This window comes from Cibotium barometz, chromosome 17 (assembly GCF_041138505.1).
Source record: "Cibotium barometz isolate CiBa-2024 chromosome 17, ASM4113850v1, whole genome shotgun sequence".
Taxonomy (NCBI): Eukaryota; Viridiplantae; Streptophyta; class Polypodiopsida; order Cyatheales; family Cibotiaceae; genus Cibotium; species Cibotium barometz.
Window position 1 is genome coordinate 13283423 of NC_141062.1, and position 144179 is coordinate 13427601.

General features: G+C 44.4%; 1 protein-coding gene and 1 pseudogene across 6 annotated transcripts; one reads left to right on the forward strand and one right to left on the reverse strand.

Annotated features, from left to right (window-relative positions):
- Positions 1–22714: 22714 nt before the first annotated feature.
- LOC147629701 (uncharacterized) lies at positions 22715–105763 on the reverse strand. Of its 6 annotated transcripts, none has more exons than XM_086811242.1 (8): positions 104803–105756; positions 64469–64657; positions 64282–64373; positions 63991–64050; positions 63732–63801; positions 43052–43255; positions 23834–24219; positions 22715–23490 (listed from the first exon to the last, which is right to left on the reverse strand). In XM_086811242.1, exons 1-8 carry the CDS (start codon positions 105514–105516, stop codon positions 23274–23276), a joined length of 1932 nt encoding a protein of 643 aa, XP_086667368.1. In that variant the 5' UTR covers positions 105517–105756; the 3' UTR covers positions 22715–23273. The 6 variants fall into 6 exon arrangements, with proteins under 6 accessions (XP_086667368.1, XP_086667369.1, XP_086667371.1 ...); XM_086811243.1 differs by having other exon boundaries at positions 22715–23389; positions 104803–105754; XM_086811246.1 differs by lacking the exon at positions 22715–23490 and adding an exon at positions 23533–23557 and having other exon boundaries at positions 104803–105753.
- Positions 69037–70097, forward strand: LOC147629702 (uncharacterized; annotated as a pseudogene).
- Positions 105764–144179: the final 38416 nt, after the last annotated feature.

Here is a 144179-nt window from a genome sequence, read left to right on the forward strand (position 1 = left end):
AAAATATTCAAAATCTATGCTTTGTAGTCATTTGGCAATGAGCTAGCTGCCAAGCCGTATACCCTATCCTTTGTCAAACAATCTGGTTTCTTATCCCAATTAACTTGCACCACTCATCTAGAACACAACACCAAAATTAAACCGCAACATTAAAACCATATTATGTTGTTGCCTATGTAATAGACAGAGGAAAGACTGTAAGATTTCTTACTCAAAAAAACCTTCCCTTGTGCAGGGTTTGCAATCATTGCCAACCATCTTGTAGCATGCCTCCACTTTCTTTCATCTTTATAAAATGTCATTCTCCATTTCTCTTCAAACTCATGTGCAGGCAAACTATCTAACTAGGCGGTCAATATCTTGGATGGCTACGAGGTACTCATCCTATCATATATTGCAAGTGTCTAAGGATTGAAGGTTTACCTGGAATACTATTTGGGAAAATCCGAAAGCTCATAGTTATACCAGCATGGGCAACCCTTTTTTCTGTATATCGAGGCATGCTTGTCCATCCATGCCTTGTTTATCTCTCTAGTGTACTTCATAATTGTTTATTTGTTTGCTAGCCCAAGCACCCTAATGAGACACACTTTGTCCACAAGGGAAGAAGAAACATAGCTCACTTCATTCATCCTATGGCAACAAAATTAAGATTATGATGAAAGATTGAAACAAAGTACGTCGAATTTTTCTAATTCAAATAGACTTAAGACATATATTCTCTTACCTATTTAAGCGAGCTATCACTGTGAGAACCTCCCCCTCGCTATCCGCAATGAATTCAATAGATAGTGTCAACACAAGGATGTCTTGATGCGACATCCTTGAATGCTACAATTAGATAGTAATATAATTAGTCCCAAAACTGTTTTACAAGACAAAAGACCGCATTCAAAAAAGTAGGCAATTTAAGTAGACTCACATTTATTAATCTCCTCCATCCACGCTACAACTCAATGATTTCCGTCCCACACATACAACATCTTGTTGCTCATCATGAATTTTCACTCCGTACCTTTGATCATATTCTCGAACTCCTCGTTTTTCAATCGCAGATGTCATTTCATGCAATAACATCATCTTGAGTCACTTCTCTAACAAGATTATGGGATGAGGAGATAGAGCAAATGAACCTGCATCTATCGGGGCAACATAACCATTCGTATAAAATTTCCTTGCCAACTTCTTGTACCTAAATTGCACTCTTTGTATAGGCACAAATCTGTTGAAAATACAAGTGAATAGGGTGTGTGCAGGAACAAGCCCTTGGTTAGAGGCTGTAAAAGAGAATGTATAAATGTGAAAGAACCTGTGAAAAGGTGAGAAGAATCTACTGGGAGAGAATAAAGGGTAGCATGAGAAGATTTAGGAAGTGTGGAGATATTCTGGGAAAAGTGAAGAGGTGGAGAGAATCAAGCAAAAGAGGTGGAGATATTCTGGGAGAGGTGGAGTGAATCAAGGAGAAATCAGTGGGATTAGATGCTTGGATGTAAACTCTATAAATTGAGGCATTGGCCTAATGAGAATTTGCTGGTTTTTGATTATCCATGCCTACATTAAGCTATTTGCTAATTACTCACTAATCACATCTTAATTATTTACTAATCACTTGTTATTAATGATGTTGATTCTAGTATTTGATCCACCATAGCTCATCACACATTGCTCTAATTTCAACATGGTATCAGAGCAATTTGATTGGATGAAGCAGGAATGAAAAAGCATTGGGGCTTACTACACTCAGTTTAAATGATGAAATCATTCATCACATCACAGGGATACAATGGGCAAAAGATGCATGGGATGAGCTCAATAAATTATTAGGCACACAAGCAAAAAATTCAAAGATAAATCTGTTAATGCAATTCTACAAATTGGACATGAAGGAAAGTGAACCTTTAATCACACACTTGAACATATATAAAAGCATTAAGCAACAACTGACAGCTATTGGCAAAAAGGTAGAAGATGATGAGGCACTAGCTGTACTTCTGAAGAGTGTGGACAAAGGAGAATATGAAAACATTTAGCAACACTAAAGAATGTACCTGAATTGAAGCTACACGAGATAGAAGCAGCTCTACTAGAGCAAGAGAGCAGAGGCAAAGAGAAGAAATGGCTCGATTCAACAGCAAGAGAAGAAAAAGCATTCTTCATCAGAGGAGGATTCTCTCGAGGACGAGGACAAGGAAGATGTAGAGTAGGAGGAAGGACCTTCACTTGCCACAATTGTGGAAAGCCAGGACACATGGCAAGAGAGACTGCTATAGCAAACCTAGTGGAGAAGGAACGACATCGGCAAACTTCATGGAGGCTCCAAAGGAAGTGGAGTCGGATCATCTTTTCTGAGAGAGAGAGAGAGAGAGACCCCACAACCCAATGTAACCAGCCCCAACAAAGTAAAACCACCTCTGAGCGACTGATGATGTAGGCCACGTGGTAGATAGATGTATGTGTGAGCACTTTAGTCAAGGTCACGGGCACTTGTAGTAGCACATAGAGAGAGAGAGAGTGTCAAGGACTATGAGTTTAGGGACTTGAGGCACTGGTTGCGGGCTATCAAGTAAGAGAGAAACTTGGTATAGGGTCTAGGTGTGCTAAGTTAACTTGAGGGGAGGTGTGCTAGGCACTGGTCGCGGACTATCAAGTAACAGAGAAACTTGGTATAGGGTCCAGGTATGCTAGGAGTATTCACTTGAGGGGAGGTGTTGAAAGTACAAGTGAATAGGGTGTGTGCGGGAACAAGCCCTTGGTTAGAGGCTGTAAAAGAGAATGTGTAAATGTGAAAGAACCTGTGAAAAGGTGAGAAGAATCTACTGGGAGAGAATAAAGGGTAGCATGAGAAGATTTAGGAAGTATGGAGATATTCTGGGAAAAGTGAAGAGGTGGAGAGAATCAAGCAAAAGTGAAGAGGTGGAGAGAATCAAGCAAAAGAGGTGAAGATATTCTGGGAGAGGTGGAGTGAATCAAGAAGAAACCAGTGGGATTAGATGCTTGGATGTAAACTCTATAAATTGAGGCATTGGCCTAATGAGTATTTGCTGGTTTTTGATTATCCATGCTTACATTAAGCTATTTACTAATTACTCACTAATCACATCTTAATTATTTACTAATCACTTATTAATGATGTTGATTCTAGTATTTGATCCACCATAGCTCATCACATTGCTCTAATTTCAACAAAATCTACATAAGGGAATGGGTGGCAAAGGAGTGGATTTCACCACCTAGAATGCACACACACACGTTATGCTTGGTAATCCAAAAGATAACTTAAGTAAGATTTGATAAAAAGTGGTTAACAATTACCTTCACTCTGTTAAGACTGTCTTGTAGGAGTTCTAATCGTAAGCGAGTTGCATAAGTCACCATGAAAACCTCTTCATTCTTGCCTTATTTTTTAATTCCCTCATCCACATCTCCTACTTCCTTAGCTTCTTTAATGGATTTTGAAGAAACACCTTTCTTCGAAGACTTAGCAACTCGACTTGGATTCCTTCGAGGAGGACTCCAATCATCATCATCTTCCTCTTGCACTTTCTTCCTCTTCTTGGTACTTGTCACTTCTTGGCTTGCTTGTTTGGTAGGTGTGCTCTTTACGCATTTTGCACGCTTTGGATGTGGGGTTTCCTTTAATGTGTTTGCAATAATCTAAACACATTGACATATATAAGATAAATTGCTCTCAAAAAAACCACTAAAAAATAGCATAATTGGAAAGGTGAAGAGAGATAAAATAGGACTTACGCAATCTCTCGTTGGCCACACAATGATGTATCCTTTGGTTTGATTTAACTTGCCGATATCACCATCTTCAAGGGGAAAAGGAAGACAAACTTCTCCCACTTCAACATCTTCTATCGATATGCCAACATGACCAAGCGGCAAACCAATTCCATGGATAGTATCCATTGTGGGGCCTACATGAAAAATGGACCCAATAGCTACCTTGGTATCATTGAACATCAAGGACACTTGTGTCCCTCTTTTGAATTGGGGAGACACCATGAGGACAAACAAGTAGCACGAGAAGAAGGAGATTGAACAAGGAAGAAAGAGTCCTAAAAGATATAAGAAAGCAAAAGATAAAAATAGAGCAAAAAAGCAATAAATATAAATAGAGGAGATAAAAATAGAGGGATAGATATAAAAAGAGAGAGAAAAGATTAAATTAAAAATTTTCAGGGTTCTGAAATTAGGGTTTTGAAAGAAGAGAAAGAAGGAACAAAGAAGAAGAGAGGAAAGGGAAGAAACAATGACGAAAAGAGAAAGAAGAGGAGAGGAAAAGGAATAGAGAGAGAGAGAGAGAGAGAGAGAGAGAGAGAGAGAGAGAGAGAGAGAGAGGAAAAAAGAGAGTGAAGGAAGGGTTGCTCAGAGAGAGAGAGAGAGAGAGAGAGAGAAGGGGAGTTCTGTGAGAGAAGGAGAGAGAGAGAGAGGGAGAGGGAGGGAGAGGGCTATCCTTTAAGGGTTAAGGGAGGGAGAGAGTTTGTGAGAGAGAGGGAGAGGGGGTTGTCATTTTATGGGGGAGAGGGGAGCGCTTTGCTTTTAGGGAGGGGGGAGACGTTTTGCTTTTAGGAAGGGGAGGGTTGCAGCATGCATTTTGCTTTTTGGGGGGGGGGGGCTACCGCGTTCACGTGTAGGGAGGGGGAGGAGAGCCACGTTCACTTGTAGGGGGGAGTGGCTACCGTGTAGGGGGGAGTGGCTACCACGTTCGTAGGGGGAGGGTCAGGCATTTGATGGATGGGGGGAAGGCACATGCATCCCCCACTAAGGTCGATGGTCTCCCTTAGTGGGGAGTGGGACACCTCCACTAACTAAGGCGATGGTTGCCCTTAGTTGGTGGGACACCAACTAAGGTGGGGGGTGGGACACCCCCACCATCATGTACCTATAGGGAGTCAGACTCTCAAAAGAGAAGGGCATCAACAAGATGCTCGATAGAGCCGATGGTGGGTGGGACCACCTCACGTGTGTGTTGTCAGACCCTCCCTTGCACATCATGTACCTATAGGGAGTGGGATCTGCAATAGTGACGAGGGAACTTAAGAAGCATGTGGTTATGGATCAAACTTGGGGTAGTTCAGAAACAATGGTGGCATACGATCCTCTAAGCCTCCACATGCCATTTGAGGCCCTGTCCACCTTGAAGAAGTACCCTGCGCCTATATCTCCAACTTGAGTCCAGAAGGATGCTCAAGCATGGAATCTATACTCCACTCTCCTCTCCACTACGGAGGTGATCTCAATTGGCTGATGGCCATCTGAGCCTCAATACACTGGATGTTTGGGTTGCACTCCTATAGAGGCTTTGCTCACTATTATGTCACCAAGGGTCCTCTAGAGACAGGACGACACAAGAATGGTAAAAAAGGTAGTGCCAGCAAAAATACCAACCAAACTACCCCATCCATAGGCCCACTCTCCTCAACATAGAAACGGTCTAATTGGGAGAGGTTGGGGCCTGCGCTTCGCCTATCAGGGATCTAAAGAATCGCACTCTCATGACTACTCCCAAACTCTGGAAGATGCTAGGGGTCATGTTCTTCATGGTAAAGACAAGCTCCTCCTAAGCTACCAGCTCTGCTTAAGAGACGGTATCCTGTCTACCACCAAGTGTGTCCTCCGTGGTCTCCATCGTATTGAAGTCTCCCCCCATACACCAGAAATCAACGTGAGGGAAGCCCTGCCTAATTATGCTCCAATAGTCAACTCGAACTACCATGGAGTTAAGGGCATAAATATTTAGAAGGCCCACTCGAAACTCCCCAAGTCTGATAATCACCTTGGGAAGCCTTGGCACCATAGAAAGAACTCAGGGAACAACCCAATGTCGCGGGGCTTTGCCCAACCACACTTGGAAGCACAAACACCTCAATAGTTTATTGTGGCCTAACACACAAATGCCCAGTTGGGGTGTGTCACTGACCTTGTGAAAAAAGCTACTTGCCTGGGATTTTTGTAGGAGATGATGTTGCCGTGCAGCCGCACCCAAAAGATCCCCTCCGTGCTCACCCGCCACCACACTCCAATAGAAGCTCGACCCTCCTCACCACTCAATCTTACACCCTCACTCTCTCACACACATGCAAGCAAGCACACATAAGAGCTCAAATAAGCAAAAGGCAAGCAAGTAATAGTATAGGAGAGTAGAGAAGAAGAGCATTCTATTAGGTTATGCATAAAAAAATGAGTGGTGAGAGTTATGTTTTAGCTTTTGTAGGTGACCTCTAGGGTTCACACTCTTAGGCGGCCAAAGTTAGAAGTCTGGTCCTCGGGCTCATTCGGCCACTCTAACTTGTGTAAACACCTATTCTAAAGCTAGCACTCTCAACCTAGGATCCCGTGGTGTGCCTTTAATAGAAAAGCGGCAATCACACATGTAAAATAATACACTATAAGTGAATTCCATTGAAATCCAACGTTTCCAGCGACTTCGACCAAAATTGTTACAGATGGTAAGGTGGCCATCATCAACAACATAGAGGTCTTCAGCAAGGGTTAACACACCCACTGCACCCTTCGTGGATCTACGGTGCCGAAATACACACTTGCCAAAAGAAGTTGCTTGCTAACAGAGATACATACACCACTTTGGATCCCAGATGGGCTGAAGGGGGATGACCAAAAGGTGTGACTCATGTCCTGCAAAATCTTCCCGCATTTGTGAGTACAACCAGCTAACAAATGATGCTCTTGTAGAAAGAGGATGTCGAAAGAGCCTCCCACTAAATCTCTCAGTAACTTCTCACAAAGGACTCCCTGCCTAGAGCGACGTTGCGGGCCACCCAATCCCTCAATGTTCCAAGTGACTATCGGCATCATAGTGGTCTAGTGGGGCGAGATCTATATGTGCTGCTCTCCACCTTGTGAAACTTGGGTGGGGGTTTGCATGGTGAGTAGTCATAGTTTGTCTTGGTGTGCAACCAACTAAGGTGTTCCCCGATCCTATGCTCCATGTGGGTCCATTCTGCTTTGGCTCGATTGTATGTATAAACTAACTGTGCCAGCTATCACCAATAAAGGTGTCTGTAGGAGGGAAGGAGGGGGATTGCCAGCGATAATGAAGGTAGCCTGTAGTGGCTACGTACGGGGGGCCCGATCGATTCCGAGACTGTCCCACTGAAGTGTGGATGGCGAGTGAGCCGGGGTTCAGGGGTGAGGACACCCAGGACGGAGTTCCATGGGGGTAGCCGGGCATGTGTAGGCAAGCAGGCTCCTATATATGCCTAGCGGTGGGGAGGATTTCCCATTACCTCTCAAGTTGGGTGGTGATCTAGGGCATCCCTCCTTTGCATGCACGGCTACATTGTTGTGACATTAATGTTATGTAGCCCCCATAGCAGCTACGTACGGGAGACCGGCTCTGAGATCGTCCATCGGAACGTGGACGGCGAGCGAGCTAAGGTTCACGGGTGAGAATGCCCAGGATAGAGTTCCGTGCAGCCGGGCATGTGTGGGCAGGCAGGCCTCTATATATGCCCGGTGGTGGGGAGGATTCCCACCACTACCTCTCAAGCTGGGTGGTGATCTAGGGCTTCCCTCCTCTACGTGCGCGGCTACATCGTTGTGACATTGGTATCAAAGCCTCACCTCGTCTCATTCGTCGGGATCTACGTGTGACCGGGGCGAGATAAAATTTATACATGAATCAATTCCATACAAGCCAAACCGGCTCTCTTATTCTTTTCCTTTATACTATCGCCATGGTTTTTGAACCATTCAATCATTATCTTTATCCTGCCACCAAGAATCGGTGTGGAGCAGGGAGTTGGAAGCCATAGCCATTGGTGTTGGGGGATAGCAAGCTACTCGATTTCAGCCGCCAAGGATCAAGGAGGGTAGCGCATCATTTCTCTCTCCCTCTTTTCTTCATTGCATAGAAGACAAGGGCTCTCTCTCTCTCAATTGCTCGGGCAATAGCAGCCAAGCAGCCATAGCCACCGACAGTAGCACACTGTCCTAGGCCAAGCACAACCAAGGCTTCTGTCTCAACAAGAGACACTCAGCACAACAGCGCGCTGAGATCCGACCGGCTGCAGCAATGGTAACAAGCCCAACGTGGCCACTGGCCTAGGCCAACAGCAGCTCACGGCATAGCAACGTGTAACACGACTGTGCACGGAAGCACGTAAAGGGTCGACTGTAGATCAACCCGTGAAAAGCAACCACCCGGTCTATCTTCCTCCAAGGAAGGACTCCATCTCTGTTTCCGAGTCGCCATGTCTCTCTCGCCTTAAAGGAAGTCGTCACCATCAACTTGTAAGCTCTACTCGCTCGCTCCATCCACACTGTCAAAGGACACACGCACACAAGTCGTGGTTACAATGTTATCGTCGGATTCGCTCTCGTAGCAACATTGGCCGGCACACCTAGGGATAGGGTAGCTAGTTCCAATGTTTTTCCAATGATTTATTTATTTATTGTATTTTGTTATTTATTTGAAATAAAAAAATAAAAAAATAATAAGACTTGAAAAATTCCAAAATGTCTAGTGGGGGTAGTCCACCCACAAGGGGGTCTACAAGGTTTTTCTCGTATGTTGGTCCTCCATTTTCGGCCTGTCAAACATAGGCTGAGCTTGGCCACATGCGTCAAGTAGCAGGACCCGTCGGGCCGACACTTTATTTGCTCCCTCAATCTCACGTGAGACTCGGGATGCATCCATTTATTTGGAGCCCATTGTCTTGTAATTAACCTCGCGGGTCCACCTTTAGAGCAGTGGACACCATGAACTTATTTGACGACCAGTCCATAGAGGCTGGCGGTGCTTACGACCACTTGGAGGATGATCTCTTGGATGAGGAGGAGAATGGAGATGATACTCTCCACATTGATACCATGGATCGAGATGAGTCAAATATAGATATCTCGAGAGAGTCTATCTCACAACTGTTTGTTGCTAGGACCAAAGAACTTGAAAGAGGCTAATCTGAGATTTTGACTATGTTGAGGAGTATCCACACGCGTTTAGATGCTATTCTGACCACTCCATCAGGGAGTACAGTTGCGCAACAACCAAAGCAGAGGAGGGTGAGATTCCCTTCTCCAGGGGATGTAGGGCCCAGTGCAGGTAGGCAGGTCGTAAGCGGCTGCTAATCTTCTGAAGGATCTTAAGCCGCTGAGCTTTGGGGGAGAGGAGAAAGAGCGCAACAAGGATTCGGTGAATAACTTTGTACAGAAATGGTCGGATATTCATAACCTTAGGTAGACACCTAAGGATACGAGGCCCGTAGTAGAGGCTAGCCTGTCTCATTGACAGGCAAAGCATATAAATGGTGGATGAGTTTGGCCGATAGTGTTAGGCGTCCTCGCACGTGGTAGATTTTTAAAAGGAGTTTTTACTCGTGAATGAGTTGCAGAGATCCTGGCATGAGTGGGATAAATGCTTGATGCGTGACATTTCTCTCACCCAGTATATCTCCAACTATCGTGAGAGATTCTGCATAAATTAAAAGGGATCGATGAATTCCAGACTTTGCATAGGTTCACAAGGAGATTACACTGAGAATATGAGGCTTTTGTGGAGCCCAAGGAACCAAAAGATCTTAATGAGACCATTAAATACACAGATTTATGATAATGTTTTATGTCATTCTAAATTGGGTCTTAGTAAAGTAGGAGAGGAAAGAGGTGATTCGAGCTTTAAAAGAAAGTTCTTTTAGGGTGATAAGGGGCGAAGGGCTTTGATGAGGAGAGAAGGGAGGGTGGACGCTAGTTGAAGAAACCACGCTATCTAAAAGAGCAAAACCAAGCAAGAACCCTTAAAAAAGAGCAAAACCAAGCAAGAACCCTTAAAAAAGAGCAGTATGAGAAAGCGAGAAAAGAAAATTATGCTTTCATTGCTTTGAGGTGGGACATAGCAAAGCAACATGTCCTAAGCTGGGTACTGGAAAGAGTTCTAGTGACACCAAGAAGGAAGGGAAATCCTCGTGACTTGTGCTAGAGATTGTCACTTAGTTTCGTAGAGTTCTAAGAGGTAATTGTCTTTCATACGGATAGTACCCATGCTTGCTGCGTTACACAGGCTATGTGGTAGCTACCATTGGTGGGACCACATGATTTGGTCTGTTTATATGGATAGGTGGCTGTAGAGTCACCATCATGGTAGATGATGAAGCCATGCACAACTTTCTTAACTATTGGTTAAGTTGTACTTACTCGAAACCAAAAGTGATCATAAGTACAATGTTTCATTCGTGAATGGTCATGATAAAACCGTTTAGGACACAGTGGTTTTAGGTGTACCTTTGGCTATGCAGGACTATGAGGCTAGATTGGATTTTCACGTCATGCACTTGGCTAGAGCCGATATATACCTAGGCATGGAGTGGTTGTATAACCTTGGCCCTACCCTGAGTCGTAGTTACCAGGATAATAGTCTAGAGTTTGTGCATGAGGGGAGAGTAGTGAGGCTACACAGGGTGAGCAAGAGGTTACAATTGCACCCATCATTTTGTCCCTAGAATTGTGTTGTGCCATCGATGACGTACAACAGGTATACGTTTGTACTCTCTTGCATTAGTTTGTTTTCGTAGATGAAATAAATGTGGTTGATAAAGTTTTCATAGTTGAAACTAATTTAAGTTATGATAACTTAAATAATTAAATGACCTTGGTTGAGACTATTGTTTTTCAAAACCTGTTTTGTTTTCTTTTAAACAAAACGTTAATACCAAGGCTAAAATCGAGACAATAAAAAGTACGTAGTTGCTTTGAGTGATTTATTGTGAGAGTTTAGGGATGTGTTTTTCGATGATCTCCCAAATGCTATTCCATTGTCTAGGAAGCTTGACCATGGCATTGATGTGCTACTAGGGTCAAAACCTATAAAAAAACCTGCTTATAGGTTATTACATGTTAAGCCACTCCGAGGTAAAGGAAGTGGAATGGTAGTTAGCCGAGTATGTGAAGAAAGAATCCATATGCCCAAGTTCTTCGCCATGGGCTTTGCCCATTCTTTTGGTAAAAAAGAAAGATGGATCTATGTAGATGTGTGTAGACTATCGTGCTCTTAATTAGATAACGATTAAGGATAAGTATCTGATGCCCCGCATTGACAAGTTGTTTGATCAACTCAATGGTGCGAAGTATTTTTCTAAGATTGATCTTAGATCGGGGTATCCCCAGGTCAAGATTAGGAAACAAGATGTTCCCAAGACTGCGTTTAGGACTTGTTTCGGACATTATGAGTTCCTAGTTATGGGGGAAGATCACAGTCCCCTTAACCGATGAGTTAAGGACAAAAGATAAAACTATTCACATTGGGGAGATCCTCAATGAAGAAGTTTTGAGAAGCTCAAGGTGGCCATCGTGTGACGACACTAATATTGAGCATTGTGGATCCCAATGAACCGTTTGTTTTGGAGACAAACGCTAGTGGGGAGACCATTGAAGCCATTGGGGCGATTTTATTGCAAAGGGGACGCGTAGCTACTTCGCTTACGAGCGAGAGCTACTTGCTATTATTCATGCTCTAAAAAAGTGGCAACATTATTGTATGGCGCTATGTTTGAGGTCCGGATGGATCATGAAATTCTCAAATGTCTTTCAAGTTAGAATGAGTCAAAAGGTAGAAAACGTCGGTGGGCGGAGATCCTACAGGAGTTTGATCTTACACTCTGTTACCAAAGAGGTAAATTTAACATAGTAGCAGATGCGCTGAGCCGCATGCCGATGGTGAAAGAGTTGAGTTTCACCACCTTCAAGAGTGAACTCTTGGACTCACTACGTGGGTTATGTGAGCATGATTCATCTTTTTCAGAGGTATGGCATGCTATACATGGTCGCATTTATACACAACAGCAGTCGCCTTCCTCATCAGAAAGGAGTACTAGTCCAAAGAGATTAGTCGAGGTTTCTGTGGGGGGAAGAGAAGCGAGTGCTAGTTCGGAGCGACTAGAGAGTCTCTTGGGTTATGTATCGAGCTGGAGAGTGTGGGGATGGGACCCTTCACAACCATTTGATACTAATACACTTGGGGTTGATAAACTTCGTTGGGGAATAAAGTATAGACACTATTCCATTGATGATGAGTATCTACTCTACAAAGGTAAAGTTTGCGTACCAACTATTCATGATTTTCAAGCCCAAATTCTTATTGAAAGTCACGATAATCCGAGTGCTAGTCATTCCGCGATACATAAGACCTATACACTAGTTAAAAGACAATTTTATTGGCCTAGTTTATTTAAGGACGTCCAAGACTTCGTACTAAAATGCAAGAAGTGTTAGGTCAATAAGCATGAGCACCTCAAGGTTAGAGGTTTGCTTCATCCACTGGATATTCCCAAAGGAAAATGGGAAAGTATTTCATCATTGGTCTACCTAGAAGAATCGAGGAAATGATTCCGTTTGGGTAGTGGTTGACAGATTGACCAAGATGATCAAGTTTATAGCTATTAAAAAGATGGTGAAAGCACCTGAGTTAGCTAGATTGTTCATCGAACATCTCTATAAACTAGATGGCATGCCCGTAGATATAATCTCTAATAGAGATAAGAAGTTTGATAGAGCCACTTTTGGAGGTAAGTCTTCAAAAAGTTGGAAACTACTCTGAGCATGAGTACAACACACCATATGGTCATACAAAAAGAGTCAACCATGTGTTAGAAGGCATGCTCCGTGCGTATGTCAGTAAAAAGCAATCTAATTGGGAGGAGTACCTGCCACATTTGGAGTTTCTTATAACAATTCAAAACATACCGCGATTGTTGGAATTAGGGTTGCAGGAAAGCACACAAAGCTTGGAGAAGAAGAAGCAAGAATGCACACAACACACAATGTATTAGATTGTGTCAATGTACAAAAGATAAGTTAGCCCTAGAATGATGGGCGTATATACAAGCCAGGGAAAAAACCTCCTAAAGAGGAAAAAAGTGCCCCGGCGGTTCTAAGTGTGTTCACACACATCACTGCCTATATATATGGCAACAAATCCCCCCTGGGAGTGATGGTGTGAACGAGAGCTGGCACTCATGTATAGGGGAGTGCCATGCCCGAAGTAGATCAATCCACAAAGGGGAGCAAGCCCAAAGCTTTGCGGAAAGCTTCGAACTTCTCACGAGGAAGCGCCTCTGTGAAAAGATCGGCGAGGTTGTCCTGTGTTGGCACATAGGCCAAGCTGATCTCTCCTGCTGAGAGTCTCTCCCTGACATAGTGATAATGCACCTCAATGTGCTTTGTGCGAGCATGAAAAACTGGGTTTCTCACAACTGCCAATGCGCTTTGACTGTCAGTGAAGATAGAGGTGGCACACTCCTGTCCAACACACCCAAGTCAGCCATAAGCCGTCTGAGCCACACACACTCAACCGTAGCTGTGAAAGCTGCCCTGTACTCAGCTTCACAACTAGAAGTGGCCACAGTAGGTTGCTTCTTGCTCAACCAAGATATGCATGAGCTATCGAGCATGAAACAAAAACCACTTGTGGACACTCTTGTGTCATAGCAACCAGCCCAATCTGAGTCCGAAAAAGCATGTAAATCTGGCGGCAACGATCCCCCCTTGGGATAAAACAACCCAAGATGTATGGTGCCACTCAAGTAGCGAAAGATGCATTTAACTGCCTTCCAATGCTTAGACCCTGGGCTATGCATAAACCTGCTCACCTGTGAGACTGCAAACTGAATGTCCGGCCTCGTAATGCATACATAAATGAGGCAACCAACAGCTGTCTGATAGAGTGTGACATCAAAGTGATCTCCAGCATCATGAAGACTCAACTTTAAACCTGTCTCCATTGGAGTAGCAATAGGCTTGCAGTCTTCAAGGCCAAATCTCCGCAACAATGTCTCAATATACTTTGTCTGACACAAAGCAATACCTCCATCACACTGCTTAAATTGTATCCCCAAATAATGATGCAAATGCCCCAAATCTGACATCTCAAAAGAGGCATTCAAATCAGCCTTAAAATCAGCAATATGACTTTCATTTGGTCCTGTGAGCAGCATGTCATCGACATAGAGAGCAATGATTAGATGTACACCATCCACACGTTTAACATACAAAGTGCTTTCTGTTGGACTATTCTGAAACCCATGTGCAGTCAAATATGCATGTATCTTTTCATACCAAGCTTGTGGAGCTTGCTTTAAACCATATAAAGCCTTTTTCAACCTGCACACTTTGTTTTCCTGCCCTCTTTGAACAAAACCACGAGGCTGCGATACATACACCTCCTCATGCAAATCTCCATTCAAGAACGCAGTCTTTATGTCCAGTGATGTACATTCTAACCATTATGAGCTGCCAATGCACAAATGCTACAAATGGTAGTCATACGACAAGTGGGAGCAAAGGTCTCATCAAAATCAATGCCCTTTTCTTGAGCATAACCCTTTGCAACAAGTCTAGCCTTATAGCGATCAACACTGCCATCTGGCTTTCGTTTCAACTTAAAACCCACTTACATCCAATGGCCTTTTTACCAATAGGCAAATCACACAAAGACCGTGTACCATTCTTCATTATAGCATCATATTCACTTTGCATTACAGCCAACCAATTTTTTGATTTTTGTGCCTCATCAAATGAAAGAGGTTCTTCCTCTTCACACATACTAGACACAGCCAAAGCATAACAATCTCATGCATAAGAGGCATGCTGAAAACCTGAACGAGTACGACTAGATATAGGTGCATCAATTTTACTCTCACGCAAGGTTTGCACTAGCCATTTAGGCATACCTCTAGCCTGCTCATTTTCAGCCCTATCCTCAGAAATTACATCCTGTAAATCTGCATCAGAAATAGGCTGATCTATGATGTTTGAAATCTGCATAGGCTGAATATTTGCCTCATTAGGACTTACATTTGAATTCCCACCTGTAAACAGAGGCAACAATGTATCAAATACATCCCGTGAGCTCACACCTGTCTCTTTGGTACATGATAACAAAGGCTGCACAGCATCTTCCACAAAAACAACATCTCGACTAATCAAGATACGCTTTGACTGCGGATGATACAATCTGTAACCCTTGCTCTCAGCACTGTAGCCAATAAAAATGCATTTGACAGCCTTATCATCCAATTTTCCGCGTTGTTGCACAGGCACTAAAGCATAGGACAAGCAACCAAAGACACGCAAGTGACCAATAGAAGGCTTCCTGCTATGCCAAGCTTCGTATGGAGTAATAGACTGCAAGGCCTTAGTGGGACACCTGTTGAGTACATATGCAGCACACATGACAGCCTCAAGCCAAAACGCATATGGCAAAGCTTGGCTCTTGACCATACATCGTGCCATCTCCATAAGTGACCTGTTTTTCCTCTCAGCAACACCATTTTGCTGAGGGGTATACGGCACTGTACATTGGTGTTTTATCCCACGACTAGCCAGAAATGCATCAAACTCTTTAGACATGTACTCCCCCCCTCGATCAGAACGGAGGGTGCCCACAGTACAATTGGATACATTTTCAACCATAAGAAAAAATTGTTTGAAGCACAAAAACACTTCGGACTTTGCTTTCAGAGGATATACCCATGCATGCCTTGAGTAATTATCAATGAAAGTCACGAAGTACAAGTGTTTACCAAATGACGGAGTTTGCATAGGCCCACATACATCACTATGTACAAGTTGTAATTTGCGAGTGGCTCGCACAGAACCATCCTTTGGAAACGCAGAACGCTGCATTTTGCCCAAAATACAGCCTTCACAAACATGTTTCAATGGTGCCTCAAGAGGGAGCAATGAAGCAACCATATCAAATTTCTGCAAACGCAGCAAACTAGCAAAGTTCAGATAACCAAAACGAGCATGCCATAGTTTTGCATCTGAAACTGTCTTTTCATTAGAAACTGCATTTGCTGAATCTTCTACACACTTGTCATAAGAATTGAGCCTATACAGCCCACGAAACAAGGTGCCAGATGCAATAATCGTATCACCAGAAGTCAAATCATGAACAGTACATCTGTCATCCACAAATTTGACTATAAGTCCAAGTCTAGCAAGCGCAGAGACAGACAATAGATTCTTCTTTATCCCTAGCACATACAAAGCATCTGAAAGTGTGAAAGCGCTGCCATTTGCAGCAGTAAGCATAATTTTACCAACGCCCATCACTGGGTAAGAAGCATTATTGGCACATGTGACAGTATTCCCATTAGAGACAGCCTCAAGACAAGTGAACATATCACGATGCGAGGTAATGTGCTTTGTAGCACCACTGTCAAAATACCATACATTAGAGTCAACAGAAACTGCCAAACATGCATCATGTACAGATGGGTCATACTGGCAATACACGCTAAACGCCCATTCTGTATCCTGCACAACATTTGCAGAATCTGCATTTGTAGAAGCATCCGCTATTGTGGCTGCATTTGACTCTTTCTTCTTTGCCTCTTTAGCCTTTAGCTTAGGGCAATTCTTAATGACATGATCATTTGCCTTACAATAGTTGCACCTGGTTCTTTTCTTGCCTTTATCAAGAGCCTTCTCAGACTTATTGTTGCTACCTGTGGAAGGAGAAGAAGTTACAGACCTACTAATAGGAGAAGAAACAGTGGAAGGGGCTGCCTTACCAGTTCTTCTCTGCTGCTGCTGGGGGCAGCAATAAATGCTTGATCAATTGCATGCTGCCTGGCCCTGTTTTGCCTGGACTGCGCTTCTTGCAAGAGCTTGTTGACTAAAGTATCATACTTGACAGCATCAGGTCTGTCCTCAGCAAGAAGTCTCCACGTAGAAGCAAAAGTGTGATATGTCTCAGGTAAAGCATCAAGAACAGTTTGCACAAGAGAATGATCAGGAATACTTTCACCTGCAGAAATCAACTGTTCTTTGAGATCTTTAATCTCAGCAAGAAAATCATTCATGTCATCATCTTCCTGCATAATCTTCAATTCTAGCTCTTTACGCAGGTAAGAGATTTTTGCCTCGTTACGACCTGCATACAAACCAGCTAGAATATCCCAAGCCTGTTTTGCTGTTTTAGCTGAACGAATATGTGGGGTGATGTTACATTTGACAGAAAGTGCAATCAAGGCATGAGCCTGCGCATCTTTACCATCCCAACAGCGAGCTTGTTCAGCAGTGGGTAAAACATCAGCAACAGTAGAGCTGCTAGAACCTGCAACATCCTCAATAGATCCTACATCCAAAGAACCTGGACGGACATCCATACCCTGCACAATGTTCCACACTCCTTTTGCAACCAAAACATGCTGCATCTTGTATGCCCAAAGTAGGTAGTTGCTGTCTCCATCCAGTTTGTCTTCAACAGACAACATGCGAAATACATCATTGTTGTTATCAACCATGGTGGCCACTGACTAAAACTGATGCAAAAGCTACCTGTAATGAAGCAAAGACCTAAATAGAGAACAACTTGTGCTATGTAGCACGGTCCACAATAGAATACGTATGCCTGTTTTGCAGAAAACTGCACTATCGAAATTTTTACACAAAATGACGAAAACACCTGTGCAGAACTTGAAATGCAAAAACAGAGCCCGAAACGACCTCAGATGCGATTTCTGAGAACGCAAAGCCCTACGGGTCATATTGTAGAGTATAGGGACCTGCAAGCGCTCGTGAAAGCTCACCTCAATCGGAGAACGTGAGTCGGAGGGTGCTGGCGGTGTAGCCCTGGGAGCCGATGCCTGCTCTGATACCAATTATTGGAATTAGGGTTGCAGGAAAGCACACAAAGCTTGGAGAAGAAGAAGCAAGAATGCACACAACACACAATGTATTAGATTGTGTCAATGTACAAAAGATAAGTTAGCCCTAGAATGATGGGCGTATATACAAGCCGGGGGAAAAAACCTCCTAAAGAGGAAAAAAGTGCCCCGGCGGTCCTAAGTGTGTTCACACATCACTGCCTATATATATGGCAACAGCGACTGGATTTAGTCCATTCATGTTGATGTATGGATTCCAGTAGGGCTAGAAGGAGAAGTTGTAGCTTACGAAGGAGTTTCTTGAAGACATGCAAGATATGCTGCAGGCAGCAAAAGATTGCATCTGTAGTGCACAAGATCGTGTGAAGACGTATGCAGATAAGGATCACAGAGAAGTGGCCTTTGAAAGTCCTCGCGAAGTCAGAGACTTTAAAGATGGGAAAGTGTGAAAAGCTTTCACCTACTAGATATTACGATCCCTTTAAAATCCTTAAGAAGGTTGGTGGACTAGCGTACAAACTTGAGTTGCTTGAGAGCTCTCGAGTTTATCCTGTTTTTCATGTCAGTAGACTGTGAAAAACTGTTGATCATCAAGAGAACGTAGTTTCTCCAAGCATTTTGGTGGAGTTGATAGAACCACCATCTATTCCACATGAACCCGAGAAGATTCTCGGATTTAGAGATCGAAACACAAGGCATACTATGTACTATGAGGCACTTGTTAAGTGGAAAGATCATGAGTGAAGATGAGGCTTCTGTGTGGGAGCGCTTGAGTACGTTAACCAAGAACTTTTCGGAGTTTGTTTTTGTGGACAAAAACTCTTCTTGAGAAGCAAATAATGTTATGTAGCCCGTAGAGGCTATGTATGGGAGGCCGAATCGAATCTGAGACCATCCACTGAAGCATGGACAGCGAGCGAGCCGAGGTTTAGGGGTAAGGACGCTCGAGACGGAGTTTCGTGGGCAGTCGGGCATGTGTGGGTAGGCAGGCCCCTATATATGCCCGGCGGTGGGGAGGATTCCCCATTACCTCTCAAGTTGGGTGGCTACATTGTTGTGACATTAATGTTATGTAGCTTGTAGCGGCTATGTACAGGAGGCCCAATCGGCTCCGAGACCGTCCAAGAGAGCGTGGACGGCGAGCGAGCCGAGGTTCAGGGGTGAGGATTCTCAAGACGGAGTTCTGGGGCGATCGAGCATGTGGGCACGCAGGCCCCTATATATGCCCGGTGGTGGGGAGGATAGATGCGGGGATAGGCAAAAAAAAGGAGGGAGACGAGAACATGGAGGAGAAGGGTGGTGGGCTTAGACGGTAGTAGGCAGGAAAGCAGGCGGTGACCCCAAAGAAGGCAATCTCTAGGCGAAGGCAGGGGGTGAAATTGCCAGGCGGAGGGCAAAGGGGCACATGGAGGAGATGGGGGGGCTAGCGCAAGAACGTGCAGGGATGAAGAGCAACCAACGTGGGGAGCTTCAACTCTAATGTGCCTTCTTGGTGATAAGTTTTAAATATCTCATCCTTCTATTTGTTTGATTCTCAACCATTGCCTTAAGTTCTTGAAAGTGCTACACACATCAATTTTTTTGCTTCAAAAAGAAAATCCATGTATACCTTGAGTAATCATGTGATAAATGTAATCATATATCTGCATCCTTGAAAGTCGGTCTAGGCAAAGTGTGGTCAGCTAAGCAAGGAAGCTAGAAAGGGCTATATCATCCCACAAAAACCAACTCAACTGGCTATGTGGCTTAAAGAGGTTGGGGTGAGGTAGTTGTGTGCAAGCTCGCTCCTTACATTAACCACTTCCCCACCTCCGACATTGTTGGATGAGGTTGTAGGAGTGTCGCTTGCAGGACATCATGACATGTCTAGCTGACTCATGGAACTCACTCATACATGTGAATTTGACTCAATCGTATGCCCATTGAAGTTGTACACCCTATTATAGTTTTACAGACCGACATTTGTGAATCCACATGGCCATCTTTAGATAACCATTCCTAGACCACCAACAAGTTCACATTTAACCAACCACCTTTAGGCGCTAGTCCAATTTCTTTGAAAATTGACCATTAAAATTCAAATATTGGGAGTGATTAGCTCGTTTGCTTGATTTAGGTTGCAAGTGTGTTGATCAAACTTGGGTTCACATACAAAACTTGCATTAATTTTGTAAGACGAGATTCACGCACTAAAAAGGACTAGGCTCTTGTACATGCCTTATATGACTAACAAAGACTCTAGAAACAAACAAGAAAGTAGCAAACAAACTAAAGAAAGAGTCCTACACACTCTTCTAAGAGATTGTACACGTTTCCCAGTATGCATAAACCAAATACATGATTAACGTAGGTGCCCATACACAAGCTTAGAGGTTGTTCCCATGGGAAATAGCACCATCGACATGTGGAAGTTAGGGGAAAAAGCAACCTTGAGCCTCTACACTTGGCCAATGCATGAGTGGGAAAAGGCCCAATATGAAGCAATGTACTACATGGTAGCCAACAAAGCCTCATTAGCCAAAAAAAATTGGAGGTTTCCATCCGAGCCGGATAGCGTTATCAGTTGCAAACTCCACGTCTAGGAGCTCCTCCAAAGAGTAGATGGGAAGGTTGAGACCCAAGAGGCCCGTGTCCTGCGCATGCACAAAACTACTCACGGCCTGTGCAATGAAGATGAGAAGGAAGACAGCCAAGAGACAACCCTGGAGCATCGAACGAGAGATGGAAACGCCCTTCCCGCAAGCACCTTGAAGCTATGAGCCAAAGTGTAGAGGACCACAGATGAGGTATGGGAGGTGCAGCTTGGTGAATTCTGTATGATCTATCAGATAGGGCGCCTCTGTCGCCGTCCCTCCTTGGGATAAAGGTCCTCTGCCTAACACTACGCAAGAGTACCTATCAGCATGACCTCATTGAAAGCCGCCCATAGGCTAGCCTCCAAGAGATTCCAATGCTACTGAAAGAAATAAATTGATAGCCAGTTCTCTCTCGGACAGGCCTTCTCAAGCTCGTTGGCTGAGAAGGGAAAATCCAACAATTAGTGAAGATTTTGAGAGACAAGGTGTGTGTGTGTGTGTGTGTGTTTTGGTTGGGAAGGGAGGGAGGTATTATTCGATAAATAATAGAAGAGCTATGGTGGTTTGAACAGAAGCATGGCTATAGCATTTGTGATGAGTAAGGGAAAGAGAGAGAGAACATGACGGATGCAAACGCTTACTTATTTCCATTGAGAAGAATACCTTTAAATAGGCTTCGTACACGTTGTTGATACAACTCTATTTTTACTTAGTGAGCTGGCCATGATTCCATCCACGTTTACCTAGATTCTCTAAATCAACTCCTTCATGCTTGTTGCAGAGGTAGATGCCCTTTTGTCTTTTGCCTTGTGGCTACTTTATGGATATTATCCTCTTTTACAAAACACTCTGCATATGTCTTATGCTTTTTGTGTCTTGGATGAGGCTTGTTCTCCAACACTCCCCCTCAAGCGTTATCATAATACACACTTCATTTGGATTAATCTATGCCTATAACATAGTTTCGCTAGAAGTTATGTCTGGTTATGTCCTTGGAGAAGAGTTGCTCGTAATCAAGCTACCTTTGTAGTAGACCTTTAAAAGACCCTTCAATCTTCATACTCTACAAAGTTAGTATCTTCTTTGCACGTTTCTTCTTCCTATGTGGCATTGGCCTATGCTTTCTTGTGAAGCAATCCTTAGCATTGCGTTTGTTTATCCCATAATGTTTACAAGCTTCTTGGCATAGCAATCTTTCTCTGGATGATTATTCCTTCCTACTTCTTGAAACACTTTCTAGCTTTGAAGATCTTGTTTGTTAAGGAATTGTCACTTCTTTGTTAAATCTTCTTTTCTTCTTCCTTTTAGGAGGCTATGACCCCTACGAAGGTGAGATTTGCCAAGTTCTTCAATGTGGTGATGAGGTTGCCATAAATCTCTTTAGGCATGGGCTTTATTAGTGTTGCTAGAGCTACATCAGCTTCAAAATTAAATTTTAGACCCTAATAGCTTGTCCATTGAGGACTTCGTCTTGTTCACATGAGCATCGAAGCTCTCATTTGGTAGCATTGTATGACCATAGAATCACATTTGCATAGATGCTATAGAGTTCCTTGCCTGAGTTCCAAAAAGCTTGTCCAACTTCTCATAGGCTTCTTTGGAGGTTGCGAGTCAACAACATGATGTATAAAATTATCAAAGAGGCCAAGGGCTATGAGGGCAAAGATGCTTTGATCTCTACGCTTCCTTTCTTTCTGAGCTACATCTTCAATCTTGAATATCTTCTCTTCCCCTTCAATGATGAAAGACCAAAGACCCTCCCTCATAAAACTAAACTTCAGCACGTGTCAAAATTTTCCCCTTTGAATTTATCAATGAATATGTGGGTAGCCAAAATATGCAACGAATATGTGAAGGTCTTAACAAAGAAAAAAAATCCAATGTCAGTATCTAATCCCTTAGATATAGTATCCAAAAAATTAGGATTTCCAAACAAGGGGATTTTAATCAATGATGCTTTAGAATATGCTATAGCAACACTTTGATACTAGATTTGCATACTTAATTTCGAAAAATGATAATTTAATTAGGTTTAATTACTTTGATTAAATTGGGTTTGCAAAAAAATGAAAGAAGCTCCAAATTAATTTTTTCTTAAACTTTCTTGATTGATTTTGTTGCGTAGCTAGCATTGATACTGCAGCTATAGTTGAGTTGGCTGGTGACGATGGAGTGTTCAGGGTGACGCAAAGGGCGACAATGGCACTAATGTGTGAGGGAGTCGTTAGTAGGTAGGTGATAGCCGAGCAACGAAGGTGGTGCTGTTGGTTAGCGCCACGAGCAGCTGGTACAGGCAACAGCTGAGCATACAGCCCGCAGTGCTAGACTATGTGGCAGAGCACAACAACAGAAAAGAAAACTTTGGGCGACTACAACTGAGTAGGCAAAAAAGTGCAAACAAAGGCGGGCAAAGAGAGGGTTGAACAAGAACATGGCTATAGCATTTGGTGAGTAAGGGGAGAGAGAGATAACATGACTCAAAAAAACAATGAGGCAAAATGATTAAAATGCTTGCTTATTTCCATTGCAAGAGTGCCTTTAAATAGGCTCCCTACATGTTGCTAACACAACTCAACTTGTGCTTAATGAGCTAGATTAGGTGTGACAAGTGCCCATGATTCTCTCCACCTAGATTCTAGGCCTCCCTAAATCAGCTCCTTGATTCCTGTAGAGGTAGATGCCCCTTTGACTTTTGTCTCATGGTTACTTTATGGATTTTATCCTCTCTCTTTTACAAGAGTGTGCACATGCCTTAATGCTTTTGTCTTGGATAAGGCTTGTTCTCCAACAAGGGGGGTCTGCCGAGAGCAGCTGGGAATAGAACACTGAGGAGATGGCTCGGACCTGCGGAGAAATCAGAGGGCACCTCACCATCGGGGCCATGCAAGTGTCAAACTCCATCCCTGTGGTAGTGAGGAGCAGTCGCTTGTGGCAAACAAGTCCCCTGTCACTATCTCCTGCCAGGGTCCAGAAGGAAGCCCTGGGGCTGTCATGGTACCCATCTCTCTGCTCCTCTATAAGAGCCAGCGCTGTCCGAGAGACCTCCATCTGTGCCCACCCATCAGCTATCTGGGGTCTTCTCCTGAAGACTCTGAATAGAGTCCACGCTGCAACAAAGGCTCCTCCCTTGCTCCCTGAAAACTGCCTGTCTCTCCTGTGTTGTCGACTGGAAAGCTTCTGTATATTGTTCCAAGGGTTGTTGTAAGCAACACTTCACTATTTCACATACACTGCTCACCACAAGAACTTGAAAAGGGCATGTGCACAGCACTACGTTGCTTCAATCACAATAATCAAAATCAGACACAATGAAGCACCCTATTCTTATTATTCCGTCACATACATCTGAAAAAAGAAGAAGGTAGTTGAAATAGTGATCCCACAAGACTCCTTTTTTCATATCAAAAAAAGAAAGTGGTGGTTGAAACTTAAGAATTGAAGAAAAACAACAAACAAACACATCTAATATCAATGCTTTCCCTAGGGATAAAAGGGTAAAAGCTCTGATTCTTGCATTGCTGGATCCCATTTAATGAAGTATCTATAATTTTATTGCATGCATTTCCGAGTGGTTATCACACTACAATAAAACAAAATTTAAGAGACTTCTTCATTACTCACATGATAAGCACATAATCATAGTTATCCAGGCTTGGGTTCTGGCTTTGCTGATCTTCAGCTGAGGAAAATGAGCCTGTGTTTCGAACCTTTGCATGGGTCTCAGCCGCATGCTGGAAAGACTGTACCAATTGTTGCAATTCCAGCTTTCTGACTGCCAGTTGGCTCTCAGAAATTGGCTTCTTTAACCCTAGGTATAGAAAACCAACCCCAACTAAGATCATCCCAAGGAAGAGAAGACAAGCAGAGAAGATACAGAAGGTATAAGGAGCATTAGAGCTTCCTGGAATTCCATCCACGTTGATACCAAAGAGTCCTGTTATGATAGATAATATGAGTCCGCAGCCTCCAAACACAGTTAAATTATGTGTGATCCGTACACTTTTATCCTGCAACACAGTTCAGAATCCAAGTATCAGTTCTTCACTATTTGTGCAATACAGGTATACAAGCCAAACATTCAGAGGAGCAATTTTTGTCTACACTGCACTTCTTAAAGAGAGGGAAAAGGGGTGTGTGTGCAACAGAAAAGGGCACAAGGTGTTGGAAGAGAGAGGGAAAGTGTGGATGTGTGGCACGAGAGAGAGAGAGAAAGAAAGAAAGAAAGAAAGATATATTAACGTCTACGAGAGGCCAAAGTCGGCCTATGAGACAAAAAATAATACAACTGTGTTCTTCCGGTCATCGGAAGAAAAGAAACAAAAGAAAAAGTGTGCATGTGTTGAAGATAGAGAGTGTGTCCAGAACACTATGGCTGTCCAGTTTTTTTTTTCCCATGGTTGTTGAAAGGAACCTGGAAAACACTGATGGGTGCAACAAGGGCAGCCAATATGATAGATGGTGCTTTTTGTGCTGTAAGTGACAAGACCAGAGCAAGAAAGAAAGATATATTAAGCGTCTAAAAAAGACCCAATGGGCCTATGAGATCAAAGTGATACAATAATGTACATGGCATATCTCATCATGGAATGGAAAACAAAACAAAACAAAAGAGAAAGAGAGAGAGAGATAGAGAGAAAGAAAGAAAGCTGTATTAACGTCTACTAGAGGCCGAACTTGACCTATGCGACAAATCAATGTACAACTGTCAATGTCCTTTGGATGTCCAGAAAAAAAGGACAAAATGAACATGAAATAAACTATGAAAGTACTGAGCTAGTGGGGGAGTGTGATGGATGAAGCACTACTGCTAGAGACTCAGTATGCAACCTATATGCGTAGGGTATACAAGAATGCAATGCAGATTTGTCTAGCTCCAACTAGTACCATAATGTGGGTGTAATATGTGATACATAGGCGATGGCAAGGCAAAATCCCTCGGAGCATGATCTCCGGGTGCGAGTGTAAGTGAGCGAGCCGCTGGATATGGTGCTGATGTCAAGCCCGTATCTCTGTGATCTCCCTCTGATGTAGTCTGGGAGTCTGGTAGCCTGGTGCTCTCGGTCTCCGTTTGGCTCGATGGTCCGCAACGCGCTGAAGTGTAACTCCCTTCTGTGTCAGGGCAGACACTGGGATAGATCTCTGGAAGAAATCAGTGAGCTGGAGCTGCCACCCACCTTGCAACTTTGGTTAGTCTGTCAACTACCACAAAAATGGAGTTGTAACCTCATTGCACTGAAGGTAATCCAGTGACAAAGTCCATAATGATACATTCCCACTTCATCTGTGGAATGTCTAGAGGCTGCAGTTTTCCTGGCATCTTGACTCTCTCTGCCATGATTCTCTGACACATTAAGCATTTCGCACATGATCAAGTACATCCTTTTTGAGTCCTGGCCAGAAGAAGCTTTTCTTCACAGACATACAGGTTTTTATAAACCCTGGATGTCCAGCTATCTGGCTATCATGGGCTTCTCTCAGAATCCTTCCCTTTATTCCCTCATCATCGGGAATGCATAGCCAATTATTATAATACATGCATCCTTCATCCAATTTGTACCCAAGAACTCGACTCATTTCCCAAGGAGTCTTGCTTTCTTGGCATGAGTCCGTAGCAGTATCTCTGTGGCGCCGTGTCTCTAGCAAGAACTGGCCAAATCTGCGCTGGTCTGTGGACTCCATGATCTGGCGGAGTGAGGGATGTCCATTGAAGATGGTGGAGGTGGCGAGCCCAAGTGCCCATACTGCTACAGCATACATCAAAGCAGGGGTGACTAGTGTGTCAAACAACCACCCCTTCGTGCGGGGTTCCTGGAAGTGTGCTTGGTGACATTATCTCTCTAGCATGGCCAGAGCTGCATACCCTCGTGTGAGTCTATCCCTGGCTGCCTGTGCCATAGTAAATCTTCCTGGAAGATGTCAAAGAGAGGCCACCGGAGAGGGGGGGGGGGGGGGGTTGCAAAGAGGTGTGCCTTGGCTTGCTGAGATGGCTTTCAAGCGGGAGGCTTTTTTTCAGCTTTTTATTTTTGCATCAACCTAGGCTTGCCGAAATATGGTTTTCAATCCTGGCTTGGAGATAAAGCTTGAGTCTAGATCTCTTCACTAGAGGAAGGTGCTGATTGGACAAGGTACACAATTGCACACCGCCGTGTGGCAGGATCTCTTGAACTTGGTAAGATCCTGCCCATGCAAGCACCAGCTTTTCGGCTCCTTCAAGGAACCGAGCCTATTATGTTGGAAATAAGTGCACACTAGGTGTACTATTTCTCTAGTCTAGTTTCAGTTCAGTCTTTGTGTCTTGAGTCTAGTGCCATGTGGCACCTCTACATTTATCCCATAAGTGAGTCTACTCTATCTTGTACTTCTCACCTATATATTGTGGGTGTCACATCAATGAAAGTATCAATCTTGTGTCTTGTCTACACTCATCTCAAGGTAACTCTTTGTCTTTCATTTGTTCTTGTTTCATTTCTAGTTTTGCTCTTGCTTTCATATTTTCTACATGGTATCAGAGCAGGCTGCTCCTGCCCTGTGTTGCCCGCCATAGCTTCAGGCCACCATCTCCCTAGCTGCGCTCAGCTTGTAGGACCAGCCTATTCACATTCTGCACAGACTGCGCCGGCCTGGATTTTCTGCGCCAGTTTTTTTTTTGCTGTCCGCCCTGCGTCGGCTTGTTTTCCAGTTGCTGCTGCTGGTGTTTCTTCATCTACAGGCTGCGCATCACTTAATACCTTCTGCTGCTGCTGGCGCTTCATCCTCTACAGGTTGCGCATCACTCCATTCCTACAGCTACTGTCGGCCTCCCTCTCTGGATGAGCAGCACTTGTACTGCTTATTCACAGGAGCTGTATTACACCTCTGCAGCAGCCTACGTCTATCTGCTGGAGGCGGTGTTTCTTCATCTACAGGCTACGCATCACTCCATATCTGCTGCGTACTCCTCTCGTTTTCTTGGAGCTGCTGTGCTGCCCGCTGTACTGTTGCAGCTCTCCTTTGGCTGCCTTCTTCATCGACTCAAGGGTGCGCATCATCTAAAGGCAGTTCAGTTCTGTCATCGCTTCCTCTTGAAGAATCTACAAGGTACTGTGCATTGTCTCCTTCAGTTTGCTGGTCAGTCCTTTTCTTATCCTCATATCTGCAAACTGCTAGTTCCTCATGCTTCGATGGGCTGTCAAATGCTATGGCCTTGACAAGTGGTGAGAGAGCCGGCTTCTAAAAACAGTTTGGATCTCTTCTTTCATTCATTTCTGCAATTTTGTAAGGGAATAGACACTGCCCTTGCATTTTAGCAAGAGGTAAGACCTTCCCACATGGCCTCTTCTACTCATTCTCTCATGTCTATCGACAAATTCAATGGGTCCAACTTTCATACTTGGCAAATCAAAATCAAGTGCCATCTTATGAAAGAAAGTCTTTGGGACGTTGTTCACCATGCTGCTCCCGAAGATTCCGACATTGAGCAAGTTATCACTTATGCTCCCACTGCCAAGAATGACAAAGCCTATGCTATCATCTTGCTCGGTCTTGGAGATGATTACATTCATCACATCTCCGACATACAGTCTGCTTCTCGAGCATGGATCACTTTGGATACCCTTTTTGGACCCCGCTCTAAAAATTCTAAGATTGCACTTATGATCTCATTCTTTGATCTATATATGCAGGAGGGAGCTACTATAGCCTCTCATGTCAATTATTTTCGCAGTCTTATGGTTCAGCTTGCATCAGTGAAGTCCCCCATCTCCGAAGATATTGCTATTGCTGTGCTTCTCAAAAGCTTACCTGACACCTATGCTACTCTTGTCACTACCTTCAAGTATCACAATAATCCTACTCTTGAAGGTATCATCAATGCTCTCCAAGAAGAGGAAAGAACAAAACAACAAAAGGTAACTGACACTGCATTTTTAGCAAAGAAAGGAGGTTCTAAGGTAAGAAAGCCTTGCACCCATTGTGGAAAAACTAATCATATGGAGAAGGACTGCTTCAAGGCTCATCCATGCACCATTTGTGGCCGTGATATTCACCGGGAGAAGGACTGCTACTCTAAAACCTCTACATCAGCCCCTGCATCTACCTCAGCCCATGTTGCTGCAGCATCTACATCAGCAGATCTTGCTATTCATTCCTCACATGATGAGGAATGGGCTTTTTGATTACTTCACCTTTCTTGTCTACCACTTTGACCACCGAACATCAATGAAAGTATCAATCTTGTGTCTTGTCTACACTCATCTCAAGGTAACTCTTTGTCTTTCATTTGTTCTTGTTTCATTTCTAGTTTTGCTCTTGCTTTCATATTTTCTACATGTTAAAGGAGCACCAAGTCACCTTGAGAAAATCGAGGGCAACGTGAATGACGGTTGTGCCATGCCTTGCGTCTCTGCTTCTCTGCTTCCAAGGCCAAGTTGGCAAGTGCACGAGTTTCTTCCAAGACAGATAGACGGGAGATGGAGGAGGAATGAGAGGCTCCAAAGCAAGAGACACATGGGGTGCTCACCCTGAAGAAGCCATGGGAGATGGCTTCGAGCCCAACTCGAAGGGGGCTATGTTGAATAGTGGCTTCTTTTTGGTTTACTTTTTTGCATCAACCTGGGTCTGCTGAAATATGGTTTTCAGGCCTAGCTTGGAGATAAAGCTTGAGTCTAGATCCGTTCACTAGAAAGAAGGTGCTGATTGCACATCGCCATGTGACATGATCTCTTTAACTTGGTAAGGTCCTGCCCATGCAAGCACCATCTTCTTGGCTCCTTTAAGGTACTGAGCCTGTTAAAGGAGCACCAAATCGGGCAACGAAAATGTTGGTTGTGCCATGCCTTGCGTCTCTACCGCTCTGCTTCTAGGGCAAGGTTGGCAAGGGCACGGGTTTCTTCCAAGATAGATAGATGGGTGATGGAGGAGGATGTAAGCCTTAAGGGTTACCCAGACCTAAGCTGAGCTAAGGAGGACAGAAGATCTCCATGGTGCGTGCGAGAGAGAGAGAGAGAGAGAGAGAGAGAGAGAGAGAGAGAGAGAGAGAGAGAAGAAGAAGAAGAAGATATATTAACGTCTTGCAAAAGAAAGGTTGTACAATGACGCAACAAAGAAAACCAACACTAATCCCTAGGTAAATGTAGATATGTATGGATCATCATCATCATCCTCATCATGGAGAATCACCATCCTCATCATCGTGGATACAAAGTGGGTGTAGAGGATATGGAGGTGGAGAGAGAGAGAGATGTGGAGGTGGTGGGGTGGGGATCTGGTGGTGGGGGTAGGGGTGGCTGATGGGGCCCGGGGGATATGATAAAGGGAGCTTGCATAGGAGTGCCATGTGTCCGAGCAGGTGATAGGTGTTGGGGGGCGATGTTCTCGGAGTTTCATCCAAGCCTCTTTGGAGTTCGGCCCTAAGAAAAGTCGGTATAACTCATCCTCTTTCCGAGTGTAGAACTCCCGTTTCTTGCGTTGGATGAGCCATTGAGAAATCTGTTGCGCTTGGCGCTTTGTGATTTGCCCAATCTGTACTTCATGCTTAAGACGGGAGCGTGTGGCTTGGCATTCGTCATCATACTATCAATTTTGGGGCATGGAACCGCAAGGTGGCTTGGCGGTAGACCGCCGCGTGCAAATGAAAGAAGTGGTGGCGGATGTGTGGAGTATGGTGGTGAGTTGTGACGTGAGGGTGGGTAGGGGGACAATAGGTTCCACATCCTAGAGTTGGCGGTAGATGTGGTTGGAGTAAACAAGGTCAAGGAGAGAGAGGGAGAGAGTTGTATTAATGTCTTCAAAAGGCCAAAATGACCTCTGAGACCAAAAGGTTACATCATATCCATGAGGTACATAATCCTGGGTACAAAATAGTAATAAAGAAAGATAACAAAAATCTAGAACTTTAAAATCTGATCTAGGTACATGAGCAGAGAGCTCTCATATCACCCTAATACATCCCTCATGGGCCGCTGTGACATGGTTTTCAAGGTGATAAAACTAAGCTGGCGCGAGAAGGTCCTATGATGATGGCCCGGATCTTCCTGTGGTGGCGTGGCCGTGGGCGAGGGACCTCTCGGCCGAGCTCCTACACTAGCCTATGGTCTGGGTATGATGGGTGGATCGGCCCTCGGAGTGCTGGTATGGAAGAAGTCAGTGAGAGCTCTCTTTGTTGGTCCTCGAGCGAGTACAGTTGATCTGGATCTGACTAAGGACTCCCTGTGTCTACAGAGCTCTAGAAGAAAAAGTCACAGGCATCTCTGATCCCGGAAGTCCATGATCCTGGAAAGTGGTCCGAACCCAGCTCGGAAGAGGCAGTGGAACCTCCCCCGAATCTCATAGTACACGCGGCATCGGCATATGTAATGGTCCTCTGTCTTGGGCTCTGTGTGACAGAGCTGGCATATCCTGTCCTCTGGTGCGGCCGCCCTAGGCCCATATCTGGCAGTCTCCACTCTTAGCTGGTGGGACGAGGTGCGCATCTGGCCGATCGCACATCTCACCCCAAAGGATAGGTGTATGTCCATGTAGCGTGGACAGATGATGAACCCATCCTCTGTCAGGCATAGGAGGTGATCTCTGTATCCAACCTCTTCACCAACCAAACCGTCAGAAAAGCCACAGCACTTCACCAACAGGAACCGACCCAACTCAAACAGGAACCGACCCAACTCAAACACATTCCTTGACCTCCCACAAAACATCATCACATGCATTGAGATCAAAGATATTGATCATCCCGTAATGATAACACCAGCAACACTCCCACGATAGAGCCTCGGCCACGAACTTTGATTCCAAGGATCATGCAGCCCTCACCCCCATAATAACCCATCGCCAGCAACAAGGCACCACTACAAGTAAGAAGCCATCGACCAGCGTGAAGGTTACCATTTGCTTGCCACTGCCAATATCTAGCAAGTAAAAATGAACATTGCAATATCGACATCCACGTCTTCTTGTTACACTGGTAAGTACAAGGTGGAATGGAAAATCAAAGAGGCAGCAATGACGACCGTCTTCCTGATAACCCTGTTCTGCTCTGTGCGGCTGAGAGCAAATGACAGGGCCTCTATGCTGTACTGGAAGGAGGGGAGTGCCTCCATCTGCATACCGTGCATACCAAACCAAGTGCCTACCTGTGCATACCAGCACTCTATATCTCCCTCAAGTGTCAACTGTCTCGAGGACTCCAAGGCTAGCCGGGGGTACCTATCAAGTGGAAGCTCCCATAGCCTATGCCAGTATGTCACTGTATGGAATAGAGCCTCTGTGACTATTGATGCAACGCCCATCTTTGCCCGCACAATCTCATGTGGCACTGATGGTTTGCTCCTAATCATGTGTGAGATCATCGCCACTAGGGGCCTCTCCATTGGCTTCCACCCATCATATACCTCCTCTGTATCTGTCTCGGCCGGCTCTCTCCTTTGTCTCCTCCTGTGGTATAAGCTAGGACCCCAGATGGGGGCACCATACAGTAGTGCAGGTGTAACTAGAGAGAGAGAGAGAGAGAGAGAGAGAGAGAGAGAGAGAGGAAAGAAAGAAAAGATATATTAACGTCTATGGAAGGCCTGATTGGCCTATCATACAAATCTATAAACAACAAGTCCATATCTTGAGTATCATGGAAAGAAAAACTAAAATGAAAGCTAATCCTAGTCATATGCAACTCACTATGCAGTCACTGTCTAGCATGCTATAGACGTACAATCATAATAAGAGAGAAAGAAAGAAAGTTATACTAACCTTTACAAAAGACCCCAAGGGCCTATGAGACCAAAAGTAATACAATGGTACCATGAATATACTGGACCATGGAAAACTGAAAGAAAAAGTAAAATGAAAACATCTGACAATACATGTGATCAATAGATGATCCTGTGTAGAGTGAGATGTGTTGTGATCAGTTAATGACGATACCCGCCTCGGCCATAACCGATCTGATGGTGGAGTGAATGTTGGGCCTCTGTGGTGGGAGTGTGTCATGTCGGTGGAGAATCTCATGAATCTGTCCCTCTGTGCTGGAGGGTCTTGATGCTCTGGGAGAGAGAAGAACCTACCTTGGGGACTAAATAGGGCAGCGAAGAGAGAGTAAGGGAGAAAGAGCTGTATGCGCCACTATGCAGTTATACATGCTCTAAAAACTTAGCAACGTTATCTTTATGAAACCAAGTTTGTTGTGCTGACCAACCATGAGCTGGTTAGGTACATGGGGTAGCTTGAACCGAGTGGCAGATGCCTTGAGTAGAATTGGAAAGGTGAACTCTTTGAGCTTCACCAAGATTAGGGATGACCTTTATGACTCTGGGAGGGTTATGTGAACCCGATAGTCATTTTGGCCGATATCGGCAGAAGGCCTAGGAATGGAGCTCCACAGATTTAGACCGAGACTCAAGAGTCATGCAATCTACACGTGTGGCGGGTGGTCACTTCCTTGCTCGGATGGGTTGCTCTTCCAGAATGAGGTGGTTTGTGTACCGAATAATGCTGAGATCAGGAAAAGGATCTTGTATCAATGTAATGACGCTCCTACAACGGTTCATGTTTAAAGGGGTATAACAAACCTATGGTTTAGTAAAACAGACATTTTATTGGCCTAAGATGAAGACATGTATTCAAGACTATGTGGAAGTGTCGCCAATGTCAAGTGAATAAGTGGTGTTCATTGTAGGTTTGCCACGGACCAGCACAGGGCCTGAAGCTATCTAGGTGCTGGTAGACATATTGACGAAGATGGCACGATTTTTACCTTCAAAAGTGACAATGAAGGCAACCGAATTGGCGCAATGGTTTGTTGAGCACAGCTTTTAGGTTATATGGATTGTTTTTTGACATAGTTAGTGATAGTGACTCAAAGTTTTCTCGACACTTTTGGTAGCTAGTTTTCCATAAATCGGAGATTAAGCTGAGTATAAGTTCCTCTAATCATCCCGAGTCTAATGGGCAAACAAAGAGGGTTAATCAGGTTTTGGAGGATATGCTTCGTGCATACGTCTCCAAGAGACCATCAGATTGGAAGTACATCCCGAGGGTTGAGATTGCCTATAATAGTGCTAAGCATCTGGCCACTGGTTATGGTCCGTTTATGCTGATGTACGGGTACCAATTAAGATCTCTAGTAATAGTTGGACTTAAGGGTATTCAGATTGATCCAGCTAGAGATTTCTTAGCACATATGCAAGAAACGCTAGTCGGTGCTCGAGAGACTATCAATAGTGCACCAGATCGTGTATGCTTCTATGCTAATAGACAGCATTCACTGAGGGAGTTTACTGAGGGAATGCTAGTTTGTTTGAGAATGCCCAAGAGTTCTAAGACATTACGTACAGGGAAGGTTGGGAAGTTATCCTCTAAGTACTGTGCACCTTACAGGATCTTGACAAAGTTTGATAAGGTTGCTTATAGACTAGAGTTGCCTTCGAGTTCATCCAGTCTTTCATGTCAGTTGACTGAAAGAGATGTTGGAAGCTGAGGATAACCTTGTTACCCCTCAGAAACTTGCCGACTTGTCCTATGTTCCACATGATCCCGACAGGGTGATAGATTTCAAGGAAGGGCAACTTAGGAACAAGTTGATTCCTGAATATAAATAAGCTTAAGTGGAAAGATAGGGCGGAGGAGTCAACTTGGGAGTCAACGTCTAGTTTGAGTAAGCATTTTCCTAATTTCATTTAAGAATAAATGCTTGAAGAGGGAAAGTATGTTATGTACCTGGACATTCATCTATGGATTAGGGATCTAATCCAACAGATTAGGAGATTAGGGGTTCCTCGATTGATGAAGCAAGCTTAATGGCTAGCTATTTATGACGTAGTTATCACTATATAAGCAAGGGTCTCGATTATTATGAGACATAGTTTTGTGGATGCACCACTGAAGGTCAGGCTTGGACCGAGAGAGCAGACATGCTCATGCTATGCACATGGCGAGTATGTAGGTTGGCATGTCGAAGGCCTTCGGACAAGCATCGGTGGTAGGGGATGCTAGAGTTAGACATGGACCTATGGGATTGTGCAAGAGTCCTAGCCTTCGCTCAAAGGAGATCCATGGATGCCGGTCGTGGTTGGGAGGTGAGCTAGCATGCTGCCTCATGATTTGGTTTAGTACTAAGCGTGTTTTCAACTTTGTTCAGGGTAGATTTTGGGAAGGACTTTACAAGCAGCTTCACCTCATGAATATCATCGTCAATGTCAGCTCAGAAGCACTACGTTTGCCATTGCACAGTATACTACGAGATCCAGAGGCGATTTCATTGCCTTTTCAGAGAGGGATTTGGGCCTCTGGATAGGATCGTAGACTCTCACATGAGAGCTGCCTCTGGCTCTTCCTCATTGAGCTCCGTCGATACAGAGTCACTCAGAGAGTCCTGACCCTGACACCGCCCACAACCCCTCCAGCCGACCATCACCCATTTCTTTGGACCACAGGAGGACAGCCCACAGACAACAGACCCACCTCCCACAAAGGAGACCAGAGCCTTGGTTGCACCATCCTCTACCAGGCAAGCTGACTCAGCTAAAAGGGGGTTGGGGCTGAATCATTGAAAAGAAGAAAGGGCTGCTCTTTTGTTGACAGGCGCACAGGAGATACAGGCCGACTGCAACAAGTTTTCTCTCTTCTTCTCTCACCTTTGAACAGGCCGGCAGCAGCACTTGCTTTCTCTCCCCTAGTCGCCCAAGTACAGGCTATACAGAGGGAGCTGTTATCTTGCTTTCACTCGCACGGAACTGGCCGTACAGCTGTGGTTCTCTCTCTCTCAGAATTGGTTGCTCCAATTCTGGCCATACAACAGCAGTGCTGTTTTCTCCTTACAGGCTGCTCTCAATACTGGCAGTACAACAGCGAGCCATCCTCTTGTTTTCCCTTGCATAAAACAGGCCACACAGCAACTGATTCATCTGTTCTTCCAGTGGGCAGCTCTCTTTGGTGGTCTGCACAGGCTGGTTACAGAGCTCTTCTCTCTCCTCCAACAGCTTCTGTGTTTTCCCTCTTGTCCTCAAAACTGGTAGTATTCCATTGGGCTATTGTGGAGTAGATTTGGGTTGTTTATGGCTGTGTACGGGACTGTTATAGAGCTGTTTTCCATGGACTGATTTGGTTCGGTGATAGAGCAATCCTGGAGATTTCATGGACTGCTTTATGGTGCAGATTCAGGACATGTGGTACGATTGTTTTCACGGAGCAGAAAGAAAGAAAGTTATATTTACAACTTACAAAAAGCCCGATGGGCCTATGAGACAAAAGATGATTACAAGTATCCATGGAATATCATGAATCATCATCATGGAAAACTGAAACAAAATTGAAACTGAAACTGGAAACCTAGTAACTAAAGCTAAGTGCTAGTAGGTAACAAACAGGGGAGAATGCTAGAGAGTATACAAGAATGATCATAATGCACGCTATCCCGAATCTATGGAGGGGAGGGGTCCATGGAGGAGATCCATCATCGGGCAGATGAGGGTGGCTGCAAGATCTGAAATAGTGAAGAGGCTGAGAAGAAGCGGCCTCCAGCGTGCGTCGGCGACGTATAAGGATCCCATCGATCTGGGCCTGATGGACTAGTGGTGGTCGTGGTCCAGGGGCCGAGGTCGTCTCGCAGCTCGAAGCACTGTGGCTCACAGTAGAGTGACCCTTGTGCTCCTGGATACTGACCATGTCTGATCAAGTGCCGGATTTGCTGGTGGAGTAGGTACAACATGCTGCGGCTCCAAGAAGATGGTGATCCTGAGCTGGACTGAACTAGCTCGTGAGGTCTATTCTTACTATTTAGGTTTGAACGAAGATATTTCAACAGGTTCGACGAGAGAAGAAAAGCAAGTTCGTTATGGTGCAATGAATCCTCTGGTTTCAGATAGATGGAAGGTCTGCATAGTGAGGGATTCACTCCCTGGCGAGGATATATCCAAAGATGAGACTGAGGGGATTCAGATATTATGGAGGGATACGTATTTAGAAGATTCAAATAGGTTTTTCAAATTCTATAAACATGCGGGACTTTATAAAAATAAAAATAAAAGTGACTATGCTTTGAGGAGGCTCTCTCTGTGTCCTCCTAGCTCCAACAAGAACAAGCCCAAATCTCCGGTCTGGATAATCCTATCGTCCCTGGGTATGCTCACTGCTCTGCTGGCCTCAATCTCTAGGGAATGGGAATGGGATGAAACTCGGAGTTGACCAATGCTTCCTCGAAGTGAGACTAATGGCAGTGGCACTCCAAGAGGGCTAGTGCGGTCTATCCTCTGGTCAATCTATCCTGGGGGACCTGGCACATGCAGAAACGTCCCCCCGTCCTGGTGAAGGTAACCCCAAGGGAGACATAAGAACTAGTCGCCTCCACTCTACTGTCTCTGTATGTGATCACTGTATCCTTCATCACTTTGCAGGAAGTGTGAAAGGCCATCACCTTGGTTTTCCCAAGGTTACTTGATAGCCCCCGCTCTGTACAAAAATCCTACAGTGCATCCATATGACGCTGTAGTTCGGCCTGAGAATCTTAGATAAGCACTATGTCATCAGCATAGAGGAGTATAGCAATGAGAGTGCCTGCCAGAGATGCACCTCTCCCGCCTGCCTGGTCAATAAAGGCTGAGATCTCATCAATATCGATACCAAAGAGTAGGGGAGATAGGGGGCATCCCTGTTTCACTCCAATGGTGCTAGTAATCTCCTCTGAAAAGCCCCCTGGTCATCTAACTCTCCCCACTACCTGCTCATATAATGAAATGATCCCCCAGATCATATCCGATGAACCCCCAGTAACTGCAACCTCTGGAGAAAGCAGTCACATGGCATTGTGTCAAAGGCTTCGTGGAAATCCACAAAGCAACAATAAACGCGTCTGCCATCCGCCTTAGCCTGCCCGATGAGGCTCCTGAGAGTGAAGATATGATGTGACGTAGAGAAGTTTCGACGGAGGCTGGCCTGGCCTGGTGCGTGGAAGCCCTCCCTCTTTGCCAAGGCACTGAGCTGTGCCTCAATAACTGATCCATATATGTGAGGAATGCATTTGAAATCCTTGGTCAGGAGGAGTCTAATATGCAGGACTTGCCCTCAAATCTTGATGTTCAGATGTCAAGAAAGGTTCTGCATAGCACGGAGGTCCTGTGAGATTCTGAGGAGGAAAAGGAGAGAGTATTGGACTCAGAACCACAATAAAGTTTATGGGACTTTCAGGATGCTCTTGGAATGTTAAAGGATTGAATGCTAGACATAAGCGGGATGCATTTTGGGATCACATAAATGAATGGGGGCTGGATGCTTGTATGTTGCAGGAGCATAAACTCTATGGTAAGAAAGCTAAGAGGAAGCAGAGATTCAAGAGAATGAAGATTTTTTACAGGGGGTTGGAGTATGGTTACAGTGGGGTGATGACAATTGTACATAATTCATGGAACCCCACAATGATAGCTAACCATCCCTCGGGCAGAATCTTGGTTATTGAAGTGTCCAAGGGAGATGAGCAATTCTGGCTAATTAATGTGTACGGAGCACACTCATCTAAAGAAAGAAAGGAGATGTGGGAATGGATTTGTGGTCTTGACAATCAGAAAGCATGGATCATGGCTGGGGACTTTAACATGGTGGTTAGACAAACGAATCGGTTAGGGTCTAACAATGTAGTTATGGGTTCGGAGAAAATCAAATGGGAAGAGCTTATTATGCAAAAGAGGCTGGTGGATGCTTGGGACCTTGGGGATTGGAGTTCTACATCGGGACATACATATTTCAGCTTGCAGTATATTTCTAGCTCTTCCAGGATTGACAAAGTTTATTTCAACAAGGATGCAGAATGGATCCCTCACACCTTGAAGGCATGGGTTGACCATGCAACCACTTCTTCTGATCACTTTCCCCTGAGGTGGGTTTGGGAGAGCAATAATTGCTAGGCTGAGGATAGATTGCCTTTTCATAAGAGGAAACTCATTGTAAATAATTCTCTCATAAGGGAAGATGCCTTTGTGGATGGACCTAGAGCTGCAATTGCAAGGTTGGAAGTAAGGGCTTATCATGATGCCCACGCATGGGTTAAATTTGTGGGAGAGATGCAAATGCTTAATCAGAAAAGTGGGAAAGGACATGGCAGCAAAGAGAAGAAAAGAACAAGAAGCACTGTAGGAGGAATGGGATGCTTTGATTTTGATTAGACAGTCCACACCCCTGTCACAAGCAGAGTTGAGAGATTTTATCAAATGTAAAAGTATGTGGGAGGAGATAGAAAACAGGAAAGCTCAAAAAGGGAGATTATTGTCAAGAAAGCTATACTTTGGTCAAGCTCAAACCCATTCGAAATTCTTCTTCAAAGCTCTCAAAGAGAAGAGGGATAGAGAATACATCTCCAAGGCTAGAGATAGCAATGGTAAAATGATCTCAGACCCCAAGGAATTGGCTGTGACCTGGACCGCATTCCTTGGGGATACTCTAAGCCTGAAGGAGGATGAGTCCACGGAAAGATTCTTTGCTGAAAATTGGCTTCTAGACATTATCCCTCAGGCAATGGAGTTGGACCAAGCCAAATGGATTGAGAGGAACATCCAGGAAGATGAATGCTTGAATGCTTTGAAAGTAATGGGGAAGGATAAATCCCCTGGTTGGGATGGCCTTATTGTGGAGTTTTTCCTTAAGTTTTGGTTATATCTCAAGGTTCTAGTCACCTTCATTGTGAATAAGGCCTTCAAGCATCAACAATTGGAGAGTAGCGTGAAGGAAACCTGCCTAGACATTTCCCAGTATAAAAGGGGACTGGTGGGCTCCAAGACGTCTAAATATTTAGAAAGTACAAGCTTTGGGAATAGGGGAAAAGGGAGGCCTGAGCAAGGGTGGTGGGGAAAAGGGAGGCGGGGGGGGGGGGGGGGTGCACAGCAGCACAGCGAACAAGGCCTGCCATGCAACGCACTAGAGGGGAGGGGCGCGAACATGGTACGCAGCAAGGCGGCCACAACCAAAGAAAGAGAGGGGGGGGGTGTGTCACCTGCCTAGACATTTCCCAGTATAAAAGGGGGCTGGTGGGCTCAAGGACGCCTAAATATTTAGAAAGTACAAGCTTTGGGAATGGGGGATTATGCTGGAATACAAAGGACCACACTCCTAAAATTTAGGAGAGTTGCTATTTTGGCCCGACTCCGATGGAAATTATGTTCGCGTTATTACATTTGGAATTGAGCAGATACCAAGAGTTGGCAAAGTGCCTATGACAGAATGTCTACCAGTTGGGATATTTTTAGAGATAAAGTTTATGGAAGGACCCATCTCTTAGATTGGGACATGTGGCAAAAAAGTGGACCAGAGTGAGACAAGTGGCCTCACCCTTGTCACTTCAGCTTTTGTGTGGCTCTCCACTTGTCATCATAGCCTACAAGTGGCCTCACACTTGTCACTTCAGCTTTTGTGTGGCTCTCCACTTGTCATCATAGCCTTCTCTTTCCATTTTCACTCATGGGAGCCCCAAATCTATAAATTGGGGAGGCTCTCTTGCTGCACACTAGCTTCTACCCCATTACAGGCTTCCCTAATGATGGCTACTCTCTTTCTCTCTCTCTTGAAGGCTGCCCATGAAGAATACCGGCTGTTGGGGACTGTTTTGGAGACTTCCATCACAAAGAAATACTGAAGGCAAGGGTATTTAATTATTTTGTCATGATTTCTAACCCTTGTACTTGTTGTACCTGTTGTATCAGCCACTGCACCTATTGTACCAACCCTTGTACTTACTGCTCCAGCTCTATTGCATGAAGACCCGTGGTTTTTGGGGAAGGTTTTTGGGGAAGAATCAGTACCCACACGGAAGTATATAGATTATATTGTTGGCTCGGCATTTCTACAGCTATGTGCCGACTGAATCTTATGGTTGCCTCGTGTTGGGTTGTGTTATGGCATTTGTATATGGATAATCCAGCATCTCCCATGGGGAGAGTAAGGCCCTCAAAGCTTGTACATGATATTATTCTCCTTGGGTAATAAAATACTCCAAAGGGGGCGGAGGTCAGCCCATTCTGGCCTCTATGCGGTGTCAGCTTTGCACATTTCTCTTTTACAGTTTTGTGGATTAAATGGCATATGTGTTAAGGATGTGGCCATGTTTAAGTATTTTAATATGCATTGATAGTATCAACAAGTGTGTCAAAGGCCCTAGTCCCCCCAGCACCACAAGTTACATTGGTATCAGAGCATAGGCTTTCTTGGAAGCGGAGGCTTCCTTTTTTTTTTAATAGTGAAGATGTATTTTTATTAATAATAAGAAAAGAGTACATATAAACTGTGGGATAGTCTTCTCAAACAATCAAGAGAAGAACTACCCACAGAAACTGCTCAATCCAAAATCCTCTTAGTGAGTAGTTTCCTTGCATCTGACTCCGGTCTGTTTATACTCACCAGACTAGCAATGTTAGCTTTCACTAAACAAATAACTTTCTTAGGATCTACACTTTGCATGCCATCATTAACAAAGACCAGAGTGTTCCTCGTAGACCATATCTCCCACATGTATGTAAATCTTGTAGATCCAAAAAGGCTATTACTCTCCTCTGCTGGACCAATCTTTTTACCCAAAACCCAATGGGACCATGTACATTGCAGCCCAAAAATGTTCCCCCCCCCATTTAGAGAGCTGTGTCCAAAAGGATCTTAATGCCAGGCAATCCCAAAAGGCATGCTTGAAATCCTCGATGGCTGTTTTGCATCTTGGGCATATCCCTGAGGCCATATTTCTAATCATTAGCTTACAGCCTGACGAAAGAGCCCCAACCATGATTCTCCACAAAAAAATCCGAGCATGTGTGGGCAGTTTCGACCCCAAATTCTTTTGCATCCGGATTCCCAGCATTTGTCCGGCCAAGCTACTTTCCATATCGTATTGAAATGTTTAAAATCTCTCTTCTCTTGCATTAACATCTGATAAAACTTGGCAGTTGACTCCCGACCAAGGGGAAGTCCATTTGTCCACCCCCAATCTTTGATCCACCTTTCCGTAAGCTTAGAAGTATTGATAGTTAGCATCTTGAGCTTACCAATAATTACATGCAGATGATTCTTATCAAATCTTGAGAGACCATACATGATAGATAGCTGATCCTCATCTCTCCACCCCAAAAGAGGACCATCCTAGAAATCCTCAAATCTGTTTGGCACGACTCAATGAATACTTGATTGATGTGATTGATTGATGAGTACAATGCCTTTTTGTAGGTATAAAACCTTATCTTATGACTCAACACAATCACACACACACACACACACATATGTATTGCCACATGGCACACTTATCTCCTCATAAGATAAGGTTCACACGCACACACACACAATAACACATTTAGCCCTTTTAGAGGCTGTACACACGGACACATGCACGAAGCTCCGAATATCCCAACAAATCCCGCTTCGTGGGCTTCGCGGGCTTCGCGGCAAAGGTGGTGAGACCCGAACGCAAAACAAAGTTACTACCTTCTAATCTCATCACATGCTGTGTCACAGCCGACTCATCATGCACACCTCCTGTGTCATGATAGTCTTCCAATCACATAATGCAACTGAGGTAGCAAGGCCAGCACTTCAGTTCACCCCCTAGCTCCTAACTCAGATAAACTGGAGATACGAAGCCTTTTATAAGGCAAGGCGGTACAAAACACATTCACATGATAAACATTTATTACAAATCAATTTCAGGGGACATCCCAAGTAGAGGACCCATACCTCTCAACACACATAAAAACATGAAAATGATTTTAGGAGATTATATCCCTTCTTGATGCTGATGATGTCACCTTTTCTGGCGTCTCTTCCAAGGCACCGTCACTTGGAGCGATGGCAAGAAGACAATTGATGAAGCCAAACGACTCTAGTGCTGAGTTTTGGTCCTGTCGGAATGAAGTAGGGTGATTTGCCACCTTCAAACCCCATGGGGGTGCTGCCAACTGATGCAGGGAGCATCAATTTTGCAAGAAAAGGCTAATTTTTGGGAAAGCCCCAAAAATTAGACATGTCAAGGACTTCAATTTTTATGCAGAATGTCAATTTTAGGGAAACCCCAAAAATTGAATATGCCTGGTAGTTCAATTTTGGCTCTAGAACTCAATTTGGGAAAAACCCCCCAAATTTTTGGGCTAGATGTAAACCGGCCTCAGTCTTCAGACAAAACCAAAGGGCGGTGCAAAAACAAACTTGCACACAAAACACTTCAACACCTTTGAAGACCTAGAAAAGGAAAACAAACAGGGGGAGCTAGAGTGCTCCTACAAACAATACACAAACACCAATTGGCCCCAAAATGCAGTGGCATCCCTTGCGGTATTTCTTTAATTGATTATAAGAGAGCTTTGATTACAATAAGGCTGGAAACTCAGCCATCACATAGAGGGGAGCTTTTGGGTGCGGCTACACGGCAACATCATCTCCTACGAGAATCCCACGCAAGTAGCTCGGGGCACCGGCCACGCTCCCAAGGAGTCACCACTGATAGAGTAGTCATCTTATGTCGTGCTGGTCGGCGACGCCCACCAGGATCCCGACCACGGCATCCTCACCATTGCCAGATCAGAGCCATTATTGCTCGGCATCAGAGGCGCCTACCTCGCTTCTACGACCTCTCCATTCTAGACAGCCCCATGGAGGAGATATGTGATATACATACATGGATCTACTTGATATACATTTTCCAGTATTTTCTACTCAGTATCATCTAGGAGTCTTACTTACAGTTCTTATAACTGTCAGACAATCAGTTTATTGTACTTTTTAGTTTCATTTAGTTGTTCTCTTTGATGAGACACCAACTTCAGATGTACTCTCAGTTTTGGTCTCATAGGCCATTATGGCCTCTTAGAGACGTAAATATATCATTTCATTTCATTTTCTTGCACACATACTCACACCAACCTGTAGAACAGACCGCACTGTATTGTGCATGGCATCTTGGACTGTGAAAATCCGATCACGAACCGCTTCCTGCTCAGCAATCATCTCTCTAGTACCCCTTCTTATGGTTGCCAATATTTCGTGCGTAGTATTCCCTTTCAGATGATGTGATAACTCAAACAATATTTCCTCTCTAGCATGTAAAGACCATTTTACCCGTATTACCTGCACATGCCACGAGAAACAAGTCAACTATTACAAACTAGACCGTTCCCGACTGAGTAAAACATATGTTAAATCTTCATGCAACCTTGTGTTCAAAATATAATTGTTCATATTTCTTTTTATCAACTTTGTATTCATAGTTTCATTGAATGCAAACGAGGCATAGGTGCATGGATCAAGCGCCCTACCTATGCTTTGTGCATCACATTTATGCAACATGGCCACGGTGGTACGACCAGACAAGCATGCTAGCTTTGTGTGGCTTCGCATAGACAAAAAAATGTCTATGCTTCTCCCCTAAGCAAGAAGCACTACTATTGAAAGACTTCACTGCACCAACTGCAGACATGCGGGTAGAGATGCTACACTTTCTAAGAGGATGCATTAACATAGTTGTGTGGCATTCACAAGGGTTCTCATGTTATCGCCCAGGAGGATATATTGTCAACCCTGCTGTCCAAACTTGCAATTCAATGCTTTCCCACACTGTTGAGTTGGTCAGCAAGTGGGGGAACACCACATCAGTCGCAAATGCCACATCACATTAAACTTGGCCTTGGGAAAATACCTTATCTAATTGTCACATGAAGAGGCTGTAAGCACCATTTTTCAGGTGTTAGGCATAGCCATTCCATTGCCATTATGGTGCACCTTAAACAAGCTTGTCCTTGCAATGCAACTTTGCACATTCATCAAAATTGACCTTGCTCAACCTCATCATCAAATCCACCCAAACTGACCTTCATGAGTTTCTCACGCTGTGAAAACCACCTAGTTTTACACGGTTGTGGAAAACTAAACTGGTTTTTCAGGCCATCAAGAAAAATATAAAATTGGTGATTAGCAAAAATTGATGTACCAAGGGGATAATTCCATCTCTTAACTAACCGTTTCCCTAACAATTTTGCACCGCTTCTAGTTTTTCACGCCGTGAAAAACTCCCCTGGATTTTCACGTCAACAGACACACCAAAAACACTGCCATCATCATTCAGTTAGGACATTGATTTGATAGCTAAGAATGCATGACATGGACAACTGTTACCGCTCAGATGACACATTCACGACCACTCAAATGACATAGATGTCAAGGTTTTGATCCCAGTTTGGGAGTAACCTATTACAGATATGGAAAAAGCACACGTTTTCAAATGGATTGACCCATACCCTTTGATCCCACAAATACACAATTTCCAAACTCATTGTCCAATGTCAAGACCTGACTGTTAACCTCTCACTCAATCTCACTAGCCCTTGCAGCCCACCACCACACCCCAACAAAACAGTCACCTACAAACACTCGCACTTTACCGTGATTGACTTCATGATAAGATGATGTCCACCCTAGTAGCCCAAATTACCACCCCTCCCACACTCACAGAAATAGCTTTATGGTCCCCCAAGCAACCCATTCTGCAACCCAATGTCTTTCCACTTCACAATCAGGTCCGCAACTAATCCCTACAGGATATCACCTCTCAAATAAATTTCAGAGCATCATTCCCAAAACAAAACCAAGAAATCCACCATCACCTCCGCGCGCTAGTCAAGCAAACTTGGAAAATACAGACGTCTCGTCACACGAAGGAAGGCGAAAGTTTCTTGCCTTGAATGAACATGCCTCTGATCTAAGGAGACCTGCCATGTTGGGATTGTACACCAGACCAAAAATTCTCCCACACTTGATTTCTATTCCACAAATAAGCAACTCCAACTTCTTCATGTCACCATTTGGCCACCCAATTGGTCCACCCGTGCTTTCTCACCATGTATGTACATTGGACTGGTGTCCATGGCAGTTGTATATGCCAAGGATTGATGCCACTCATGTGATACTGTGGACTTGGCTTTCCATTGGGACTTGTGCCTCTATGTACATGCCCGGAAATGCTTGGTGGATTGGTGTTCCATTAGGTCTGGTACCTCGTGTACTTACCTGGAGCACGTCTATTTTGGTAGAGTCTCATGAATGGGGATTGTCCATACCAATGCTGCAGTGGATAGCATCTTTATGTGTTTGCTTGCAATTGAAATTGCATGTTGTTTTCATGCTTGCTTGACCAATGCTGCATTGGATAGCATCTTTATGTGCTTGCTTGCAATTGAAATTGCATGTTGTTTTCATGCTTGCTTGACCAATGTGTAGTTCCGATAAGGGGACGCCCACCCGCGAACCATACGTGTGAAACTGTCTGCTGACATGGTTATGTGGCATGTGACAGCTGCTAAGTATTGGTCATAAACATAGCCTTAGGAGTTAACACTACTTTATAAGTGAGTGTGTACACACTTCATTAAGTTTTGGGCGACCAAAACTCACTTATAAATTATGACTAGTCCGGTGTTTACACACACTAATGTCCCGAGGTAGACAAAACCCAATGTCCACCGCCCAGACCTTATCCCCTTTGTACAAAGGGAGTAACCAGCCATGTGTTCTTTCTAGCTTGCTCCACAAAGCACATGCCTGCCACCTAGAGTGGACAACTCACCACCTCACTCTTCCCTCTCTCTCTAGAAGAAGGCGCCTCCTTCATGACGCCATTTGGGCTGTATTTTTTGCACTTTTTCCTTCCGAACTCCATATCCAAGCTTGCTAAGGTGTTTTCCAAGCTTCCAAGAGTGTTTCCGGGTGCTAACCACTCTCCTACACACTCCCAATGACTGAAATTCAACAAAACAACTCTCTTTCTTGCTGTAATTTCTCGTCTTTTTGCTGAAAACCCTAATTTCAACCCTTCTTTCTCAAGTTGAACCATAGGGGAAGCTTTCCTAGGGTTCCCTTCATCCTCTTGAAGACTTTTGTCGCGAAGAATTGCGACAAATCGAAGATTTCAACACTCCAAGCACTTCCATCGCGAAGACTTCCGCTGTTATCGACTCTACTTGCAATTGGGAAGCTTTTATGCTTAAATATGAAAGCAAGTAACAGGAGGGAGGAACTAGATTACAACATCACATACCCTATGTAGTGTTCTCTTGTCCTACAGGCTCTCTTGCAGATCATTGCTACCATGTGTTGGTGGAACAATAGAGAGCACATGGTAGGGAACATGGGCACTTGACAGGATAGTGTGAGTTGCAAGTCAACACCGACAACCACTTGTTTGCAATACTGTATTCATATGCATTGGTATGGAAATTTGGTCAAAAATGCCCATGACACTATGTACTTGATTCTCCCAAGATCAATATACTTTATTTGAGGGAGGGACTGGCCGTTCCGGCTCATTGTGTGTCTCTTATCAATTCAGCAAATTACTTCTTGTATAGAGCATGTGTCCATCAAATCTTAGTGTATTTAAGTGTATTGATTAGCATCGTGTTCAACCAAGTTACATTGCTATCAAAGCATACAGTTCTCTTTCACTTCTATCATGAAAGACGATCATTGTGAACACTAGCTATCTCTACACTTAGCACACTATGGACAGCCATACAGTGAATGTTGGAGATGCTAACACAAGAGCCAGGGACAATGAAATGCATGCCTCCAATTCTATACAGGATGAGCAAACTCATGTGGTGCACAATAGGGAACATGAATATATGAGACAGCTGTCCCGTGGCAAAGAGAAGATACAGGAAAAAGAGTCCATAGTCTTGAGGGCTGAACTTAATCGTATGCAGGCTCTTCTCCATGCACAACAAGAAGAACTGAATCTCTACCGCCGCGAGGATCCATTGGTACATGACCGTTTGAAAGCCGAGAAAGCTGAATCTTATATGGATCATGCAATGGCAATGATTACTCAAGAGTTGCACATGCAACCGAGGGATGCAGCACGTGCATACTTGGCTCGTACGGAGGATGTCTATGCAGAAAAGGCAACCATCCCACATGTCTTGGAATCCCCACAGGTGCCCGAACAAGAACTTATGTCTAAGAGGATGAATCTCCATGCTATGGGAGAGGAACCATCGGCGACTTCATGCCATGCAGAAGTACCTTATGTAGCCCGTGAAGGATACAATGTTTATGGCAACAATGGTCAAAATGTATGTCAAATGCCATTGCCGGTTGAAAATGTGCATGCACAACACATGCAACATGGGCTGCAATTTTCTGTTGGTGCAGGTATTCCGCGTCTCTCTCATGCCACTCATGCCTTCAAGTGTGCTCGTGAGGGAGAAGCTATGGCTGAAAATGCACCAATGCATGTTGAGAAGCTAGCCATGCCTCATGCTTACAGGACACATGTATCTTTTTTTTCCGAGAAAAGATCCTTTCATTAGTTATATAAAAACGCCCGAAGGGCTACAAAAGATCTCTCCTGCTCATAAGAAAACAGAGCAGTGAACAAAGCAAGGCAGCCTGGGAGACTCTCCCTAGGTGCTGCAAAATACAAGCATCAGTACAAAGGACTGAGGGGCTAAATCATACAATAGGAGGGAGGAAAAGCCAAACAGGTGGCCTGTAATGCCAACGGGGGGATCCCGAGTGTAAGGTATAGAAGGGGCCGCTGCGCCAGGTGGTGTGAAAAGCCTGGCGTCGCAAGATCGCCTCATCTGAGTCGCCCCGGATGCGGTCATATTGTCCTCGCAGGGTGTGGATCAACTCCTGCCAAATCCCCCGTACAGTCTCTGCTGGTGGCTCCAGTCTCCCCTCAAAGGCCCTGAAACACTGGGCCCTCCAGGTGAACCAGATGGTGAGGCTGCTGAGGAGCTCCCATCGTAAATCCCTCTCCTGTGTCCAGCTGGCGGACGAGAAATCCGGTGACGAAACCAGGCGAGGCTGGCCCCTAATGAATCTGATGGCCTGACTGTCCTGCTCCATCTCATAGTCCATAGCAGGCCCTGACGAAGTCGACCAAGCAGCGGCACCCCACGTAAACATACCCTCTGGAGAGAGGGGGGCCAGAATACGCAGCATCCGCAGCCAAATCTGCTGCGCCTGAGGGCAATCCCATAGGCAATGTCTCTGTGTCTCCATAGGGTGGCCGCATCGGACGCAGGCCGCCGGAAGACCGCTGTAAGCAAGCCAGGTGCCAACTGCTGAGCCCCTGTGGGCGACCAGCCACTGGAAAGTCGAGATCCTGCGGGCGTGTCGACTAGCCCAGAGCCGAGCCCAAAAATCCTCCAGAAACTCCTGTTTGAGTCCCTGTAGCCGCCAGTGCCCCGCTGCAGCTGGAGAGACCATCCTCCTCGCTGTCAAAATATGCCGCCCCAGCCGAACAGTATACTGGAAAAAGGTGATCTCTGTGGCCTCAAGGGATGCATAAGGATCATGCCACTCGTACTCCCCAAGGTCCCACTGTAGCCGGGCCAAGGGGCGCGCTGCATATGCCCATATGCGCCAATCCGGGAGCACATCTGCAGGGTCGGGGTCAATATGCCAGTTCCGAGAAGCGGGGCCACTACCCGTATCCCCTGAAAGGTGCACTCTGCAACCAAAGGCGACTCCACCTCCACTCTCTGAAGTCTGCCCTCATCCTGAATCTCATAGTAGAGGCATCTGCCATCCTCAGTGCAAGCTCTGACAGCAATCAGGATCTCCAACTGTGTAAAGGCTCCCATCCACCGTGGGGCCACTAGCTCGAAAGGCGTGAACCACTCCTCTGTGAGTGCCTCCTAAATATCATCCCTCATAATCAACCCCCCTCTGAAGTGACTCAGCCTCTCCACCTGGATCTCCTCTGGGAGACTGCAGAAGGCCTGCCAGTCTCCAAAACTACGTGCTGGGCCTGCCGCTAAAGGTCCCCAGGCTAGACGAGGTCGAGAACCCAACATATGACCCTGCTCTGTGCGAACCGCTGGGCTCCAGATGAGCGGCTGTCTGGTCCGCTCCTCAACACAAGAAGGAGGTCGCTGAGAGAGCCCCGGTCTCAGCGGCTCCCAAGCTCTCAGGATGCTCAAAGCAAATCTGTCCTCCCATCCTCTACTGAGGCTTGTCCTCCTCATCTCTATGAAGATCCATCGAATCTCTGGTGCCCAAGTGCCCCCTGCTGGGGGAGCCCGAGCCTGCAGCCGCTGCAAGAGAAGCTCTTTCCACGGCTCTGCGCCTGGAAGCAGCCCCCGAACAATAAGCTTCCCCAGTAAGGCTCTACTCTGATCGACTGGATCTATAATGCCCAAGCCTCCCTGAGCCAGCGGAAGTGTAATAACTGCCCATGCAACCTTTGCCCGGGCTGGCTGACCGTCCCGCCCAGACCAAAGAAAGTTCCTGATCAGCCTCTGTACCTGGCTGATACAAGAGCTCGAGAAGATCCAGCAAGACGTAATGTACCACATGGTCGCTAACAGCACCTGATTTGCCACCACCACCCTCCCAGCCAAGGATAGTCGAGCTGTACTCCAATACAAAAGCTTCTTCCGAATGCTCAGAAGAAGCGGGGCAATCTGCTGCTCAGGTGACAAATCTAGTCCAATCTGGCATCCCAAATACCACACTGCTGTGCCATGAGGAATCCATCTAAAACCGGGGTCCGGGCTCCATGCCGGAGTGGGAGCGCTGTTGATCCAAAAGGCCACTGTCTTGCGCCAATTGATCAATGCTCCCAAAGCTGCACTAAAAACCTGGAGCGACTGCTCTGCCCGAAGAAGATTGGCCTCTTGGCCATGCAAAAATAAGCCCGTGTCGTCGGCAAACTCAGCATCGAGCAGGTCCTCCCCCCGGACTGGGAGCTGGAGTCCTCTCAAACCAACCTCCTCTGCCGTCAAATACATGCTCATAGCCTCCGCAAAGAAGAGAAAAAGAAAAGGGGCGAGGGGACACCCCTGCCGGACTGATCTGGTCAGCTCAAAACTCGGCCCCCGTCCTCCTGCAATCAACACCTGGCTACGAGCTGTGGAATACAGAGCCGCCACCCCTCTAATCCAGCCTGGCTCAAAGCCCAGGCGAAGCATAGTGCCCTCTAAGAAACCCCAATCAACTCTATCGTATGCCTTCTCAAAATCGAGAAGCATCACGACCTTTCCAGGAAGCCCGGAGGAGGACAGAACCTCTTCGTGAGGTATTTTAAGCGGGAGAGCATTGTTAAATTTTTGTAAAGCGGTATGGAAAACCAAAGGGAGAGATGAGGAGGGATGAACTTGTGGGCCTAGAATTGGATGCACAACATCAAAATGGTTGCTAGGTCATTGTGAATAAAAGTTATTTTTTAGTATAATATTCTACTCAGTCTTTGAGAAGATTCATGAGAGAATTTTTCTCTCTCCACTAATATGCTTATTATTTTGTTCTCTCTCTACTTTTATTATCCTAGGTACACATTCTCTCTCTATATGTCTTTCTAGTTATCTCTCTACTTGGTACACATCCTCTTTCTATATGTTTATCACACTACCACTAATGAAAGGATGGAGCTTTGCTTGCATAACATCATGTGTGCAAAAAGATCACGAATCCTGTCTGGGTAGCATGAATCAACTCCCCCAGGAAGGGCTGGATTCTCAAACTCAAGGCCTTTGCTAAGACCTTGTAGACAGTATTGAGGATCGTAATAGGTCTCCAATGCCGAATATCTTCTGATACTCCCTCCCCCTTGGGGATAAGAAAGATCAAGCCCTTTGAAAAGCTCTGTGGCATCACCCCAGTGTCCAAAACATACTGAAAGCCCCTGCGGAGGCCTGGCCCCAAAAGGTCCCAATAGCGCATAAAAAAGGCCGACGTCAGTCCGTCCTCCCCTGGGCAACTATGTCGCGGCAGGACCCTCAAGGCCTCGGCAAGCTCAATCTCTGAAAGAGGCGCACCAAGAACTGTACGCATACGATCTGTGACCCTCCTCTGCACATGGGCCCACACAGTCTGTCTGCAAGCATCCCGATCCTCAGTGGCTGGCTCCGCTGAAAGCAGGTCTCTATAGAATGCAGTGGCAATGGCTCTGATCTCCCCAAGCTCAGTAGCTACTGATCCATCCGGCCTACCAAGCTGACGGACTCCTGCTCGAGCATGGCGGGGTCCAGTAATCTCAAAAAACTCCCCAGTCACTCTATCACCAAGCTGCGTCCACTGAGAGGCCTGACGACGATAGTAAAACTCATGTCTCTGCTCCTCTGCCTCTCTAACCTCCTGGCGTGCCTGGCTCAGCTGGGACGCCACCCACTCACATGCAAGCTGCTGCTCGTGAAGGCGCTGAAGCGAAGCAAGGCTGCGTCTCAGCCGCTGCTCCCGCTCGCGAATCTCTCCCAGCCGTGTCAAAGCTGCAGCGTGCAAAAAAGAGCTAAGCTCGATGAGTCCCTGGGCACACTGGCCTGCTGCATCCTGGTCAGAGCACTGACTATCATGCCAGATCCTCTCAATGTCCTCAGTGAGACTGGGATCTGTAAGTACCCTCTCTGGGATCCTCAACTGCAAGCTGGGCTCCCGTGTCCTCTCCTCCAATGTCAAGATAACTCGCGCATGATCTGAAAATGAGGTGCCGGCGAGAATGCCGACGGAGCCCCCTCGCTCCCCTAACCAGTCGCCCACATAAAAGCGATCAATCCGTGATAGATTAGTCCCTCCCTGCCGGCGATCCGACCGAGAGAAACTAAGACTGTCCTGAGAGCGGGGAAGGCCCCATGCTGCCATGCATCAGTGATCCTCAGTGACATGCAAAACCGGTCCCAAGTTGCAAGCTCTGTGCCGTTCACTGTAACATGACTGCCTCCCACCCTATCGGCCAGGTCCTCAAGCATGTTGAAGTCTCCCCCGACACACCAATGTGCGGACTCTGGCAATGCATCCGTAACCTGGGTCCAGAACTCTGCTCTGGCACTGGCATGGTTGGGCGCATAGACGTTGAGCACGCCCAATAGCCCATCATGCATCCTCAGAATGACATACTGTGCTCTACCAGGCACAATGATCCCTCGATCCACAATGGCCTGCCGCCATACATCTGCAATGACCATGCATACTCCTCCCTGTCCACCCAAAGGACCAAACCCTGCTACAGACCAAAAGGTGTCCCATCTACCAGGCATCACCGAACCATATCTCCGGATCCTGCTCTCACCCAAGTGGTGCTCCTGCATCATCAAAATATCAATGCTGCCACCAACCAGGCATCTCTGAAGCTCCTGCCTCAAGCAACCACGATAGCGTATAAAATGTGCTCCGCCAAGGTCCTGTACATTCCATGAGATGATCCTCATGGATGACCTGCTGAGGTGGATGCTGTCTCAGCCGTACGGCGGGCCTTCGCAAGCGGCTTGGATGGAGAGTAGTCCCCATCCGAGCGGCTGCAAATCTGCCCACCCGGTGTACTGCAAGAATCACGGATTAGGCGCCAATGGCTGTGGCCCATGGCGACTGCCTCCCGCTCTGACAGAGCAACCTCGTGTATACATACATATCCAAGGTCGCGGGCTAAGTCTACCACTATGCGAACGACCAAATGACAAATCCCTGAGGCATCCACACTTCCGGGATCCAAGAAAAAATGAGCCAACTCCCATAGTCGGCCTATCACATCTTTCACCTCCAGATCGCTCACATGATGAGAAAACTCAACTGCCTGAGTCTTCAAAGTGCTAAGAGCGAGCTCTAGAGTCCACTCCCGGTCGCATGGGCCACATAGAGGGAACGAGAAGGCCACCGCTGAATCAAGTGCCTCCTCCCCGCAGGCCGGAGGTATCACTACATGAACTCGGATGGGTGCTGGCTCATGGGGGCCCTCTGCTCCAAAAAGCCGTGTGAAGGCGTAATCAAAAGTCTCCGAGCGCTGTCTAATGCCGAGGCGACTCAGCCGACTGCGGATAGATGATATCCGTGAAGCCCGAATCGGCATGGTAAGTCTCCTCTGTGGTGCTCGAGCGAGGTCGGTGCTCAGCGCCCTCCGGACTGCAGGTGAACGCCAGGGGACTGCCAGGGCCTCCCGGGGAGGAGAGGCGGGCGGGGGGGGGAGGAGGGGGGGCGAGGGGGGTGGAGAGGGAGCCGCTGCCGAAACCGGAGCGGGGACGGGAGGAGGCGAAGGTGGAAGCGAGGCGGTGGGGGGGGACGGGGGTGGGGGGGGGGTGAAGGAGGGGGTGCTGGCATCTCCTGGTCCTCAGTCGTCGCAGGGGTCTCCTCCTGGAGGGGAGCAAAGCTGTTCCTCACGGGAACCCAGTGATGCTGAGACTGTGGCTGCTGCTGCAGCGGTCTCTGGGCGTGCTGCTGTGGCTGTCTCCCTCGACGGCGCCCCTGTCCAGGCTGCCACTCCGAGGTCTCTGTGGCCTGAGCAGGTGTCCCGGAGGCTGCCTGCCGAGCCGCATCTGTGGGCGGGCCATCAGGGGCCTGCTGCTGTGGTGAGGGTCGGGGTCTCCTGCGAGGGCAGGCCTTGGCCAGATGACCGACCTGCCTGCAAATGAAGCACTGGTTCGGGAGCCCCGAGAACTCCACTCTCTGATCAATCCATCCCCCCCTATCCCCTAGGTAGCTGAATGACCTTAGGAAGGGAGGAGATGTCAGACACCAAAACTCTGACCGAAGGTAGCCCAGCTGCTCTAACCACCACTGAAGCTGCTGTGGGGCCAGTCTCTAGTACCGAGCCCACCAATGCTCCTAGCCTAGAGAGGAGCGGAAGATACTCCCGGCGGAGTCCAGGGAAGCAAACTGTAACATGGAAAAGGCGCTCTCCCTGCTCAGCCGCTGCTGGGTCAAAGCCATGCTGCCAAGGTCTGAAGAAAGCCCGAGCACCCCTGATGTCAAGGGGACTCATGGCTAGGACCGTGGCCACGCTCTGGGCAGTCTCGAACTCGATCTGGTAATGTCCACGGCCCATTAGCTGTACGTCTAGGATCTTGCCCACATCTGCAAGAAGGCGGGCCTGGAGAAGATCCCGGATCTCCCCTCTGCTGGGGCGAGTGCCAACTATACGGCAGATGGTGGAATGAGCCTGGAGGCGTTCCACCTCTGCGGTGAGGCGTTCCACCTCTGCGGTGCGGAGAAAGCCTGATGGGAGTGTCCTCAGGGGCGGGCGAGGGGGCTGTGGGGGAGTCCCTCTGAGGCGGGGCGGGAGGAGCCTCCATCAGAGTCTGAAGCTATGGCGAAGGCGAGGCGAGAGCGGAGATCCTGCAAGAACCGAGCTGCACACAGAGAGGCGGAAGACGAAAGCCGGAGAAAAAGGAAAAACCCCCCTGGGGGCGGAAATCAGCAAGAAAAGGGAGGGGGGGGGGGCGAAGTGGCGAAGGAGTAACCCTGGGGGGGGGGGGGGGGGGGGGGGCGGGAGCTACGCGCAAGAGGGGTGGGGGGGAGAAAGAGCTAGCGGAAGGGGGGGGGTCGGGGCGCTGCAGAGGGGAGGTGGGCGCGAAAAGAAGGGGGGGCGCGAAGGCGAGGTGGGGCGGCAGGCAGTACAGCGAGGGAGGGGGGCGCAGTAGCGAGGGCACGCGGAGGGGGCAAGGGGGGGCGCGAGGGGGCGAGCAGGCAGGTAGGCGGGGGGCGCAGGTGTGCAGGTAGCGCGAGCAGGGAGGGACGGGAGCTTCAGCGAGCACGAATTCCAGGACACATGTATCTATGCCTTATGCATCACCTTTTGCTCCTAAAATGATGCCAGTCACAGGGGCTGTCCCAATGGACAAACATGGGGGAAAACATGTTGAGATGCACGCATATGCATCAAAGTCTCGTGACTTCAAAGCTGGAGACAAATCTATGAAGTTTGACACATATCATGGAAAATATGATGCATCAAAGACACTTGCTTTTATTGCCCAGTTTGATATTGCTTTCAGTGATGAGGATTTCACTCAGAAATCCATGATCCAGCATGTAAGCATGTTCATGAAAGGCACTACTACCCATTGGTGGCTCACGGAGAAGCTCTCACCGAATCCTGTTAGATCATGGAAAGAGTTCAAGGAGAGATTCTATGCCCAATTCTTGCCTCCCAATGCATTGAATGAGATAACAGTGAAGCGGGATTGGGTGAAGCAAAATGAGGAGGAAACAGTGAATGCATATGTACAAAAATTTGGAAAGTGCTTTTGGAGGTGTACATGTCACTGAGGTGAAAAGGAAGAGAAGGTTTCAATCGGGATTACAAACCGTGTACAAAGGGGGACTACAAATGTATCCTGGTCACACCTTACACTAACTAATCGAAGCCGCCACTACCACCAAGCAATTGGAACTCAAATTGAGTCGATCCAATAAGACTAAACCCTCATTTCAAGGCAAAGAGAGGGCTGTCCAAAACCTGTAAAATAATGGACAACCATCTAAAAGGACCAAAAATGGTCCAAAGGCTGAAAATAACACTACCAAGAAGCGTCCCTTCAAAGTGAGAGACTATGGTCTCACTCTGGAGCAGAAAAAGCAATATATGAGCGAGGGAAAATGCTTTACTTGTGGTAGCACCGAGTATATTGCAAATGCATGCCCAAACAAAAAGAAGCGTGATAATGCAAATGCATCAAAGCCCAATGTACATATAGTCCCAGATGTGTAGGGCAACACTTCACATGAAAGCAAAGACAAGGTTGTATGTAAAGCTTAGGGATAGCTTAAGGATCAGCCCGCTTTGTTCATGTTTGATGATTGTGCAACTGAGAACTTCATATCTACACAGATGGTAGCTGCTTTGGGTATTGAAGTGGAGGACATGGATCCTCAAATTGAAGCAGGGGCTGCCTTTGTTGGTAAAGAAGTGCAGGTCATGCCTATTATTGGCAAGTTGCGCATACACATTCAAGGATATGTAGATCATGAGGATTTTCTTGTGACGCCTTTGAATGGATGTGATGTATTGCTTGGAAAGCCTTGGCATACACGTATTGATCCGTGCAAGGCTTACAAGACCAACAGGATCGCCTTCATGCATAAAGACCGAGAGCATGTAATTGATGCTGGTGACATAGTTGTTTCTCGTACCGGCACGAATGGGTTCGTACCGTACGATATCGTACGGTACGAGTTTTTTTTTTCTCCCAAAAAAAATTTTCCTTGAAAAAAAATAAATCCAAATGCTTTTAAAAAATATAGAAACCTTGCTTAACGAAGATCCCAAATGCTTGCAATACTTCGCAACTTTCGTGTCCACTCAATATTCCATATGGGGTTGTTGAGAGACCTAAAAAATCCGGCAAGGTAGACTGGTAGTGTACACTTGATTGTTGGTAGGATGAGAGAATCTTGGTACATCAATTGGAGATCCCTAGTATAGGTAGGCTAGACAATTAGATTCTCAAGTTATGTACGAGAGAGAAGATTTGGACATGGCCATTGTAAACCTATCATCCTAGATGCACTGCTCGTATTTGTGCAAGGACGGTCCCTTAGTCATAAATGCCACACTGGGAGACCTTTGGTATTGCATTACCTATCCAGGTTCTTTTTTGGAGACAATCGGGAGATCCAACTAGGAGTTCTAATTCCTCAAGCACTGTAGACTCCTCCCCTCCCAACCTTCCCTCACATTCAAGCTTGAAGCTCCATAGGTTGTAAGTGTAAAAATAAAAACCGTATTTTATCGTACGATATCCAAAAATTTCATATCGTACCAAAAATTCCCGTACGGTATCGTATTTTCGTACCGTGACAACTATGGCTGGTGAAGAGGGTGATACCATTCCCCTTGTATCTCATATACGAATTAAGAAAGTAATGAAAAGGAGTGTTTTGCGTACTTGATTTTTGTACGGGATCATGTTGGGAAAAATAATGTGAATGTAAATACTCTTAGTAATGATAGACTAAAATTCTTGCAAGAGTACAATGATTGTTTTGTTAATGAGTTACCAAATGAGTTGCCACCCGTACGACCGGAAGATCATCGCATTGATCTTGTGCCGGGTAGCTCACCACCTAATAGGCCAGCCTATCATGAAGAGGAGATCATGAAGCAGGTAAATGAGCTTCTTGAGAAGGGTTTGATTCAACCAAGCTCTTCCCCATATTGTTCACCCATCCTCTTGGTTCAAAAGAAGGATGGATCCTTTCGTATGTGGAGATTATAAAGCTTTGAATAAGCTTACCATCAAGAATCAGTTTCCCATTCCACGCATACACGACATCCTTGACAAGTTGGATGGATCGGCATGCTTTAGCCAAATTGATCTCAAGAGTGGGTATCATCAAGTGCGTGTAGTACCTAAGGATGAACACAAAACTGCTTTTTGATTAGCATTTGGGCTTTATGAGTATCTTGTTATGCCTTTTGGTCTTACGAATGCCCCGGCTACATTCAATAGAATGATGGATCGCATATTCCGTGGATACAGGAAATTTACAGGTGTCTTCTTTGATGACATCTTAGTCTTCTCGAAGACCGAAGAAGAGCATAGAGCTCGTTTGGCTATTGTTTTTGAAGAACTCCGTAAGCATAAACTCTTCATAAATGCAAAGAAGAGTGAGTTCTTCTTGTCAGAGATACATTATCTTGGGCATATTGTGTCCAAAGATGAAGTGCGGATGGATCCTGCAAAGATTGATGCAATTCGGAATTAGTTCAGTGCATGAGATCCGTAGTTTTCTTGGATTATGCTCTTACTACCACAGGTTCATTTGGCACTTTGCATGGATTGCTTCTCCTTTGCATGATTTGACAAAGAAGAGGGCCACATTCAGATGGACTATTATAGAGAGGGATGCATTCCTCAAATTGAAAGATGCAACTACTCATGGTCCAGTATTGATCATTCCAGATTCGCAAAAGCCTTTTAGTGTGGAATGTGATGCATCTCGAAAGTACATAGGAGCTATCCTAAATCAAGAGGGACATGCCGTGGCTTATGAGAGCCGTATATTGCATGATGCAGAGCTATCTCTTGGCATTTATGAGAAAGAGCTCTTGGTTGTAATTCATGCACTTACTATATGAAAACATTACCTTCTTGGGACTGATTTCACTATGAAAACAGATCACCAGAGTTTGAGGTATTTTCTTACCCAAACTAAATTGTCACAGAAGCATATGAGGATGGCCAATTTCCTCTCTATGTTTCATTTTCAGATCTTGCACACCCCAAGAAAGAAGAATATAGTTGCAGATGCATTGTCACGAAGTCGTATGTAGCAGCTATCTCGGTTGCCTCTCATTGGGGACTTGTCTGTCATGCGTGATTTGTATCATACAAATGCTGATTTTGCCACTATTTGGGCTGATTTGATGGCTGGTCATACACATGACTCTTATGTGATCAAAGAGGATTATCTCATGAAAGATAATTGCCTATGTGTGGTGTCTGACATGAGGCAAAAGGTTTTGGATGAGTACCATGCTCCTCCATATGCTGGTCATAGAGGCATAATGCCTACTATGCACATGATTGAGCGGTATTTCTTTTGGCCAGGTATGTGAAAGGACATAGAGGCACACGTACATGCATGTATCACTGTCAAAAGGTGAAATTTGATAAGCAAAAGGCACCAGCTTTACTTCAGGCATTGCCTATTCCCACGCAGCCATGAGAAAGTATTACAATGGATTTCATTATGGACTTGCCACGGACCCAACAAGGTAATGATGCAATTTGGACAATTGTGGACAGGTTTAGCAAGCAAGCTCACTTCTTGTTGGTCAAAAAGACCATCAAAGTTGAGATGGTTAAAATATATCTTGCACAAGTGTTCAAGCATCATGTAATGCCGAAGTCCATTGTGGGGGATAGAGATCCCAGGACTACAAGTCTCTTTTGGCGGGCCGTATTTGATAACATGGGCACCAAATTGGACTTCTCATCAGCTTATCACTCTCAAACGGATAGGCAAAGTGAGGCTCCAAATTCAGCCGTGTTGGATCTCTTGAAATGTTATGTGGCGGATTAGAAGTCTTCTTGGGAGAAGTACTTATCACTTGTGGAATTTGCATACAACAACATGGTGTATGCATCTACGGGAAAGGCCCCGTTTGAGATTGTTCATGGTAAGGTGGTTTTGCCACCCATCCTTCGCACAAAGGATGAGATATTTGCACCTGATGAGTATGTAAGAGACTTGGATATTGCTTTTGCTCAGGTGAGGACAGCCATTGCAAGGTCACAAGACAAGCATAAAAAGGCTACCGACAAGCATAGAAGGCAATTGGATGTTAAATAGAATGATTGGGTATTGCTAAAATTTGAGAAAGAAAGACTTACAAAGAGGCCTGGTAAAGAGGATGCATATCCTAAGCTTGCAACCAGGTATTATGGGCCTTTTCAAGTGATCGAGAAGATCAATGAAGTGGCTTTAAGATTGGCATTGCCTAGTCATTGGCACATACACAATGCTTTTCATGTGAGTCTCCTTCACAAGTATGTAGGGCCGGAGCCCACTGAAACAATCATTGAGGATCCACCAGAAGTGGATGAGCTTGAGGAGATCTTGCAACCAGAGCAGATTGTGTATCACAAGGCACGCAAGCTTGCTGCAGGCAAAGTTGTTAGGCGTTACCTTATAAAGTTTAAGAACTATCCTCCCATTGATGCTAAATGAGTAGATGAAGAGTTCTTCAGAGATTAAACGCATGTGCTTCAGACATATTTGGATGCTTTTCAGTTGCGGACAACTGTTTAGAAGTCAGGGGAGATGTCACCATTTGGCCACCCAATTGGTCCACCCGTGCTTTCTCATCATGTATATACATTGGATTAGTATCCATGGCAGTTGTATATGTGATACTGTGGACTTGGCTTTTCGTTGGGACTTGTGCCTCTGTGTACATGCCCGAAAATGCTTGGTGGATTGGTGTTCCATTGGATCTCGTACCTCGTGTAATTACCTGGAGCACGTCTATTTTGGTATAGTCTCATGATTGGGGATCGTCCATACCAATGCTGCATTGCATAGCATCTTTATGTACTTACTTGCAATTGAAATTGCATGCTGTTTTCATGCTTACTTGACCAATGTGTAGTTCCGAGTAAGGAGACGCCCGCCCGCGAACCGTGCATGTGAAACTGTCTATTGACATGGTTTATGGCATGTGACAGGTGGTAAGTATTGGTCATAAACATAGCCTTAGGAGTTAACACTACTTTATAAGTGAGTGTGTACACACTTCATTAAGTTTTGGGCGACCAAAACTCACTTATAAATTATGACATTGTTCACACACACTGATGTCCCGAGGTAGACAAAACCCAATGTCCACCGCCCAGACCTTATTCCCTTTGTACAAAGGGAGTAACCAGCCATGTGTCCTTTCTAGCTTGCTCCACAAAGCACTTGCCTGTCACCTAGAGTGGACAACTCACCACCTCACTCTTCCCCCTGTCTCTAGAATAAGGCGCCTCCTTCATGACGCCATTTGGGCTGTATTTTCTGCACATTTTCTTTCCCAACTCCATATCCAAGCTTGCTAAGGTGTTTCTAGCACTTCCATCGCGAAGACTTCCGTTGTCATCGCCTCTACTTGCAATCGGTAAGCTTTTATGCTTAAATATGGAAGTAAGTAGCAGGAGGGAGGAACTCGATTACAAGATCACATACCCTGTGCAGTGTTCTCTTGTCCTACGTGCTCTCTTGCATATTGTTGCTACCATGTGTTGGTGGAACAATAGAGACGACATGGTAGGGAACATGGGCACTTGAGAGGGTAGTGTGAGTTGCAAGTCAACACTGACAACCACTTGTTTGCAATACTGTACTCATATGCATTGGTATGGAAATCTGGTCAAAAATGCCCATGACACTATGTACTTGATTCTCCCAAGATCAATATACTTTATTTGAGGGAGGGGCCGGCCGTTTCGGCTCATTGTGTGTCTCTTGTCAATTCAGCAAAATACTTCTTCTATTGAGCATGTGTCCATCAAATCTTAGTGTATAAGTGTGTTGATTAGCATTGTGTTCAACCAAGTTACACTTCCAGCAACTGAAATTCATGGATCTTCTAAAGCACTATTACCCCAGCACTGAAGATGCACAGATGCGCAGCTCCCACTTCTTCCAACGACTGAAATTCAAATATTTCCCAAAACACTTACCTTGGCAATGAAGATACGGCACTTTCCCAAGCAATGAAGACGATTGTTCTTGCCACAAATGAACATTAGTTCTAAAATGCCTCAAATCTAAAGGAGACCTGCCATGTTGGGATTGTACACCATACCAAAACTTCTCCCACACTTTATTTCTATTCCACAAATATTCAGCTCCAACTTCTTCCAGCAGAGACTGAAGTTCACGGATCTTCTAAAACATTACAATGAAGATACGACACTTTCCCAAGCAATGCCCCCAAGACAACACCAAACCTCACCCTCCACTTCCCCCGATGCCTCCCACTGCCCAAAACAACTTCTTCCAGCGACTGAAATTCAAGTATCTCCCAAAACCCTATTACCTTGGCAATGAAGATATGACACTTTGCCAAGCAATAAAGGCGATTGTTCTTGCCACAAATGAACATTAGTTCTGAAATGCCTCAAATCTAAAGGAGACCTGCCATGTTGGGATTGTACACCAGACCAAATCTTCTCCCACACTTTATTTCTATTCCACAAATATGCAGCTACTTTATTTCTATTCCACAAATATGCAGCTCCAACTTCTTCCAGCAGAGACTGAAAGTTCATGGATCTTCTAAAACATTACCCGGCAATTAAGATATGACACTTTCCCAAGCAATGCCCCCAAGACAACACCAACCCTCACCCTCCACTTCCCCAATGCCTCCCACCCCCCAAGACAACTTCTTCCAGCGACTGAAATTCAAGTATCTCCCAAAACACTATTACCTGGCAATGAAGATATGGCACTTTGCCAAGCAATGAAAGCGATTGTTCTTGCCACAAATAAACATTAGTTCTGAAATGCCTCAAATCTAGGAAGTCTTGTTCTTGGTTTGACTTTCTTCCTTCGCTGCATTAGAGCAGGTGCAAGCAGGTATAGTGATCCATACGAGTCGATGCGTTCGCTGGTAGAGTGCAGATAGCGGGGTTTTGCCGGGCCTTTCTGTGGAGTGTGCTTTCCGTGAGCTACCGGACGATACCCAACGGCCTGTGATGTTTCTTAATGAGCCGTTGGGACAAACAGAGAGTGCTAGATCAGCACATGTATTACTTGGAGTAAGATGGTGGCCTAGACATACAGGTGCCAAGCAATACCACGGATAAAGATTGGTGCACGTTTTCTAGGAAGTCTTGTTCTTGGTTCTACTTTCTTCCTTCAGGGAGTATTAGAGTGGGTGCAAGAAGGTATAGATCCATTTGAGTCGATGCGTTTGTTGGTAGAGTGCAAGGGGCGGAAGAGGGGAGGCAGCGAGGAAGATGGGGGAGGTAAAGGGGGGAGCAGGGAGGCAGAGGGAAAGCAGGAAGGGGAGGAAAAGCAGCGAAGAGGAGGGAGGGAGGGGTGCGCGAACTGTAGGTAGGGACAGAAGGGGCAGCAAAGAGGACAAAGGCAGGCAGGCAAAGGGGAGGGCAGAGGGCAAGGTCAGGGGAGCAGACGGGAAGTGCTCAGAACAGGGAGCTTGTGTGCATGTATATCGTTAGGCCGCTTTTTCACATAACTACATGATACAGTCAGTTCAGGGATACACTGTTAACACTTTTAAGTCTCATAGACCAATTGGTCTTTTGCATGGAGGTTTCACCCTCTAGCCCCTCAGAAAATGAGATCCTTCACCATCTTTGTGACCCAGTTCCTTTCACACAAAATGCACTTGCAGCCTTGGCAGAGGAGCATATGTCCAGAACCCACTAGTAGATCATAGTGTGTTTCGGCACTTGCTAGTTTAAAAGTCAATTAATATATCATTTCTTTGCTGCAATAGTTTTAGAGGATGCTGTAGGCATTCAACACTATTTCTTTAACTATACATTTTGGACTCTCCTTAGTCTGATTCCACGATTAAATACAGATTTTATACAGACTGTAGTCTTTTAATCTCATAGGCCATTTTGGTCTTTCACAGACATAATGAATATTTCTTTCTTTCTCTATATGCGCTATTGCAATCATCACATATCTCACTCACACTGCTAGCAAAGGATATAGTTTTGAGGCTCTACTCTTGTACTACCCTCATTGTAATTTGCATCCCTTGTGCAACTGCCAACAACTGTGACCAACCACCTCCAGCCCCCTAAATGCTTGATTTGTAAGATAAAAAAGTCTTGAGGCACCTGTGCACACTGACATGCCATTAGGAGTTCTCCATCTAATATAGAAATAGGGCTGAAACAAGTTTCAAGATCGATGAAGAGATTGTCACCAACTAGCCAGGGGTAGAGAAGAGACAGTAAATTTTCGAATGGTAAGTACTCCATGCAGCTAGGCCAAACTTATTGACCTTGGATACCACAGCATGCAATTCTATGCCAAATCAGAACCATTATCCAAATATCCAAACAATGGTATGAGCTCAAACGACTGCATGGCAAGATCCAATACCACCAAACTTATCGGCCTTGGATAGCACAGCATGCAATTCTATGCCAAATCAGAACCATTATCCAAATATCCAAACAATGGTATGAGCTCAAACGACTGGATGGCAAGTTCCACACTAACTCTAGTGATGGTTGTTTGCATTTTGGTCAACAGAAACCGAAAGTAAGAGCTGCTTGACATACAATCAAAATGGAATACAAAAACTAGGACTTTGAGAAAATGTTTTTGCAGCCTGAATGAGGATGAATGCTAGACTTCATACCTGATTAGACAACCTCCTTATTTCTTGATTTAAGATAACGCTCAATAAAGCCAAATCCTCATTTGCTCTCCTACACAAACAAAACATTGTTTTTTAAAACCGTCTTCCTTGTTTTAAATTGAGGGAATTTTGAACTTGTGTGTGTGTGTGTGTGTTTGTGTGTGTGGTTGGGGAGGGGCGAGGGGGTGGCGTCCCCCTTTGTGTGCGCATGCTGGTAGAGAGGAACACAAAAACTGTCATCAAACTTGAAGAAACATACCTGTTGACGAATTTCAGCTCAACTTCATCTGCTGCACCAAAGATGTTTTTCCGAAACAGTCTGCAAGCCAGTGAAAGATAACGATGTGGTGAGTCTTGATTATGTTTCTACTCTCTTGCATTACCAAAGAACTTGATTTAACGTTCTTCCAAATTTTTCCAAATTCAAAATTCAAGCTAAGTAGTCATGCACACTATCATAGAAGAGTAAAGCTAGAACTTCACCATGCCCAGATCTCCAAAAAAGGTCTGGAACTTCATCAAAATATGGATAGAGGAGTAAAGCTAGAACCTGTCGTCCCATCTTGCAAGACGATTAGCAAGATGAGCAATCACCTCGAATACTGATTTGGGGGCTTCAGCACCACCAGCTCCAATAAGATCCTAGAATCAGCCAGAATAAGCTTCATTATCTTCTCCCTCGTAAGCCCACATTTTTTCCTAATATTGCTTGTCAACAATCATGAAGGCCACACTACCTGAACCTCCAATAGTCCGAGAACATTCAGATGATTAACCGTCCCTTTCACATGCAAAGAAGTTACTAGAAATTTTTGAGCTTGCCATGAACGAAGCACAATGGGAACATCATCTTCGTTAAGGTGAGCGTCACCAACTGATTGCCCTAGCAACTCAAAGAGAAGACCACCAGCAACTCGCACAGGCACCTAAAGGGTCAAAAAAAATAAACACTTCAGATGTGGCACATCATGATTGTTGACAAAACTCATACACATGGATGTGCAACTAGGTGCTGCTCATAGTGACTGCTAAAAGGGCTGTGGGTTGCAAAAACAATGAAGGTAAAATAAACTTATGTTCCAGCATGATAGCTCATAATAGGGGTACAATTCAGAAAATAAATCCACCCTTTTTTCCAAACTATGATGAGTTTGATCCCGTCACAGAAGATGAATCAAGTTTCCAATCATACTCTGCTTTCCAAGTCTACCAAGCTATTATTTTCCTCATCTTTCCACTATTGGGCCAGCACAGTGAGTGGTGTTAGAGAACCTGCATGTTCTCCCCCATCAGGGTTTGTATTATAAAAATTGGTACATTGCTTTGCAGAAACCTGACGAAGCTTTTTGCTTAAAGCCTCCTTTTATGAACAAAAGCATGCTGGAGCACTTCACACATATTGTTAGCATCAACTCCATGGCAGTGCTGTGTACAACTCCGTACAGCAACCATACACATATGCATCTTTGTCCATACAAGAGCCATACCTGCGCAACCCTCCTTGGTACTGTTAATACCTCGTTTGTTTTCAGAATTGGCCATTACTTGATTGGCAAAGCTTGTAACCTGCTGAGTAATCCTGAGTGTGGAAGTTTGTATGCTTCGGGACATTAAATCGGTTGATTTAGATTCGTTTCACTTGTAGCTTGCACATATTTTATTTTGTTGAAAACTAAGGCTCACAGATAGGTATGGATAAGGATTATTGCATTAGAGTGGGGTACAAGGGCAAGATATTATTTAGATAAGATATGCATCCCTGTTTGGCGACTCAAGCTATTGATAACTTGAAGGCTCTTCTTTTGAAGCCTTGTGATCTTCTGTGCCATAGCCCCAAGCCAAGCTGTAAGAATTGTTTGTGGTGGATTACTGTTAGCCCATCACAATACATGTGGCACAACAACTGATGTGACTAGCCTTTCCTACCACCCACATGTTTTCTCCAGTTCTGAGGCGGGGATGCTCTGCACTGAAACTACAAACCTCTTATATCGGGACCCTGGAGCAGCACAAGTTGGAAAGGTAACAACAACAGGTGCATTTAGACAATCATTCATCAAGTGACCTGGCTGCTAGCATCTAAAACATTTGTGCTCCTTCTTGAGCTGAAGCTAGCATTCGGACAATCATTCATCACATGACTTGGCATCTAAAACAATTGCGCTCCTTCCTAAGCTAAATCTGCAATCACAATGGCATCTTGGGGTAAGAATCCCAACCTCTCGGTCCACTAGCCTTTAAGACTTGGCTCTGATCCTGTCCCTGATTTCTCTTTGGCTTTGTTAACCCGGAATTAGTTGGAGCTCTCTTTGGGGGAGGGGGCGAGAAGGATTTCTGTTGGGTTGTCTGCTTTGGAAACGCTTGCATAAAATCTGTGGACATCTCTTTTTAGCAATTTTGTGGAACTAAGCGGCATATATTTAAGGATGTGGCCAATTTAAGTGTTTAATTGCATGGTCAAGTGTTTTGTGAAACCCCTCGAGTTACATTGGTATCAGAGCTTTGACTCTTTCACACTCTTGTGTGAAGATGATCCTATTGGGGTATCTGTTAGTGTAGTTAAGCACTACGAGCTTATCCACTTATGGAAGAAGACATGCATCATGAGTGTCACGACCCTATGAATTTGTGCAGCATAAGCGTGAGCATGGTGGTCGGTGAGCAAGACATTTTTTTTTAAATGTTCACACTTGGGACAAGGGGACAAAGGTTTTAAAAAAACCTTTTAACTAAAAGAATAGCCCTTTTTAAAGTGAATCGTGGCTTTTTAGGGGAGCCCACGCTATTATAGGAGGGGCCGGCTTTTTGGAGAGATTGGAGACTGCAGCTGCATGCGTGGGTTTTTTGCTCTCTCTATCTCTCTCTTTGGAAGGGCTGGCGACTGGCTGAGCTGCAGAAAAACGCAGGGATGGACTGCACTCTCTTCTCCCTCTCTCTGGCAACTGTCGGGCTGCAGTAAAGGTGGGCTGGACTGATCGTGGGCTGAACAGAGAGCAGGGCTAAATACTATGCGTGGGCTGGACACAGAGTGGGGCTAAACAACACACTCTCCCCCACTGTGCAACAGGCCGGCAGATTAGACTCTCTCTCTCTTGGAGGGGAAGTCGACAGGATTGCAGACGGCTGCTTGCTGCAGGAAGTGCAAAGTCGACCAGTTTCTCTCTCTCATCTTCTCTCTCTCTCTTCATAAGTTGCTAGACTGTAAGGGCAGCGCTCCAAGTTACACTCAGGTTGCAGGCAGAGGTGTGGGCTGAAGCCTTTCTCCTCTCTCTCTCTCTCTCTCTCCTCTCTCTGCGCCAGACCCCTCTGCGCCCCCTCCCGCCAGCCCCCTCTGCCCCCCCTCCCGCCAGCAACCCCCTCTGCGCCCCCTCTGCACCCTCTCTCTCTCTCTCTCTCTCTCTCTCTCCCCCCCCCTCTGCGCCAGCCCCCTCTGCCCCCCCCTCTGTGTGCCAGCAACCCCCTCTGCGCTAGCCCTCCCCCCCGCCAGCCTCTCTCTCTCTCTCTCTCTCTCTCTCTCTCTCTCTCTCTCTCTCTCTCTCTCTCTCTCTCCCACCTGCGCATCCCCTCCCACACCTCTCTCCCCGCTGCCCACCTCTCTTTCTCTCTCTCTCTCTCCTGTCGCCTTCGCATCTCTCTCCCCTGCAACAGCCACACGCTTCACCATGGGTTCAGCAGCCAGAGCTAGATTGACACGGGGATATGCAGCATTGGCTATGCTAGAGAGACAGTGCCACCAGGCGCATTTTCAGGAGCCCCGGACGAAGGGGTGGCTATTTGACACATTAGTCACACCGGCATTGATGTATGGAGCAGCGGTATGGGCGCCAGGCCTTGCTACCCATTGGTGGACACAGATAGAGAGACCACAGGCCCTCATGATGGCACGCATGATACGCAGCAAACCGTCAGTACCTCATGACATTATCCGCGCAGAGTTTGCTGCGCCTCCTATGATGGTAGAGGCCATATTTCAGACTATATGCCTGCTAGACAGATTCAGAGAGATGCCACAGGACAGATTGTCATACAGAGCTTTTGAGGCATCTAGACAGCTGGCTGAGGCAGGAGACAGAGGATCATGGTATGCACAGGTCACACATTGGTTCTCACAGCATGGCCTAGACATGGATCATCTACCACCATTCCAGTATGACAGGGATGCACCACATATCCGTCTCTCTCATAGTGAGAGGAACAGAGTATTGAGACAGGATCTATGGCAACTCTATACACGAGAGACATGGATATCGCCTACACAGCCTCTTCCACCGAAGATGCTATACTACAGAGATCACTTCATGAGTATCACTGATGATGGATTTATAGAGAGGCCTAGATACATGGAGGGCTTTTTACCACACGGCTCCCGAGTGGCTATTGGTCAGCTCAGAGTTTCATCACACCGATTGGAGATTGAGACTGGCAGAGCAGCACGGATCCCCCGAGAGGAGAGGGTATGCAGATTGTGCCGAGAGGAGGTGGAGAGTGAGGAGCATTATGTATGCAGATGCAGAGCATATACAGCCATCAGAGAGAGATATCCCATTTTATTCAGAGAGCCACATTCCCTACGCCAGATCTTTTGAGGCAGCAGACCAGCGCATACTGGGGAGATACATTCTAGACATACAGCGCCACAGAGAGACATTATTACAGGCTCAAACAGCTCCAGTGGGGGGGCGACAGACACAGATTACTACATTTTTTCAGAGATCCATCCCCCTCCCAGCCCCTACACGGCAGGGAATTACTCTCCAGAGAGCAGAGACACTTAGAGCCCGCAGGAGACAGAGGACACCTGGCTTTCGGACACCACGCCTATACCAGAGAGAGATGACAGAGATCAGAGCTCAGTTTCACAGAGAGGGTGCGGAGCGACTGGCTCGCTTCAGAGCACACCCAGGCATGTTCTTCAGGGAGCTGTGGACACCCCCTTCACTGATGTATACCATTTTATACCCCCAGTATGGTACAGGATGGAGCTAGCTAGGTTGCATATCATGATTGTATACTCCATGCATATAGCTTTGCATTCTCCTAGTAGTAGAGCTCCATCCCCTGCACACCCAGATTCAGCTTTTTTGTTTAGTACTTTTTCATTTTGTTGGGATGACAGAGGATACCCCATACAGGTACTCCGATTTGTCTCATAGGCCGAGTTCGGTCTTTTGGAAGACGTTAATAAAATCTTTCTTTCTTTCTTTCTCTCTCTCCCCGTTGCCTGCGCTTTCTCTCTCCCCGTCGCCTACGCATCCCCTCCCCGTCGCTTCGTTTTGATCGCCACCTGTGCTGCTGCTGCTGCCGCCATGTGAAGCCCCAGCCCAATCCAGGTTATGTTCGCTACCCTTTCCTCATCCACCCTTGCTCAAGCCTCCAAGGCAGCAACATAAGTGTTAGGGTTCTATCTCTCCAAGGTACATCGACATGGCCAAGGGTGCAAGCAAAGAGGAGATAGTCAAAATGGAGGATAAGCTGAACATCTCCATCAGAGAAAACAAGAAGACGGCGGACTCCGCCATCAACAACATCGTCAACCGACTTTCCAAAGTCGAGAAGGAGATCGAAGCTTTACAAAAAGAGAAGGAAGCTTGGAAAAGGGAGAAGGAGACTTGGGAGAAGGAGAGGGAGAAAGAGAAAGAAGGAGGGAAGAAGGACAAAGAAGCATGGAAAGAGGAGAAAGAGGGATGGAAGAAGGAACGGGACACTAGCAAGGAAGAAATCGACATCCTCAGAGCAGAGGTGATCTCTCTACAAGACCGACCACCACGGGAGGAGGGGGAGATTGTGGAAGTTGACAAAGAGGCCATCAAAGAGGAACTCACCAAGGCAATCACCAAGAGCCTAGAAGGTAAGATGGAGGCAACAAGGGAGGGTTGGGTAGAAGTGGTGAAGAGGAACATCAAAAAGAAAGTGAAAGAGGATGCCCAATAAGAAGGGCTCCAAATCGTCAACACCACCATTGAGGAGAAGCGGATGCGACATGCTCGAAGACTCAATGTGAGAGTCACAGGGATTCCCGAGGTAGCCGACTCTACCCCCGAGGGGGATGCGCGGACACTATGCACACGACTTGGATACTCACATGAGGGACTCCCCCCCCTTTGGAGGGCCGGGAAAGACATGACAAAGAAGAGAGCTCTCATCATACAGTTTCGGGATGTGGAGGCACGCACCATCTTCATGAGGAAGAGGGTCATACTACGAGGCTTAGAGGGAGCTCCTATTTTCTTGGATGATGATCTCACGAGGATGCAGCTAGAGCATAGGAGAGCTTGCATGCCACGAGTCTTACACACGAGGAGAGAAGGCAAGAAGGCCTTCTCTCGAGATGGTCGGGTCATCATTGATGGCCGGCCCATGGATTAGCGGTTTGGGGCCTATGGGCCACAGACTAGACCACTGACAGAGCTACACATGACAGTATGGAACTGTAATGGTTCACTATGGGTGCAGCCTAGACGACTGGAGCATGTTATGGTGAGGAGAGACATCATACTTCTGACAAAGACACATCAGAGCCCAGAGAGAGGGTTACCTCGAGTAGAGGGATTCCAGTGGGAGTCAGCATACAGGAGGACCACACGCCAGGGTACCTTGAGAGGGTCGGGGGGAGGTAGCAGTTCTATTCAGATGGGAGATGGGAGCTACAGGGGAGACTGAGAGTGGTAGCGCAAGATCCAGAGGCCAGATACATGTGGATCAGCTTACAGCTCTCACAAGACAGGGTTATATACATAGCCCTATGTTACTTTCCTCCATCAAGATCCTCCTATGTCATTACAGAGGACATGCCACAAGAGGAGGCGGCAGGAGCTTTGCCATACACTTGTCTGTCTCAGAGGAGATTATGCATTATTCTACACTAGGGGAGGTATTTCTTACGGATGACTTCAATGCCCACACACAGAGCAGACAGTCTAAGGTGTATGACTATGATGACCTGGAGATCCTCCACCCTGTGGATCCAGAGGAGATAGGGGCTAGTCGGGCATCAGAGGTTATGGGGACCACTTACTAGAGTTGGGAGCCAGGCATCGTCTCATTATTTATAACGGGATGCTACAGTGGCCGGGATCAGGAGGGCTGACATGCTTCCCACATGGGGGTCATACACGGACCGGAGGCACGGTGGTAGACTACATTATGGGGTCTTTGGAGGCATCACAGCTTGTCACCTCATTCTCCATCCCACCTCGTCCTATTGGGGCAGATCATACATACTTGGCATTTTCACTAGCCGGATCACCAGTATCACCAGCCCCCCACATACCGACGCCACACACTACCATCTACTTCACACATGAAATGGCAGACATATACACTGGCAGAGTAGAGGATGGGCTCCTACTCATGGATCCCCTGGCACCTATGGATACCATTACAGCCCAGCTGACATCACTCCTACACACGGCTGCATTACAGAGCTTCCCACATCGTGTCCACTCAGGAGAGCCTGCGAGATCTGGGACTATGCCCCAGAACAGATGGTATGATGACGAGTGCAGAGCTCTATACTCATGGCTCCGCATACAGAGAGCCTTGAGGGCCATCACAGAGCAGGAGTCGAGAAGAAAGATGAGGAGACTTACTCGCCGCAAAAGGCGGGCCTTCACAGAGATACAGGAGCTAGAGGTCTTCCATTTCTTCATGAGTAGAGATAGCCTGTCACGTGCATCCCGCACTTGGATGCCACGTAGACATTTCTGCACAGAAGGTGCAGGACTTGGGATGGTGAACTGGTCCCATGTGAGCCCAATCCGGGACGAGTCAACCAGGGATCCATCTCAAATGTCCGAGGTCAGGTGTGCATTGTCCTACACAGGAGTCTACGGTCAGGTGTGCACTGTCCTGCACATGAAACAGTGCCAGTCCGCGCTGTGAGTCTCCCTCTAGAATGATGTCAGTGGTTTTGTGTATCTGGTATGGTACCGGATGCCAGATCACTGAGTAGATTATGTTTAGGACAAGGGGCCAGCCCATAGGGCTACCCCGGAGCTTAGTATGGGCATGGGAATGTGAAAACCATCCCCATGAGGGCCAGGAAGGCCCAGGCTGGACCCACCAGCCATGGAAGGGCTGTGGGACAGCCCTAGGGCAAAGATAAGGCTATTTTCAGGAGCATACAGCCTTTAAATGGCTGTAGGGCATGTATGGGGCAGCCCATACAGGCTGCCCAGCCTTGGGATTGTGGACAAAAGTTGTGTCCAGCCAATCAGAAGCAGGCGCATCACTTTCAGCCTGTTAGGAAAGAAAGGCAGTATTTTTTGGGATTTAATTCAATTCAGCATTTATTGCTGAATTTCCACCAGTTGTGGGACATAGCCTGTTTTTCAGCTGGCCGACTGCTCCTGAGGAGGAGTATAAATAGTGGAGGCCATAATCCCATCATTCATCTCAGTTTTCACCAAGTGCTCAAGCCAATCAAGGGCCAGTCAAGCCAAGGAGATTGCCAAGCAAAGGGGTGGACTTCTGAAGGTCAAGGGCAGGATTTTCCAGCCAAGAAAAGGTCAAGTTTTCTGTATTTGTTTTCAAATTAACATCATTCTAATAAAGCAAATACACCATCCGTGGTGGGGGCCCTACAGAGGGTAATTGGGACCCAATACTGTGTCCTCTCCATCTCCCCCTTCTCTCTCTATTTTCTGCACATCTCCTTTCAGTTTGTGCGTTAATTCCGTCGCGAAAAGACTGCTGATTTCTGAGTTTTGAAGTACCGATCCTTCTCCGAAGCTTCCGCATATTACAGTGGTATCAGAGCCTACTTCAAGGACAAAGATTCAGCAAAGAAAACCACAAAATTTTCTCGCTCGTGTGGTTGGTTTTTAGACACCGGTGGACTACCCCTTTCGGAGTGACTCCTGTCCCTCGAAGGACGGTTGGTTTTTAGCCTCCGGAAGCCTCCGGAAGTCTCCCACACAGATAGTGGATGGTCAGATTGCGTTCCGGAAAGGAATTGCATTTTCCCGCTATGGCGAGCTTCAGCGACGAGAGAGAACCAGAACCATGGGACCAGAGTGCACCAGGCAGCCCAGCCAGGGCACCAGGCTTGAGTGTCACAGACATGTTCCAGCAGATGATGCGAGCAATCGTAGACCACACAACCAAGTTGGATGAGCAGAAGGCGCGGATCTTGGCTCTGGAGGAGCGTTCTCGCTCTCTAGCGTCGCATTTTCCATCTCCTCCTCCCTCTCCTTCCGTATCCCAGATACCAGATCCTCGTCACAGGGACCCTCTCGCGGCATCACAACCGCAGCCAAGCTCCTTGCTTGAGTTGCAGATGCGTGCATTGGAGATTCGACAACGAGAAGACGACGCCATGCGACGCGTGGAACACGAGCGTTATCTCAGAGCTTTGGACGCCAGATTGACACCGGGTAGAACCAGAATGTAAGAACTTCAGGTGTAGCATCTGTGGTGGACATGGAGCAGGACAAGTGGGATCATGGAGGGAAGCAGACGGCTGAAGCGCATGATCCAGATAAGGGCTGTCGGCTGCAGGACAGAGGATGCTGGCTACCAGAAGAGCTGTCGGCTGACGTCAGCAGAGTGGGAGCAACAAGCGCATCATGAACCAGGAGTATCACCAAGTCGGCTGCATGAAAAAAGGATTAATGAATATATGAACTGGCCGACCAGCAGTCGGCCAATTCCCCATGGTTTTCAAGGGGCTATAAATAGCCCAAGTGCCCATCATTGTATTCATTCTCTCCCACTAGGGGATTGGATCATTAGAGGTCCCATAGGGGACAGATTTAGGTGTCATCACCTTTTATGTAAGGCAGCCCATGGCTGCAGATTCAGATACCTTTTCGTATGATAGAAATATACTGAATTTCCAGCACATCTCTCTCTCTCTCTCTACTCTCTCTATATCTGCGTTTTTGCATCAGATGGTTTCAGGTGGTGTTTAGGGCTGAAAGAAGACTCCCAGAGCTTCCACACGTTACATTGGTATCAGAGCTTCAGGCTCACCAAAGCTAAACACTGATTCAGTCCCAGATGATGGTGTACATGTCCAAGGTACAGGAAAGTACACGGATTTGAAACCCGAGGCAGGAACACAAATCGGGAAGAACTCCCAGGAGGTTTGTTGGTGGTGTTCCACAATGCCAGATGGGGATGGCAGTTCCGTGAGCCAGATAGGTTCTCAGGCAACGGTCCCAAGGGAGGTTGATCCTCCAAGGGTGATGTGAGAGTGCCAGACTCAGTTCCAGGAATGAAGACCAAGACGGTGTTCAGAGTCAGGGCGGGAATAGATTGTGGACTACAGGAAAAACAGATGCATAGATCTTCATCAGGGACAGAGTGGTTTGGAGAACATGCCGGGTGTTCAGGGAAAAAGGGTTGCCAGGGATGGATGATGACAAAGGGACTTTGGGACAGGATTGGGATGATGACAGTCATCCAAGAGCAGGTTGGATTCCCGTCATCAAGTTTAGCAAAGGGGGATGTCATGTGCATCATAGATGCCATGGACATTCTCAGGGCTAGAACCAGAAAAGGCAACCAGATATAGAGTATGAACCAGGTAGAACCAGAATGTAAGAACTTCAGGTGTAGCATCTGTGGTAGACATGGAGCAGGACAAGTGGGATCATGGAGAGAAGCAGACGGCTGAAGCGCATGATCCAGATAAGGGCTGTCGGCTGCAGGACAGAGGATGCTGGCTGCCAGAAGAGCTGTCGACTGACGTCAGCAGAGTGGGAGCAACAAGCGCATCATGAACCAGGAGTATCACCAAGTCGGCTGCATGAAAAAAGGATTAATGAATATATGAACTGGCCGACCAGCAGTCGGCCAGTTCCCCATGGTTTTCAAGGGGCTATAAAGAGCCCAAGTGCCCATCATTGTATTCATTCTCTCCCACTAGGGGATTGGATCATTAGAGGTCCCATAGGGGACAGATTTAGGTGTCATCACCTTTTATGTAAGGCAGCCCATGGCTGCAGATTCAGATACCTTTTTGTATGATAGAAATATACTGAATTTCCAGCACATCTCTCTCTCTCTACTCTCTCTATATCTGCGTTTTTGCATCAGATGGTTTCAAGTGGTGTTTAGGGCTGAAAGAAGACTCCCAGAGCTTCCGCGTGTTACATGGCCCTATCTCATGGCGGCACTTCAAAGAGCCCCGGACACCGACACCCATTGCAGACCCACAGACATGGCACACATATGCAGAGGGCCTATACCACGCCCCATAGCAGCCACCTATACCTTAACCACAGGAGCCTCGACCTACCACAGCTAGCTTCTTTACCCACTCGATGGTAAAGGAATCTATCCGCCGCCTACAGCATGGACGGGCCGCCGACCATATGGGCCTACAGGGTGAGCATCTCATATATGCAGTAGATTCTTTGGCTCCTTTTCTTGCACACCTGTTTAACAGGGCACTAGCAGAGGATTTGCCTCCGGAGTGGATGATGCACACCATTGTGCCGATCCACAAAACAAGGGATATGCTCGATTCGAGCAACTACAGGACGGTTATGGTTGGCCACGTGTTGGCCAAACTCTATGGTGCAGTGTTGGAGCAAGAGCTGAGCTTATATGCTGAGCGAGCAGGTTTACGCCCGTCAGGGCAGGCAGACTTCAAGAGAGCTTTCTCTACCACTGACCATGTATTCACTTTGAGATGTATGATTGATCAAGCCAGAGTGAGGAAGAGAAAGCTCTATTACTGCTTTGTGGATTTCCGCAAGGCATTTGACACAGTACCACGATAGAGGCTCTTTCCGCGCCTGCAACCTCTTGGCATACCAGCAGATATGACATGGGGCATCTATGCATTATATGAGCAAGTTTTTGGGCGAGTCAGATGCCCAGGAGGTATGTCCGAGACTATTGCTAGCACCATTAGTGTGAAGCAAGGATGCCTACTTTCCCCCACACTATTTGGGTTATACATTGATGAGGTGGCTGACTTCATTACACGGGGAGGCGGAGATGAAGTTGATCTAGCAGGTACCTCAGTACATATTATGCTTTATGCTGATGATATTGTATTAGTGTCTGAGTCTCCAGGAGGTCTACAACAGCATCTACATGCACTCCATGATTTCTGCACACAGAGGGGTCCTACTGTGAACCTTGGGAAAACCAAGGTTATGGTCTTTCATACATCGAGAGAGAGCAGGAGTCAGCTGACATTCACTCTCGCAGGACGCCAAGTGGCGGTGGTGACATCATACGTGTACCTAGGGGGTACCTTCTCTGCAGCAACCACGCGCTCCACATGGGTTAAGCAACCACAGCTAGATTGACACGGGGATATGCAGCATTGGCTATGCTAGAGAGACAGTGCCACCAGCCACATTTTCAGGAGCCCCGAACGAAGGGGTGGCTATTTGACACATTAGTCACACCGACACTGATGTATGGAGCAGCGGTATGGGCGCCAGGCCTTGCTACCCATTGGTGGACACAGATAGAGAGACCACAGGCCCTCATGATGGCATGCATGATACGCAGCAAACCGTCAGTACCTCATGACATTATCTGAGCAGAGTTTGCTGCACCTCCTATGATGGTAGAGGCCATATTCCAGACTATATGCCTGCTAGACAGATTCAGAGAGATGCCACAGGACAGATTGTCATACAAAGCTTTTGAGGCATCTAGACAACTGGCTGAGGCAGGAGACAAGGGATCATGGTATGCACAGGTCACACTTTGGTTCTCACAGCATGGCCTAGACATGGATCACCTACCACCATTCCAATATCACAAGGATGCACCACACTCTCATAGTGAGAGGAACAGCCTCTTCCACCAAAGATGCTCCACTACAGAGATCACTTCATGAGTATCACTGATGATGGGTTTATAGAGAGGCCTAGATACATGGAGGGCTTTTTACCACACGGCTCCCGAGTAGCTATTGGTCAGCTTAGAGTCTCGTCACATCGATTGGATATCAAGACTGGCAGAGCAGCACGGATCGGGTATGCAGATTGTGCAGAGAGGAGGTGGAGAGTGAGGAGCATTATGTATGCAGATGCAGAGCATATACAGCCATGAGAGAGAGATATCCCATTTTATTCAGAGGGCCACATTTCCTACGCCAGCTCTTTGAGGCAGCAGACCAGCGCATACTGGGGAGATTCATTCTAGACATACAACGTCACAGAGAGACATCATTACAGGCTCAGACAGCTCCAGAGGGGGGACAGCTCCAGAGGGGGGACAACAGACACATATTACTACATTTTTTCAGAGATCCACTCCACTCCCAGCCCCTACACAGCAGGGAATTACTCTCCAGAGAGCAAAGACACTCAGAACCCGCAAGAGACAGAGGACACCTGGCTTTCGGACACCACGCCTCTACCAGAGAGAGATGACAGAGATCAGAGCTCAGTTTCAAAGAGAGGGTGCGGAGCGACTGGCTCGCTTCAGAGCAGACCCAGTCGTGTTCTTCAGGGAGCTGTGGACACCCCCTTCATTGATGTATACCATTTTATACCCCCAATATGGTACAGGATGGAGCTAGCTAGGTTGCATATCATGATTGTATACTCCATGCATATAGCTTTGCATTCTCCTAATAGTAGAGCTCCATCCCCTCCCCCACTCATTGTACTTATTGCACACCCACATTCAGCTTTTTAGTTAAGTACTTTTTCATTTTGTTGGGATGACAGAGGATACCCCACACAGGTACACTGATTTGTCTCATAGGCCAAGTTCGGTCTTTTGGAAGACGTTAATAAAATCTCTCTCTCTCTCTCTCTCTCTCTCTCTCTCTCTCTCTCTCTTTGGCTGCTCTAATCACACGCATGTGAACCTAAGGAGTACATAGCTTCTCTTTCTTCCAATTAGAGGGCTGTTCGGGGGTTCTTCTCTCGGTTCCTTGTGAGAGGAGGAATTTGCAGCCCAAGAGGGCAGAAACAGGAGCAACAATTGAATGTTTCAGGTAGGGTGCATGGATTGTTTCATGGCTGTGTTTTTGGCTACATGCATGGGCAAATTGACTATGTTTACACGGCCTCATGAATGTACTATCTTGGCTGATTAGAGGTGAATAACAGTGTGGTGTTTTGGGGCACAGAACTGTGGGAAACCTCTATGCTACGAGGTCCAAAGGACTGGCAATTTGGACATGCATATGTATAAGCCATGAATGGCCATGATGTATTCAGTTAAACACTTCTATTGAATGTGAATAAAGAAATACCAAAAGGGGTGCCAAGCTTTGGGGCCAATAGGTGTCGCTGTTCTTTTTGTGTAGGAGCACTCTAGCTCCCTTTTACGTCTTATTTGTTGGATTACAACTGTGCTCTGGCTGCTGAACCCATGGTGAAGCGTGTGGCTGCTGTAGAGAAGGTAACCCCTAGGTACACGTATGATGTCACCACCTCCACTTGGCGTCCTGCGAGAGTGAATGTCAGCTGACTCTTGCCCTGTCTCGATGTATGAAAGACCGTAACCTTGGTTTTCCCAAGGTTCACAGTAGGACCCCTCTGTGTGCAGAAATCATCGAGTGCATGTAGATACTGCTGTAGACCTCCTGGAGTCTCAAACACTAATACAATATCATCAGCATAAAGCATAATATGTACTGAGGTACCTGCTAAATCAACTCCCTCTCCGCCTCTCCGTGTAATGAAGTCAGCCACCTCATCAATGTATAACCCAAATAGCGTGGGGGAAAGTGGGCATCCTTGCTTCACACCAATGGTGCTAGCAATAGTCTCCGACATACCTCCTGGACATCTGACTCGCCCAAAAACTTGCTCATATAATGCATAGATGCCCCATGTCATATCTGCTGGTATGCCAAGAGACTGCAAGTGCTGAAAGAGCCTCTCTCGTGGTACTGTGTCAAATGCCTTGCGGAAATCCACAAAGCAGCAATAGAGCGTTCTCTTCCTCACTCTGGCCTGATCAATCATACATCTCAAAGTGAATACATGGTAAGTGGTAGAGAAAGCTCTCCTAAAGCCTGCCTGCCCTGATGAGCGTAAACCTGATCGCTCAGCATATAAGCTAAGCTCTTGCTCCAACACTGCACCATAGAGTTTGGCCAACACGTGGCCAACCATAACCGTCCTGTAGTTGCTCGGATCGAGCATATCCCCTGTTTTGTGAATCGGCACAATGGTGTGCATCGTCCACTCCGCAGGCAAACCCTCTACTAGTGCCCTGTTAAACAGGGCTATGTATATAACCCTATCCTGTGAGAGCTGTAAGCTGATCCACATGTATCTGGCCTCTGGATCCTGTGCTACCACTCTCAGTCTCCCCTGTAGCTCCCGTTTGAATAGAACTGCTAACCTCCCCGACCCTCTCGAGGTACCCTGGCGTGTGGTCCTCCTGTATGCTGACTCCCACTGGAATCCCTCTACTCAAGGTAGCCCTCTCTCTGGGCTCTGATGTGTCTCTGTCAGAAGTATGATGTCTCTCCCCACCATAACATGCTCCAGTCGTCCAGGCTGCACCCATAGTGAACCATTACAGTTCCATACTGCCATGTGTATCTCTGTCAGTGGCCTGGTCTGTGTCCCATAGGCCCCAAGCCGCTAATCCATGGGCCGGCCATCAATGATGACCCGACCATCTCCATAAAAGGCCTTCTTGCCTTCTCTCCTCGCGTGTAAGACTCGTGGCATGCAAGCTCTCCTATGCTCAAGCTGCATCCTCGTGAGATCATCATCCAAGAAAATAGGAGCTCCCTCTAAACCTCGTAGTATAACCCTCTTCCTCATGAAGGTGACCCTCTCCGTCTCTCCTGCAAACTGTAGGATGAGGGCTCGCTTGCGTATTGAGTCTTTCCCGGCTCTCCATGCTTTGGTGAAGGGGAGAGGGTCCTCTTCCCTATAGCCGAGCTTCATGCATAGAAGCTGTCCATCTTTCTCGGGAGTGGAGTCGGGTGTCTCGGCTATACCTGTGACTCGAATGTTGAGGCGGCGGGCATGCCGCATCTTCTCCTCCTCAATGGTGGTGTGAATGATTTGGTGTTCTTCCCTTTGAGTCTCCTTCCTCACTTCTTTACGGATGTTCTTCTTCACTACCTCAACCCATCCTGACTGCTTGGCTTCGAGTTTTCCCTCCATGTCCTTTGTGATCTCCTTGGAGATCTCTTCTTTGATGGCCGTGAGAGTGTTGTCATTGATCTCCCCTTCTTCCTTCTCAGTATTCTTGATGTCTACCAGTTCCACTTTCAATGCACTCACCTCCTCCTTGAGTGCCGTGTTCTCTTGTTCAAGGTCCGTGACCCATGCTTCGAGGGCCATGATGTGCCGGTGTAGTTTGTTCTCCACCTCATTGAGGTTGGAATCGGATGTCTTCTTGTTCTCCTTGATTAGTGCCTTCATTGCCGTCTCGAGGGACTAGAGCTTCTCTTGGAGACTCGGGGCCATTCCTCCATATTACTCTGCAGTCCTTCCCACAGGCAGGGAGGAGAGAGAGCAAGAGAGAGAGAGAGAGAGAGTTATGTTGCTGCCTTGGGGGCTTGAGCAAGGGTGGGTGGGGAAAGGGGGGCACAGACCCTAGCGGAGAGGGAGGCGGGCCAGCATAGCGAGGCGGCGGCGAACAATGAAGCGAATCAGCGAGGCGGAATCACAGGGCCTACCGGAGAGGAAGGCGGGCCAGCATAGCGGGCGGCGGCGAACAAATCAGCGAGGCGGAATTGGCGAACAGTCAGCAAGGCAGCGAGGCGGAAGGGCTAGTGGGCAGCAGCGAAGCGAATCGGCAAACAGTCAGCAAGGCAGCGAGGCGGAAGGGCTAGTGGGCGGCAGCGAAGCGAATCAGCGAGCAGTCAACAGGGCAGCGCTAGAGAGAGAGAGAGAGAAAGAGAGAAGAGAGAAGAGAGAAGAAGCACAGACAACACCAGATTGGATCCCAATTTACCCACTGAAAGAGCGTCCCCCCCCCTCCCCCCGCGTGCGCGCGCGTGCAAGCAGGAGTATTTGCTTATATTACTTTAGAGAACTATTACAATGCAGAGAACTTACTAAGGCTTGACTGACGGAGAGACATTGTAGACCAGACGTCTGCTGGACAATCACGCAGTATGAAGCCAACTTTGAAGCCACTTCAGATAGCCTTATGCACACCCACATCTGCTGAGGGAGATGCACTACTGAAGGCTGACTACTGAAGCAAACTTTGGGGCTGCCTTTGGACTCAAGCACTATGTGCTTGGCTGTGAATTATGCTTGCAAATACCAAAGTCTTCAAGCACACATATCTGCACTATGTTCTCTAAGGGAATGTTGATTTATGAGAGAGATTATGCAATGGAATGAGAGGCTGCTTATATAGTTCTATAAGCTGCTGGTCGGTGGAGGAAAACAGCTGTCAGCCTGTTTTTAATGCCCACGACCTGCTGTAATTACTGCTTAATTGACTTGGCTAGCAGCTAATGCTAGCCGACTAGCATTTAATGCTGGCCAACTCTAATGCTGGCATTTGTTGCTGGGTGACTGCAATAAATGCTGGAAAATGTGTAACATCCTCCATGATGGCTTGACAAGGGACTAGGCTGCCATATGCTGCCTAGCATTAAATGCTAAGGCATTTAACGTGCCTGCCCAATGGGTGGTGTCGTATGCAGAAGCTCTGGGAGTCTTCTTTCGGCCCTAAACACCATCCTGGAACATGCTTGATGCAAAACACATACAGAAGATAGAGAGAAGAGAGAGAGATAGCTGAGTATTCAGTATATTCTATAGTACAAAAAGGTGTACAAAATCCTGGCTAGCCATTGGCTGCCCTCTCAAAAGGTGAGAACACCTAATCTAATATCTAATCTATGACTCAATCCCAAGGAGGGACTGAATGAAACACAAGAACTCAGCCAAATGCTATTTATAAGCCTTTGAAGACCACTTGGACTAGCCGACCTACTGATGGCCAGGTCCCTGGACAAATACCCCACACATGCTATGGCCGACACAGAAAAACCTTACTAAAAGTTGGCCGACACCCTCCTGGGCATCTCCAGTGTCTTCCTGCTCATGCCTAGCTGCTGTAGCTCCAAAATCTGGTCCTAAACCTGTTCTTTATCTATTGCCCTTCAAGGATTAGCTCCAAAATCTGGTCCTAAACCTGTTCTTTATCTATTGCCCTTCAAGGATTAGCCACCACATGTCTTGCACATGACAGGTGGCACATGCCTCCCATGTCATGAAATGCTCTAACATGCTCTGTATATGCAATTTCAGGACTGACTTTTACCATGCCTAACCTCAGATGACCTAAATGCTTGTTCTCCAAGTGGGTTACGGGGCTGACCCTGACATCTAAGGCTAGGAGACTAACCTACGTAGCTCGTGTTTGACATGTCTTGAACTGGGACTAACAATGGGGTCACGGCATACGATAAATCTTCCTAAAAAGGTACTAAACATCTGTATAAGTATAGCATTGTTGATGAGTGAGTGTATCACACTGCACCTCAGTGCATGGTGCATGTGACACCATCATCCTAGAGAGTGGACCAAAGCCCTCTCGGAAGAGGCATTGGAATCTCCCCCAAATCTCATAGTATATTGGGCATCCACAGAGAAAGACACTGCTCAAATACAGAAAGTATTGCACGACTCATTGTGTCCATAGTTGCCAGGGCCCAGGAAACATGTTTCCTACAAGAAAGGAAACATGGAAACGTTTCCTTGTAGGAATAGCGTTTTTTTCAAGCAAATTTTGAGTTTTTTTTTTGGCCCCAAATCCAAAGTCGATATCTGTGCGACTATTTTGATAAAGTTTTTTCTTTGTTTCCATGCGCCACTTTCCCTCATCATCAACATCGAAATCTGCACCGCCCCAACCTTGCACGTTTCTTCACAAAATCACCACTCCTCCCTCGGGTCACGTGCCTGCAGCCAGGTGTGTTTTTTATCAAACCAGCTTGCTAATTTGGGGCAAGATGGAGATGCTGAAAATTGGGGGTTTCCGAGATCTGCTTAGACTCTACCCAAGGGTCTTAAGCAAGTATGTAATCCATTACATGGCTGATTTTTGTCAATTGAAGTGGTTTGAAAATTGGGGGTTTCTCTACAAGCACACTCCTTCACCAAAACAACTGGCACAAGAGATGCTATGTGGACCCATGTGATTCAATCGGCCTCCTACAAGGGTGGAGGTGCTTCCAAATGGGAGTGCAAGTATTGTGGGTTGCAGTCCGGTGGCAGCATAGACCGGGTGAAGGCCCATTTCACAAGTTTAGCGGGGAAGGGGGGTTGGCCCTTGTCCACTCGTGCCGAATGCTATCGCTGTAGACTTGATGTAGAGAGGCCTTCCTCGACATGAAGCAAGGACACCCTCCACTAAATGGCTCCGTATGTCGCTCCAGCCATCGCCCATCAAAGTGACTCCATAAAAGCTCCATTGTTGCTTCACAGGTGTAAGGGATTCATTGATGGAAGCAACCTCATTCTCCAACAGTTTCTCTCTCCAAGCATCATAAGCTGGAGGAGTGTAGGAGGGTCCAAAAGCAGCAATTTCAGCCACCATTTCCCTTAAGTATGGAGAACGGGCGACATTGAAAGGGATGCCACAAGAATAGAAGAAGCGTGCAACAGCACTATCAACCTGGGCCTTCCTTTGTGGATGCCATGCTGTGTGAAGCGTACTTTGCTTGACGCTTGGCCTTCCACCTGCACCTGATGATCCACCACCAACATGAGTAGAAGTAAAGGGTGCTTGCCCAAAGGTTGCACTTACAGGATTCGTGGAGCAAGTTGAAGTGTGTGTTGAAGTGGCACTTGTTGGTTGCTTGCGTCGGGTATTTGGTGGAGGGGGGGAAATTGCTACTTCTTGTTCCATTCTAGTTTTATTTTCATTTGATATCTTGGAACATTTGCCGATGCCAAATCCGTCCAAGCCAAGCAAATGTGCCCTTACCCGATCCACACATCCGCCTCTCTCCAAGCCGCAAAATCGGCATTTGAATTTCTTTGAACCACCTTTCTGTTAGAAGTCATCTCCTGTCTTTATCAGACACCAGGGCCTCTGTTGTGGGTGTGCCCGCCCTGTATAGGTGTTTTATCATTTTTCCTCACTACCCGTATTAGCCTCTGATGCTGGCCGACTGCACTCGTGTACCAGGAGCTGGCCAACTTCATTAGGAGGGGTCGTGTTATTTTTCTCTGCTGGCCGACTGGATGTGCCCAGTCGTGAGGGCCACTAGTGCTGGCCGACTGCATGATGGGGCCATATAAATAGGCCCCATTGCCCCACATTGTACTCATTCAGTTTTTCCTCGGGATCTTGTGTATAGAGAAGAGTTATAAGCCTATCTCTCTCCTTCTCTTGTGCTGTCTATTTTCTGCACTCTACTTTCTCTTGTGGTCTCAGATTTGGTTATCATTTCCGCTGCATATTTTGACATGGTATCAGAGCCCTAGGCTCTTGATAGATCTTGGGAGTTTTCTGAGCAAGAGGGGGATAGTTATGTTGCTGATTGGTGGACTGTTTGGACTGTTCGGGAAGAGAAGTTGCAAGAGGAAGGCGGGCTAAAGTGCTGGACAGCCACTTGCAGGTTTAGAGTTTTTTTTCCCACCCACGCACCCTTTTTCAGTTACATCCCCGCGATGGCAGATTTGTTAGAGATGGCTAAGAAGCATGTGAAGATCCCAACACTCCCCACGTTCCCAGTGGACCGTCAATTGGACGGGAACAACTACAGCATATGGAAGGTTATGATGGAATCTGTTCTGGAGTCTTACGATCTCGCTGATTTCGTCATTGTTGGGGTTCCACGGCCGGAAGTAGAGGAAGGGGAGTTACCGTCGATCCAAAAGGACCGGGAGGCTCAGACACAGATGTGGGATCGTGTCAACGCCAGGGTCCGTTCATTTATCTTTCTCAACTTCACACCGCAGGTAATCAATCATGTAAAGCATATGACGTTGGCCAAAGGTATATGGCAGCATTTGGCCTCTCTTTACAACAGGGTATCGCCCATGAAGATGATTTCCTTGGAAGTACAGATGCGGGTTATGAGCCCTACAAAGTCGTTGACGATGTGGGAGCATATTAACAAGCTGCAGGCTCTTCAGCAGGAAGTTCTTCAGGCTAGGAAGGAGATATCGTCAGAGGACATGGCCATAACGTTGCTGTCGCACTTGCCCTCTCAATACTCAGCATTTTACTCGTCTTTGATTACCAGTGGCAGGCTCAGCACCATCACGTGGGAGGAGCTTGTGCCCATGGTCTTGGACCAGGAGGAACGATTCACGAACCCTCCTCAGGGTGGAGGTTCGGAGGCCTTAACTGGCCAACGATCGAAAGGCCGTAACACGGGCAAAGGGAAGGCTTCCTCAAAGAAGTCTTCTGAGAAGAAGTCCGACGCTGACCGCGAGAAACTAAAGGCAGAGAGGACCTGTAATGATTGTGGCGAGAAAGGCCACTATTGGAGGCAGTGTCCCAAGCGGAAGACCAAGAAGGGTGAAGATTCCTCATCAGCAATCATGAAAACTCCAGCTTTTGTGTACCTGGAGGTGATGGACACCGATGTTTCATTTTCTTTAGGCACAGAGGAGATTGGAGAATTCTCTGCAACGGATACTCGGGAGTGGATTCTAGATAGTGGTGCTTCCAAGCATATGATTCCTTCCCGTTCAGATTTACAGGATCTCTGCAGGTAGGCGGAGTGGAGAATGGAGTTTAGAAGCTTTCAGCACTCTCTCTAGTCCTCAGGTTTGTGATGAGTGGCAGTCTGGTAATGGCCACTTAAGTGTGGATACGCTGCAGGTACAAGCTTTCCGAGACCAGATGGTGGATAGCTTGCCAGTAGATGACAGGAACTCTCCAGTACTGATGTTGGTAGTTCTTGTGTTCGTCAGTCAGAGGAAACTGAACAGGTCACTTATGCTCTGATGTCTCGTAGTATTCGGGACAAAGAACCTCCTGTAGATGAGGATGTTCTTTCCACGGGGGACCTTTCGGAAAGCCAGGCAGGTGGCAGTTGATTACTTGCAGAAGGAGGTGCATACCCCAGGCTTTGTGGTTCCGGATTCAGAGGGGGTGGTTGATAGGTTTCAGAAGGCCTTGCATGGTCTTGAGCAGGTTTCCAGGACTTGGTTTTTCACCGTAACAGGTGTTGATCCTTGTGAGCAGTGTGATGCCTCTTTGACTCAGAAGCAGAATGGTTCATTGATCTTGTTGATAGACACCAGATTGGACGTGAGCTTCGTGATGAGGCTGTTGAGCTCATGGTTGTAGATGCCTCTTTGGGAGGCAGGATTGCGTATCATGTGGTTTCTGCGGCATGCGAAGGATCATGGACTCTTGTACACAGGAGGGGGATTGATTGATGGAGTCCGACTCCACAGTGGGAGTGACTCAGTTTGGGGAGGAGATCCGAACACGAGGAGATCTACTTCAAACCCAAGAGCAGTTTTATGGAGCAGTAAGAGGCAGTCATCTTTTGCCTTGTCGACAACAGAGGCAAAGTACCGGGCTGCTTGTGATGCTGCTTGTGAGGTGGTGAGGTTGCAGAGGTTGCATTGCAAGATTGGGCTTCCACTGGAGGAACCCATGGTCATCTAGAGGCACTTTGTTCGTGAACAGATCGTTGCTGATGACATCTTGCTAGAGTTCTGTTTGACGGAGGACAGTACAGTGGACCTCTTCACGAAGTCGCTATCTCACGATTTGCTCAGGCGGCACCCTAGCTCCCTGTGGTTGGTTTCACAGCCAGGAGCTGAGAGGGGGTGTTAGAAGTCATCTCCTGTCTTTATCAGACACCAGGGCCTCTGTTGTGGGTGTGCCCGCCCTGTATAGGTGTTTTAACATTTTTCCTCACTACCTGTATTTTTTCCATGATGTGGGTGGCTGCCACAGGCTGGCAGGAGCCTCTGATGCTGGCCGACTGCACTCATGTGTACCAGGAGCTGGCTGACTTCATTAGGAGGGGTCGTGGTATTTTTCTCTGCTGGCCGACTGGATGTGCCCAGTCGTGAGGGCCACTAGTGCTAGCCGACTGGATGTGCCCAGTCGTGAGGGCCACTAGTGTTGGCCGACTGCATGATGGGGCCATATAAATGGGCCCCATTGCCCCACATTGTACTCATTCAGTTTTTCATCGGAATCTTGTGTATAGAGAAGAGTTATACATACGCCTATCTCTCTCCTTCTCTTGTGCTGTCTATTTTCTGCACTCTACTTGCTCTCGTGGTCTCAGATTTGGTTATCATTTCCGCTGCATATTTTGACACTCTCTTCGTATTTGTAGCTGTTAACAATGTCAACTTGCTGCCACCAATAATCACTTTGGTTGAACTCCTTCACGCACTCTTGCTCGAGATGAGCCTGAGTCCTAGGTGCCATAGATGATGTGTGTGTGTGTGTGTGTGTGTGTGTGTGTGTGTGTGTGTGTGTGAGAGAGAGAGAGAGAGAGAGAGAGAGAGAGAGAGAGAGTGTGTGTGAAGGTGTGTGTGTGTGTGTGTGTGTGGGAGAGAGAGAGAGAGAGAGAGAGAGAGAGAGAGAGAGAGACCAATGGTAGGGTGAAAGTCCACTAGTAGGCTTAAGGGCCTAGGCTGTGTTCACTATTGAGTAGATGAGCTTGATGTTTATGCATGTATTTATAGGATTTTTGAGGTATAATATAATTGTTTTCTTGAGTTTGCAGATGAGTTGGTTGGCAGCTTGCATAAGTTGTGTAACGGTGTGTGTGTGTGTGTGTGTGTGTGTGTGTGTGAGAGAGAGAGAGAGAGAGAGAGAGAGAGAGAGAGAAATGAAATGAAATGAAATGTTATATTAACGTCTTCAAAAGGCCAAAGTGATCTATGAGACCAAAGTTACAACCATGTGATATCTGATACACTGTCTGGAAAAGAAAAGGAAGAACTGAAGGTAAGTATCTAGCCCTGCAATACATCAGTAGGGAGCATCCAGAAGCAACAACTAGGGAGAGTAAGAAGCTAATGCTACTAGTCAAAATGTGGTACATGAGTACATGGATACTTGAATACATGAATATGGGAGAGAGATTTCTTGAATCTGGCTGGCAGCCTGGCAGGTGCATGTGCGTGGCCACTGGCTACAGGCAGTAGAGTTATGCCTTGGGTCATACGCGTAATGCAGCTGTCCACTAGTTAATGTTAGAACTTAGGCAATGTTAGACGACGTTAGGCTGCATGTTTAAACTTTAAGACGATAGACGTGGAACGGTGGATGTGGCGTGTCTCTGCTACGCACCATGGAAATGGGGGCACATGGTGCCTTGGAGTCGAGAGACGTGGCGCAATCAACAGGTTGGGCCAAAAAAAAGGCTTCTTGATAAGCTTTTTTTAAAATCGACTTTTACATGGCTTAAAAAAGCCCTATAATAATATGTTGCTCCAGAAACGTTTCTTCATGGCGTTTCGTAATGAGGAAACGCCATGTATCAGCCGTTTCCCCAACAACGAAACATTTCATCAACAGAAACGTGTTTCGGAAGCTTCTGCATATGTTTCGGCGTTTCTTGATCCTTGCACTCGCGTTTCTAGCCGTTTCCCGCTTCTATGCACCCGAGAGCTGACAAAACTCTTCATACAATGTGCTTTGTCTTTCAATATTGTGTGCACCGCACGATGGAAAAAAGCCATGAGGGCAGTGGGAGGGGTGTTAGCACATTCATCCCCAGTTTCTGCCCATGTTTGGTGTCCCTTTTGGTCCCTTTTTCATGGCCCTTGGTTGTGGGCTGGCCACCCCTTTTTTATATATTTTTCTGGGATTTTTCCCAGCCTGTATGTATTTTCCCAGTCGGCCAGCTATATCGTGTCTAGTTGGCCAGTATTAGTATGTCCAGTCAACCAGCCCTTCTTACCTATAAATAGGTGGGCTGGCCTCTCACTTTTCCATCTTGCCTAGTCTTTCTTTTGCTCCCTCACTTATGAGACACTTTCTGTCTCTTGCTTGGGACTATATCACTTCAGTATATTCAGCATAGTTGTTCCATCTCTCTCTCTCTCTCTCTTGCACTCTCTGTTCAGCACACTCTAGAGCTTATTTGCTTCCGCTCTGTGCACTATTCATGGTATCATCGCTCCCAGTTCAGCGAATTCCCTCTGCTTCCCCAGATTGTGCCCTATCTACAGCCCCTTCACGTCTGCGTTTTTCTCAGATTTGCAGCCCTCTGGATGCTGCGTTTTCTGGACAGTTGCTGCTGATTGCTTTCCCTTCACTTTGGCTTCATCGCTTACAGCCTGAAGGTAATTTCTCATCAGTGTTTTCTTCCCTCTTGGAGTTTGGAACTAGGCGGCCTGTTTTTTCAGGACAGCAGCCCCTCTTTGGCTGCGTTTTCCTCTCCAGTGGACATTCCCTTTTGCAAAGGGGGTATTGTGGTGGTTCTGGCTTTGGTGGCAACCTTGGTACCTATGGTGGACACTCCTTCCGAGATTGTGCATATTTCTAAGATAGAGCCCAAACTTTTGTGATGGCTGCCCCAACTACACTTCATATGTTCTTTGAGTCTGCAAAGTTGGATGGTTCCAACTATACTTTGTGGAAGGTGAAGGTGAAGGTGAAGGTGAAATCAGCCTTGCATGGCATGGATCTCTGGGATTGGCTTGTTACACCTGCCAATGCCACCCCTCCCACCCTTGCTTCCAGTGGTGTGACTCAAGCACAGATTGATATTTGGCAGGCCAATGATCGTCGTGTTTTCTCCTTTCTGATGTTGAACTGTCGGGATTCTGTTCTCTCATGTGTGTACAACAGATGTTGCACATGAAGTTTGGAAGGCGTTTGCAGATCTCTACAAGATTGTCTCCGGGTCGGATTTTGGCATTGGAAAAGCAGCTTATGAACTTATCAGTTTCTGCCTTTCCATATTTATCTGCTTTCATCTCAAAGATGAAAGATCTCCGGGACGAGCTTGCTGTTTGTGGCAAGGATATCTCTACAAAGGATATGGCTATTCGGCTTCTCTCCAAGCTTCCAGAGAAGTTTGATGCTTATTTTCAGTCTCTTGTTTCTTCTCCTCGTCCTATTCCAGTTACTTGTGGGAGGAAGTTCTCCCCTCCATTATGCAGATTGAGTCTCGCTTTGAGGAGCAGACTGGCACCTCTAGAGGTTCTGATGGAGCTTTGGTTACACGAGATAAAGGGAAGAATCAACAGAAGAAAGGGAAAGGGCGTTCTGACAAGAACTCCAAGGATAACGACAAGGATAAAGACAAAAGCAAATCTTCTAAAAACAAGGACATTGAGTGTTATTATTGTGGCAAGAAGGGTCATAAATCGCCCCAATGTCACAAGAAGAAGCGGGATGAAGAAGCAAAGAACTCTTCCTCTACAGCGGTGTCTCAAACCAAGAAGGATGATGGTATTATTCTATTAGCAAGAAGAAGCGGGATGAAGAAGCAAAGAACTCTTCCTCTACAGCGGTGTCTCAAACCAAGAAGGATGATGGTATTATTCTATTAGCAAGTACTCGTCATATACTTGCTCTTGTGACTTCTCAGTCGTGGTCGTGGATTGTGGAAAGCGGTGCTACTGCTCACATGACACCCCATCGAGATTGGTTCGAGGACTTCACTGCCGGGTCAGGCGAGATCACTTTGGGTGATTCTTCTTCCGTGCCAGTGCATGGACATGGCACCATCTCCATCTTCCGCTCCTCCGAGGACAAGAGGTACTTCTCTGACGTTCTGTACATTCCAGATTTGGCATTTAACCTTTTGTCAGTAAGTGCTCTTACAGCTCAAGGTGCGGAGGTGATCTTCTCTCATTATGAGATTACCATTCGTGATAAGGAGACTAGTAGCATCTTGGCTCAGGGAGTCCAAGATAGTGGTCTGTACAAGTTGACCGCTTTGCTTTCTTCTGGTTCTTCTTCTACTCTTTGGCATGCTCGGTTTGGCCATTTGAGCTATCAGCTTCTACAGCGAGCTTCGAAGGATGGGTTGGTTGAGGGTTTACCAACCATCAAGGCTCCATCTTCTCCTTGTTCCTCTTGTTTACAAGGGAAGCAACACCGAGCTGCCTTTCCGAAGGAGGTGACACATAGATCTTCGACATCACTTGCTCTTGTTCATGCAAACTTATGTGGTCCAATGAGTACCGCGTCTTTGAGTAAGGCATTGTACATGCTCGTGATGGTGGATGACTTCTCTAGATATACTTGGGTCTTCTTTCTGAAGTCCAAGGATGAGACTTTTCAGCACTTTTGTGATTGGAGAGTTAAGGTGGAAAAAGAGACCGGTTCCCCGGTCAAGGCTCTCACGACCGACAGAGGGGGTGAGTTTACATCCCAAGAGTTTCAGCAATATTGCAGGACCCATGGCATTCGGAGACAGCTTACTACAGCATATACTCCATCACAGAATGGAGTTGCAGAGAGAAAGAATAGGACCGTTATGGAGATGGCCCGTGCTATGCTTGAGCATTCTTCATTACCTCGACGTTTCTGGGCTGAGGCAGCTTCCACTGCTGTCTACATTCAGAACAGGTCTCCTCCTGCTATGCTTCCAAATAAAACTCCATATGAGGCTTTCCATGGTGAGAAGCCCTCTGTTGTTCATTTCCGTGTATTTGGTTGTTCGACGTATGTACATGTGCCTAAGAAGCATCGCTCCAAGTTGGACTCGTTTGTTAACTATGCTCTTATGTCCTCTATCATTCATGGTCCTTCTGATCCCACTTATGTGGACGAGGCTCTTTCACATGAGCCTTGGCGTCGTGCTATGCAGGTAGAGCTGGATGCTATTGAACGGAATGGCACTTGGATTTTGGTGCCTAGGCCATTGCAGCGTAAGGTGATTGGTGTGCGCTGGATCTTCAAATCGAAGTTCCGAGCTGATGGCAGCATGGACAAGCACAAGGCGAGGTTGGTTGCCAAGGATTATGCTAAGCACCCTGGAGTTGACTTCAATGAGACCTTTGCTCCGACGGCCCGAATGACTACCATTCGCACCGTTCTTGCTCTTGCAGGACATCATAGATGGCCCGTATTCCAGATGGACGTTGAGTCGGCTTTCCTGAATGGAGAGCTTACACGGGAGGTTTATGTTGATCAGCCGCCGAGATTTGTTGTTCCAGGCAAACAGAATCAAGTGTACTAGCTGAAGAAAGCTTTATATGGTATGAAGCAAGCTCCACGGGCTTGGTACCAGCAGATTGATGAGTTCTTTCAGAAGCTCAACCTGCGCCGTTCTTATGCAAATTCGAACCTTTATATCCTCCTTGAGAGGGGGTTGATTGTTATCATTGTGGTCTATGTTGATGACCTCATCTTTACAGGTTCTTATTTTGTGAGGATCCGTTCAGTCATGGATACTTTGGAGACAGAGTTTGAGATGACGGATCTTGGTCTTCTGCATTATTTTCTTGGCTTTGAGATTTGGCAGACCCTGAAGGGCATTTTCTTTTCTCAACAGAAGTACACATGGGAGATTCTTGACAGATTTCAGATGACTGGATGCAAACCAATATCTTCTCCTATGGATACTAGTGAGAAGCTTCCTCTTCTCAATGCTTCTCCAAGGATTGATCAAGGACAGTATCGGGTTCTCGTCGGTTGTTTGGTTTGGTTGACCTACTCCCGATTGGACGTATGTTTCACAGTCAACTTATTGAGTCTTTCTCATCCAAACCCCGTCAACAGCATTGGCGGTGTGCTCTCAGAGTTCTTTGGTACTTGCGTGGCACTCTGGACTTTGGCATCTGCCATCTTCTATGGCCAAGGATGCACTCTTCTTGGATGGTCTGATTCAGATTGGGCTGGAGATGTAGATACTCGGCGTTCGACCACTGGTTGTGTTTTTTCAGTTGGGTCTGGAGCCATTTCATGGAGCAGTAAAAAGTAGCCTACTGTGGCGCTTTCCTCTACAACAGAGGCGGAGTATCGTGCGGTTTGTTATGCTGCATGTGAGGCAGCTCAAACAGTTAGGGTTTCATGTGGGAGACACACACAGAGAAGAAGGGAGAGAGAGAGAGAGAGAGAGAGAAAGAAAGAAAGAAAGAAAGATTTTATTAACGTCTTCCAAAAGACCGAACTCGGCCTATGAGACAAATCGGAGTACCTGTATGGGGTATCCTCTGTCATCCCAACAAAATGAAAAAGTACAATAAAAAAAGCTGAATCTGAGAGAGAGAGAGAGAGAGAGAGAGAGAGAGAGAGAGACATGTGAGGATAAGTCAACTCACAAAGTATGAGTGTGTGACTCCCCTATCACACATGTATATTTGCTCTAGAGCACATAGTGCACTTAGTACATTAAAAGTACTAAGTGTACTATGTACTATAAAACTTATGGGCTTGTACACACTATAAGGGTGGGCATAATGCCTTTACCCCAACAACCTCCCACTTAAAGGCAATGTGCCCTTAAGTGAAGGAAAAGAAAAAAAAATCAGCATGTACATGATAATATACAAGGCCATATCAAGGCTGAAACTGGCCTCATCCAATGCCCATCAAGTGTCTGCAATGAGCAAACCGCTCTGGAGGCAAACTCTTTGTCAACAGATCAGCCGGGTTGTCATCCGTATGAATCTTGGCAAGCTGAATCAGCTTGTCCTCTATCACCTCTTTGATGAAGTGATACTTCACATCCACATGCTTCGTCTTTGCATGAAAGACAAGGTTCTTTGCCAACTGGATGGCACTCTGACTGTCACAATGCAACAATGGAATATCCCCTGTATAACCCAAATCAACCACTAACCGAGATAGCCATAATGCTTCCTTGCAAGCCTCTGTGGCTGCAATATACTCGGCCTCTGTAGTAGATAAGGCAGTGTACTTCTGCATCTTGGATATCCATGACACAGCACTTCCTGTGAATGTAAACACATAACCGGTAGTAGACTTCAGGTTATCTGGATGACCAGCATAATCCGAATCCGTGTAACCATGCACTAATGCATCCTGTTTGCCAAAGCAGATGCACATATCCTGTGTGCCCTTCAGGTATCTCATGACACCTTTCACTGCTTCCCAATGCTTCTTGCCAGGGTTGGCCATGTATCTTGTAACAACTCCCACTGCAAATGCAATGTCCGGCCTTTTAGCAACCATGGCATACATGAGACTGCCACTACGGAATCTTGGCCATATCAGCCCTGTCACTATCCGACTGTGGGTTGTCCATAGCACTGAGTTTCACATATGGAGGCAAAGGAGTACTAGTCTTCTTCCCCCCCTCCATATTGAACCTCTGCAAAACTTTGCCAATGTATTCCTTCTGAGACAAATACAACACATGCTGATTTCTGTCCCGAAGTATCCGCATACCCAAAATGTGATTTGCATCACCCAAATCCTTCATATCAAAGGTCTGATGCAGCCTCTTCTTCAAGGCATCCATCTCTTTACGAGATTTCCCGGCAATCAACATATCATCAACATACAAGATGAGGATCAATAGACTGCCATCCAAAGCTTTCTTGGTGTATAAGCAGTGATCTATGTCACTCCTCCTGAAATCCTGGGATTTCATGAATGTATCAAATTTATGATACCATTCCCTTGGTGCCTGTTTGAGCCCATAAAGACTCTTTTTCAGCTTGCATACAAGCTTCTTCTTTCCATTCGCTGCATAACCCTCTGGCTGTTGCATATATATCTCCTCATGGAGATCATCGTGAAGAAAAGCAGTCTTCACATCCATCTGAATCAAATCCAGATCATCATAAGCAACCCAAGCTAATACAGCTCTAAGTGTGGTCATTTTGACCACTGGAGAGAAGATCTCATCAAAGTCCACACCATATTCCTGCTTGAAGCCCTTAACCACTAACCTTGCTTTGTATTTTGGCTTTGCATCAGGTGCAACTTTGAGCCTGTAAACCCACTTGCATGGCAAAACCTTCTTGCCTGTAGGCAAATGCACCAACTCCCATGTTCCATTTTTGTGCAGAGAATCCATCTCTGACTTCATAGCACGCTCCCAAAGAGCCTTGTCTGCCCTCTGTAAAGCCTCCTTATAACAAGAGGGCTCCCCACAGTCAGTGAGCATCAAGTAGTCAACCCCTGGAACAAACCTGTCAGGGGGTCTGGAGGGTCTTGTGGACCTCCGTACCCAATGATCATCATTTGCAGGTTGTTGTCCAGCCTGCATATCACCTATTGGTGGCTCCTGTTCCATGCCATAAGGTTGAAAGATCATGCCCGGTATCTCCTCTAACTGTGGGATATCCATAGGGATATCTTCTGCCATCTCTGGCTGTCCATTTGGACCATTTTCAGCACCATTTAAGGACTGGTTTTGTTGCTGTAATGGCTGATTTACAGCCCTTGGTTGTTGTCCATGATGTCCATCATCATCAAAGATGACTCTGCCAGGCTCCTGTTGCCTTGCAGGCTCCTTATACATGCATGTTTCATCAAAAATGACATCATTGCTGCGTATAATCTTTCTATTCACTGGATCCCAAAGTCTATACCCCATTTCACCTCTGTCACCATATCCTAGGAATATGCATTTGTGAGACTTAGGATCAAGTTTGGTGCGTATTTCCCTGCGTATGTGCACATACGCAACGCAACCAAACACTCTCAAGTGCTTGTAGGACGGAGGCTTCCCTGTCCATACTTCCTCTGGCACTTTCCCACCAAGCCTCGTGTTAGGTGACATGTTTATAAGATGAACGGCTGTCATAACAGCTTCAGCCCAAAAACCATGAGGTAACACAGCATGTGACAACATAGAACGGACCTTCTCCTGAATGGTCCTGTTCATCCTCTCTGCTGTCCCGTTTTGTGGAGGATCATAAGGAGCAGAGAGCTCCCTCTTGATGCCTTTAGCATCACAAAAGTCCTGAAACTGTTTGGACATATACTCTCCACCATTGTCGAAACGCAAAGCCTTTAGTGTTTTGCCAATTTGATTCTCAACATGAGCAACAAACTTCTCAAACACTGAGAATGTATCACTCTTCAAACGAAGAGGATAAACCCACACCTTGCGTGTGGCATCATCAATAAAAGACAAAAAATATTTTGCCCCTCCCAAAGAAAGCTGAGGCATCTCACATACATCTGTATGCACAAGCTCTAACTGAGCATCTTTCTGTCCAAGAGCTTTCTTGTGGGGGCACTGGAGTTGCCTGCCATATATACAATGCTCACAAAACTGAAAACTTGAAAACTTTAGAGAAGGCAAGTAACCAAAACGAGACAATTGCTCCATTCCTTTGACACTCATGTGTCCCAACCGGCTATGCCATATAGAGATTTCCGGCAGCTCGGTTGCATTTACATTAGCATGGTGACAAACACCAGCATGCATGAAGTAAAGAGTGTCCACCTTAGAGCCTCTGGCAACAACCAGTGAGCCCTTACTAATCTTCCATTTTCCACTACCAAATGTGGTAACATAACCAGCATCATCAAGCTGTCCAGTAGAAAACAGGTTCTTCTTGATCTCAGGCACATGCCTGACATCATGGAGCATAAGCTGTGAGCCATCTGAAAACACAAGCCTCACACCACCTCTGCCAAGAATCTGGCATGCATGGTTGTCACCCAAATAAACTACTCCTTCATTGCCAGCAGTATACCTGACAAACAAGTCTCTGCAACCTGTGACATGAAAGGAGGCACCTGAATCAATGATCCATGAGTGCATACCATGACCATCTCCTCCATGGAGTGAATGGGCATCAAGTGAAGACATGAATAGGACTTCATCCTCATTGTCACCTGCATGTGACACATTGACTTCTTCAATCTTGACTCCACTTTTGCCCTTTGGCTTCATCTTTGTCTTTGTCTTTTCCTTTGCCCTTTTCCTTTTGATCATTCTTCCATTTGTAGCATTGCTTTTTGAAATGTCCCTTCTTGCCACAATAATGGCATTCCAAGTCCTTTTTGGAGCGGGACTTGCTCCTTGCCCGTTCTTGGCTTTTACCCCTTTGCTGGGATCTCCCACGTGTATTCATTGCGTTTGACTTTCCAACAGAGTTGTTCTTCCTGTTCATCTCCTCTTGAAGGAGAGCACCCTCCACATCTGCATATGACAGCATAGCATTTGAATTGCTAGTGGCTGTCCTGAATGTGTCCCAACTCTCTGGCAAAGTGCATAAGAGAAAGGTGGCTTTGAACTCATCGTCCATTGCCAACTTTTGATTGATGACCTGGCTGACAACACCATTAAACTCATTTAGATGGGCTGTCATAGACGCCCCCTCCTTCATTTGAAGGCCTATGAGTTTCTTCAACCAATACACTTTGCTGGGCATACAAGTCCTGCAATCTTTGCCACATTCCCCAAGCTGTCTTCTCTTCACGTATGCTGAAAAGTAAAGAGTCTGACACAGACAACATGATGGTGGATCTTGCCAGCTCATCCATATCTTCCCATTCTTCAGCAGTAAGAGAAGCGGGCATTACACCCCTTTCTTTGATGGGCTTGTGCTGCTTCTTCTGGAGCAACACATTATAGCACTGGGTTTGCCAAATGTCATAATTATGTGAGCCTTCAAGCTTCTTGATGTGAAGCAATGAAGAGCTCTCACCTGTGGTTGCCATAGCAATATGCAACCTTTGACACAGTCAATGCCTGACTCCCTGCAAGATGTGCAAACACTGCACCAAAGCACACAAAGTGCTCACAGTTGTTCTCCCAAAGTTTATCTCCCACTGCGGAAGTACGAATGCAACTCTCCTCCCACTGAATGTGATAAAATCACCAAAATCTGGTTGCTGCAGATTTATGACAGCACCTTAGATGTGCTCTGTTCCCCTTCCAAAATACTGTACAACAGTACTAAGTGCTCACCAAAGATGTACCAAATCTGTACCGGCAAGTACAGCAGCTGAAAATGAGCCTTTTCCTCACTCAAATCAATGTACAGCCATGCCAAAACTTGTACAAAATTCTACCAAATCTGTACCAGCAAGTATAGTAGCAATAAATGCTCTCCTGGCTGTCCAAATGAGTGAAAATCAGACCTTGACAGTCCCCACCACTGCATACAACAGTCCCGGACAGAAATTGGGCAAAAGCCCCTTGACTGCAAGTGGATTTCTGAGGGTTCAAGGCATAAAAGTCTTCCCTGCTGCTTTGCCAAGCTCAACAAGCACAGAATCTTGAAAGGCCCCTTGATTCAAGATCAATTTCTGATCATGAATGGTACATTAATGCACATGAAGGCATCCAGAGTCTTCACAATGCTTCCCCCTGGCCACATATACATCCAATACATAAAATCCCCTTGATTTACTGGCACATTGAGTGCTTGACAGGCATCAACACATTGCCCAAAGCATCAAATGCCAGTGCCTGCATGCAAATCAACCCAATTGGCACAAAAGCCCTTTGATTTGCACTCCAATTTCCTGCAATTTAGCCCCGAATGTGAGATTGCTCACATCATACAGCATGTATGAATGCCCAATGGCACAATTACATCAAAAGCCCCAAATGTTAACACCCAATTTCCTGCCAATTGACCCGGAATGTGACCAATGTCACCCAATGTTGCCAAATGTGCTCAAATCTGAGCCATTAGGACCTGTACCTGCTCAATTGATGATAATGGACATGCAAATCCCAAAATTGAAGCAAATACCTCTGTGGAGCTCTGAAAACTGCTGTGTACTGTTGTCTGAAAACTGCTGTAAGATTGCAGGTACAGTTTCTGGATCAAGCCTCTGGCTGCTGGCAGTTGGAACACGTGCAAGGCGAGCAGGTGTCGAGTGGTGTGGCTACAGGTCGCCAGCTGCAGGAAATCGACGTTGGGCACAGGTGCGCCATCATGGACAGTCTGAAACAGCAGTATCGTGGCGCAGTTTTAGCAGTCGAGTTAGCTGCTGCCGACGGTGTGGCCTATGCGGTGAACAGCCATGTGTGTCGCGGGCACTGGAGACAGCCTTGGTGGAGCGCTGTCGTGTGCAGGCGTTGGGGTCAACCGAGAGAAGGCGACTGGGCAAAGGCCATGAACTGTGTTGTAGCCTATACTGCAGCCGTCTGGTGTGACCAGGTATTTGACGTGGCTGTAGCGTCTGCAGTTGACAGCAGAGAGCAGTGGTGGACAGCTGTTGACCTGACAGGACTGCAGAGGTGATCAAGCTCTGATACCAGTTGAAGGAGCTAAAGAAGCTCAGCTGAAACAGTTAGGGTTTCATGTGGGAGACACACACAGAGAAGAGAGAGAGAGAGAGAGAGAGAGAGAGAGATGTGGGGATAAGTCAACTCACAAAGTATGAGTGTGTGACTCCCCTATCACACATCTATATTTGCTCTAGTGCACTTAGTACATTAAAAGTACTAAGTGTACTATGTACTATAAAACTTATGGGCTTGTACACACTATAAGGGTGGGCATAATGCCTTTACCCCAACACTTCTTTGGTGTGACAATCAGAGTTGCATCGCCATTGCCAAGAACCCTGTGTTTCATGCTCGTACAAAACAAATTGAGATACAATATCACTATGTTCGTGAACGGGTTCTTGTTGGAGATTTGCATTTGGAGTATTGTCCTTCAACAGAGAATGCTGCAGATTTGTTCACTAAGCCGGTTTCTCAAGCTTCCTTGGCTCCTCATCTTCGGCTTCTCGGAGTATGTTCAGCATCTGGTGCTGAGAGGGGGTGTTAGCACATTCATCCCCAGTTTCTACCCACATTTGGTGTCTCTTTTGGTCCCTTTTCATGGCCCTTGGTTGTGGGCTGGCCACCCCTTTTTTATATATTTTTCTGGGATTTTTCCCAGCCTAGATGTATTTTCCCAGTCGGCCAGCTATATCATGTCTAGTCGGCCAGTATTAGCATGTCCAGTCGGCCAGCCCTTCTTACCTATAAATAGGCGGGCTGGCCTCTCACTTTTCCATCTTGCCTAGTCTTTCTTTTGCTCCCTCACTTATGAGACACTTTCTGTCTCTTGCTTGGGACTGTATCACTTCAGTATATTCAGCATAGTTGTTCCATATCTCTCTCTCTCTCTTGCACTCTCTGTTCAGCACACTAGTGCTTATTTGCTTCCGCTCTGTGCACTCATTCAAGGGGCCCTGTTATGAGGCCTTGCGCACACAGGAGCTCAGAAGGGAGAGACAAGCTGTGGAGATGGAGGTAGAGCCGCTCAAGGAAACATGGAAAAAATATGGATGCACGCTTCTATGTGATGGATGGTCCGGTGTCAGAAAACAGGAATGTTTATAACATTCTCGTCTCATCATGCAAGGGCACAATGTTCTTGCGTGCCATAGATGCATCCGTAGCAGGCACAGTGGTCACAGGTGAATACATTTGACGACACATTCGAGAGGCTGTCATGGAGATTGGGCCAAAACATAATGCATGCGATCACTGATAATGGCTCAAATTGTGTCTCCATGGGAAGGATGCTTGAGGAGGAGTTTCCTGCCATTCTTTGGACTTCATGTCCTGCTCATAGCTTGGACCTCCTCATCGAGGATGTGGAAAAGATAGGTTGGGTGTCAAACATCTTCGAGACCTCTCGCATGATGGTAAAGTTTGTGACAAAGAGGCCGAAGGTGCTTGCTATGTATCGGGCACATAGCGACTTAGAGCTTCTCAAACCTTCTACCACTAGATTTGCATACACATTCATTGTGGTTGAGACGCTGGTGAGAGTCCGCCATGGACTCCTACACACAGTGGTTTCCAGGGAGTGGACGGCTTGGGATGATCGTGACAGTCCCAAGGCCGTTGCATTTGTACACATTGTCTGAGGGACACTTGGTGGAAGAAGGCTGAAGCTCTCATAAAGGCCCTTCATCCTATTTATAGTGTTCTTCGCATCATGGACATGGAGGGGAGCACTCTTGGACTCCTGTACAAGCTCATGGATAGAATTGGTGAAGCTTTGAACCCCTACACTGTCTTATCAACAACAGAGAGGTATGCTGCATTATGCACGTACTCTTAGTCTCTTGTCTCTTTGATTCTTCAATCTTGTATAATATCAGGTTTATGACATTATTACATTTCATGGCTGTTTTTTTAGGATTCAGGACATCCGAGCCGTGTGGAACACACGATGGGATTGGTTTTATAGACCAATCCATGCAGTTGCTCACATATTGCATCCTCTTTCGAGAAATGAGGAACAATACAATAATGAGGAGCTAGAGGATGGATGGCAGTAGTACATCAAGAGATACACAGGAGGGGATGTGGACCAACTAAGGTAGCTCGCGGATGAGCTACAGGTACAACCAGTGTCATGGTGGGAGAAAATGGCATCAACACCCCTCACTTGGTAACTCTTGACTCTTGACTCTTGCGTAAGAATCCACTTGTATACTTATTACTAACAAGGGCTTCAACTTCTTTTGTTGCATAAATTATGACAGAAATCCCTCACACCGTTCAAGTCCTATCACAGGATTGTAGCTCGGGTACTTGCAACAGGAAATGGAGCACTTGGGCCTCTTCCACAAAAAGAGGAGGAATCGGTTGTCCACTGTTCAATTAGAGCGGTTGGTATTTTGTCATCACAACCTCCACCTAATTGAGCAGGTAGGCAATCCCATCGGGCCTCGCCAAGTCAATGTCGATAAAATCGACATTGAGAAAGTGAAAGAAGTCCCAAAGATTTCTCGAGAGGAGCGTGACATTTATGCCATGCTATATGAGGAGATCACAACACCTGCATGTGTTATTCGTGCACATTCATCTGCACATCAGGTGCTAGTACCAGTGCAATAGCTGAGACTTCCTCCACATCCAATTCAAATTCTCACAGTGAGTGTGAGTCTGACGATGATGAGGGCGAGGACATTGAGGAGTTGCACGACTAGCTACTAGCTAGGCTGCCATGTGGCTTATCATGATTTATTTTGTATTTTTATGGGTATTGGGCCATGACTATTGATTCATCATGATTCATGTGACATAAACACTTCAAACTTTTAAGTTTTAACCTATGTAGTGTCATGTATGGTTTTTTTTTTTGTGGCATGGAATGATAGATGATTGGATCATGGATCATGGACAACGGACCATGGTCTATGAATCATGATCATTTGACATTGATGATGGATGATTATATGGTTTTTGTTATTTGTGATTCAAAGACTGTAGGCTTCAAATTGATGTTTCCATGTATTCTATGCATTTAGTGTTATTTTTACATATTTTATACAATATATATTTGAAATTTTGTACATGCAAAAACCTGTAGGTAGGAAACTTGTAGGAAACTTTGGGCTGATTTTACGAAAACCGTTTGAAACGCGTTTGAAACTTTTACGAAACCCATTTCAAACAACCCCTTAACTACTATGATTATGTCATGTGCAAGACATGTGCATGCTCATTCCTAGGGCTATTTCCTAAAAGGGCAGCAGATAAAGAACAAGTTAGAACTTGATTCCGAAGCTATAGCAGCTAGGCATGGGCAGGAAGACAGTGGGAATACCCAGGAGGCTGTCTCTGTCGACTATAGCAGATTTGGGGCTTTGTCCAGAGGACTTGACTCAGCAGGTCGGCCAACCCACTAATGTCTTCAAGGCCTATAAATAGGCTTGGCTATGCTCCTTGCCATTCATTCAGTCCTCCAAGGGGCTGAGTAATCGACTAGGGTTTAGATTAGGTGATTCCACCTTTTGAGGGGCAGCCAAGGGCTAGCCAAGAATGTGCCCTTTTTGTACCATATGTCAGCTATCTCTCTCTCTCTTCTCTCCATCTCTCTTGCTTGTGTTTTGCATCAGGTTGTTCTAGGATAGTGTTTAGGGCTGAAAGAAGACTCCCAGAGCTTTCGCATGTGACATTGGTATCAAAGCATCAAGCTCAGCAAGGCTAAACACTGATTCAGTCCCAGATGAAGGTGCACAATCCAAGGAAAGGAGGAACACAAGACATGAAAGAAGTTCCCAAGAGGTTGATTGGTGGTGTTCCACAACACCCAAGGGGAATGGCAGTGCTGTGAGTCGGGTGCCACTAGGGACACACTAGGAAAGGCTTTCAGGCAATGGTTGCATGGGAGGATGACCCTCCAAGGGGTGGAGTGAGAGTGCCAGACTCAATACTCAGGAAAAGAAGACCAGAGAGAGTGTTCAAGGACATGGCATGAAGGACTAGGGGACAGGATGGAACAGCTGCATAGATCTTCATCTTCCCAATGATGTGCTGATGAAGATTTGCCCTTTTGCGTCGGTGTTGCTAAGTGATTGACAATTTGACACTTGAGTTATCATTTTAGGCTTAGGGGCCAAGAAAGAGAACCTGTAATTGCACAAATTGGGAGTTACAAAGGGAAAACCCTAAATTTTTGTTGATCCATTGCCTCCAATTGATGGAGGAGGCTTAATTTTAAAAAATCCCCCAAAAATTTTAGTCGAGTTCTGCCATGTGTGCCGTTGTCATTTGACGGATGCTTCGCCTGCTAGACTATTGTAGATCTCTTCCCTTTCTTCACCATTGAGGCTGCCACGTGCCTTTACAAGACACTGTAGGTGAAACACAAACTTGCTAATGATCTCAATTGTTGTTCACACTACCCAGATCGATTGTGAGTTGCAACAGTATGTTTGTAGAGCCCAAAACAATATGTTTGTCAAACCCAATAGAGTGTTTAATACTTCTAAGAAGAAGAGAAGTTTTATCCACAGATTTGAGGAGGATAGAATGCTCTAATCTTAATTACTATTTAAGCAGATCGCACGGCGTCTGTCAGCAGCAGCATCATCATCTTGGCAGTAACGGCACTCACGGGCAGCTCACAGGCTGGGCAGACTGAAACCCAAAAAACAGAGAAAACCCTACATGGCTCTGATTACATTTGTTGGTTTAGGATTAGGGTTTACCCATGTGCACCTAATCTAAGGTAGATGGAAGATATCCATGGCTCTCATATAATTTGTTGGTTTAGGGTTAGGGTTTACACACGTGCACTTAATCTAAGGGGGATGGAAGATATCCATGGTGTGTGTGTAGAGAGAAAGAAAGAAAGATAGATAGATATATTAAGAGTCTACTAAAGACCCAATAGGCCTATGAGACCAAAGTGAGAGAATAATGTCCATGGCACCTCGTGTGACATTCCCTCCTGCTTTGCGAGCTGCTACAAGCTAGTCGTACAAATCCTTCATCTTCACAAGATACTCTACCATAGAACTACCTTCCTCTGGCAAGCTTAGTTTCAAAATTGAGTATGAATTGGGGTATTGTTCTCATATATATTTTTGGTATAAAGTCCGTAGCAACACCCTCAATGTGCGTCATCACGCTATCCACATAGCTCATGATGACAAAAGCAAGAGCTCGTGTCTCATTTTATTATGATCCCAAAGGTCATAACCTGGCCGACATATGATATGAGGCTAGGCTTACATCTAAACTGGGCCATGCAATAAGTGACTTTTTGGACACTTTAAGCATGGGTTAGTATGAAAGGGCTTATTTATTATTGGAAGCTCAAAAGATCATGGATAGGTGCTCTGTCATGGGTGTTTCCCAGAAGGATCGTGCATAGGGGGCTATACCTTGGGCACTTTTATGCTCTTATTCAACCTTTAGTGCTGCTTGACCTTGGACATATGCACCCGAATTTCATTTTATACACCAATATTTATCAAGCCTAGACACTTCTCCGATGCTGAATTTAATCATCTGCATTGGTAAAGCCACCTGTCTTGTTGTGTCCTCTTTATTCAAAAGGTGTCCAAATTAAAATTTCAACGTAAAAAAATAAGATGCCTCCATGAATATATAAGTGTAGGTGGGTTAGCGATTATTCCTTCTACATAAATCTAAAATTATAGAAAATGGGGCGAATGTTTTCAAAAAATGCCCTAAAATGTGTAAAATTGGGCGAATATTTTCTAAAATCATTCAAAACGGCCAAAATTTGAACGAATGCTTTAAGATGCCAGGCGAATTGTTTTTTGAAAAAACCTCCAAAAAATAAGATTAGCCCTTATTTTTTTCCTTGTGCCCAATCCTTCACCCTAGAAGAGGAGACTATCATGCAGCAAACTCTCAAATGATGCAAGTCCACCACAGCTTCACCATCCAAAGGGGCTTCTATCCTTGTGCAAGACAATTTGCAACAAATCATACAGAACGGTGCCTGATCGAGGGGGTGCATAACTTGTAAGACCTTCTACCTCATCAACACATGACAACTCAGCACATCTATGACGACCGTCTATGACTTTTAAACATGTTAATAGAATACTGAACTTCGTTAATGGGAAGATTCGTAAGGCAAACTGCACATACCTCATAGTACAAGTGCTTCATTCTCTCACTTATCAACTTGCTCTCGTCCTTGAGAGCTTCACTGACAGCCGGGTGAAGCCATTCCAGGGAGCCAGCAAGCCAAGACTCCACATAAGGGTGCCCTGCCAACACATTACACCACCAAGTTGGCCCAGCTTTTGGTTCCCAGTAGGGAGCCGCCACGTCTGCGACGCTGAGAAGGTCATACTCATCACTGTCATACAATTGTTCGACGGACGTCCATTCGGCATCGATTTGCACTGACTGGACAAGCTCTGCAAGTCTGGTCCAGCCAATGGGAACCCAGTGGCTTGCCTCCACTTTTCTGTTCAAGGTAGGAGGTGGGTCTTTCTTGTGTTGGGCGGTCGAGTTTCCCGCTTCAAGTTCTTGTGTTGGGCGGTCGAGTTTCCCGATGAAGAAGCTGGGATGGACGGGTTGATGAGAAGCAGTGAGCGTATCAACGGCGCCTTCAGGTGATCTGCTTTGTGCTACATGAAGCAAATCTACTGTTGGGATGAGCCCAAGGTCAGATTTTAAGGTAACATCAGCATCAAATGTACCTTCAAACAACCCACTTCTGTGGTCTAGTTTGCCGCCCACTTTGAAGTGCTTCTTGGATCCGGGAATGAACTCGTAAGCGCACAAAAGCCCATCAACCCAAAGCTCGCTGCCCCCGTTTCCATGCCTGGAAGGGCTGGACTTGTGGGACTTCATGGCGAAACTAAGCTTTGCATTCAGCGCGCCTCTCACTTCCAACGACCTGCAAACTTCATTGTACGCAAAAACATGTACTGTTTCGTGAAATTGAAGGAACCCAAATCGATTCTCCTTGGCGCACTGAACACCAAAACATGACAGCACAGGGAGTACTTTCTTGTGTGCACCGCATCCATTTGGTTCTTTTTAGGTTTCGCTGTGTGCGCATGACACATGTCGACACGCAGAGATACCACGTCCATTAGGTAGCACTCCTCAATTCTTTAGCAACAAAAAAATATAGTAGCAGAAAAAAATATATAGTAGCACTCCTCAATTTATAGTAGCACTCCTCCATTTTTGTTTTAAAAAAAAGTTTTTCTCAACCAATCTAAAGAAAGGTAATGCTTGGATTTAGTGCTAAAATAGAGATTATAACTACAATTTAAATTATTTGTTTCTTGAAAACAAAGGGAATGCCAAATTTCAACCAAGAATTTTCAATCCTGCTCTAGGAGAATACCCAGCAAACCAGGTGTTCTCAGTACTATAAGATAGTGTAATATTATAGTACCTTAATAACTAATCCCGCTCAATGTAGGGGGTGATGAAAGAGTGCAAGCTATTTTGATATATGGTTAATGTAGGTTTAGTTGTTTAGCTTTAGCATCCTATTATAATATATATGGTTAATGTAGGGGGTAAAGAGACAAAGTGCAAGCTATTATGATATATAGTTAATGTAGATTTGGTTGTTTAGCTTTAGTATCCTATTATGATATATGGTTAATGTAGATTTGGTTGTTTAGCTTTAGTATCCTATTGTATCCATATTTAAATATGGTTAATGTAGGTTTGGTTGTTTAGCTTTTTAGTATCCTATTATGATATATGGTTAATGTAGGTTTGGTTGCTTAGCTCTACTATCCTATTATGTGCAAATTTAAATTTATTATGGATGGTTGAATTGTAAGTTTATATAAGTAGAGAGTAAGTATTTAATGTGATCAAAGTAGAAGTTGAATACAAGGATTAGAAAAACCAAAGGATTGTGGGTGAAAAGTTGGTATAATTTCTCTCAAAGAGCTCTGTAATCCAAAAACAAACCCTTTTCCTTCTATTCATGTTAGTAAGATTTGGTAGTGTGAATTTACTATGCTATTTTAGGTAGGCATGAATTTGTTTTACAAGAAAGATAAGAATGGATTTGTATTTTATTTTTGGTAGTGTAGTTTGATATTGTATTTTGGGTAAAGAGTCTAGGAGATATAAATTTGTATTTCAAAATAGAAAGTCTAATCAAAGTACATTGTGATAAAAAAAACTACATGAATGAGGGTGCTCTTTCTCTCAAATATCTATTAAATTTAGAACAAGTCCTTCCCTTTTGTGTAAGTTAATGTGTGTTAAGATTAGCCTAGTGGACAATTGGTATCGTATCTTAGGAAAGATAAATGTAGAATTTCTAGGTATACATAAACATATAGCTGACAAATGAGCGTAGATTCAGTGTTATATCTTAGATAGAGAAGAATTATGCTGTAGGTAAATGAACTTTTAGAAACATAAATAAGTAGTTACTTGCTCAAGAGTGTCGTTTGTTGAATAGACAAAAAAAATTACCCAACTTAAGGGGCTTTACATGTCAGGTACCCATCCACTTTTTACCCTCTCAATCTTTGAAAAAATAAATGAACCCCTCTGCCCATGCCCATGGACAAGGAGTCTCTCCCATCCATCCCTAACCCATCCACAAAAAATAGCTATGCCTAGCTCATGAATAAGGAGTCTATCCCATCCATCCCCCACCCGTGCATAAAAATAGCCTTGCCCATGCTCATGGACAAGGAGTCCCTCCCATCCATCCCCCACCGCGCCAAAATAGCCTCGACATGTTGATTTTCTTATAAATAGATGCATAAACCTCCTAAGAAGGTTGCATGCACTAGGAGGTAGAAGTAGTGATGCATATTCATCTCCATGCACAAGTAGATTGTGATTAAGATGACGCATAAGAGACCCCCCACCAGTGCATCAAGTGGACAAGCCACCATTGCAAGGGTTTACATCAAAGGTTATTCCAAACCTTTAAATAGAAAATTACTCAACACTATAGAAAACCCATCCGAGCAAGCAATTTTTTAAAATCATATGACATTGAAAATGGGTCTGTCACTAGCAAAGCCCCACTTGATTAAAAAAATATTGTATTGTTAAATGTTAATCCAAAACAAAAAATAGATGTAAGGTTCAACAATGAGCTTGTGTAGCTTAGTGGTAGAGTGCACGCATTTCAATACACTAGTGAAAGAACAATGAGCAATTTGAGTAAGGTATATAGAAAGTTAATCACCTTGTCCCAAGACCATACCCTTAAACATGAATTGTTGTGGCCTTCTAACTATAAACAGAATACATACATACAAATACATATATACCCACATACACACACACACACACACACACACACACACGAACACACATACATATATACACTATATATATATATATACACACACACACACACACACACACATATATATATATATATATATACACACACACACACATATATATATGTGTGTGTGTATATACACACACACACACACACACACACACACACATATATATATATACACACACACACACACATATATATATGTGTGTGTGTGTGTGTATACACACACACACACACACACGTGCACACACACACACACACACATATATATATATGTGTGTGTGTGTGTGTGTGTATATACACACACACACACATATATATATGTGTGTGTGTATATACACACACACACACACACACACACGTGCACACACACACACACACACACATATATATATGTGTGTGTATACACACACACATATATATATGTGTGTGTGTGTGTGTGTGTGCACGTGTGTGTGTGTGTGTGTGCACGTGTGTGTGTGTGTGTATATATATATATGTGTGTGTGTGTGTGTGTGTGTGTGTGTACACACACACACATATATATATGTGTGTGTGTGTGTGTGTGTGTGTGTGTGACAATATATATGTGTGTGTGTGTGTGTGTGTGTGTGTGTGTATATATATGTGTGTGTGTGTGTGTGTGTGTGTGTGTGTATATATGTGTGTGTGTGTGTGTGTGTGTGTGTGTGTGTGACAATATATATATATATGTGTGTGTGTGTGTGTGTGTGTGTATATATATATATATATATATATATATTGTGTATATATGTATGTGTGTTCGTGTGTGTGTGTGTGTGTGTGTGTGTGTGTGTGTGTGTGTGTGTGTGTGTGTGTAGCCAAAGATTATCCCCGTTTCGCAAGATGAGGACATCTCAATACTCAAGTGGGGAGAATATACGGTCTCTCCTACCGTGCAAAAAAGAAATGTTAAATACAAGAATATTGGCCCAAAAATAATAAATTGTGTATTACTAGAACAAGTTAAAGTGTGTAATGGAATGTCCACATGGGGAAATTACTCAAAAATGAGTAAAAGCCTTTGAAAAATAAAAACTTTGGTGGGAACCTTGAAATTTTATACGGTTCACATGCCCATAAAAATTATAAAGATGCACGTGCACGTGTGTGTGTGTGTGTGTGTGTGTGTGTGTGTGTGTGTGTGTGTGTGTGTAACCCCTATGAGAAAGAACTTAGATCCCAAAAGAATTTGAAAAAATTTGAGTCCCTAATTAAATCCAGAATGTGGAGTTTACTCTTGGTGGACCAGGAGCATGGGTAGAAATAATATTAGCACATTGGACATAATAAATTAAATAAGCTTAGCCTAAGTGTATGTACCCTTGGAAAAAGAAAATCAAATAATCTAAGGTTCTAAGGTTAAGATGAAAACCATGGTTTGAGGAAACCAAGTGGAATTGAGGAGGTGGTAAGTGGAATTATCATGGGGGATTCACAAGCCATATCTTATGGTATTGCATGAGTGTGAGGGAGGGGGGTTTTGGAAGGGGGGGGGCTTAAGCTTATAAGTTAGGGGGTGAGGGGGATTATGGTGGCATGGGGGAGGGGGGGGAATAAGGGAGCAGAGGAGAATGAAAGTAGAGGAGAATGAAAGTAGGGGGTGAGGGGAATTATGGTGGTGTGGGGGAGGGGGGGAATAAGGGAGCAGAGGAGAATGAAAGTAGGGGTTTCGTTTCTTCTTGTAGTTTACAATATGTGATCTAGTTGTGTAATTTGATATCTTGATTAATTTACTACTCTTTTAAGCTAACCATGCATGTAATTTGATAACTTGATTAATTTACTACTCTTTTAAGCTAACCATGCATGGAACAATTTTTGGAGAGTACATGTGGGTCTTTGTGCTTCTAGCACTTCCATCCATGCTACTTACATGGGGTGCAACTTACATGGGCTGCAACTTCTCACATGTATAATATCTACTATTTGATTTTTAAACCTTAAATAGGGGGTACTTGCATTTCATAATTGGGATTCATATGCTTAGAAAGGGGTATAGATTATTTTTTAGAGAAACTTAAATAGGGGGGTTTTATGAGTTTCATGCACGCAGGCAACATCCCCTTTCTATGGAAAGTGAATTATATTTTAGAATTTTAAAAATAGGCAAGTACATATCCTTTTCTTAGTGTTTTAAATCATTGTATTTGTGAATTACTATTTATTTAAATCTCTATGAAAATGAATATATCTCTTCACTATCGTAAATAAATAACCTTTAATAAATGCAAGATAACCTTGATCCAAATAAATCCTTATATTTGTATTCTTTTAGTTTTTTGTTTTACGTAATTTCCTGAAAATAAAAAATGTACTTAGGTATGTACCATAACCTTAGATGACCTTTTGATATACATAGCTATAAATTGACCTTTCTATAATTAAATAAATAGTTACTCCTAGATTTTGTTTAAGAATCCGTATCACTTTATGAGTGGGATTTGACCTTAGAATATACCTCTTGAAGTTTAGCATATGTGGAAAAATGGGCATTGAATCTTGAACCATATTGGCATATAATCATAATTAGGTTTATTAACCTTAATCAAGGTTAGGAAAAATCAAAGAGACGTAACCCTTGAGAGTATAAATGACTAAATTAAATTAGCATTAAAAATAGATATTTTTATGTCTACACTTATGTGTGAAAGTTGTGCACTTAGTTATAGTTTATGTCTCCATTTCACATGTAGAAACCCATAGCTTTTATTCCCAGTTAGTACGTGTAAATCATAGGAAAGAGACCCTTACAAATTAGCCCTAAGCTTAGCTTACCCATCAATAGGTACCCTAAACCCTAAACCAGGTTGTGTCCTTTAGAAACCTAGTATTATTGGTCTCACTAAAGACTACACTTGCGAATTCAAAAATCAAAGAATCGCATAGAAATCAAAGGATCGAATAAGTTGATGTTAAGGCTCACCCTAACCCTCCTTGAAACACATCCAAAAAGAGATTACCTGGTGAACCGCAACTGCCGTGAGTGAGGATCTTTTCAATGGCCGAGCTCGTAACCCTTGAGGTCTCCAAGCTCTACAACTCCTTGAGAAGCAATTCCACCGCATCCGAGAGAGCGTTGCCACACCGCCGCGTTGCACTGCGGGTCCTCGTCCCTCCTCTCACCTCACTTCACTCACACACACTCGCTAGCATGCATTAGGGAGAGAGATTAGCAAGAGCAAGACTCAATTGCACAATGGGAGAGTATGTTATATTATGAGAGAAATTCACTTATATACATGGCCATAAGTGTTCGCACTCACTTAAACTGTGGCCAACCGGGCACTTTAGGCTCATAAGAGGCCTAATGCTATTACAATGACTACTCTCATAATATATCCATGAAGTACATCACTTAGGACTTCATCCTGACTTGCTACCATACGTTCTTGAAGCGGGAATCACCATAAATACTCCGTCACACCATTACGGGCGCCCGTCCAAGTTGTAGCTTTAGACACACTTGCTTTATATCTTGAATGTATGACCCTTTGGTGTATCTACCGTGACTCCTTGATGTAAGATAATGGCGGTAGCTCTTATTAATCCCAAAATTGGATTAACATCCCCCCTTACTATGATGATGATGATCGCGTTGAAGACCATTGATGTTGAATGACATTCAATGGTCTTTGTTCCTCTGGAGGAAATAAGAAAAGCTAGTTAATGAATGAAGAGGTTAGTTGTGTATTGGGAATTCCTAATGGGGTGGGGGTTGCGAATGATTGTATTTTTATTTTTATGTCATTCCCTTTTTTTTGACTCACTTTGTTTTTGGCAATCATCAGCAAGGTTACATGTGATTTTTGTTAGTGGGGACACTAAGAGATGTTAATAATGGGAGAGAAGAGAGAGAGACCCGGAGGAATGTAGATTAAATCATCAAAATGAGATAATGATTCTCAGTTCCTCATTTGATTCATTGAAGCGACATTCATCATTTAAAGTAATTAGCTTGTGATGACATCCCTTTGTGTGGCAGGATTCTTGTCAAATGTTGTTGAGTAGAACCTGATCCTGTCTTCTTCTGCCCATATGCTTTTTATATTTTTATACGTAATTAAGTGCTCTTAGAAGCAGATTCTCATGAAGTACAACTTTACGTAGCCACTTGTTGGTGAGAATTGAAAGAATTACGTTGACTTGCGAGACTAATATAGATATCTTCACTAAGGATTAAAGATCATTGATTTGTAAAGATGGTGGCATCGTTTGGAGAGGTTTATAATTTGAAGGAAAATTCTAGGCGATGGTTTTTACCATTGACCAGACTTTCGCCCATCAACAACTTCCAAGTATATCTTTGGATGGGGGGGCCATGGTGTAAATGTTCTCCAGTGCATGAGTATGGATTCGTTACTCATGGAGCAGTTGCTACATTAATTTAGCCAAAAGAATAGTAAGCAACAATCTTAACAAATATATAGTGGCTATTGTGTGATATGGCTTAATCCATGATGAGGCTAAAATCGTGAAAGTGCAAGTTCTTAAGCCGTGAGATGGAACTTCTTCAATTGTAATTTCGTGAGATGTAATTTTGTGAATTTGTAAATTTTGACCCATCTAGGTCATCTAGGTCATGATCTGTTGTTGTTTTTTTAATGGGCCATCTAGGTCATGATTTGCAGGCAACAGTTTCTTATGCTTAAATTTCTTACTTCTAGAGGGGTGACAAGAGCATTGTTATTCTATTCTTGATGTGCTCCTAAGTCTCTGTGTTGATTTTTGAATTTGTTGCTAAAATGATGTCGAGACAGTAGGGAAGACTACTAATTGTTTGCTTGAACAGATAAGCTATTGTGTTGGTGCTGAATGCACGAGAGTGGTTGAGTGATTTGCTTGTTATTGCTTGGGCCTCCATTTTTATCAAACTTTAGGTGCAGTTGTTGGAATTAGGATTGCATGAAAGCACACAAAGCTTGGAGAAGAAGAAGCAAGAATGCACACAACACAAAGTGTATTAGATTGTGTCAATGTACAAAAGATAAGTTAGCCTTAGAAGGATGGGCGTATATACAAGCCAAGGGAAAAAACCTCCTAAAGAGGGAAAAAGTGCCCCGGCGGTCCTAAGTGTGTTCACACACATCACTGCCTATATATTGATGGCAACCAATCCCCCCTGGGAGTGATGGTGTGAAACGAGAGCTGGCACTCATGTATAGGGGAGTGCCATGCCCGAAGTAGATCAGTCCACAAAGGGGAGCAAGCCCAAAGCTTTGCGGAAAGCTTCGAACTTCTCACGAGGAAGCACCTTTGTGAAAAGATGGGCGAGGTTGTCCTGTGTTGGCACATAGGCCAAGCTGATCTCTCCTACTGAGAGTCTCTCCCTGACATAGTGATAATGCACCTCAATGTGCTTTGTGCGAGCATGAAAAACTGGGTTTCTCGCAACTGCCAATGCACTCTGACTGTCAGTGAAGATAGACGTGGCAAACTCCTGTCCAACACCCAAGTCAGCCATAAGCCGTCTGAGCCACACACACTCAACCGTAGCTGTGAAAGCTGCCCTGTATTCAGCTTCACAACTAGAAGTGGCCACAGTAGGTTGCTTCTTGCTCAACCAAGATATGCATGAGCTACCGAGCATGAAACAAAAACCACTTGTGGACACTCTTGTGTCATAGCAACCAGCCCAATCTGAGTCCGAAAAAGCATGTAAATCTGGCAGCAACGATCCTCCCTTGGGATAAAACAACCCAAGATGTATGGTGCCACTCAAGTAGTGAAAGATGCGTTTAACTGCCTTCCAATGCTGAGACCCTGGGCTATGCATAAACCTGCTCACCTGTGAGACTGCAAACTGAATGTCCGGCCTCGTAATGCATACATAAATGAGGCAACCAACAGCTGTCTGATAGAGTGTGACATCAAAGTGATCTCCAGCATCATGAAGACTCAACTTCAAACCTGTCTCCATTGGAGTAGCAATAGGCTTGCAGTCTTCAAGGCCAAATCTCCGCAACAATGTCTCAATATACTTTGTCTGACACAAAGCAATACCTCCATCACACTGCTTAAATTGTATCCCCAAATAATGATGCAAATGCCCCAAATCTGACATCTCAAAAGAGGCATTCAAATCAGCCTTAAAATCAGCAATATGACTCTCATTTGGTCTTGTGAGGAGCATGTCATCGACATAGAGAGCAATGATTAGATGTACACCATCCACACGTTTAACATACAAAGTGCTTTCTGTTGGACTATTCTGAAAACCATGTGCAGTCAAATATGCATGTATCTTTTCATACCAAGCGCGTGGAGCTTGCTTTAAACCATATAAAGCCTTTTTCAGCTTGCACACTTTGTTTTCCTGCCCTCTTTGAACAAAACCACGAGGCTGCGATACATACACCTCCTCATGCAAATCTCCATTCAAGAACGCAGTCTTTATATCCAGCTGATGTACATTCCAACCATTATGAGCTGCCAATGCACAAATGCTACGAATGGTAGTCATACGACAAGTGGGAGCAAAGGTCTCATCAAAATCAATGCCCTTTTCTTGAGCATAACCCTTTGCAACAAGTCTAGCCTTATAGCGATCAACACTGCCATTTGGCTTTCGTTTTTCAACTTAAAAACCCACTTACATCCAATGGCCTTTTTACCAATAGGCAAATCACACAAAGACCATGTACCATTCTTCATTATAGCATCATATTCACTTTGCATTACAGCCAACCAATTTTCTGAATTTTGTGCCTCATCAAATGAAAGAGGTTCTTCCTCTTCACACACACTAGACACAGCCAAAGCATAACAATTTGATGTATAAGAGGCATGCTGAAAACCTGAACGAGTACGACTAGTCATAGGTGCATCAATCTTACTATCACGCAAGGTTTGCACCAGCCATTTTGGCATACCTCTAGCCTGCTCATTTTCAGCCCTATCCTCATGAATTACATCCTGTAAATCTGCATCAGAAATAGGCTGATCTATGATGTCGTTTGAAATCTGCATATGCTGAATATTTGCCTCATTAGGACTTACATTTGAATTCCCACCTGTAAACAGAGGCAACAATGTATCAAATACATCCCGTGAGCTCACACCTGTCTCTTTGGTACATGATAACAAAGGCTGTACAGCATCTTCCACAAAAACAACATCTCGACTAATCAAGATACGCTTTGACTGTGGATGATATAATCTGTAACCCTTGCTCTCAGCACTGTAACCAACAAAAATGCATTTGACAGCCTTATCATCCAATTTTCTGCGTTGTTGCACAGGCACTAAAGCATAGGCCAAGCAACCAAAGACACGTAAGTGACTAATAGAAGGCTTCCTGCCATGCCAAGCTTCGTATGGAGTAATAGACTGCAAGGCCTTAGTGGGACACCTGTTGAGTACATATGCAGCACACATGACAGCCTCAAGCCAAAATGCATGTGGCAAAGCTTGGCTCTTGACTATACATCGTGTCATCTCCATAAGTGACCTATTTTTTCTCTTAGCAACACCATTTTGCTGAGGGGTATATGGCATTGTACATTGGTGTTTTATCCCACGACTAGCCAGAAATGCATCAAACTCTTTAGACATGTACTCCCCCCTCGATCAGAACGGAGGGTGCCCACAGTACAATTGGATACATTTTCAACCATAAGAAAAAACTGTTTGAAGCACAAAAACACTTCGGACTTTGCCTTCAGTGGATATACCCATGCACGCCTTGAGTAATCATCAATGAAAGTCACGAAGTACAAGTGTTTACCAAATGACGGAGTTTGCATAGGCCCACATACATCACTATATACAAGTTGCAATTTGCGAGTGGCCCGCACAGAACCATCCTTTGGAAACGCAGAACGCTGCATTTTGCCCAAAATACAGCCTTCACAAACATGTTTCAATGGTGCCTCAAGAGGGGGCAATGAAGCAACCATATCAAATTCTGCAAACGCAGCAAACTAGCAAAGTTCAGATGACCAAAACGAGCATGCCATAGTTTTGAATCTGAAACTGCCTTTTCATCAGAAACTGCATTTGCTGAATCTTCCACACACTTGTCATAAGAATTGAGCCTATACAGCCCACGAAACAAGGTGCCAGATGCAATAATCGTATCACCAGAAGTCAAATCATGAATAGTACATCTGTCATCCACAAATTTGACTACAAATCCAAGTCTAGCAAGCGCAGAGACAGACAATAGATTCTTCTTTATCCCTGGCACATACAAAGCATGTGAAAGTGTGAAAGCGCTGCCATTTGCAGCAGTAAGCATAATTTTACCAATGCCCTTCACTGGGTAAGAAGCATTATTGGCACATGTGACAGTATTCCCATTAGAGACAGCCTCAAGACAAGTGAACATATCACGATGTGAGGTAATGTGCTTTGTAGCACCATTGTCAAAATACCAAACATGAGAGTCAACAAAAACTGCCAAACATGCATCATGTACAGATGGGTCATACTGGCAATACACACTAAACACCCATTCTGTATCCTGCACAACATTTGCAGAATCTGCATTTGTAGAAGCATCCGCTATTGTGGCTGCATTTGACTCTTTCTTCTTTGCCTTTAGCTTAGGGCAATTCTTAATGACATGATCATTTGCCTTACAATAGTTGCACCTGGTCTTTTTCTTGCCTTTATTATCAAGAGCCTTCTCAGACTTATTGTTGCTACCTGTGGTGGAAGGAGAAGAAGTTGCAGACCTACTAATAGGAGAAGAAACAGTGGAAGGGACTGCCTTACCACTTCTTCTCTGCTCTGCTGGGCAGCCATAAATGCTTGATCAACTGCACGCTGCCTGGCCCTGTTTTGCCTGGATTGCGCTTCTTGCAAGAGCTTGTTGACTAAAGTATCATACTTGACAGCATCAGGTCTGTCCTCATTAAGAAGTCTCTACGCGGAAGCAAAAGTCTAATATGTCTCAGGTAAAGCATCAAGAACAGTCTACACAAGAGAATGATCATGAATAATTTCACCTATAGAAATCAACTGTTCTTTGAGATCTTTAATCTCAGCAAGAAAAACATTCATGTCATCATCTTCTTGCATAATCTTCAATTCTAGCTCTTTACGTAGGTAAGCGATTTTTGCCTCGTTACGACCTGCATACAAACCAGCTAGAATATCCCAAGCCTATTTTACTGTTTAGCTGAACGAATATGTGGGGTGATGTTACGTTTGACAGAAAGTGTAATCAAGGCATGAGCCTGCGCATCTTTACCATCCCAACGAGCTTGTTCAGCAGTGGGTAAAACAACAGCAACAGTAGAGCTGCTAGAACCTGCAACATCCTCAACAGATCCTACATCCATAGAACCTGGACGTACATCCATACCCTGCACAATGTTCCACACTCTTTTTGCAACCAAAACATGCTGCATCATGTATGCCCAAAGTGGGTAGTTGCTGTCTCCATCCAATTTGTCATCAGCAGATAACATGCGAAATACATCATTGTTATTATCAGCCATGGCCACTGACTGAAACTGATGCAAAAGCTACCTGTAATGAAGCAAAGACTGAACAGAAAACAACTCGTGCTATGTAGCACGGTCCACAATAGAGTACGTATGCCTGTTTTGCAGAAAACTGCACTGTCGAAATTTCTGCAGAAAATGACGAAAACACCTGTGTGCAGAACTTGAAATGCAAAAACAGAGCCCGAAACGACCTCAGAAGGGATTTCTGAGAACGCACAAGCCCTTTGGGCTTGTTTGCAGAGTATAGGGACCTGCAAACAACAAGCGCTCGTGAAAACTCACCTCAATCGGAGAACGTGAGTCGGAGGGTACTGGCAGCGTAGCCCTGGGAGCCGATGCCTGCTCTAATACCAATTGTTGGAATTAGGGTTGCACGAAAGCACACAAAGCTTGGAGAAGAAGAAGCAAGAATGCACACAACACAAAGTGTATTAGATTGTGTCAATGTACAAAAGATAAGTTAGCCCTAGAAGGATGGGCGTATATACAAGCCGGGGGAAAAAACCTCCTAAAGAGGGAAAAAGTGCCCTGGCGGTCCTAAGTGTATTCACACACATCACTGCCTATATATATATGGCAATAGTAGTGGTTGGGGTTAAAGTCGGTGGTGAGGTTTTCTTCACACTGCTCGATTTTGGCAACCATATGATGGAATTACCATCATAGTATCCTTGTTGTTGAAGTACAGGCACATGCACCCATCTTTGATGAGCATTGTAATTTGGTTTCCGATGTGCTTGGTATTAAGACTTTCTTCTTTGTGCAAGCTTAGGGGACTTTGTGATGCTCTTGGGGACCCAAGCTTTGGTATTTCTTTGGTTGTATCCTTGTGCTTTGCAGCAGTGTTTTTGGTACCCACACTTGTTGCATTGGTGGAGTTCTTTGAGGAACTCGCATAGGCTTTTGTGGATGCTATTGTGGATTACTTTTCTTCTTCCTTGGCTTTTGTGCTACGTTGAGGAAGAGCTTTTGACTGTGGAGGCACCCAAATTTGATTAACACCTTCATAGTAGCCTTGAGCTACAAGTGCCTGCTTTTCCACCCACATTTTGATACTATTAAGATATCTTGATTGTGGTTGTCATGGTGGTGTTTCTTTTGGGGTGATGTGGAAGGTTTGGGGCCCTCCTTAACTTTGGTTGGCGCTAAGGCTGTAGGTTTGAGACTCATGGACATTGTGGATGATGATGAGGTTAGAGTCTCTTATTGAGTGGCAGTTGATGACGAGGCCTTTGAGTATGTGGTTGTCTCCTTTGATGAGGTTTGTCGATGAAGATTCATAGGATCCAGGGCCTTTCCTTTGAGTTCCCTATTAGAGATAGATGGTTTGGCACTGTGGGAATTTCTTCAGGAATAGATGTTGATTCCGAGGTCTTGGCATCGAACTTTGTAGGTGAGGATGGGATTGAAGGAGTAGATGCTTTATCTGAGTCAGGTCATTATGTAGAGGGGCTTTTGTGGAAGAGGCTTGTATCCTTTTGCGTTCAGCATCATAGATATCCATTAAAGTTGGATCCTCTTCCTGGCAGTATGGTATTCTCAACTTTTTGTTGTTGATCGACATGATGACTCTATCGCTAGCAAGCACAGTGGTACTTGCACAGCAATAGTTTATTTATGCCCCAAGATCAAATATGCTCCTAACACATACTCAACCACAAAAAACTTGCAAGTGAGGGGGTTAGTTTCAATATACATTTTATGTTCAAAGTACCCCAAACATGCGTCAAGTTTTGTGTAAAGGTAATCCTTTCAGGATGTGCCATGAGTGTTGGTTGACCTAAAAACCCCATAGCTCGAGAGTCATGAGATTGTGTTCTCGTGTTGGATAAAGTTGTGCTTGCACTGTGGATATTTTATTTGAAATTTCCAATCCAACCAAAATCTTAGGGATTTTTTCAGTAAGATATGTTGGAAGTTCTAGCTCCTGTAAGGTTTCTTTCTCCCATAACAGCAATTGTGCATTACATGCAGGAGTGTTCAAGGTGACTGTTTGCATGAATTCGTCTAGTGAATACAACGATTCACTTATCCAAGGTCCGCAATTCCATATCACCATCGATTGTTCGAGTAGTGTATCTAAAGTAACCTTGAACTTCAATGTTTTGTTCATTGGTTTCTTTTGCAAGACTGTTTCTTGTCGGGGTGAGTTTAGGTTATCCCAACAATGACACCCAAGTGTCTATTGTCAGGATGTTACGACTTTCTCCAGGGCTAATCAATGCGCGTTTGCATTGAACATCATTGCCTGTAAGGAAATCCAACCATACCATGATAGAATCTTCCAAAGGAACCATGGGTGTTTCAGTTATTGTTTCAGCTTCAGATCCTATGTCTGTTTCATATTCCCGTTCACTTTCATCCTCTATTTGGGTCTCAGTTTTTCAAGAGTACCCAATGCGTATAATGGCACACTTGGCCCTCTGACAATTCTTAATGACTATTTGGAAACTTGCGAATCTTGACAATCCTGTTTTATGTAGTTTGTTATGTCCTTGTAAAAGGCAAGTTGAGCCATTAAAGGTGCAAGTGTTGTCGTTTAGTCTTCCGTCCCCAACCAATAGATAGGTAATCCGCTCTCTGTAAACAAAAGGAGGGAAAAGTGGCACTCGGGCCTGACCATGATGTGCCTATAGCATGCAGGGAGCATATTCGCGTCTATCTGCAACACGTTGAATAGGGCATGGTCACCCAAAAAACACTCCGATTTCCCAGCTTTCGGACTCATCTTTCACCAAACTACCGGGCTTGCACGATGATCTTCATTCGTCTGAGATGCTTTGCCTTCAATCGTGCTTTTGCAACATGCTATGGTCTTGGCCTCCCTTCGCGGGTTTTGGATATGATGCTCGCTTTATCATGAGAGAAGAGCATTCCTCCGAACGAGGTTTTGAGAGATTGTTTTAATCTTGTAAGGGAATTATCGAATTGCTCACGTGCTTTCTCAAGCCTATAGTTCAAATGACTCTTCTGTAGAGAGTACGTCTTCCTCTTGAAAGGGAAAGTGGTACTCCTCTAGGCTTTATATTTTGGTTGCTGTTTTAGGTTTGGCGTTATGAGGCTCAATCAAAACTAGTGACCCTGTAAGACATTCAACCAAGCTAAGCATGCTCTCTTGAGCTTGCTTTTTGCGTTCCGCATATGTCATATGATTATCATTATCCATTTCGGGTGGTTGGGTGGGTTCTAGTTTCTTGATTGGTCTATGTGGTGCACTGAACGAAGAACTTGTCTCATCCTCACTTAGTGATGTACTAGAACTTGTTTCATTCTCTGACTTTCTTTGGTTTGTCAGTTTTTCATTATGTTTACCCACAACGAGATCAAATTTTCTTTTGGGTTTTTGTATCCTGTGTCATACGTATAGGTGTTGTGGTCTTTGAGGTGGATGGTTCTGTATCATGTATAGCTTTTGGCTCTTTCATGTTTATGTCTCTTTTTGGGTTTATGACTGTCTCGCAGACTCCTTTTCCCTGTCTTTTAATTCGACCTTGGTTTTGATAGTTTTTTGTCCTTTGTTTTTCTTGGTTTTAGAAGGTTTTGCTACTTCTTTTGCGTTCTATTTTAAAGCATGTTCTTCTACCCATGTTGAAGTATTGTTGTTTACATTCTTTTTGACTGTTTGTCGTGCCTTGGCTTGTAAACGTGTAAGCACATTCAAGGGTACCGTGGACAATTGCCCATTTTGTACACTTAAGATGTTAAGAGTTGTATTTTGTGAGACAAGTTGCATTGATGCAACTCGTCTTGGGCAATCTTGGAACATGTGATCAATGCCACATCGTTCACACATTGGTCGCGCAAGGTGTCAGTGACTATGGCCATGGAAGTATTCCAAACTGTGCAATCTGCCACCTTGTGAGGTCCACGACAATAGAAACACTGAAGTGTCCGATTAACTGCTCCCTGATGAGCAGTTTCTACCCTTTGGACTGTTTCTCTTTTGTGCACGGGAGATAGAGGTTTTGAGTCCATTGTGGATAAAGCGAGACACTTTTTAGTATCATGGTCAAAGGTTTTACAATATATGCAGTATAGAAGAACATGTCCCTTGTATGCACAATGAGGATTGAGATGGTCATAGTGATTGCATTCAACACAAGGCATTTCGCTCAACATAGGTCCCTTGTATGCACAATGAGAATAAAGGCTGATTTCAAGGTTTGAAGTTGGTCTTGATCCCGATATCAATGTGATGAACCATCAACTAGCTTTTCCTTCTAAGCATAAGTTCAACGCATGCACCACCTTAGTGGGGTAGTTGGGATTTCCAAAGGCTTCACATCTCTGTTCAAACATTTGAATGAATTGAACAGGGTTTGTTGTTCCATCGTATTTGCCTATAATTTTGGAAATTTGTACGGCCCTATTTTTTCTGTATGAATCATTGAGACCATATGTGAGTGCTCTTGTTAGAAGAGACTCAGTGAGTCCTTGGGCCACCCCCCTTCCTAGACTTGTCTCAGTATGTCAAAGGTGTGGGCATCCAGGAAAGGGTTGGTACTTATAGGACTTGCGGGAATGTTAGGCAAGGGGGCCAAAGCCTGGTGGGATCGAAGTCACAGAGAGGGTGTAAAACTTGATGACACGCTTGTTATAGGCATGGCCAATGGCATTGGGAGGTGAATTTGTGACATAGATTTCAATGGCTCGAAGATGTCAGCCATTGGGTTTAGTCCTTGTGTAATCCCTGGCAATCCCTCTATTCTGGTGGCCATGTAGTAAGGGTGCCTAAATGCTCCTTAATGAGCAATCACATTTTTTTTTTATTTTTATACTTTTCGTCAGCCCATTTGCAGCCTCAAAAGGCTTGGCGTACTCTTTGTTGAATCAAACAAGTGTCTGTTTGCCCTATTTAACTTAAGCGCTATACGCACGTGAACGACCTCTTAGAGATATTTTATCAGAAAAAGCGGTTGCTAGGAACTTCCCAGATGGAAGAGGAGGTCCTAAAACCTATTCTCCATCACTATCTTAAGATGAAAAAAAATTTCGAGAAATTTTTCCCTGTTTCGCAGCATGTTTTTTAGGGTGTTCCAAAAAGAATTTTGAAAAACTATGTACGAGGGAGTTGTAGTATTTTTGGAGTACTACAGCTTTGTTTCCCTGAGTCGTCTGTGATTTTGTTGTTTAGACTCTCAAAAAGTAGCCCGAATATAGCTTGTCGTCGTTTTTGCGCTGTTTTTTGCGATTTGCGATTTTTCATAGTTTTTGGGTTGTTTTTCGCCTCAATTTTCGAGTCAAATTTTGATGCTGCTGGTCAGAGGCCAAAATGATCGATCTTGACTTCAGACAGCGAGTCCAAAGCCGAAGAGCTCGATGTCAGCTTTCCGATGAGTCCTAGAGTGCCTTCATCAGATATACGGTTTAGGAGATACGAGCTTGCAAACAGGGGTGTTTTCCAGAGTTTTGTTTTAAATATTTTTTCCCCACATGGAACTCTGGTGTTTCACATCGTAAAACGGTTTTCACGCGTGAATCAAACTTCACACAAAAATTAAATTTTGAGTTTGATTTTTTTTTTGGCCACGTGAACTAGTGTTTCACGCTGTGAAATGGTTTTCATGCGTGAACCGGAGGACTTCACGCGAAAATTAAATTCTGATTTTTTTTTGGCCGGTGAGTGTTTCACGCCATGAAACGATTTTCACGTGTGAACTGATCTTCACACGAAAATTAAATTATGATTTTTTTATTTTTATTTATTTATTTTTCCTCCACGTGAAACTTTGGTGTTTCACGCCATGAAACGGTTTTCACGCGTGAACCGGACTTCACGCGGAAAATAAATTTTTATTTTTATTTTTGCTGCGTGAATCGGTGTTTCACCGGACAGTGGGCCCATCCAGCTTATTTGAGTCGATGTTATCGGGCTTGTAGGGTGGGTCGATCTTATTAGGATTCTCTGCATTGGAATGGGTAAGAAAAGTAGGAAATAGATCAATATGAATGTTATCAACACTTGAAGGAAGATTCTTACGAGTTCCATCGGCATATTTCTATAATGAAAGACATACGATACCACTAATGCAGTGACCAAGCTTGAGATAATCAGCCTATTAGCCACCATTATACTCTCTATATTTGATCCGTAAAAAAGCTTATTAAAGGGTAAATCCCTTAAACCGAAACCAATTGGAGGTAGGAGAACCTGTAATAGAAGTAAACCTCGCAATAGAACGATCTTTATGGGATTAAATCTATTCGGGATATTAGGGAAATCTAGGGATTTGAAAAACTTAAGCGAATTAGCCTTTGTGCGGGATTCTAGTGAAGGGAGTGGGTTTGAGGGCAAAGATACTAGGTCTGACGGCTAGGCTGTGTCTGACGAAGGGTTTGATGCAAGGTTTGACGGCGGGTTTGGACTTCACACGGATTTTTTTTTGGCCGCGGCGTGAACTTGTATTTCACGCTGTGAAACAGTTTTCATGCGTGAACATTAAATTTCACTTTTTTTTTGGCCGTGTAAACTAGTGTTTCACACCGTGAAACAGTTTTCACGTGTGAACCGAACTTCACGTGGAAATTAAATTATGATTTTTTAAAATTTTAAATTTTAATTTTTGTGCCCACGTCGTGAACTAGTGTTTCACGCCGTGTGAAACGGTTTTCACGCATGAATCGGACTTCACGTAGAAATTAAATTTTTATTTTTATTTTTTAGTCTAGTGGGAAATATGAATTTTTCTTTTTTTTTGGGAATATTTTTTTAATTTAAAATGAAAGGGATATGGGTATTTTTCCAAAGAAGGTAAGTGGAATAAAAAAACAACCTTTTAATGACACACCTTACACCCTTCATAAATGACCCCCAAAATGGACAAATTGACAACTCATGAGCATCTACTCATTGAATGCTCATTAGTCTTAATGAGTTATGTAAAAAAAGTGATTAAATATTAATCTAAGATTAATCCTTTCGCTAATCTTTCTCTCTTTTATACTAATCAAAGACTCTAATTAAACACTAATCCCTAATTAATTCACACAATTAAGCACACCATTGGATAGAGCAAGGAAAAACTAATCTTTGTGCATTAACAATTGTGTAGATTAATCTAAATTAGAGGATTAATTAGACTCTTGATTATAGTCTTCTCTTTAAAGAAAAATTAAGCAAAGAGAGTCAAATTTCTCCAATTGATCAAAAGATTGATGTAATTAGGTGTTTTGATGCATCTAGATGCTCTCAAAACACTCAAAAACCAAAATTTCGACTACTCATATGATCGATTTAGATCCCAACTAACACATTTTTTGATTTTTTGGCCTCTTAAACAAGATTAATCACCCTTAATGATAAAAATCAGTCCATTAAGAGAAATTAGTCAAATTCAAGGGTTTTTTTATGGTTTTAAATTTTTTTAAAAGATTAAGCTACTCCTAATGCTTACCAACACTCTAATCCAAACAATTTCAACAAAAAAGATTAAGCTACTCCTAATGCTTACCAACACTCTAATCCAAACAATTTCAACAAAAAACACACAATTAAACTAAAATTAATGATCTTAGTTCTATGTTTAAACTAAAAAGAGCTAACATTCACTAAGAAATGCATTCTCTTGCATTGTTTGATGTAATGGATGCAAACTAATCCTAATACAAACTATGTGCAAGTCCTAAGATCATGAAAAACCATAAAAATAACAACAAAATCAATAAATTAATCTAAAAATTAAGCAAAAAACATACTTTTCAAAAACAAAAAGAGAGCTATTCTACACGAAATCTCACACAAATCACCATCAAATCCACATCTTTTTCATGGGAAACCATTAATCAAGATATTGGGCAATGGGTTATGCATAGATTAGAGACAGAATAATGGAAAAAGCCAAGGGATGGCTCCCCTACTGCAGCGGCGCAAAAAATGTTATGGCTCACCCTAACCCTCCTTAAAACACATCCAAAAAAAGATTACCTAGTGAACCGCAACTGTCGTGAGGATTTTTTCAATGGCCGAGCTCGTAACCCTTGAGGTCTCCAAGTTCTACAACTCCTTGAGAAGTAATTCCACCGCGTCTCCCGCGAGGAACGTAGATTAAATCATCAGAATGAGTTGATGATTCTTAGTTCCTCATTTGATTCATTGAAAACGACATTCATCATTTAAAGTAATTGGCTTGTGATGATGTCCCTTTGTGTGGCAAGATTCTTGTCAAATGTTATTGAGTAGGACCTGATCTTGTCTTCTTCTGCCCATGTGCTTTTTATGTTTTTATGCATAATTAAGTACTCTTAGAAGCAGATTTTCATGAAGTACAAGAATTGAGTCATATAGACTCTTATTTAACTGCTCTGTGTTGAAGTAACCACCACATGTTGGTGAGGATTGAAAGAATCACATTGACTTGCGAAGCTAATATAGATATCTTCACTAAGGATTGAAGATCATTGATTTGTGAAGATGGTGGCATCGTTTGGAGAGGTTTATAATTTGAAGGAAAATTCTAGGCGATGGGTTGTACCATTGACCAGGCTTTCGTCCACCATGGCCCCCCATCCTCTAGAGATGTACCTAGAAGTTTTTGATGGTGAGGCTTTGGTGCAAATGTTCTCCAGTGCATGAGTATAGATTCGTACTCTCTGCTACATTAATTTAGCTAAAAGAATAGTAAGCGATAAGCTTAACAAATATATAGTGGCTATTGTGTGATATGGCTTAATCTGTGAGGCTTAAATCATGAAAGTGCAGGTTATTAAGCCGTGAGATGAAACTCCTTCAATTGTAATTCTGTGAGATGGAATTTCGTGAATTTGTAAATTTTGACCCTCTGTAATTTTGTTTTTTAAAAAAATGGGTCATCTAGGTCATGATTTGCAGGCAATAGCTTCTTGTGCTTAAATTTCTTACTTCCAGAGGGGTGACAAGAGCATTGTTATTTTGTTTTTAATGTGCTCCTACATCTCTATGTTGATTTTTGAATTTGTTGCTAAAATTATGTCGAGGCAATAGGGAAGACTACTGATTGTTTGCTTGAACAGACAAGCTCTTGTGTTGGTATAGTGGTTGAGTGATTTGCTTTGCTGGTTGCTTGGGCCTCCTTTAGGTGAAGTTGTTGGTGTTGAAGTCGATGGTGAGGCTTTTTTCACACTGTTTGATTTTGGCAACCATATAATGGAATTACCGTCATAGTAATGTTGTTGTTAAAGTACAGGCACAGGCACCCATCTTTGATGAACACTGTAATTTGGTTGCCAATGTGCTTGGTGTTGAGGCTTTCTTCTTTGTGCAAGCTTAGGGGACTTTGTGATGCGCTTGGGGACCCAAGCTTTGGTATTTCTTTGGTAGTACCCTTGTGCTTTGCAGCAATGGTTTTGGTACCTACACTTGTTGCATTGGTAGAGTTCTTTGAGGAACTCGCATAGGCTTTTGTGGATGCTCTTGTGGATTACTTTTCTTCTTCCTTGGCTTTCGAGTGCTATGTTGAGGAAGAGGTTTTGACTGTCAAGGCACCTTCATAGTAGCCTTCAGCTACAAGTAGCTGCATTTCCACCCACATTTTCATACTATTAAGATATCTTGTTTGTGGTTGTTGTGGTGGAGTTTTCGTTTGGGGTGATGTGGAAGGTTTGGGGCCCTCCTTGACTTTGCTTAACGCTGAGGCTGTAGGTTTGAGACTCATGGGCATTGTTGATGATGATGAGGTTAGAGTTTCTTGTTGAGTGGCCGTCAATCAGGTTAGAGTCTCTTGTTGAGTGGCCGTCGATGACGAGGCCTTTGAGTATGTGGTTGTCTCCTTTGATGAGGTTTATCATGAAGATGCATAGGATCCGCGGCCTTTCCTTTGAGTTCCCTATTAGAGATAGATGGTTTGGCTGTGGGAGTTTCTTCAAGAATAGATGTTGATTACGAGGTCTTGGCATCAAACTTTGTAGGTGAGGATGGGATTGAAGGAGTAGATGCTTTATCCGAGTGTCATTGTGGTGCAGATGGTAGGTCATTGTGTAGAGGGGCTTTTGTGGAAAAGCCTTGTATCCTTTTGCATTCAGCATCATAGATATCCATTAAAGTTGGATCCTCTTCCTTGCAGTATGGTATTGTCCATGTTGTTGATCGACATGATGACTCTATCGCTAGCAAAGCACACAAGTGCTTGGGCAGCAATAGTCCATTTATGCCCCAAGATCAAATCTGCTTCCAACACATACTCAATCACAAAAAACTTGCAAAGTGAAGGGGGTAGTTTCAATAACATTTTATGTTCAAAGTACCCCAAACATGGCATGGTCAAGTCTTGTGTAAAGGTAATCCTTTCAGGTGTGCCATGAGTGTTGGTTGACCTAAAAACCCCATAGCTCGAGAGTCATGAGATTGTGTTCTCGTGTTGGATAAAGCTGTGCTTGAGCTACGGTGACTTTATTTGAAATTTCCAATCCAACCAAAATCTTAGGGATTTTTTCAAGTAAGGTATGTTGGAAGTTCCAGCTCTTTCCTCCCATAATAGTAATTGTATATTGCATGCAGGAGTGTTCATGGTGACTATTTGCATGGATTCATCTAGTGAATACAACGATTCACTTATCCAAGGTCCACAATGATGACATGGTACTCATGGGAATCTAGGGTGACATGAAATGTAAATTCCATATCGCCATCGATTGTTCAAGTAGTGTATCCAAAGTAACCTTGAACTTCAATGTTTTGTTCATTGGTTCCTTTTGCAAGACTATTGCTTGTCAGGGTGAGTTTAGGTTGTCCCAACAATAACACCCAAGTGTCTATTGTCAGGATGTTATGACTTGCTCCAGGGCTAATCAATGTGCGTTTGCGCTGAATATCATTGCCTGTAGGAAATCCAACCATACCATGATAGAATCTTCCAAAGGAACCATGGGTGTTTCGGTTATTATTTTAGTTTAAGATCCTATGTCTATTTCATATTCCCATTCACTTTTATCCTCTATTTGGGTCTCAGCTTTTTCAAGCGTACCCAATGCGTACAATGGCACACTTGGCCCTCGGACAATTCTTAATGAGGGCTGTTTGGAAACTTGCGAATCCTGATAGTCCTGTTTTATGTAGTTCATTATGTCCTGTTATAACTCAAGTTGAGCCATTAAAGGTGCAAGTGTTGATATGATACTGGCTTTATCATGAGAGAAGAGCGTTTCTCTGAATGATGTTTTGAGAGATTGTTTTAATCTTGTAAGGGAATTATCGAATTCCTCACATGCTTTCTCAAGCCTATAGTTCGTACAGTCTGTTTCAAATGACTCTTTCTGTAGAGAGTACGTCTTCCTCTTGAAAAGGAAAGTGGTACTCCTCTAGGCTTTGTATTTTGGTTGCTATTTTAAGTTTGGCATTATGAGGCTCAATTAGAATTGGTGATCCTGTAAGACATTCAACCAAGCTAAGCATGCTCTCCTAAGCTTGCTTTTTGTATTCTACATATGTCATGTGATTATCATTATCCATTTGAGGTGGTTGGGTGGGTTTTAGTTTCTTGGTTGGTCTATGTGGTGCATTGAACGAAGAACTTGTCTCATCCTCACTTAGTGATGTACTAGAACATGTTTCATTCTCTGACTTTCTTTGGTTTGTTAGTTTTTCATTATGTTTACCCATGACGAGATCGAATTTTTCAGTATGTTTACCCATGACGAGATCGAATTTTTTTTATGTTTTTGTATCCTGTGTCGTACATATGGTTTGTCAGTTTTTCATTATGTTTACCCATGACGAGATCGAATTTTTCATTATGTTTACCCATGACGAGATCGAATTTTTTTTATGTTTTTGTATCTTGTGTCGTACATATGGGTGTTGTGGTCTTTGAGGTGGATGCTTTTGCATCATGTATAGCTTTTGGCTCTTTCGTGTTTATGTCCCCTTTTGGGTTTATGTCCGTCACAAACTCCTTTTCCATATCTTTTAATTCGACCTTGGTTTTGATAGTTTTTTGTCCTTTGTTTTTCTTGGTTTTAGAAGGTTTTGCTGCTTCTTTTGGGTTCTTTTTTAAAGCATGTTCTTCTACCCATGTTGAGGTATTGTCGTTTACATTCTTTTTGACTGTTTGTCCTGCCTTGGCTTGTAAATGTGTAAGCACATTCAAGGGTATGTGGCAATTGCCCGTTTTTTGTACACTTAAGATGTAAGAGTTGTATTTTTTGTGAGACACGTTGCATTGATGCAACTCATCTTCGGCAATCCTGGAACATGTGATCACTGCCATATCATTCACACATTGGTCGCGCAAGGTGTCAGTGACTATGGGCATGGAAGTATTCTAAACTGTGCAGTTTGCCACCTTGTGAGGTCCACGACAATAGAAACACTGAAGTGTCCGATTAATTGCTCCCTGAGAAGTTTCTACCCTTTGGACTGTTTCTATGTTGTGTACGGGAGATGGAGGTTTTGAGTCCATTGTGGATGCAGCGGGACACTTTTTAGTATCATTGTCAAAGGTTTTACAATATATGCAGTATAGAAGAACAGGTGCCTTGTATGCATAACGAGGATTGGGATGGTCGTAGTGATTGCATTCAGCACAAGGCATTTCGCTCGTCACTTTTTTATAGGCATTAAGGATGTTTGGTTTTGAAGGTTTTCATCCTCTCTTACTACAGATGTTGGCTGTAAGGTTTTTAAACAAGGCTGCATAAAATTCTGGGAATGTCAATCCCGAGATCGATCTTTCTTTTACCATTGCTTTACTTGGTTTAGATGAGAAACATCTCATAACATGATCATTTTCTAGCATGTTGTCATCTAGCATGTTGTCATCTAAACGTATTGCTTCTTGTTGCAACATCTCATAGCATGATCATCTTCTAGCATGTTGTCATCTAAACGTATTGCTTCTTGCAACATTGATCAAATGTTTTCGGATTGGATATAATGATTAAGTTGTGTAAGCAGTTATTCTTCAAGCCCATCATGAAACATCTCCACAATTGAACATTGTTTAATTTTTCCCATGACTCACAATGTGAGTCCAAGAGTTTTATCCGAAGGATAAAATCTCTAATGGATTCATTTGGTTGATGCTCAATTGAACAGAGTTCTTTTACATCACTCCATCAATCACCTTGTCTGGAAAAGCCATGTATAAAGGCTGATTTCAAGGTTTTGAATTTGGTTTTGATGGTCGCCGGTATCAATGTGATGAACCATCGATTAGCTTTTTCATCTAAGCATAAGTTCAATGCATGTACCTTAGTGGGGCAGTTGGGATTTCCAAAGGCTTCACATCTCTGTTCAAACATTTGAATGAATTGAACAGGGCATCGTATTTACCCATAATTTTAGAAATTTGTACGGCCCTATTTCTGTATGAATCATTGAGACCATATGTGAGTGCTCGTGTTAGAAGAGACTCAGTGAGTCCTTCGGCCACCCCCCTTCCTAGACTTGTTAGTATAATAAAGGTGTGGGCATCCAGGAAAGGGTTGGTACTTAAAGGACTTGCGGGAATGTTAGGCAAGGGGGCCAAAGCCTGGTGGGATCAGCAGAGAGGGTGTAAAACCTGATGACACGCTTGTTATTTATAGGCATGGCCAATGGCATTGGGAAAAGAATTTGTGGCATAGATTTCAATGGCTCAAAGATGTCAGCCATTGGGTTTATTACTTGTGTAATCCTTGTGGCAATCCCTCTATTGTGGCCATGTCAGAGTGCCTAAATGCTACTTAATGAGCAATCACAAATTTTTTATTTTTATTTTGCTTTTTATACTTTCGCTTAGCCTGTTACAGTCTCAAAGAGGGTTGGCGTACTCTTCGTTGAATCAAACAAGTGTCCGTTTGTCCTAATTAGCTTAGGCGCTATGCGCACGTGAACAACCTTAGAGATATTTTTTCAGAAAAAGCAGTTGCTAGAAAGGGGAGGTCCTAAAACCTATTCTCCATCACTGTCTCAAGACAAAAAAAATTTCGAGAATTTTTTTCCTATTTCGCAGCACGTTTTTTAGAGTGTTCCAAAAAGATGTTTAAAAAACTATATATGATTTTGTCGTTTAGACCCTCAAAAGTAGCCTGAATATAGCTCATCGTTGTTTTTGCGTTGTTTTTTGGGATTTTTCGTAGTTTTTGGACTGTTTTTTACCTCAATTTTCGGGTCGAATTTTGATGATGCTGGTCGAAGATCAAAATGATCGATTTTGACTTCGGACGTCCAAGCTGACATCGTGAAACGGTTTTCACATCGTGAACCAGACTTCACATGGAAAATAAATTTTGATTATTTTTTTTAACCGATAAACTGGTGTTTCACGCGTGAATTGGTTTCACACGTGAACTGGCTTCACGCGAAAATTAAATTTTGATTTTTTTTGTGTTGTGTGAACTAGTGTTTCACGCCGTGACGTGAAATTGTTTTCATGCGTGAACCAGACTTCACGCGAAAATTAAATTTTGATTATTTATTTATTTATTCCCCACGTGAAACTCTGGTGTTTAACGCCGTGAAACGGTTTTCATGCGTGAACCAGACTTCATGCGAAAATTAAATTTCTTTTTTTTTTTGCCACGTGAATTGCTGTTTCACGTGTGAACCAAACTTCACGCGAAAATTAAAATTTGATTTTTTTTCTTTGTCGCGGCGTGAAATGGTGTTTCATTCATGCCGTGAAACAATTTTCACGCGTGAACTCTGTGGACTTCACGCGAAAATTAAATTTCATTTTTTTTTACCGCATAAATTGGTGTTTCACGCCGTGAAACAGTTCACGTGTGAACTGGAATTCACATCAAAATTAAATTATGATTTTTTTATTTTTTATTTTTTATTTTTTGCCCGCGTGAACTGGTGTATCACGTCGTGAAACGGTTTTCATGCGTGAATTGGACTTCACGTGAAAATTAAATTTTATTTTTTTTTTAGAGTCTAGTGGAAAATACGAATTTTTCTTTTGGGGGAGAATATTTTTTGAATTTAAAACGAAAGGGATATGGGCATTTTCCCAAAAAAAGTAAGTGGAATAAAAAAAAGTCAACCTTTTAATGACACACCTTACATCCTTCATAAATGACCCCCAAAATGGACAAATTGACAACTCACGAGCATCTACTCATTGAATGCTCATTAGCCTTAATGAGTTATGTAAAAAAGTGATTAAGAGTTAATTTAGAATTAATTCTTTCACTAATCTTTTTCTCTTTTAAACTAATCAAAGACTCGAACTAACCACTAATCCTCAATTAATTCACACGATTAAGCACACCATTGGATAGAGCAAGGAAAAACTAATCTTTGTGCATAAATAATTGTGTAAATTAATCTAAATTAGAGGATTAATTAGACTCTTAATTATAGTCTCCTCTTTAAGGCAAAATTAAGCAGGCAAAATTAAGCAAAGAAAGTAAAATTTTCCCAATTAATCAAAAGATTGATGTAATTAGGCGTTTTGATGCATTTAGATGCTCTCAAAACACTCAAAAACTCCAATTTTGACTACTCATATGATCAATTTGGATCCCAATTAAACCATTTTCTATTTTTTAGCCTCTTGAACAAGATTAATCACCCTTAATGATAAAAATCAGTCCATTAAGAGAAATCAATCAAATTCAAGGATTTTTTTATGGTTTTAAATTTTTTTTAAAAGATTAAGCTACTCCTAATGCTTGCTAACACTCTAATCCAAAGAATTTCAACAAAAAACACACAATTAAACTAAAATTAATGATCTTAGTTCTATGTTTAAACTAAAAAGAGCTAACATTCACTAAGAAATGCATTCTTGCATTGTTTGATGCAATGGATGCAAACTAATTCTAATACAAACTACGTGCAAGCCCTAAGATCATGAAAAACCATAAAAACAATAACAAAATCAACAAAATAATCAAAAAATTAAGCAAAAAGCATTCTTTTCAAAAACAAAAAGAGAGCTATTCTACACCAAATCTCACTCAAATCACTATCAAATCCACATCTTTTTCATAGAAAACCACTAATCAAGATAATGGACAATGGGTTATGTGTAGATTAGAGATAGAACAATGGAAAAAGCCAAGGGATGGCTCCCCCCGGCAGCAGTGCCAAAAATGTTATGGCTCACCCCCTAACCCTCCTTGAAACACATCCAAAAAGAGATTACCTGGTAAACTGCAACTATTGTACGGATCTTTCCAATGGCCGAGCTCGTAACCCTTAAGGTCTCCAAGCTCTACAACTCCTTGAGAAGTAATTCCACCATGTCTCCCGCGAGCATTATCACACCGTCACGTTGTACTTATAGGTCCTCGTCCCTCCTCTCACCTCACTTCACTCACACACACTCACTAGTATGCATTAGGGAGAGAGATTAGCAAGAGCAAGACTCAATTGCACAATGGGAGAGTATGTTGTATTATGAGAGAAATTCACTTATATACATGGCCATAAGTGTTCACACTCACTTAAACTGTGGTCGGCCGGGCACTTTAGGCTCATAAGAGGCCTAATGCTATTACAATGGCTACTCTCATAATATATCCATGAAGTACATCACTTAGGACTTCATCCTAACTTGCTACCACACGGTCTTGAAGCAGGAATCGCCGTAAATACTCCATCACACCATTACGGGCGCCCGTCCAAGTTGTAGCTTTGGACACTATTGCTTTATATCTTGAATGTATGACCCTTTGGTGTATCTACCATGACTCCTTGATGTAAGATAATGGCAGTAGCTCTTGTTAATCCCAAAATCGGATTAACATTCCCCCCTTCCTGGATGACGATCACGTCCACGTGATCACGTTGAAGACCTTTGTGTGGGGAGAATGAACAAGCTTGTCAATGGCATTGATGTTGAATGACGTTCAATGGTCTTTGTTCCTCCAGAGGAAATAAGAAAAGCTAGTTAATGAATGAAGAGGTTAGTTGTGTTTCTAACGGGATGGGGAGTTTTTGCGAATGATTGCATTTTTATTTTTATGTGAGCCCTCCTTTTTTTTGCTCACTTTGTTTTTGGCAATCATCAGCAAGATTACATGTGATTTTTGTTAGTGGGGATACTAAGAGATATTAATAATGGGAGAGAAGAGAGAGAAGGACTTGGAGGAACGCAGATTAAATCATCAGAATGAGTTGATGATTCTGAGTTCCTCATTTGATTCATTGAAAACGACATTCATCATTTAAAGTAATTGGCTTGTGATGATGTCCCTTTGTGTGGCAAGATTCTTGTCAAATGTTATTGAGTAGGACCTGATCTTGTCTTCTTCTGCCCATGTGCTTTTTATGTTTTTATCCATAATTAAGTGCTCTTAGAAGCAGATTTTCATGAAGTACAAGAATTGAGTCATATAGACTCTTATTTAACTGCTCTGTGTTGAAGTTGTTGGAATTAGGGTTGCAGGAATGCACACACAACTTCAAGAAGATGAGGAAGCTTGAGCACAACACAGTAGTGTATTATGAGTGCCAAAAATGAAAGATAACAAGCCCTAGAAGATAATGGGCGTATATACAATGCACGGGGGAAAAAACCTCCTAGTGAGGGAAAAAGTGCCCCGGCGGTCCTGAGTGTGTTCACACACATCACTACTATAATATGGTAACAAATCCCCCCTGGAGTGATGCGGTGAACAAGAGCTAGCACTCATGTATAGGGAAGTGTCTAGCTATGTGGACGAATCCACAAAAGGGAGTAAGCCCAAAGCTTTGCGAAAAGCTTCGAACTTCTCACGAGGCAGAGCCTTTGTGAAAAGGTCTGCAAGGTTATCCTGTGTTGGCACATAAGCCAAACTGATCTCTCCTGCAGAGAGTCTCTCCCTGACATAATGGTAGTGCACCTCAATGTGCTTCGTACGAGCATGGAACACTGGGTTCCGCGCAACTGCCAATGCGCTCTGACTGTCAGTGAAGATGGTGGTGGCAGATGGCTGCCCAACACCCAAATCAGCCATAAGGCGTCTGAGCCACACACACTCAACCGTAGCTGTGAAAGCTGCCCTGTACTCAGCTTCACAACTAGAAGTGGCCACAGTAGGCTGCTTCTTGCTCAACCATGATATGCATGAGCTTCCAAGCATGAAGCAAAAACCACTCGTGGACACGCGTGTGTCATAACAACCAGCCCAGTCAGAATCTGAAAAAGCATGTAAATCTGGCGGCAATGATCCCCCCTTGGGATAAAACAACCCAAGATGCCGAGTACCACTCAAATAGCGAAAGATACGCTTCACTGCCTGCCAATGCTTAATGCCTGGGCTATGCATAAATCTGCTCACCTGTGAGACTGCAAACTGAATGTCTGGCCTCGTAATGCATACATAAATGAGGCAACCAACAGCTGTCTGATAGAGTGTGACATCAAAGTGATCTCCAGCATCATGAAGACTCAACTTCAAACCTGTCTCCATTGGAGTAGCAATAGGCTTGCAGTCTTCAAGGCCAAATCTCCGCAACAATGTTTCAATATACTTTGTCTGACACAAAGCAATACCTCCATCACACTGCTTAAATTGTATCCCCAAATAATGATGCAAATGCCCCAAATCTGACATCTCAAAAGAGGCATTCAAATCAGCCTTAAAATCAGCAATATGACTCTTATTTGGTCCTGTGAGCAGCATGTCATCGACATAGAGAGCAATGATTAGATGTACACCATCCACACGTTTAACATACAAAGTGCTTTCTGTTGGACTATTCTGAAACCCATGTGCAGTCAAATATGCATGTATTTTTTCATACCAAGCTCGTGGAGCTTGCTTTAAACCATATAAAGCCTTTTTTAACCTGCACACTTTGTTTTCCTGCCCTCTTTGAACAAAACCACGAGGCTGCGATACATACACCTCCTCATGCAAATCTCCATTTAAGAACGCAGTCTTTATGTCCAGCTGATGTACATTCCAACCATTATGAGCTGCTAATGCACAGATGCTACGAACAGTGGTCATACGACATGTGGGAGCAAAAGTCTCATCAAAATCAATGCCCTTCTCTTGAGCATAACCTTTTGCAACAAGCCTAGCCTTATGGCGATCCACTGTGCCATCAGGCTTACGCTTCAATTTGTATACCCACTTAGTGCCAATGGCCTTCTTGCCAGGGGGCAAGTCACATAAAGACCATGTACCATTCTTCATAATAGCATCGTATTCTGCTTGCATAGCAGCCATCCAATTTTCTGAACTTTGTGCCTCACCAAATGAAACAGGCTCACTTTCATCGCACATACTAGAAACAGCCAATGCATAACAATCTGACGCATAAGAGGCACCATGAGAGCCAGAACGAGTGCGACTAGACAAAGGGGCATCCAACTTGCTGTCACGCAAAGTCTGCACCAGCCATCTAGGCATATTCCTAGAGCCCTCAATCTCTTGTCTCTCATCCTCAAGTGCATCATGCACATCTGCATCAGATATAGGCTGATCTGTGCCATCATTTAAAACCTGCATAGGCTGAAAAACTGCCTCATGAGGTATTGCACTTGACTGTGCACCACTGAAAAGAGGCAACAATGTATCATAGACATCACGTGAGCTGATATCTGTCTCCTTAGTACATGAAACCAAGGGCTGAACTGCATCTTCCACAAATACAACATCACGGCTAACCAAAATGCGCTTTGTCTGTGGATGATACAAACGATAGCCTTTGCTCTCAGCACTATATCCAACAAAAATACATTTGACAGCTTTGTCATCCAATTTTCTGCGATGTTGCACAGGCACTAATGCATATGCCAGGCAACCAAAAACACGTAAATGGCCAACAGATGGCTTGCGGCCATGCCAAGCCTCATATGGAGTGACAACCTGTAATGCTTTGGTGGGACACCTGTTTAGTACATAAGTGGCACACATGACAGCCTCAAGCCAAAAACCATGTGGTAGACTTTGACTCTTAACCATACATCTTGCCATTTCCATGAGAGACCTGTTTTTTCTCTCAGCCACACCATTTTGCTGTGGTGTATACGGCACTGTACATTGGTGTTTTATCCCACGCTCAGCCAGAAATGCATTAAATTCTGAAGACATATACTCCCCCCCTCGATCTGAACGGAGGGTGCCCATCTTACTTTCTGACACATTTTCAGCCATAACCAAAAACTGTTTGAAGCACAAAAACACTTCGGACTTTGCCTTCAAAGGATATACCCATGCATGCCTGGTAAAATCATCAATGAAAGTCACGAAGTAAAGGTAGTTTCCAAATGATGGAGTTTGCATGGGACCACAAACATCACTGTGAACAAGCTGCAATCTGCGTTCAGCTCTCACTGATCCATCTTTGGGAAAGGAAGCACGCTGCATTTTACCCAATATGCAGCCCTCACAAACATGCTTGACAGGTGCCTCAAGCTTAGGCAAAGAAGACACCATTTCAGATTTCTGCAGGCGCAGCAAACTTGCAAAATTCAGATGACCAAAACGTGCATGCCACAGTTTTGCATTTGAAATAGCCTGCGTATCCATAATAGCACATGCTGAATCCTCTACACATTTGCCATCCATATTGAGCTTATACAGCCCTCGACATAGTGAACCAGATGCTACAATGATGTCACCACAAGAGAGATCATGAACAGTACATCTGTCATCCACAAATTTTACAACCAAACCTGTTTTGGCAAATGCGGAGACTGACAGCAGATTCTTTTTGATCCCTGGCACATACAATGCATCAAAAAGTGTAAAGGTGTTGCCATTTGCAACATTCAGCACAATCTGTCCAACTCCTTTAACGGGATAAGAGGAGTTATTGGCACAAGTGACAGTATTCCCTGTGGGAGCAGACTCAAGGAAAGTGAATAAACTGCGCTGCGAGGTGATATGCTTAGTGGCACCACTGTCAAAGTACCATACATCTGAATCTACTGCAGACATACATGTGTCATGCAAAGATGGGTCATAACTGCACTGCGCATTGAATGCCCATTCTGTATCTAGCACAACATTAGCAGATTCATTGTTAGAAGGAGAGGCATCTGCAACAGCCATACCAGCCTCTTTCTTCTTAGCCTCTTTCGCAGCCAGCTTAGGACACGCTTTGATGACATGATCATTTCCCTTACAGTACTTGCAAAATGTCTTCTGTTTGTCACCCTTCTTCTCATCTTTGTCTTCCTTCTTTGGTTGCGCAGCATTTGCAGATTTCTGCTTACTAGAAGAAAAGCCAGCTTTACCTTTCCCGCTTCTCTGACTAGCACCGAAAGCTTGATCTGCGACACGCATACTATTCCTGTTTTGCCTTGACTGGTCTTCTTGCAGCAAAACAGAAACTAACTCCTCAAATGATAAGGCATTGGGATTGCCTTTCATCATCAAGCGAAGAGTGGAAGCAAAACCCTGATAAGAATCTGGTAGACCATTCAAAACAGTCTGCACAAGTGAACTGTCTGACAGGATTTCATCTGCAGAAATGAGCTGCTCTTTGAAATCCTTGATCTTTGTCAAAAAGCTATCCATAGAATCACCTTCGTTCATATGCTCATTCTCCAACTGTTTTCGGAGATAAGCAACACGAGCCTCATTTCTTGCCTGATACAATGTGGCAAGTACATCCCAAGCATCCTTAGAAGTCCTGCAGGAGCGAATATGTGGGATAATGGTACGTTTGACAGACAGCGCAATCAAGGCATGAGCCTGCGCATCTCTACCATCCCAACGAATCTGCTCTGCTGAAAGTGGTGGTTCTCGAACAGCTGCTACAGCACTTGTGCCTGCACCATCATCAACAGTACCTGTTTCTGATGTGTTTGCAGCATTCCCAGCCACAATAGGACGTGCATCAATACCCTGCACAATATTCCATAACCCCTTTGCTACCAATACATGTCGCATCATATATGCCCACAATGGATAGTTGGTGCCATCCAACTTATCCTCAGCAGCCAACATGCGGAATACATCATTGTTGTCAGCCATGGCCAATGACTGTACTACTAGATGTAAATGCTGTCTGCAAGAGGTAAACCTGTATAAAATCGACCTGTGCTATATAGCACAGCCCAAAACAGACGAATGGGCACCTGTCCTGCAGATTTTAATCTTGACAGAAAATCTGCACAGTAGGACGATTTTGCCTGCGCAGTACTTGGAATGCAAAAACGGAGGGCGAAATGACTTCAGATCGAAATTCTGAAACGACCAAGCCCTACGGGCTCTCCCACGGCATATACTAACCTGCAGACGCTCGTGAAACCTCGTTGCAATCGGAGGAGATGAAGCGGCAGGTGCCGGTGATGCTGCCCGGGAGGAGGAAGCCTGCTCTGATACCAATTGTTGGAATTAGGGTTGCAGGAATGCACACACAACTTCAAGAAGATGAGGAAGCTTGAGCACAACACAGTAGTGTATTATGAGTGCCAAAAATGAAAGATAACAAGCCCTAGAAGATAATGGGCGTATATACAATGCACGGGGGAAAAAACCTCCTAGTGAGGGAAAAAGTGCCCCGGCGGTCCTGAGTGTGTTCACACACATCACTACTATAATATGGTAACAGAAGTAACCACATGTTGGTGAGGATTAAAAGAATAACGTCAATTTGCGAGGCTAATATAGATATCTTCACTAAGGATTGAAGATCATTGATTTGTGAAGATGGTGGCATCGTTTGGAGAGGTTTATAATTTGAAGGAAAATTGCAGGCGATGGGTTGTACCATTGACTAGGCTTTCGTCCACCATGGCTTCCCATCCAAAGATATACCTAGAAGTTTTTGATGGTGGTGAGGCTTTGGTGCAAATGTTCTCCAGTGCACGAGTATGAATTCGTACTCATGGAGCAGCTGCTATTTTAATTTAGCCAAAAGAATAGTAAGCGATGAGCTTAACAAATATATAGTGGCTATTGTATGATATAGCTTAATCTGTGAGGGTTAAATCGTGAAAGTGTAGATTATTAAGCCGTGAGATGAAACTCCTTCAATTGTAATTCTAAGAGATGGAATTTCATGAATTTGTAAATTTTGACCCTCTGTAATTTTGTTTTAAAAAAATGGGCCATCTAGGTCATGATTTGCAGGCAATAGCTTCTTATGCTTAAATTTCTTACTTCCAGAGGGGTGACTTGATGTGCTCCTAAGTCTCCGTGTTGATTTTTGAATTTGTTGCTAAAATGATGTCGAGGCAGTAGGGAAGACTGCTGATTGTTTGCTTGAACAGACAAGCTCTTGTGTTGGTGTTAAATGCACGATAGTGGTTGAGTGATTTGCTTGGGTTGCTGGTTGCTTGGGCCTTCATTTTTATCGAGCCATATGATGGAATTACCATCATATGATGGAATGTTTCTGTTTTGTGCATAGGAGATGGAAGTTTTGAGTCCATTGTGGATGAAGCGGGACACTTTTTAGTATCATGGTCAAAGGTTTTATAATATATGCAGTATAGAAGAATAGGTGCCTTGTATGCACAATGAGGATTGAGATGGTCGTAGTGATTGCATTCAACACATGGCATTTCACTCGTCACTTTTATAGTCATTGAGGGTGTTTGGTTTTGATGGTTTTCATCCTCTCTTACAGATGTGGGCTGTAAGGTTTTAAACAAGGTTGCATAAAATTCTGGGAATGTCAATTCCAAGATCGATCTTTCTTTTGCCATTGCTTCACTTGGTTTAGATGAGGAACATCTCATAGCATGATCATCTTCTAGCATGTTGTCATCTAAACATATTGCTTCTTGGAATATTGATCAAATGTTTCCGGATTGGATACAATGATTAAGTTATGTAAGCAGTTATTCTTCAAGCCCATCATGAAACATCTCCTCAATTGAGCATTGTTTAATTTTTCCCATGACTCACAACGTGAGTCCAAGAGTTTTATCTGAAGGATAAAATCTCTAATGGATTCATTTGGTTGACGCTCAATTGAATAGAGTTCTTTTACTGCACTCCATCGATCACCTTATCTGGAAAAGCCATGTATAAAGACTGATTTCAAGGTTTTGAAGTTGGTCTTGATCGCCAGCATCAATGTGATGAACCATCAACTAGCTTTTCCTTCTAAGCATAAGTTCAACGCATGTACCTTAGTGGGGCAGTTGGGATTTCCAAAGGCTTCACATCTCTGTTCAAACATTTGAATGAATTGAACAAGGTTTATTGTTCCGTCGTATTTGCCCATAATTTTGGATATTTGTACGGCCGTATTTCTGTATGAATCATTGAGACTGTATGTGAGTGCTCTTGTTGGAAGAGACTCAGTGAGTCCTTGGGCCACCCCCCTTCCTAGACTTGTCAGTATGTCAAAGGTATGGGCATCCAGGAAAGGGTTGGTACTTATAAGACTTACGGGAATGTTAGGCAAGGGGGCCAAAGCCCTATGGGATCGAAGTCATAGAGGGGGTGTAAAACCTGATGACATGCTTGTTATAGGCAGCATTGGGAGGTGAATTTGTGGCATAGATCTCAATGGCTCGAAGATGTCAGCCATTGGGTTCAGTCCTTGTTTAATCCTTGGCAATCCCTTTATTGTGGTGGCCATGTAAGGGTGCCTAAATGCTCCTTAATGAGCAATCACAGTTTTTTTTTTGCTTTTTATACTTTCCGTCAGCCCGTTTTGTAACCTCAAGAGGCTTGGCGTACTCTTCGTTGAATCAAACAGGTGTCCGTTTGCCCTAATTAGCTTAGGCGCTATACGCACATGAACGATCTCTTGGAGGTATTTTTTCAGAAAAAGCGGTTACTAGTAACTTCCCAGATATGGACGAGGAGGTCCTAAAACCTATTCTCCATCACTGTCTCAAGATGGAAAAAAAATTCGAGAAATTTTTCCCTGTTTCGCAGCATGTTTTTGAGAGTGTTCCAAAAAGAATTTTGAAAAACTATGTATGAGGGAGTTGTAGTATTTTTGGAGTACTATAACTTTGTTTCCTTGAGTTGTCTGTGATTTTGTCGTTTAGACCCTCAAAAAGTAGTCCGAATATAGCTCGTCGTCGTTTTTGCACTGTTTTTTTGTGATTTTTCGTAGTTTTGGGATTGTTTTTTACCTCGATTTTCGGGTCGAATTTTGATGCTACTGGTCGGAGGCCAAAATGATTGATTTTGATTTTGGACGACCACGTCCAAAGTTGAAGAGCTTGATGTCAGCTTTCCGATGAGCCCTAGAGCGCCTTCATCAGATATACAGTTTAGGAGATACAGGCCTCCAAACAGGGGTGTTTTCCAGAGTCTTTTTTTTAAATAAAAAAATTCCTCCCACGTGGAACTCTGGTGTTTGACATCATGAAACGGTTTTCACGCGCGAACCGAACTTTACACGAAAATTAAATTTTGATTTTTTTTAAATACCACGTGAACTGGTGTTTCACGCGTAAATCGGACCACGCGAAAATTAAATTCTGATTTTTTTAATGGCCAAGTGTGAACTAGTGTTTCACGCTGTGAAACGGTTTTCACGCATGAACTGGACTTCATGCGAAAATTAAATTCTAATTTTTTTAATTTTTAATTTTTAATTTTTTTCCTACATGAAACTCTGGTATTTCACGCCATGAAACGGTTTTCACGCGTAAACCGGACTTTACACGAAAATTAAATTTCTATTTTTTTTACCGCGTGAATTGGTGTTTCACGTGTAAATCGGACTTCATGCGAAAATTAAATTTTGATTTTTTTGTCACGACGTGAACTGGTGTTTCATGCCATTAAACAGTTTTTATGCGTGAACCTCGGACTTCACACAAAAATTAAATTTTACTTTTTTTTTGCCCACGTGTGAACTAGTGTTTCACGTCGTGAAATAGTTTTTACACGTGAACCGAACTTCACGTGGAAATTAAATTACGGTTTTTTTATTTTTTATTTTTTATTTTTTTACCTGCGTGAACTGGTGTTTCACGCGTGAACCGAATTTTTTTTATTTTTTATTTTTATTTTTGCCTGCATGAACTGGTGTTTCACGCCGTGAAACAGTTTTCACGCGTGAACTGGACATCACGTGGAAATTAAATTTTGATTTTTTTTAAAGTCTAGTGGGAAATATGAATTTTTCTTTTTTTGAAAAAATATTTTTTTAATTTAAAATGAAAGGGATATGGGCATTTTTCCAAAAAAGGTAAAAGCAATAAAAAAAGTCAACCTTTTAATGACACACCTTACACCCTTCATAAATGACTCCCAAAATAGACAAAATTGACTACTCATGAGCAACTACTCATTGAATGCTTAATGAGTTATGTAAAAAAAGTGATTAAAGATTAATCCAAGATTAATCCTTTCACTAATCTTTTTCTCTTTTACACTAATCAAAGACTCTAATAAACCACTAATCCCTAATTAATTCACACAATTAAGCACACCATTCGATAGAGCAAGGAAAAACTAATCTTTGTGTATTAACAATTGTGTAAATTAATCTAAATTAGGGGATTAATTAGACTCTTGATTATAGTCTCCTCTTTAAGGCAAAATTAAGCAAAGAGAGTCAAATTTCTCCAATTGATCAAAAGATTGATGTAATTAGGTGTTTTGATGCATCTAGATACTCTCAAAACACTCAAAAATCCCAATTTCAACTACTCATATGATCGATTTAGATCCCAATTAATACATTTTCTAATTTTTTGGCCTCTTAAACAAGGTTAATCACACCCTTAATAATAAAAACCAGTCCATTAAGAGAAATTAGTCAAATTCAAGGGTTTTTTTTATGGTTTTTAGAAATTTTTAAAAAGATTAAGCTACTCCTAATGCTTGCTGACACTCTAATCCAAATAATTTCAACAAAAAACACAATTAAACTAAAATTAATGATCTTAGTTCTATGTTTAAACTAAAAAGAGCTAACATTCAAAAAGAAATGCATTCTCTTGCATTGTTTGATGCAATGGATGCAAACTAATCCTAAT

What these genes read in the sequence shown, in the direction of transcription:
- LOC147629701 (XM_086811242.1), bottom strand. Translation starts at nt 105,516, where the DNA reads ATGAAGTCCCACAAGTCCAGCCCTTCCAGGCATGGAAACGGGGGCAGC. An exon ending in CTTGCAAGATGGGACGACAG is followed by an intron (nt 64,051 to 64,281) that starts GTTCTAGCTTTA and finishes ACTGGCTTGCAG; the next exon opens with ACTGTTTCGGAAAAACATCT. An exon ending in CAGTGCGGTCTGTTCTACAG is followed by an intron (nt 24,220 to 43,051) that starts GTTGGTGTGAGT and finishes ACTGTGTTGCAG; the next exon opens with GATAAAAGTGTACGGATCAC.